A 144179-nucleotide genomic window follows, 5' to 3' on the forward strand; every position below is an offset into this window, starting at 1 on the left:
CACCAACATTCACATTATAGGGGTCCCAGAAGGAGAAGAGAGAGAGAAAGGACCCAAGAAAATATTTGAAGAGATTATAGTTGAAAACTTCCCTAACATGGGAAAGGAAATAGCCACCCAGGTCCAGGAAGCACAGAGAGTCCCAGGCAGGATAAACCCAAGGAGAAACACCCTGAGACACACAGTAATCAAACTGACAAAAATTAAAGACAAAGAAAAATTATTAAAAGCAACAAGGGAAAAACGACAAATAACATACAAGGAAACTCCCATAAGGTTAACAGCTGATTTCTCAGCAGAAACTCTACAAGCAAGAAGGGAGTGGCATGATACATTTAAAGTGATGAAAGGGAAGAACCAACAACCAAGATTACTCTACCCAGCAAGGATCTCATTCAGATTCAACAGAGAAATCAAAAGCTTTACAGACAAGCAAAAGCTAAGAGAATTCAGCACCAACAACCAGCTCTACAACAAATGCTAAAGGAACTTCTCTAAGTGAGAAACACAAGAGAAGGACCTACAAAAACAAAACCAAAACAATTAAGAAAATGGTAATAGGAACATACATATTGATAATTACCTTAAATGTGAATGGATTAAATGCTCCAACCAAAAGGAACAGGCTGGCTGAATGGATACAAAAACAAGACCCATATATATGCTGTCCACAGGAGACCCACTTCAGACCTAGGGACACATACAGACTGAAGGTGAGGGGATGGAAAAAGATATTCCATGCAAATGGAAATCAAAAGAAAGCTGAAATAGCAATACTCATATCAGATAAAACAGACTTTAAAATAATGTCACAAGAGACAAGGAAGGAAACTACATAATGACCAAGGGATCAATCCAAGAAGAAGATATAACAATTATAAATATATATGCACCCAACATAAAAGCACCTCAATACATAAGGCAAATGCTAACAGCTATAAAAGAGGAAACTGACAGTATCACAGTAATAGTGGGGGACTTTAACACCTCATTTACACCAATGGACAGATCATCCAGACAGAAAATTAATAAGGAAACACAAGCTTTAAATGACACAATAGACCAGATAGATTTAATTGATATTTATAAGACATTCCATCCGAAAACAGATTACACTTCCTTCTCAAGTGAACACGGAACATTCTCCAGGATAGATCACATCTTGGGTCACAGATCAAGCCTTGGTAAATTTTAAGAAAACTGAAATCATATCAAGCATCTTTTCTGACCACAACGCTATGACGTTAGAAATCAATTACAGGCGAAAAAACGTAAAAAATACAAACACAAGAAGGCGAAACAATACATTACTAAATAACCAAGAGACCACTGAAGAAATCAAAGAGGAAATCAAAAAATACCTAGAGAGAAATGACAACGAAAACACGACGATCCAAGACGTATGGGATGTAGCAAAACCAGTTCTAACAGGGAAGTTTATAGCAATACAATCATGCCTCAAGAAACAAGAAAAATATCAAATAAACAATCTAATCTTACACCTAAAGGAATCAGAGAAAACAACAAACAAAACCCATAGTCAGTAGAAGGAAAGAAATCATAAAGATCAGAGAAGAAATAAATGAAATAAAAACAAAGAAAACAATAGCAAAGATCAATAAAACTAAAAGCTGGTTCTTTGAGAAGATAAACAAAATTGATAATCCTTTAGCCAGACTCATCAAGAAGAAGAGGGAGAAGACTCAAATCAATAAAATTAGAAATGAAAAAAGAGAAGTTACAGCGGACACTGCAGAAATACAAAGCATCATAAGAGACTACTACAAGCAACTCTATGCCAATAAAATGGACAACCTGGAAGAAATGGACAAATTCTTACAAAAGTATAACCTTCCAAGACTGAACCAGGAAGAAATAGAAAATATGAACAGACCAATCACAAGTAATGAAACTGAAACTGTGATTAAAATTCTTCCAACAAACAAAAGTCCAGGACCAGATGGCTTCACAGGTGAATTCTATCAAACATTTAGAGAAGAGCTAACACCCATCCTTCTCAAACTCTTCCAAAGCACTGCAGAGGGAGGAACACTCCCAACTCATTCTACGAGGCTACCATCACCCTGATACCAAAACCAGACAAAGATACCACAAAAAAAGAAAATTACAGAGCAATATCACTGATGAATACAGATACAAAAATCCTCAACAGGGCTTCCCTGGTGGTGCAGTGGTTGAGAATCTGCCTGCCAATGCAGGGGACACGGGTTCGAGCCCTGGTCTGGGAAGATCCCACATGCCGCGGAGCAACTGGGCCCGTGAGCCACAACTACTGAGCCTGCGCGTCTGGAGCCTGTGCTCCGCAACAAGAGAGGCTGCGATAGTGAGAGGCCCACGCACCGCAATGAAGAGTGGCCCCCACTTGCCGCAACTAGAGAAAGCCCTCGCACAGAAATGAAGACCCAACACAGCCAAAAATAAATATAAAAATAAATAAATAAATAAATAAAATTAAAAAAAAAAAAAATCCTCAACAAAATACTAGCAAACAGATTTCCGACAACACACTAAGAGGATCATACACCGTATCAAGTGGGATTTATCCCAGGGATGCAAGGATTCTTCAATATATACAAATCAACCAATGTGATACACCATATTAACAAACTGAAGAATAAAAACCATATGATCTTAATAGAAGCGGAAAAAGCTTTTGACAAAATTCAACACCCATTTATGATAAAAACTCTCCATAAAGTGGGCATAGAGGGAAGCTGCCTCAACATAATAAAGGCCATATATGACAAACCCACAGCAAACGTCATTCTCAGTGGTGAAAAACTGAAAGCATTTCCTCTAAGATCAGGAACAAGACAAGGATGTCCATTCTTGCCACTATTATTCAACATAGTTTTGGAAGTCCTAGCCACAGCAATCATAGAGGAAAAAGGAATAAAATTTGGAAAAGAAGCAGTAAAACTGTCACTATTCACAGATGACATGATACTATACATAGATAATCCTAAAGATGCCACCAGAGGGCTTCCCTAGTGACGCAGTGGTTAAGAATCTGCCAGCCAATGCAGGGGATATGGGTTTGGGTCCTGGTCCGGGAAGATCCCACATGCCATGAAGCAACTAAGCCCGTGCACTACAACTACTGAGCCTGTGCACCACAATTACTGAAACCCACGTGCCTAGAACCCGTGCTCCACAACAAGAGAAGCCACTGCAACGAGTAGCCCCTGCTTGCTCCAACTAGAGAAAGCCCGCCCACAGCAAAGACCCAACACAGCCAAAATGAATAAAATTAAAAAAAAAAAAAAAAAAGATGCCACCAGAAAACTACTAGACCTAATCAATGAATCTGGTAAAGTTGCAGGATACAAAATTAATGCACAGAAATCTCTTGCATTCCTATACACTAACAACAAAAGATCAGAAAGAGAAATTAAGGAAATAATCCCATTCACCACTGCAACAAAAAGAATAAAATACCTAAGAATAAACCTACCTAAGGAGGTAAAAGACCTGTATGCAGAAAACTATAAGACAGTGATGAAAGAAATCAAAGATAACACAAACAGATAGAGAGATACATCATGTTCTTGGATTGGAAGAATCAACATTGTGAAAATGACTATACTACCTAAAGCAATCTACAGATTCAATGCAATCTCTATCAAACTACCAATGGTAGTTTTTACAGAACTAGAACAAAAAAATCTTAAAATCTGTATGGAGACACAAAAGATCCCGAATAGCCAAAGAATTCTTGAGGGGAAAAAAATGGAGCTGGAGGAATCAGACTCCCTGACTTCAGACTATATTACCAAGCTATAGTAATCAAGACAATATGGTACTGGCACAAAAACAGAAATATACATCAATGGAACAGGATAGAAAGCCCAGAGTTAAACCCACGCACCTATGGTCAACTAATCTATGACAAAGGAAGCAAGGATATACAATGGAGAAAAGACAGTCTCTTCAATAAGTGGTGCTGGGAAAACTGGACAGCTACACGTAAAGGACTGAAATTAGAACACTCCCTAACACATACACAAAAATAAACTCAAAATGGATTAAAGGGCTTCGCTGGTGGCACAGTGGTTAAGAATCCACCTGCCAATGCAGGGGACACGGGTTCAAGCCCTGGTCTGGGGAGATCCCACATGCTGCAGAGCAACTAAGCCTGTGCACCACAACTACTGAGCCTGTGGCTCTAGAGCCCACAAGCCACAACTACTGAGCCGTGTGCCACAACTACTGAAGCCCACGTGCCTAGAGCCCATGCTCTGCAACGAGAAGCCACTGCAATGAGAAGCCCGTGCACCACAACAAACAGTTGCCCCCGCTCGCCACAATTAGAGAAAGCCCGCACGCAGCAACGAAGACTCAACACAGCTGAAAATAAATAAATAAATAAAAATTTTAAAAAAAAGGATTAAAGACCTAAATGTAAGACTGGACACTATAAAACTCTTAGAGGAAAACATAGGAAGAACACTCTTTGGCATAAATCACAGCAAGATCTTTTTTGACCCACCTCCTAGAGTAATGGAAATAAAAGCAAAAATAAACAAAGGGGACCTAATGAAACTTAAAAGCTTTTGTACAGCAAAGGAAACAAGACGAAAAGACCCTCAGAATGGGAGAAAATACTTGTAAACGAATCAACAGACAAAGGATTAATCTCCAAAATATAGAAACAGCTCATGCGGCTCAATATTAAAAAAACAAACAACTAATCAAAAAATAGGCAGAAGACCTAAATAGACATTCCTCCAAAGTAGACAAACAGATAGCCAAGAGGCACATGAAAAGATGCTCAACAACACTAATTACTGGAGAAATGCAAATCAAAACTACAATGAGGTATCACCTCACACTGGTTAGAAAAGGTATCATCAGAAAATGTACAAACAACAAATGCTAGAGAGGGTGTGGAGAAAAGGGAACCGTCTGGCCCTGTTGGTGGGAATGTAAACTGATACAGCCACTATGGAGAACAGTACGGAGGTTCCTTAAAAAACTAAAAATAGAATTACCATATGACCCAGCAATCCCACTACTGGGCATATACCCAGAGAAAACCATAATTCAAAAAGACACATGCACCCCAATGTTCACTGCAGCACTATTTACAATAGCCAGATCATGGAAGCAACCTAAATGCCCATCGACAGAAGAATGGATAAAGAAGATGTGGTACATATATACAATGGAATATTACTCAGCCATAAAAAAAGAACGAAATTGGGTCAGTTGTAGAGACATGGATGGATCTAGAGACTGTCATACAGAGTGAAGTAAGTCAGAAACAGAAAAACAAATATCATACATTAATGCATATATGTGGAAACTAGAAAAATGGTACAGATGAACCAGTTTGCAAGGCAGAAATAGAGACACAGATGCAGAGAACAAACGTATGGACACCAAGGGGGGAAAGCGGGGTGGGGGAGGTGTGATGAATTGGGAGATTGGGATTGACATATATACACTAACATGTATAAAATAGATAACTAATAAGAACCTGTGTATAAAAATAGATAAAATTGAAAAAAAAGAGAAAATGATCCCATTCTGCACAGCCTTCTTCCCCAAGAAAGAACTGTGACTCAACAAAACCACATTTTAACAACATGAAGATTTTGTTATTATAAATTTCAAAACAAAATGGAGGAATTTTCACATAATATTTATAACCTTCAAAGTACAATATTAATACATATCTGTCAGTTAGAAATAACAGCAGTTTGTTAGGCTACAGGGTTTAACATAAAACCAATTTACAAATGTGAAAAGCAGTAGTGGTCCAATATTCACCATTACACATGAATCTGTTTCTTCCAGAAAATTTCTTAAAAAATTAAAATTTCAGTATTATGAAATATTAAAACAACACCCCAAACATGCCACAATCACTATTCACAAATAAAGTTAAAATGAAATATACAAAAATTCACTTAATACTGTTAAATAACAATAAACTACAAGATTTCCTGAACAGAAATGGTAGGACCCCTGAATGTTTTACAGTGAATGTCAGGAAAAGAATTAAGTTATGACTATTTTCATGATACATAAGCCCAAAATTTACATGACCATTTCAAAATATAGCAATTAAGATTTGCAGTTGGTAAGATGCACTAAACAAATAGTCCTTAAAAGTGAACACAAATGCTTAAAACACTGTTACCAACACCAAGGTGTATTTATGATGTTCAAAAAGATGCATAATTAAAACTGTAATATTTACTATCTCTGGTAAACAGATAATATCTATAATGCTTTAAAACAATCTTCCAAGTTCTCATTTCTCTCATTTGTATTTATCATGGCTCATTTCAAAGACATATTACAGCTTTCAACTGATTCCAAGTGAATGTTATTAAAACACACACATACACACAGCTCCCAAATGAAATAAAACTGTTCCCCAATGAAGTATCATCCATTCTAATAAAAGAATTGTATTTAAAACAAATAAACAAAACAAGACCTCTGATGTTTGACTGGACTCGTATGGTTCAGTTTTAACTAAATTAAAGCATGATGTAAAATAGGTAAGTGTATTAGTATACAAATATCCAATAATATGCAGTAAATATTTCTAAAATGAGGAAAAATAAAAATAAATAATTTTGGTGCTTTAATTTACTGGTATTTAATGCGAGATCCCCAAAATGTCAGGTATTCACTTGCTTGAATCAACTTCTGCATCACATGCTTTCCTAAACATAATGTGCTTATCAATTTCTTACTACTCTATTTGCCAATGTTCAATAAAAAAATTATATAGCATGAATGTAAGAGTGTTCAAGTTGGCTCACTTATTTTACTGTTAAGCAAAGCTGGGTTTACATTCCAGGAAACACTGTACTTTAATTTTAAAAACAAACAAAGAAAAAATGCAGCAGTAAAACAATTTGTGAGGAGAAACAGATGCATTCACGTATAATAAAGCCACTGCAACTTCTTCAGGCATTCAACTGTTGTGTTAAATAAACAGACAGTAGTTATTTAGCAGCAATGATTCCGCAATAAATAATGCATTGTGTTTCTCAGTCCTGCACAAAAATTGCAGCTACAGTTACATCAATAGCTGTAACCTACTGGCTCTAATGGCAGAGAAGACCTTAAAACCAACTGTACAAAAAAATTGTCACACTGTGACAACAAATATAAAAACAATTTGTAGGTCTGAAATAAAAAGACTCCACTGTGAAGAGGACAGTGTAGACAAACGAAGATTCCAAGTCCACCAAAAGAAATAATTGCCTTCAGATCTGAGTCCTTGATTGATAAGAAAGGCTGGGGGCTGGGCTTGAAACCATGTTACCAGACTTAAAAGAGCATGCTCTGTCTTCTGTTCTTCCCATGTCCTAAAATATAAAGTCATTTTATGAGGCAGTTCAAGGTTCAGTTTTATCCCACATACAGTATTTGTTGACTCTATGAAGCTAATGTTCCCACCAGCAAAAGCTAATATTCCACGGTAAGAGTGATCGGCACTGTCTTAAATGACCCTTTTGTTGATGGGGTCAGTCTATAGCTTCTATGCTTCGAAGTGATGAACCTGATGACTAGGGAAGCACAAGATGTGTCTTCTGCCTCAGGTGCCAGGGATGGCGTGTGCAGTGATCAAGCCAGGCCACTTGTAAAAGGTCTTTGTGCCATCTGCAGCTTTCAGGATCCCTGATTTGACTGAGTCAGATTTCTCTCTGAAGAATTACTGAGCTGCCCACATCATACAGGAAAGTGAGTATGTGCAATGCTAAACATACACAGCTGTGGAATGCACTGTACATTGTTTTTTACATCAATAATTTTACCGATCAATTTATAAACCCAAAACTTGGTTCCACGCAAAATTTCATGATCGACATGTGAAATGGTTTATGACAAACACACCTGTCTCTGGATAAGAAGAATTTCGAAAACCCGGGTCCTTTTGCAACTGAATCTCTTTCAAACTGAATATTGATACACCTAAAATGCACAGACAAAAATTATCAGATGAAAGTCTATCATTAAAGCAAATATAACCCAACTATAGACAAAATATCTAAAAATGTATACTGATTCAACATGAAACATTTATACTACATTTACAAGGTTACAGCCCTGCTGAAATATTTTCCCTTTTGTCCCAATGTTTTGAGAAGAAAACCAAACCAAATAACCTCTCCCTCAGAACCTTTCTCCCCCAATTCTGCCTTAAATCATGCTTTGAGTATGTGTTTCTCTAAGGAGAATGTACATTGTCTATTTCTAGGGCTTACTGAGGTTGGAAGACCTAATCAAAATGTATTACTCGGTTTTATTCTCTCTGTTCTTTATCCGTCTCCTTATGATGGCGTGAAGGTCAAATCCTCAAACTATCTTCAGAATTTTAGAGAAAAACAAGAAATGGGTTTGTACACCTCACCCACACCTCAAACTATAAAACTTGGTATTAATAATGAGATGTAAATATCTTAAAAAACACTTGTAATTCATCCTTCTTATTTCCATCTCTGCCAGAGAGGTAGTCTTTCATTAAAATATATCCAATAGGGGCTTCCCTGGTGGCGCAGTGGTTAAGAATCCACCTGCCAATGCCAGGGACATAAGTTTGAGCCTTGGTCCGGGAAGATCCCACATGCCGCGGAGCAGCTAAGCCTATGTGTCACAACTACTGGGCCTGTGCTCTAGAGCCCTCGAGCCACAACTACTGAAGCCCTTGCACCTAGAGCCAGTGCTCTGCAACAAAAGAAGCCACCGCAACGAGAAGCCCACACACCACAACGAAGAGTAGCCCCCGCTCACCGCAACTAGAGAAAGCCCGTGTGCAGTAGAGAAGACCCAACGCAGCCAAAAATAAATAAATTAATTAAAATATGTAGATATCCAATAAGTTCTAAGTGAAAAGTCTTGAGGAGTCTTGATTCCAATTAGAAAACCTTTTAGTAAATCAACACTGTCTAGTAAATGAGAACAGGAAATTAATGAAAGCTTCTGGTTGTTCAGTTCCCAAATATTCTCTTAATTCCCCACTCACCTTGCTAATTTTTTTAAATTTATTTTTGGCTGCATTGGGTCTTTGTTGCTGCGCGGAGGCTTTTCTCTAGTTGTGGTGAGCCGAGGCTACTCTTCGTTGCGTGCACGGGCTTCTCACTGTGGTGGCTTCTTTTGTTGTGGAGCATGGGCTCTAGGCACACAGGCTTCAGTAATTGTGGCACGCGGGCTCAGCTGCTCCGTGGCATGTGGGATCTTCCCAGACCAGGGCTCGAACCCGTGTCCCCTGCATTGGCAGGCGGATTCTTAACTACTGTGCCACCAGGGAAGTCCCCACCTTGTTAATTTTAAAGTAAAATATTGGGGTAATTTATAAGAAACTTCTGAGTAAAATCAAGCAGTTACCTCAGGCATGAGGAATCAGCTATTTTAATGACAATATGCTCACCACTGTCATGGGGATAAAGTCAGAGTGAACACAGTAAAGGAAAATCATCTTCACATCTTGAAAAAGAAATTTATTTCCACAAAAAAATCTTGTTTTGGTTGTGCTTCATTACTATTTGCTTGAAATCCATTTTTAACAACTCTGAATCAAAGCAATCCAGATTGGGCCTAGTGACAACGTCTATCATCAGATGGCATTTTCCAACTTAAGTCAAATAAGACTAATGACCCACATCTAAGTGCTACTGATTTCTTACAGAGTCGTGGCAATATGCTCAGTGTTAAAAGAAATAAATTAAAACAGGCAAGTAAGACATACACCTCCCTTCAAGGAATTCTGATCTAATTACAGAAAGACCAGAATTTTAGGCTTAAAAACCAACCATCTTCCTAAATCCCTAATTCACCCCAGTCTCCAAACCTGGATAAAAATAAAGGGGGTGGGGGACGCACTCTAGAATCTCTCTTACTTTCAGGTAAAGCATGTATCCTTGGTCCCAGACTTCGAAAGTACACATGTTTCATGGCCTCTTCTGCTGAAACCCTTTTCTTAGATTCATACTGTGAGAAACCAAAAAACTGCTTCATTAATTTTTTTCTCTAAATACTGGAAAAAGCATGTGCAAGGGGGAGGAGACACACATACACACAAATTAGCATTTAAGCATTTAGAGCTACTCTTATCTTGATTACTTAATACAGTGACTATTACTTTTAAGAACCAATTTGGAGCACTATGCTCTAATTTGAGTTACTACGGAGATTATGTAGCAATGATTATATCTCAGTTACAAATTTCCAAGATAAAGCTGGATCTTAACGAAAAATTTAGATTCCCTATATTTTCTGAAGTGATGAAAAAAAGCAAAATATCTGACCTTTCATGTTACTTTTCTTCATGAATACCAAAGGATTACTGGAAATATACCTAATACCTTTATGAAAGACATTATTAAATTACCTATTCAATACCCATTTCCCTTTTTTCCTTGACAAGATAATGTAGATTTGTTTAAGGTATCCATGCTTCCAACTCTGACATATGACTCATGACTATTCTAAGTTTAGGCTAATTATGGCAATCCTGCTCCCCAATTCTCAGCCTCTCTTACAATTAATATTCTGGCCTTAGGAAGGTTTTGGAGACCTAGGAAGAAGTCCTTACAGAGGTTTTTGGAAAAGCCTTTGCTTTCCAGATACAAAAGGACTAATGCGACTGACACACTTGTATTCTCTCTCTTCTTCCTGCTCTGAGTGAAGATATGGATGGTACTTGGAGGTACAACAGCCTGTAAGGCAGTAAGTATAAGGAAAAGAAAGAGAACGTAAGAGAACAGGAATTGCAGAGAACATGGCCTTGACACAGTTGATCAGGGCCAGCAGCTAACTACCTCAGACTGTTCTAGGTTACAATGAGAGACCCAGACACATTAAAAGAAACCATAATTTTTTTTCACCTAAGCACATGTCTTAAGCATGCTAGATACTACCATAATCTTATTTAATTGTCATGACAAATATTTGAGGGAGGTATTACTGATCCCATTCTACAGATGAAGAAACTAAAGGCTCAGAGAAGTTAACAGACCATTTAACAATTATAAAATAAGATATAACTTACCTGAAGAAATTTTGTTATCAACTCGATTCCTTCAGAGTCTAACCTAAAAACAACGAAAGACAAGTAGCAATTTATTCTTTTTTAATCTTAGCTGATAGCAACTTTTCAAATAAAACTATTTTCCAAATGTTTTTATCTGTGAAATTCAAGTGCCCTAAAACAGCACACCTTGCTGCTTTCAGACTCAAATCTTTTATCCTTAGAAGATTTATCTTGCCACTTGTTTAAGAAGAAACCACAAATAACTGGGCATCAACTCAAATGTTCAATATTCAAGGGTTAGGTTATTGAAACTATAGAATTTTAAAAAATCACCATTTTGTCTCAAAACAAAATAACCTCTATTATTGAAAAAGCTTCAGTAAACTAGATCTGTTTTCACAGTGTTTCAGTGAAGGCAAGAGTACAAAAGCATCATTTTCCTATTATACGGTGAAAACAAACAGATAAGTGACCCCAAAATATATCACTGTGGTTCAAGATAAACAGAGATGAGTCATTCAACAAATTTTTACAGGGCGGTCGGCTGAGCATTGGGTACTACAAGCTATAAAATTCAATTTAAATATGCCTCAATAACTTTATAAAACTCATTAAAAAGGGATAAAAAACCAATTAGATAGTCAATAAAGACAGGTAATTACAAGGATGAAATTAATGAAATAGGGAGTAGAGGGTTTAGGGGTTATCTTAATGAGATAATCTCTTGATCAGAAATCACAAATTCTATCTTGCACTGACTTTCACTGGCAAAAGCACAATTACAGGAAAAAAAAAAAATCCCCCCCCTTCCCCCCTAGTGCTTAGTCGGTACTGTGGATGCTGTGGCGTAGAGATTCTCCAGAGTCTTCTAATCCTTTGCAGTTTGCCATTCTGACAAATAACCAGAACTCCTTGGCCATAGACAAGCTAGGTGCTAAGGTCATAAAGAATCTGCTTTAAAGAGCTGCAACCTTTTACACTGGACATTACAACAAATATACATATGTATACATACATAAATGTTGTAACGTCCAGTGTAAAAAAATATATATATATGACAAAAATAGGATTTACGCTATTTGGGAGAGACACATACAAAAAGTCTAACACATTATTCTTCCTAAGAAAGTCTACTTAGCATGTTCTTAGTTGCTATAGTGACAAGAGCATCAATTCACATAAAAACTTTCAAAATATTTTTGGTACCAGAATGGTTTTACTATTCTTCCCTATCTTGAGAATAAATGGAACTAGAGTGAGTGTGTTATGTTGTGAGCTATGTGAAACAACGAAACAGATATTGGCCTTATTTGGTATCCTGGTGCCCTTTTCATTTTTATTTTTTCTTAAAGAAAGATGTAAAAATACAGTCAAAGGGGTTATTCTATGTTACTTACTGAAAATGTAATACATTCCTTAAGTAAATATGTTGTGAAAAAAATTTTTTAAATAAATATTTATTTATTTTTGGCTGGGTTGGGTCTTCGTTGCTGCGCACAGGCTTTCTCTAGTTGCGGTGCACGGGCGTCTCATTGCAGTGGCTTCTCTTGTTGTGGAGCACGGGCTCTAGGCACGTGGGCTTCAGTAGTTGTGGCATGCAAGTTCAGTAGTTGTGGCTCGCGGGCTCTAGAGCACAGGCTCAGTAGTTGTGGCGCATGGGCTTAGTTGCTCTGTGGCATGTGGGATCTTACTGGACCAGGGCTCGAACCCATGTCCCCTGCATTGGCAGGCGGACTCCCAACCACTGCACCACCAGGGAAGTCCCCTGACTCAAATTGTAATGGGAGTCTTGGATGGATCTGAGGTAGGTCTGAAAAGAAACTTTAATTGGATGGCCAACATATAGGATATGAAGGGTCAGAAAGAGTTTATATTCTTCAAATACAAATTGTCATTAACATTGACTGAAATGCTGATGGGTCATCTTGTGTAGGAGTCAAGATTTTACTTACAACACATTCTTAGGTTTTTCTAAGTAAACACATATAGAATAATTGTGTAGAAAGCAAAGCAAACTTCATCATGGTCTTCACAGTACTGAATAAGGCATTAATCAATGTCTTCTTTCTGGGAAATGGAACAATCTACGTAAGCCCTAGAATTCTATTATATATATTCTATATTCATTTTATTTACAGCTCAATTCTGTGGACTTACATACTTTGGTAATTCTTGCTCACTAAATTATAAAATTAATATGACACAGGAAGAAAGAAATTAAATTAAATCCTAAAATATTTAAGAACTGTGTATTGTGTATCACATATTTTTCCCTGAATCCTTACTGTGGCTAATGCTTCAAGAGACTTAAAAAAAAAAAAAAAAAAAAAAAAAAGGTGGGTTCCCCCTCTTTCACTTAAAGAGGAAAAAAAAAAAAAATACCTGGGTGCATGGTTAATTAGAGGCTGTGGTTTATATTTTGGAAAGTTGTAGTTCTTGAACTCATCATTTGAAGAAACACCTGGCCAAGTTTCCTGACATGGAGTTCCTGAATTTAAAAAAATATATATTTATAAATATATAGAAATTTTTATACAGGCAAATATATATAAATAGGGAGAACTAAGAAAGTGTCTTAAAGAACAATTTATATTTAGTAGATAATTTGATTATTTCAACTGAAACTAAAAAGACAGAAATAGTAAACATACAGACTTTTTTTTTTGGACTAAGCAATGATGCTATAAAAATGTTGTCTAACTGACACCTAAGCTAAAATATTTCTTAATAATGTGCTAAAAGTCAATTTTCAATAATATTTCTCTTCTCTGTTCTTCCATACAATCATTATTGCAAAGGTAGAACTTGGTAAATAAAAAGCAGAAGTTACCTAGAAGGATCTATCTTTATTGTAATTATGCTAATTATAATTCTTATAACAGCTATTTATGTTAGTCTCAGTATCAAATTTATAAATATATTTTTTAAAGATACAGTCTTATCTAGCTACTCAATTATACATAACAAATCACTGGGAAGAGAGTTCCGTTACCTAGCAGTCGGAAAATTAAGTGCAGTTCATCTTCCACAGTTGATCCTGGAAACAGAGGTCTTCCAGAAGCCATTTCAAAGAAAATGCAACCAACACCCCTACAAAATGTAGCATTAAAAAAAAAAAGAAAGAAAAAAAAAAAGATGAGCAAACCATTTATTTATTATTAAGCACAAGAATCTTTTCCTTAAGGTTGCCTCTCTGGAGAATTTTGTACTAGCCTGCTAGAAAATCTGCAGAGATTTTTTTTCAGATCCGACTAAACTAATTTCTTAACATTTACCCTATTTGTCTCAACTTCCATACGGCCTTATCCATTTTCTCCACTTAAAATGTCCAGCCCTCCTCTGCATGATCCTTGAAGAACACCACTAACAATGGCTAATAGTGATATAAAGCTTACTATGTATTAGGTAGTGGTTAGCAGGGCTAGGGAGAAGCAAATATTTCAAGATGTTTTTATGCAGGAAGCAGAGACAGAACACATAGAGGCAGGGTGATGAGTGTGTGAGTGTGAGTGTGAGTGTGAGAGCGAGAGGGAGAGGGAGAGAGTTAAGAGAAGGAAGAGAACTGGATAGAGGCTCACTAAATAGATACTGTCTTCTAGGATCTGTGTGAATACATATGAGTTTAAGACAGTCCTTCTTTTAAAGGGCTCACAATCTAGCAATTATATATATAATTTAATTTTATATTTTAAAATGTTATATAGAAGATTAAATAATGGAGCCACTATGGAAAACAGTATGGTGGTTACTCAAAAAAAATGTAAAATAGAATTACCATATGATCCAGCAATTCTGCTTCTAAGTATATAAAAGAATTGAAAGCAGTGACTCAAAGAGATATTTGTATCTACAACATGGGTGAACCTTGAAGACATTTATGCTAAGTAAAATAAACCAGTCACAAAAAAACAAATACAATACGATTTCACTCATGAGATACTTAGAAAAGTCAAATTCACAGACACAGAAAGGAGAATGGTGGAGGCAGAGGGTAATGAGGAGTTACTATTTAATAAGTACACAGCTTCAGTTTGCAAGATGGAAAAATTCTGTAGACTGATGGTGGTGACGCTTGCACAGCAATGTAAATGTACTTAATGCCAGAGAACTGTACACATAAAATGGTTAAAGTGGTAAATTTGGTTGTATATATTTTTCTACAATTTAAAAAAGTTTAAAAAAGAAAGAAATGTTACATAATACAAAAATTAATTATATAAATGTTCAACCCAAGACAAAACAGAAGTATGTGATTTATCACTATACGAAGAGTGCAAGCAATAAGTATAACCACAGTTCAGAGGAAGGAATTACCACGGGAGGCTAGGTTATATTCAGGAAGGATTTATGAAAAACTATGTTTTGAAGGCCCTAGGCACAGGCCCCAGTTATAGAAAAAGAGCAGGCATTCCAGATGGGTGAACTAGTATGAACACAAGAGCAAAGGTGGGAAAGCCCAGGCTACTTATGAAATATAGTGAGTAGTCACTTGGCTAAAAGGAAACGTTTGTGGAGAATAGTCTGAAATAAACTGAAAAAGGTAGTTTAGAGACATTTTATGGAGATCATTAAGTATCAGATTGAAGAATTGTACCTTATTCTATAGGTAATAAATGGGGAAGCAGCAAACATGTTTAAATAAAGGAGTGTCATGATCAAAGTGCTATGTGAGGAAGATGCCTACAGTATTCTTTCAATATTATTTTTAGATCAACTTAAAGCAAGTGGGTTTTGGTGAATATTAAATGATGATAAAAATAAATTTTGTTTTAAATTACTATGTACCAGACACTCTTCGAAGTGCTTTATATACATTAGCTCATTTGGTCTTAACATTATCCACAGAACAGCCTTTTAAAGTAGTTATTGTTACTATTGCCATTTCCTTAAATGAGGAAACTGAGGCACAGGCCAATAATTTCAATAAGGTTATTGTATAGCTATAAGTGGTTGAATTGGTATTTAAACCTAGGTGATCTTACTTGCCAGAACTCTTAATCGTTGCTTATATTTTGTCTCCTTAAAGCCAAATATCTATTGGTATGCCCTGTGTTAATGGCTACATTCTTTCAAAATTATAAATGGCAGTAACATCTGCATATATTTACCACATATCAATCTGTGTTGAGTACTCTGAGGAACCGAGAAGCACATCAGGCGGCCGGTACCACAGTGTGACAACTTCATTTGAGTAGGTCTTTGTGGGAACTGACTTGGCTCTGGCTAGTCCTTCACAGGGAAAAGAAAACAATTAAGAAATAGCTAGAATGCATTTCCCAGTCCATATTCTCACCATGACTCCAGTCACAAGGATGCCTGAGATGGCTACTCTATGCCTTTTTGAGGCTTAACAAAATTAGGTTTATGAATTTTTTTTTGAGTGTGAGTGGTCTTGGGTCAGCAAATCCTATTATTTATTAAACTAAATAATAATAATTCCACATTCAGAGACCATGCTTACTTTTATGAGTGAATGCACCTGGTACAGTATCTGGGCTAATCTAAACTTAAGATACCCTCCTTCTATCCATGAATTATTATGCCAAAATTATTTCCTACTTGAATTTAAATTAATGCAAAACAGGCCAATGACATTAAGATAAACAATTTTACTTCTTAAAGCTATAGGCTTTTGTCACCTTTTAACCTGCTTCCAACTTACATTTGCTGTATCAATTCTTACCAAAAACCATGAAGTTACTGGTTCATGATTCTGTTAAGTTTTATTGACAATTCCCTTGTAGAAGTTTATATTTAGAGAAAGTTTCCTTGGAATAAACTACAATGTCATTCTGTACTTTCTAAGTTTTAAGTTACATGGTTAATTTTAAAATAAGGTGAACCTCACTGTCTTTGGATATTATTAATTGCTATAGATGACGTAAAACACGAACCATTCCTTTGCCAATTTAATATGAAATTCACTGATTATCTAGAAATAAAGGCAAGAGTTCACAACTTTATCTCTTGAGCCACTGGCGTAAGAGAGTTGCTTTTATTACCTCTACGCCTCCAAATTCTGATCACCTAAAGAAGTAACTTTAAAAGATATATGAAGAAATATAAATTTATTTTAACATACAGTTTATTTCAAACAAGGAATAATTAATTTTTAGGCTGTGATTTCTGTTGTGTGTAACTACTGTATCTGATTAAAATATTAAATAAGAAAAATGTAATAAAAGGATGATTCAATACTTTGTTAAACTGGATAAGGTCACCCAAATGAAGCCAGAAATTTAAAAAATTAGGCAGTACTCATACTATTTTCATTAAGTATAAGGGCTAAAGGATGCAACTGAAACAATGTTGACACTGTTTTATTACAGGTTTTACTCTACCGTCCCAACTTGGTAAAAAAAATTCAACCAATTTTGGTAATTAGCAAATGGAAGCAGCTTTCTGATTTCTCTTGCTGATATAATACTGGGTTATATGGGGGAAAGGACAAGGCTGCAAGTTTGCTAATGCTATACATATAACATCAAAGCAATTGCAGCTATAGTTTCCTCAGTAACTTATACTCCACCTCCTGACAGAATTCTAAACTATGATGCTTGCTCAAACAGGCTTCTGATTCAGTTCACAATTAGATCTGCAATTTTGGCATGAAATGAAATACACAGTAACTTCTTCCAAACCAAATTAATTGTGATATGGTATTATTATATAAACCATTTTCTATTATTAATGAAAATGTCTATTTATATTAATACTTCCCTGATCACAGGAAAAGCAGGTCATAGAGATCAAGAACAATTTATTGTAAAATACTCAGTTATATGACTCTCCCTTACTTGTGTCCGAAGTATACTTACTATGAAACCAATACAAAAATAAATAACTAAAAGCAATAGAGACAAAGTTCATTGTACTATCTCATGGAATAATTAGATTTTCCTGTTGGCCTGTGGACAGATAAAATTTGCTTGGCTTGGTTTGTCAAGGTAAAAAGCAAAATTTAAAGGACTCATAGTATTCCCCCACCAAAAGTACATTTTTGATGGCTTTTGCCATTCTTTTTGCATATCTTATAACCAAGCAGGGTTTCTCCATCACTGTCATTCATTTGGGGATTAAGGAATAAGGAGCAGTAAACGCAGCCTGGCCAAAAAAATTTAAAAGAGGGGCAGGGAAAGAGAGAGAGAGAATAACAATTACTAGGAAAATAACATAAACTATGCCCTAGAGACTCTATGTAAGCATATGGAAACGACTTATAATTTCTCATTTAGACTCATGTGACCTACCCAATTCCTTTTAAATAGCAACCTACCTTTCAAACAAATGGAAAAGTGTTAAATGAATAAAAGTATGGGAATTTTCAGAACAAATTCACCACTTAATAACAGTGAATTTTTAATCTGTTACTAACAGAGTAATACTTGAAACACTAATGTTTATCACATTAATGAAATATTCCAAAAGTAAAACAACTATAATCACTTATGAAAAATGATAAATACTAACTATGAAAAACTGCATGGGCTTTTAAAAACTAACTTCTGTTACAGTACTCAAAATCTCAGAATGTGGAATATTAAAAAAACACAAAAAAACGAAGTTACTATATGGAGTTCCTTCAATATAAAAAAGTTTGCTCCCTAGAAGCAAAAAACATGTAATTTTATTTCATCTTTCTAGTCCCTTATAACTGGATTAGCTAAAGAGACACAGACAGACAGCTACTAATTAAATTATTAAGCATATAAATAAATACAAAGCATGGTGGCAGGGACTTCCCTGGTGGTGCAGTGGTTAAGAATCCGCCTGCCAATGCAGGGGACATGGGTTTGATCCCTGGTCCAGGAGGATCCCACATGCTACGGAGCAACTAAGCCCATGCACCACAACTACTGAGCCTGTGCTCTAGGAGCCCGTGAGCCACAACTACTGAAGCCCATGCTCCTAGGGCCCGCGCTCTGCAACAAGAAAAGCCACCGCGATGAGAAGCCCATGCGCCACAACCAAGAGTAGCCCCTGCTCGCTGCAACTAGAGAAAACCCGCGCAGCAATGAAGACCCAATGCAGTCAAATGAATAAATTAAATAAATAAATAAATAAATAAAACTATTTTTTAAAAAAAGCATGGTGGCAGGCATATTAAAGGAATCCCTTTCAGTAATGACATTTAAACTCTTTAGTCTCAGGACCCCTTTTAGGCTCTTAAAAATTATTGAGTATCCAAAGAGCTTTTATTTATGTAGATTATATTTACTGACATTCGCATATTAGAAAAACAGAAACATCTAAAACTTCTTCCTTAAAAACACCATTTATATGTTAACATGAGTATTTTTATGAAAAATATTTTTTCCAAAATAAAATAAAAATTAGTATGAATGGCCTTGTTTTACATTTTTGTAGTCTATTTTAATAGAAGACAGTTGGATTCTCATATCTACTTTTGCATTCAATCTATTGTGATGTTACTCTGACTGAAGTTATATATAAAGAGAATCAGGTTTCACACGGATGCGAAATTGGAAAGAAGAGCATTTTAATAGCCTTTCTGATAATTGTGCATATACTTTTTTGATACTACATCAAAATTAGAAAATATTTAGCTTCTTAAAGATTATATGGTAACTTGAAACTATATCAATCAACTTCTAATACTTTTGCTACATTAAAATTCACTGGTCTATCCTGCACTTTAAATGGATATTTTACCTATGCATGATTCTGTAATACCATGCATTGGTCATCTGGAAAATACTGGTTCTCTAGGCTATTCAGATATTACAAATGTTTACACATTTCTTTAGCATATCAAAAAAAATCATATTTGTTAACGTCACCACTGATCTCACCAGAAAAGTCTTCAAGTACTGGGAAGCTATCAAATTCAAAATGGCAGATCCAAATTTCCAAAATCTAATTTTTGCTTGAAAACTCAAATTTTACTATGGTCAAGAAATACTTTCACAGTTGTTTTCCTTGAAATGATAGGCTCACTTCATTCATTTTTTAAGAAAGCATCTGCCAAATACCTAAGTCTGAGTAACCACAGTTTGTCTACTGGCCATTTTTTTCAAGTAAAAATGATACTTCTTAAAATAAAAAGGTGGTGGGGTGGGCTAGTTCAGTTTGCACTCATATAATTACACAAGCACTTTTCCTTGAAATAACCATAGTATTTCTGTGTGCAGCAAATGTGTTTTATGTGTATTTCCCATTTCATCACACAAAATACTAAAAAGACACCTACTCAAAAATGGAGATTCAATAAAATTTAATAAATTTTACTGCTTCATCTGATACCTCAAAAAGTGTTTTCCTACAAGTGTATAGTGGTGAAGAATACAATGGCTACTAAGTATAGTCTGATGCGAGTGCCTTGATTTATACTAAGGGTACCAGTAGCTTTATCCCTTCTTACTTTTGGATAATCAATGTAAATATTAACACAGTGAAGAGGGCAAGTAAACTTTTAGTATAATTTTGAGAATATATTATACTTTTGGAGATCCCCCGAAAGGGTCTCAGGACGCTTAGGGGGTCTATGGACCATACCTGAGAACCAATGCCTTTTAGCATTCACTAATATAACTCACCACCAAAATTTTCAAATATTTTATTCCATGAGCTACAGAGAGCACTTCCAAACCCACATAAAAGCAATCATACAGTGTCAACGGTTGTTCTTTTAAACTTAAACACCTGGAACTATTTATAAATATCTCATACATTCCATACCAAAATCTGCTAGCTTTAATTCTCCTTTTTCATTAATGAGGAGGTTCTGTGGTTTTAAGTCTCGGTGTAACACCTTTCTTCTGTGGCAATATGCCAAACCACGTAGAATTTGGTATAAAAACAGCTACGGAAACAAAAAACAGAAATTAGTCTTACAGATAATAAGATATACTTTGGTATAAGTTATGGTAAACAGAAAAGCAACTGGCCTAGAAGAGTAAGAGAAAAAAAAAAAGGAAACACATCCTTTTCCTTACATACCTGTTGTCTGAATTTTACAATTTATTATTCTATTTGAAGCATCTACCTATTTTTTTAGAGTGAGCAAAGCGAAATGAAACTTTGTCTTCGTAGCAATAGTGCACTTGTTACTGAAAATGACTTTAAAGAAATGTACCTCATAAATTTACAGGCCTACTAATTAGGCTTACAGTTTAATTATGAAATTCTGACAAAACAAACAACCTTCTACCATTACCCCACCCTACTCCCCTCCAAAAAACCTGATGTGGGACAACGTCTTTAAAATAAGGCAATGGAATTGGTGGTTTTATGAACATTCTGAGATGTCAAACAGAATGGTGTTGCATAGCTCTGGCAAATTATGTGCTATAAAAATAACCTAAAATAACCTAAACCAGCTTCTATCACCCACCTTCTGGGTACTTTACTTTCAGCACCTCCTATTCAGCCTTCAAAATCTGCTATGATTCAGAAAAGGGAATTGGCACTGTAGAGCTCTGAATGGCTCTTTGAGAAAAGCAATTCCTATAAGGCTAATGGGAGACTTTTTGTTGTGGATTTTGGTGGAAAAAAGAATATGAAACACAGGAGGTCTTTGATTCTTTGTGGTTAACAAAGAAGAGGATTCAGGACTGTACCCTTGGTTTTCTTGAAGGTGAAAAATAGCATTAGAACTTCAAGAATAAACCAAGGCAGCAGGTGAACAATGGGCCTGAAGAAATTCTAATTAGCAGAGTTTCTACACTCTACATATTCATGTGTTTTGAAAACTCTTTAATTACTACTTCCAAATAGTCCCGTTACTTTTTATGTTTGAAAAAATATAAGAGGCTAGTTAAACAGAGAATAAAATACTCTACAACTTAAGCCAGGAATGTAAACCTGGCTTAAGACATATAAACTTCTCAAATCTTTGTCAAATTATGATGAATAAGGACAATTTTCTTTCCAAATTACTGCTAATATGAAAGCAGGAAAATATAAAAGCCACAAACAAAAATAAACACAAATGAGATTCAGAACACCTTGCAAAACAAAATGTGAAATATGATGAAAACAATTCTCATAGAAAATATATGGAAAGAGACTTAAAGTCCTATTCTAAAATTCTTCCCAATGTGTTATCCATATGTTTTGAACTGTCTTTTACTAAAAGAAACTGGCTCTCCTTTATACCAAATTTAACTGTTTTTAAAAGTATATAAGTTTAAAGTTACTATCTACAGAGTTGGAACTGTCTCAAAAATACAGCTGGGACAGCCTATTTCCAGAACAGTTTCTCACAAACTGTTGACTAAGTTTGGATAAATAAATCTTTGCTAAATTTGGAGTATATCAGGTCAAAGAAATCTACTGTAAGAACACAACTGTATCAAAGGTTTTTATTTGATTTTACTTTTACTCTTGGGTTTCATCTGGCACTATTATACCAAACTTTTCTAGCATTACTTGCATCTTTAGATATTTTTCAGATAAGAAAACATATGTTACTTTTCCTCCTGACAGTACAGAATGGTATTTCCAGTCTAGTATTCATAATACCTATGCAGGTTCCTGGCCTTACTCATTAGATTAGTACCTTGAAAAGTCGTTTTATAATTAAATACCATTCTAAATACTTTAGGGGAGTTTGCCATGTAAAGGAGGCCCTTTGCAGAATGCACTAATCATTTTCATTGATCTTAAACATTTGGATTTTGATAAAATAGGCATGTTGTTTTCTTTTTAAGCAGAATATACCTGTAAATGTATTCTATATATATCTAAGAGAATCAATAATGTGAAAGGAAATTGTCAAAAGTTTTTGTTTTTGTTTTTGTTTTTTTGGAGCAGAGAAAGGTTTATTGCAGAGCCAAGCAGGGAGAATGGGTAGCCCACGCTCAAAAACCTCAAACTCCTCAAAAGTACTTTTTAAAACTTTTAAAATGAAGTAGTTCTATAAAAAGGTCTGATTCTAAGAAATACTACAGTGTAGTAAACAGAAGTTCTGAGTAAATATGTTCAGGACAATAACCTATTTAAAATGCCTAACAGAAAATTCTGAAGCATATTTCATACGTAATGTAGTTCATCTATGCTTAAGTGTTTGTCTGTACTTTAAATAAAATTTAAAATGACACACTAAAGCATACCTTAACATTGTGCATACTCATGATGTTTCCACAGTCATCCATGTACTGTTTTAGATCTTTATCCTGAAAAAATACAGCACTTTACTATGTGATACATAGTTTTGAGAAGGCATGACTGATTTACTTAATAGCGTTTAGTTTAAAAAAAATTTTTTTTTTTAATTGAAGTATAGTTGATTTACAATGTTGTGTTAGTGTCTGGTGTAAAGCAAAGTGATTCAGTTATAAATACATATATATACATATTCTTTTTCAGAAAAGTAAGTTGTTTTTTGAGGAAAGATACTGAATGCACCACACATAATTTAATTAAATACTAATAACAATAATGTTCCCGGGGCTGTTAAAAAATCCAATTTGCTAAGTTTTATCATTTAGTAAATGCTTACCAGATACTCAAAGACCAGAGTCAAAGATTTATCTGTGTGAACAATGTCATGTAACGTTACTATATTTGCATGTTTTAGATCCTTTAATAGTGAAACTGCAAAACAGAAAAGAAAGCCAATTACTTAATCTGTGGTAGCCAGTCTTTTTAAAAAAAATCCTAAGTTTAACATATGAATGATTGAGTTTAGGAGTCTCTTAAATTTAAAACAATAATCCACCAAAGGGATTTGTAGTAGATATTTTAATAGAATCAATTTTTTTCTTTTCTTTTATGGTTCTGGGTTTGATATTTTTAATACTTAAATTATCCTCAATATTACATTAATACTCTCCATGACATCTTTTTTTCTCAAATGTTAACTTATTGAGACTTCTAGGATTAATTTAGACATAAAGTCCAAGGTACCCTTTTTCCTCCAAATTGCTTGTCAGTTGCCTCAAACTATTTTCTGGATAATCTTTTTAAAAAAATCATACCATTATATAAATATATTTACATCCTGTATATACTATTTATAGTTAGCTTTCCCCCATGCATCAATATATAACATTTCCCAATGTCAAATATTTGTCTGTGACAACAATCTTTAATGACTTCATAGTACTTCATTATAAGCTATACAATAATATATCTAACTAATTCCTTTTATTAAACATTTCAGCTTTAGTTATTGCTTTCCCCCCCAGGGCCTTGTTTTATTGTATTCTTTCTCCTCAATGAGATGCCATAAGCTGTAGTGGCATATATTTTCCAGTCATGTACTATTTCTATATCTGAGCTCCTTGTACTTACAAAATATGAACTCATTATATAGCTTTGGTTTTAAAATATTCTATATAAATTTCATTAATACATTCTGCTCACAAAAGTACAAATTATACCTTCTCTTATTGCTGTGCAGGGTGCACCTTCTTCATGTTCCAACCGGATCTCTTTCAATGCCACCAAATTCTCTGTCAATTTACTTCTTCCTTTATATACTGTTGCATATGTACCCTACAAAATATATTTTTGAAAGACACATCAAAAATATCATGAGTCTATCTATATCATCTATACAATAAAAAGCCCTAACTAAATTTCTAATTTCTAAGCATGTGTGAAATTCCATCTTGCAAGGAAAACCCCACCATGATTAATCTTAGTTTTCCTATAGCTAAGAAGACTTTCAGTTCCATACGCACAGCTTCCCTACTCTTACAACCCTACAGAGTGCTTCAAAGGTATGAAAACATAGGGAGAATATTTAATTTACTTTTCGTACTTTGTATTAGATTAATAACTGAATCAATAGATTTAGAATCAAAGGTACTTTAACTACAATGGTATGTGGAGATTGAGGAAATTAATTAAGCATAGTAAGTGAAAACTGAAAATTTAACTAACATTTTGTGAAATTTTACCCGTTTTCAGACTTTTCAGAATCTTTGTATGCAAGAGCTCTCCTTTAAGAAACAAATATATTCTATAGATTTCTTCTATCATTGCCAGGATAGTCCTCAAACTCCCTTAAGGCCTCCCTAGTAACTAATTCTATTATTTTCTTCTCACTTTCTCACTCTGGGAGGTAGACCATTTCAAAATTAGTCAGTACTAGTAGCAACTTCAAGAAAACCAAGGTCTTATGGGTCAAGAATTTCCTTAACCTTTAATGAGATGTGTCTTTAACCTTAATGATAGTATTTTGATTTTTCACAAGTTTGAACACATGCAATTTCCTACATGACAGCACAGACAAAGAATACCAGGAAGCTAACTAACAAATTAAATGTCTATTTTGTTACCAAGAAAGCACAATATTTTATGCTCCAATAGCAGGTTATAAGGCTATTTAAAAAATGCATTTCTTCTCACACTGATGGGATGATTTCAAGAATTAAAGGGTTTTTCCTTCTAACATTCTGTTGCCTTTTCAGAACAAGATATAATCTTTTAGATGATGAACAAGAAAAAAATGCACCTTACATGTTTGAAATAAGTATTAACTTACCTCTCCAAGCTTTTCCAATTTGATGTAGGTTTCCATTTTTCCAAACCCAATTTCTGACTGAAAGCAAACAATTATAAATTTAGTATTCTTAAAATTTCAATTCATCACTGCCTCAATTTCTGAAACTCTCCTGCTCTGAAGAGTCTCTTGGAATAGAAAAATCTGATTATAATTAAATTGTTGAACATCTGTCAAATTTTAAAATAAATTTTTAAAACTGGAACATTCAAAGGTTCAAAAATATCAAAGTACACAATTAAAATTGTCAACCCATCTTTTACATAGATCAATTAACATTCTGCTATGGGGACTTACTTAGTGGCGCAGTGGTTAAGAATCCACCTGCCAATGCAGGAGACACGGGTTCGATACCTGGTCAGAGAAGATCCCACATGCTGCAGAGCAACTAAGCCTGTGTGCCACAACTACTGAGCCTGTGCTCTAGAGCCCACAAGCCACAACTACTGAGCCCGCATGCTGCAACTACTGAAGCCCGCGCACCTAGAGCCCATGCTCCGCAACAAGAGAAGCTACCACAGTGAGAAGCCCACGCACTGCAACGAAGAGTAGCCCCCATTCGCCGCAACTAGAGAAAGCCTGCATACAGCAACGAAGACCCAACACAGCCAAAAATAAATAAAAACAAACAAAAAACATTCTGCTACTATGAAAACTACAATGAGGTATCTATCACCTAACACTGGTCAGAATGGGCATCATCAAAAAATGTACAAACAATAAATGCTGGAGAAGGTGTGGAGAAAAGGGAACCCTTTTGCACTGTTGGTGGGAATGTAAATTGATACAGCCACTATGGAAAACAGTATGGAGGTTCCTTAAAAAACTAAAAATAGAATTCATATAATCCAGCAATCCCACCACTGGGCATATACCCAGAGAAAACCATAATTCAAAATGATACACGTACCACAATGTTCACAGCAGCATTATTTACAATAGCCAGGACATGGAAGCAACCAAAATGTCCATCAACAGAGGAATGGGTAAAGAAGATGCGCTACATATACACAATGGAATATTACTCAGCCATAAAAAGGAACGAAACTGGGTCATTTGTAGAGATGTGGATGGACCTAGAGAGTGTCATACAGAGTGAAATAAGTCAGAAAGAGAAAAACAAATATTGTATATTAACGCATATATGTGGAATCTAGAAAAATGGTACACATGAACCAGTTTGCAAGGCAGAAATAGAGACACAGATGTAGAGAACACCGTATGGACACCAAGCGGGGAAAGGGGGCCGGGGGTGGGGGATGAATTGGGAAATTGGGATTGACATATATACACTAATATGTATAAAACAGATAACTAATAAGAACCTGTTGTATAAAAATAAAAAAGAAAGAGAAAAACCAATATCATATATTAATGCATATATGTGGAATATAGAGAAATGGTATAGATTACCTTATTTGCAAAGCAGAAATAGAGACAGAGACGTAGAGAACAAATGTATGGATACCAAGGGGAAAAGGGGTGGGGTGGGAAGAAATGAGAGATTGGGATTGATACATATACACTACTGATACTATGTATAAAATAGACAACTGAGGGGACCATACTGTATAGCACAGGGAACTCTACTTAATGCACTGTGGTGTCCTAAATGGGAGGGAAATCCAAAAGGGAGGGGAATATACGTATATGTATGGCTGATTCACTCTGCTGTGCAGTAGAAACTAACACAACATTGTAAAGCAACTATACTCCAATAAAAATTAATTAGAAAATATTCTGCTATGAAAAAATTTTGTCCTATTTTAAGACCCTGAGATTTTAAGATACCACAGGCATTTTAAGATACTAAAGAATTTTATAAAAGGTAACTACATGGTTTTCTTTTTAACAAAACTGCAAATAAATAATTTTCCTACATGTTTTCCTTCACCAATCTTTGTGTTCCCTAGGAAGGCCTGCAAAAAACAAAATACTATTTATTTCAGGTTTTCCCACCAAAATATAATAAAAAAGACAACTGCAAGTCACACTCTATTCTGAATCAGGAAATGGCTAACACAGAAGAAGCAATATAAATCTAAATCAGTCCCCTCCATCCCCAAAAAAGGGGTTTAAAAGTGAGTTCTTAAAACCATTGCTTTTAAACCTTGAGATTGTTTGCCTACTTTCTATGGAGTCAATAAATGAGATAGATGGAATGCTCAAATATGTAATGGAAACCCAGCATTTAAAAACTAAAAACAAACAGAACAAAAAACTCTAACACAAAAGATTTAGGAAAAAAAGAAAAAACCAAGTGATAAAAATTTAGGGATTGAGAGAGCAGAAATAGGGGGGGGGAAAAGTTAAACAGAGGAGAAGAATAAGAATTTTCTTAAACTGCTTTCTAGTAACCCTTTGTAGATAGTGCAAAAGGCAGTAATAATCTAAAAATTCACTTCTCACTTTAGAGTGATACTAATGCCCTTAAATAAACAGCCAGTGAAAGGAATAATGTTCTTTTATATATAACCTCAGCTCTCAAAGGTGTATAAATAAGGCTGGATCATTAAATACTATGTTTTAGTCAAATTCTGGAGGTTCAAATACACAATTTTTTCTGGAGGTGTTGAATAAAATAAAAATGATACTTGACAATTTGACTTAACATCTCTCACCACTTGGAACAAAAGGATAAACTGCCCCAAACTGAATGGCCAGAAGTAGCAGAGACCTCTCAAAGGAACTGTTTCTATCCTTTTGTTACAAGGATATGTAACAATTTAAAAGCCATGCAGGGACTTCCCTGGTGGTGCAGTGGTTAAGAATCCACCTGCCAATGCAGGGGACACAGGTTCGAGCCCTGGTCCGGGAAGATCCCACATGCTGCAGAGCAACTAAGCCCGTGCGCCACAACTACTGAGGCTGTGCTCTACTGAGCCCTCGTGCCACAACTTCTGAAGCCCGCATGCCTAGAGCCTGTGCTCCACAACGAGAAGCCACCGCAATAAAAAGCACACATACCGCAACAAAGAGTAGCCCCCAGCTCACCGCAACTAGAGAAAGCCCGTGTGCAGCAACGAAGACCCAACACAGCCAAAAATAAATAAATAAAATAAATACATTAAAAATAAAATAAAATAAAAGCCATGAGGAAAACTGCGTATCTAATAGTACTTAATTCAATTTTGGTAAACTAATAAAAACTGTGGTCACAGGTGGTATTATTGAATGAATGAAAAATTGCTTCTTTCTGCACTCTTAAAGACTTTTTTCTATATATGGTATTTTCAAAAAAAATTTAATTAAAAAAGTGAGATTTTGGAACCATCATGCACCATCCACCCATGTACTATCTTATATATGACTCACAGATATTAAGTCCTTGCTTTCTATTATCAATAATTATACAGAATAATAAGGTAAAACTACCCTAGACAACACTTGCTAAATATAAATGGAGTTTTTTATTTTAATATGGAAAATGTGGCAAACAGCCCACCATCTGGTACATGAGAACCTGATTCTGAATAGCCTTTTGACTTTGCATGTTTTTACAGTCTATTTACATATTGTCTTAACACTTAAAAAAAGGCTAATTACCAAGGTCACACAAACTATGATAGAATGTGTTTATTTTCTTATACCTATCTCTAGAATTCAGGTGATTAAATTCACAAACATGAAACTATTCTGCCATGAATTTTAAGTCTCATATCACATTTCTTTATGAAGGAAAAAGACCTATATTTAAAGAATAAATGGAAACTAGTATGAACAAAATAATAAATGTCCCCCCCAAAAATATAATAAAAATGTCATCATATGTAACAATAAGAAGCACATAGAAAAATATAACTACAAGCTAGGAACTTTTTTTTTTTTTTTTTTTTTTGGGGCTACGTTGCGTGGCTTGTGGGATCTTAGTTTAGTTCCCTGACCAGGAATTGAACCTGTGCCCTCAGCAGTGACAGTGCAGAGTTCTAACCACTGGACCACCAGGGAATTCCTGGGAACTTTTTCTTATCAGGAGTTGGGATATTTTCTTATTCATTCTTTTACCTTAAGTGAATAAATACTAGCATGCCCTTAAAAGATCAAGTACACTTTGGTCCAATGGTGACTATGAAAAAAATGCTGAGGTTTGCTTTAAAGAGTGTATAAATGAACTATAAATTCAAGACTATAAAGATAAAAATGTTGTAGAGATTTACTGTATCATATAAAGTATACTGTAAGAGATGCATCAAAAATTAACATTACAAAGAGTCACTCTTCAAAGAATGAAACTTAGTGAGATCATTAAAATATGCTGAAAGTCTGCTTTTTAAAAAGAAGGTAAATACTGGAATTATCTGCCACAACCCAATTCAGAGTAAAGTGTACCCACCTCACAACATTTTAATGATTCCCAACCTTTAGGATTTAATAATTACATCCAACTATTACTTACTGAATCTTTATATGGAATTTATAGAAAATTTTGCTTGCATTTTTATCTGCTGAACATGACAAGATTAACAATAGATATAATGACTAGCTTGTTGACACGCTCTCCTACGGAAATTATTCAGAGGACAGAGGACAAAGCTCACTTATTCAATATTTACCAAGCACAATGCTAGGTACTGGGGATATAGTGAAGAAGACAGATATGATTCCTGCTTTCAAAAGTTCACAATCTAGACTGAGTTCCATCCTAGATTACTTTAGAATATTTTTAAAGTCTCATAAAAACAGAAATAATAGCTAAAGGAATGGAACAGTAAGCTTTGTATTTTAATACAACATAAACATTTCCTTAATTCTGCTTTTCAAACAAAGATAATTTTTTTCTCATACTTCATTGCTCTAAGAGAATACTTGGCTTTTTGGAAAACCAAGCAAACACCTGTTCAATCAGCTCTTGTACCATAAGCACATGAAAATTAAACAAAAATATAATTTATAATAGCCAGATTCCTATAATTCAGGGTAACTTGTAAGTAGCATCGAGTATTATGGGGTATTTCTTGATTACTTTGGCTCTGGCAATATAATCACTCTATCAAAGTTATAAAGATGTATTAACATGCTGGCAATGCAGTTCTAATTGAGCTTCAAAACAACTGAAATACGTGCAAAAGTTCTATAGATGCCATTCTAAAAGTGAATGTGTATATAAGAAACACTGGGGGCAAAGGGAGATTTTTCAAACATCCATTTCCCTCCTTGTGAGATTTACCGAGTTACTGTTATTGACAGAAATGTGTTCTTAGATATGTGGGGGGCAGAAAAGAGACTGAGAATCTCTATTCTACTTGATCATTTGTCTTACAAAAGTGTGCTGTCATCATCATGATACTACCTTAACCCTGTCCATAATATGCCAAAAGGTAAATTAAGTTGTGGGTGGACTTTGAACCTCACTTCCACACCACATAATATATTTATTATTTCTGAGAGACATCAGGACTTGATACCCTATTTTCTCACCTGTTCCTAGAAACAAGGACTACATATGATATATATTGGTAAAGTCATGAATGAGGAATCCAAAACTCATTGTTTAGGAAGAGGCAGATTCTTAAAATGTGTATAACCTAAACTTCAATAAAATGAGACAAACTTTCATATATAGCCTTAGTCTACTAAAGCTGCACTTAACACTCTTACAAAACTTCCACGGGGCATGTCATCATTGTAAGTGCAACAATGCCCTAACAAATCACTATCTGCCTATGGGCTTTCCCACTAGTTTAATGTTTAACTCAGTATGTTAAGAGTTAGAATATTCCATTTCTTATCAACTATAAATGAATATTAAATAACACTTCACCAATCTAATAACCAATATCTTTAACATGAGATAGAATGACTAAATGTAATGTGGTGTTCTGGATGGGATCCTGGGGGAAAAAAAGATATTAGTGGAAAACTAGGGAAATTTGAACAAAGTATGGAGTTTAGTTAATAGTAATGTACCAATATTGGTTTCCTTAGTTGTGAAAAATGTACTAAAGTAATGTAAAATGTTAATAACAGGGGTAACTGAGTATGCGGTACATGCGAACTCTCTATATGATTTTTAAATTTTTCTGTAAATCTATAACTACTCTAAAATAAAAAAACCTATTTAAATAAAAAGTCAACAGAAAGGATTCAGCAAGAGAGGGAGACTGACTATACATGAGTGTATAGGAATAACAAATATTCTAAGCATCCTGAGGAGATGAGATAGGAAGAAGGACAATTCCTCACTATTAAAGAAAGGAAAGAGGAGAATTAGTGTAATTCAGAAAATGAGAGGGTTTCTGGTTAGTGGCTTCTCTCTTCTTTGTCATGCAGTGGGAGAGGTCATCTGCTTAGAGAGGGGAAGAATTAACCAGAGAAATACAATACAATAGGGTAGCCAAGTGATACTGAGAATCCAACTGAGGCTGATGATCATAAATTCATAGAAGAACCAATCAGCCCTACTGTATGTCTTTCTCTACCAGAAATGAACTCTCTGACTTGTTTCTTATTTCCCACTCAAACAAAGGATTTATGTTATTTTTACTACCCTACTTATAATACACTGCTATTGAAAAAAAAAACAACAAAGTTTTATCCTTTTAGAAAGACAAAATTTTATATTTTGTCTTGAAAAATGTTTTTTTTTAGATAAAGAGTATATCATCCATGGAAACATGAGCTCTAACAAATGTGAAGAATATTTTTCTTTTCCCATCTCCTTTCCATGCATTCCCTAATCCCTCCCCTTCACATATAAACCTAGGGTATTGAAGAATAATTTTCTAATATACTTCAAAGAAACCATGGCTTTAGTAAAGGTAGATAAATAATGAAGGATGAATCAATAGAAACCAAAACAGAGCTGGCATGATTAATCTGAAATCTATAAGCCATTTCAGATCAAAAAGCAAGGGAGGTAGATAGGAACACTCAACACAATAAAAACTCCAGTCACTTAACATTCATTAGAGGGCACTGTTTTCCTTAATTTCATGTACACTGAAAAAGACAGGTCTTAGATGATAGCTTTGGTGATTAAACCATACCTTTAGTCCCAATCTGAAATATTTACTAACTCCAAAACTTATCTTAAGTACCGATCTTTAATAAAAATTGATAACCAAAGAATACTTGCAAGCTGGTAATTAAATGACAAAGTTATTTGAATAAAAATGTCTTAAGCAGTGATGCAAAACTATGATGATCATAAACCTATACCAAAGTCAAGTTGGTATTACACTTTAACCTTGTTGTATAATGGTGAATGTCAAATAACTACCCATCCTTCTAGAGCCAGCTTAAGCACTATCACCTCTGTAAGCCTGTGATGTGCAAAGACATTTTACTTGCTGTCTCTTTAATTGTCTCATAGCACTTTATATATACTTCTACCATAGAACTAAAGTCATCCAAAACAGATCCTCACATACACAATCATCTCAATTTATGTCAAAGGTGACACTGCAATGGGGAAAGCTATCCTTTCAATAAGCAGTGCTGGGTCAACTGCTACAGGTTGGGAGAAGATATTTGCAAGACATGTAACTGACAAAGGTCCTTTATACAAAATGTATGAAGAATTCCTAACAAACCAGTAAGAAAAAGGCAGAAAGTCCAAGAGTAAAGAGATAATAGACTTGAACACCTAATTCAAAGAAGAGGATATCTAAATGGCCAATAAATATTGGAAAGGTGTTCAACTTAAGGCATCAGGAAAATGAAAAATAAAACCACGAGATAGCACTATACACTCACCAGAAAAGTTAAAAACAATTTTTTTAAAAAAAGAAGAGACAATATCAGAAAATCGAATGGAGAGGGGCTTCCCTGGCGGCACAGTGGTTAAGAATCCGCCTGCCAATGCAGGGGACACGGGTTCAATCCCTGGTCCGGGAAGATCTCACATGCCTAAGCCTGTGCACCGAGCCTGTGCTCTAGGGCCCTCGAGCCACAACTACTGAGGCCCGCGTGCCTAGAGTCCGTGCTCTGCAACAAGAGAAGCCAACACAATGAGAAGCCCGTGCACTGCAACAAAGAGTAGCCCCCACTCGCCGCAACTAGGGAAAGCCTGTGCACAGCAACAAAGACCCAACGTAGCTAAAAATGAATAAATAAATAAATTTATATTAAAAAAAAACTGCATGGAGAGCAACTAGAACTCTCATATACTGGTGATAGGAGTGTAAAATGGTATAATCACTTCGGAAACTATTTTGACAATACCTAGAAGAGGTGAACATATGCATATAATCTGATCCAACAATTCCACTCCTAGATATGCACCCAACAGAAGTGCTTACATATGTTAACCGAAACACATAAACAGGAATAGTGATAGAAGCAATATTTGATCATAGCCAAAACTAAAAATAACTCAAATGTAAACGTCCATCAACAGAAGAGTGGATAAAATATAGCATACTCACACAATGGAATACCACGCAACAAAAAGAACAAATGAATTACATAACCACATGCAATAACCTAAATGAAAAACAAGCACAACACTGAACAAAAGAAGTCAATCACAAAAGAATACACACTGCGTACATACATAATACATACATAATAGGATATTTATTGTATACTATATATATAAACTTGTATAAATACATTTTTATATATTTGAATAAAATGTATTTTAATTTGTATATTCATAATTATATAAAGTTCAAAAGTTTAAGAATAATCAGTAAAAGAATATCAAATGCATTTTTAAAATAAATAAGAATGTGTATGTAAATGAGAATAAAGAAGTCTTTCCTGATATTAAAACACTATAAACATAATATAATCAAAACAGTGGGAAACATATAGGTAAAACTAATCTTTGGCATTAGAAGGCAGGGATAATGGCTAAAGTTGAAGAAGTGAGGGTAGAAAGTGAACAAAGAAGTGGCAGGACAGGTTTTCTGGGATTTTTGGAATTTCATTTATCTGGGTACTTGTTACACAGGTATGTTAACTTTACAAAAATTCATGGAGCTATCAATTATGGTTTATGTACTTTTCTGTATATCTAGTATACAGTAATAAATACTTACATATCTAGTACATATTCAGTTCATCTAGCACGTATCAGTAAAATTTACCAAAAAATAAAATATACCTTAAATTCTATTCCAATATAATATCTTTAAACTCTTAAGAAAGGAAAATGACAAAATCCAGAAAGCAACATAATATACTTTAGCTATTCAACAATTAAATATAAAAATTAATATAAAATGTTTGTACCCAGAAAATCAAACAACCAGATCTGATGGTGCAGGTATAGTAGACTTAAAAACTTACTAAGGAAGCTCTCCGAGACCTTCGGCTCATTGGTTGATCAAATGGTGGACTGTTTATCTGCAACTTTTCAAGATATCCATCAGGTATTCTGATATCCGCAGGCAGTGATAACCGCTTATTTAAATCCTTTAAAAAAGCAGGAAAAAAAGATATTTGTAGGTAACCACAAACAGAAAAGACAAGGGCATTTTACTTTTGAATTCATGGGCTCTAATGTATTATTTCTTTTTTTTTTTTGGCTGTGTTGGGTCTTCGTTTCTGGGCAAGGACTTTCTCTAGTTGCGGCAAGTGGGGGCCACTCTTCATCAAGGTGCGCGGGCCTCTCACTATCGCGGCCTCTCTTGTTGCGGAGCATAGGCTCCAGACGCGCAGGCTCAGTAGTTGTGGCTCACGGGCCCAGTTGCTCCGCGGCATGTGGGATCTTCCCAGACCAGGGCTCGAACCTGTGTCCCCTGCATTGGCAGGCGGACTCTCAATCACTGCACCACCAGGGAAGCCCTAATATATTATTTCTTAGTGATCAATAACTATAAAGTTTTATTGCAATTGTAAAGTTACCCACATTGATTATATATAATATACTGAATGCCAATGTATTTATTTACTGTAAGCAAAAGTATACAATATAGTTTAACAGAAATGGTATTCTACAACCCAGTTATTTCTGAGTCCCTTCACTGATAAATTCAACAAGGAAATAATTTTGACATTATTATACCATAGTAAGAATAGGCAAAGTCTACCACAAAATGCGATTGGTTTAAATAACCAAGTGGATATTGTATGATTTTGCATGCAACACAGTGAGACAGTCGAAATATTTTATTATTGCTATGCCAATGGAAAGAAGTAAGTAAAAGGCATTTCTATTTCACTGTACTATGTGAACTGGGAGAAACATAAAAAGAGATCTTGCCTATATTATCACACCAAGAAACATAAATCCTTTAAAAATAAATCCCAACTGTTCAAAATAGTAACCAAACCATGAAACAAAATTGAGATGTATAAGAATTGTATACATATTTATTGAGATATATGGCTTAAGTATAGATTTATATCATGTTCTCAAATGATAAGAGAAATAAAATGATGATAATCGTCCAATATTAGTTTTATGTTTTACATAACCCTAAACAAATCACAGTCAGATTATTCTTGGAACGAAACAAAATGCTTACAATTTATCTAGAAGAATAAATAGAAAATATCCAGAAACATTCTCAAATAAGTAAAAGTATATATGTGGGGGTGCGTGGGTATTAAGAAAGAAGTCTTTCCAGATACTAAATTATACAATAAAAAAAACAACCAAGAATGTGTCTCTTTGGGGGAAAAAAAATATATAGCTCAATGGAAGAATGAGAAAGTCCAGATATAGATCCTAATATTAAATAAAAATTTTAAACATATGATAAAGAAAATCACATATAGGTGAAGAAAAATAAGAAATATTATTTTTATTACTATTTTTTTTAATAAATTTATTTATTTTATTTATTTATTTTTGGCTGCGTTGGCTCTGTTGCTGCGCCCAGGCTTTCTCTAGTTGCGGCGAGCGGGGGCTACTCTTCGTTGCGGTGCACGGGCTTCTCATTGCCGTGGCTTCTCTTGTTGTGGAGCACAGGCTCTAGGTGCACAGGCTTCAGTAGTTGTGGTACGCAGGCTCAGTAGTTGTGGCGCACGGGCTTAGTTGCTCCGTGGCATGTGGATCTTCCCGGACCAGGGCTCGAACCCGTGTCCCCTGCACTGGCAGGCAGATTCTGAACCACTGCGCCACCAGCGAAGCCCTTTTATTACTATTGTGATATAATTTATACAGTGATATGAAGAGATATCAAGTTGATTTCAGTAGTTGAAAATGCTATTTTTACCATTTAGAAACTGGTATTGTTTTCTGTAACTGACTCAGAAGCAATCTTTGATCATTGAAAATACAGTCAACCAATAGGATAAATACCCTAATCATCATTAACTCAACAGCACTCAAAAAATAACAATATTCTGATTTTAAAACATGTTCAATTTTTTGGAGAAAATTATTTTAATCTACAATATATATGGAAATAACAATATTCATAATCAAATTCTCTCCTCAAGGTTATACATAACATTGACAAAGAAAAGGAAATGAGCTCTTCATCCTTTTACATGGAGAAATAACTTATATGTGCTACAGAGATCAGTAGGTATAATAAACCATAAAGGAAGTGATAGCCATATTTATAATATAAAGCAAGGGGAAAAAATCTGGCGCTTATTTTATGTATACCTTTTGAAATCTGAACTAAAATATTTATAAAATTTGTAGTATCTCAATGAATCTCAAAAATATAATTAAAATATTTTCTACAAAGACGACTTTCCTAATGTATCATCCTGGATTTCTGAAACTTTTGAAAATCCACATATCCCTTACAGAGACCCTACATAGTATTTTGCAGAATGTTTAAGTATAATTAATGTATACTTGCCTTGGTATAGTAGATAATTAGAAAAAAATAATATTCACAGACTAGTTTTTGCTAATGCAAAGAAACAACTTTCTTACAGGTGTCACTGCCCTCATCAACATTTTCAAATAGGCATTTATTCTGTTTGACATATATATATATATACACACGTATATATATACACACACACATATATATGCATATTTATACATATATATTTATACACACAAACACAGGCATATTTGTATTTTTTTAAATGGTACCTCCATTGAGATCCGTCTATGTATACGATTTCTAAGACAAACACCCGTAGGTGACTGGACTTCATCAGATGATGTCCCAGAAGCTTGGTCACTCTCACCATCTGATCCCATTTTTAGATTTTCATGAACAATATCTGTATCAGAAAATGAAACATTATTTATCTTAGAAGAGATGTATTAAATTCTACTATATTACTTAATTTATTATCACCACAGGTAAGATGTAGACAGCCAACACATAAAAATCATAGCATAAGAAGTCTTTTACATTCTGGGTACCATAGATGTGCAGTTAATAAAAACTGCACACTTAGAACAAATGTCCTAAAACAGTAGTATAAATCCTTTTATGCTCTCAGATTATGAAAAGTTATTTTAAAAAACTAACACTCAAGTTATTACCAAGAGTTGAATATTAAAATTAGAGACCAAAAATAACACTTGAGGATTATCTTAGCCAATTCTCTTTATTTTCCAGATCTGGAAACTGAGACCTTGAAAGGTTAAATGACTTTCAAAGGTCACAGAGCTTAAAGGCAGAGCTAAAATAGAAACCTGGTCTTTTATTTAGTTTAGTATTCTTTCCATGAAATAATGGGCTATTGGGTCTATAGCCAAATGAACTGGTTCTTTGAATATTCTTTTTAAAAACTGTTTTACAGCTACTAATGCAGCTTCCCACCCCCCTGTGTTAAAAAACAACAATTCAAAAAGTATTCACTGAGTATCTACTTTGTATCATAACTACAAAACAAGTACCACAAAATCTACTGGGGGCCAAAACATATTTCACCTACAATACAAGGTGGATTATGATATTTTTTAAATAGGGATAAAAGATAAATGGGAGTAGAGGGGAGGGAGATTAATTCTATTTGGGAATATTAAAAACAAACTTGTATACTTGTGTATCTGCTCATAAATTTGCATTGGTCAATCATCCTCTAATTCATCTAGAGCAGCCCACCAGAAACAAATGCTAGATCTCAAACACATCTCTTGCCACCAGTTCTCTCCACAGAATTATTCACTCTCCCAAAAGCATCATGTTGTTTCACACTGCAGTGCTTTAACAAGCTTTTTTTTTTCTTATCTGTAAGAGCTGCCTTTCTTCATTTTATCAATTCAGTGAACCCATTCTTCAAAACTATGCACATATGTCATCAGCACTCAGTGAAGTCTTTTCTACTCTCAGACACAGATGACTACTGTACCCACACCTAGCACACCTACTGCACTGAAGAGCATTTTTTTGGTTCACGTTATTTTATACCAAGTTATGAGATCCTTGGGAGAAGAATTTGGCTTATTCACTTTTCTATTCCTAGAACCGAACAAAGTTCATGATACTTAGTAGGTGGCTCAACAAATATTCTACTGAATTAAATATTAACTAAAAAGAATCAAAGAATGGACTAAACAACTGGACTTTTTCTTTCAAATGAAATGTTATATGATATATCAACATGTAAAATAAATATAGTATTTCATAATTATAAATTTGAGCTTTTAGTTAACATTTACTTATACAAATGTAAGAACTGTTTAAATTAACAAAAAAATTGAACTCCAGGGTCTCATCAAATCAGTCTTAGAATTCATAAATTTCTGTATTTTGTCTTGGTAACACATTATTGAGAAAATTCTTATTCACACTGATAAGCAGCTGCAAATAGTAATAATGGTTTTTTTTAAAATTATTTATTTATTTATTTATTTATTTATTTATGGCTGTGTTGGGTCTTCGTTTCTGTGCGAGGGCCCTCTCTAGCTGCGGCAAGTGGGGGCCACTCTTCATCGTGGTGCGCAGGCCTCTCACCGTCGCGGCCTCTCTTGTTGAGGAGCACAGGCTCCAGACGCGCAGGCTCAGCAATTGTGGCTCACGGGCCCAGTCGCTCCGCGGCATGTGGGATCCTCCCAGACCAGGGCTCGAACCCGCGTCCCCTGCATTGGCAGGCAGACTCTCAACCACTGCGCCACCAGGGAAGCCCCGTAATAATGGTTTTTAATAAACCAATATGTAATTTAAGAATATACTTCAATGACACAGAGATTACTGGAGAAATTTTATCCCATCTGAACAAAATATTAACATGGCAGTGAAAGTCAATATATTTATTGGGTGACTGATTCCTAATCCAATGGTATTTAATACATCTGAGGCCAACCATTCTTTTCTGCCACACTTTTAAAATGTTAAAGATAATTTAACCATGCCTTCCACTTCCAGCAAAATTTAAAAATCTTCCTTCCTCAAGGAAATGTTGAATAAAAATATACTTTAAAATGTATAGCTAAGTTTGCATGAATATATGTTTAATACCTAGGAAGCAAAGACAAAGAGAGAACTGAAAGTCCAAAGTTGTTAGGCAAAAATTGACTCTGTCACTTTCTTGGGATGGGCTTCTTATCTTGGTAAGAATGTGCTTGGATTTAGCAGCCACACTGAGATAAAAGATGAAGCCTCGGGTGTCCCACTTACAAATGACAGCTCCTTTAGAAAGGCACGAGACTCTCAAAGAGCTACATCTTCAGTAAAAGGCAGACTTAAAAAAGAAATCTGCTCTTCTGCATGAGGACTACAAAGGAGCATATTAATCTCAGACCATGAATAAATACTTGAGTAGCATCTGACTCAACCAAGAAACAGCTCATGTCATTACCGAGCAAGTATAGTTCCGACATGAATACCAATTGGTATTTTCATTTCCGTCAACAAGACAAAAGTGAAATGATGGAGGCTTATATCAAGACTTTACTCATTTGTCACTGGTATGAGCAACTTCTTTTCTTAATCAGGTAATACTTTTTGAGTAACTGAAGAATATTTACTTCTCAAATGGCTCAATTTTTGTGTAATTCACAATGTAACAACTACAGACAGACAACACACTTTTAAATTTAACCTGCATTACTAACATTTTCAACATCACTTTCTTAAGTTTAGACCAAGGATCAGCATATGTGACCTGTTTTTGTATGGCCCTGAGCTAAAAATGGTTTTGGCATCTTTAAAGAATTATTTTAAAAAGAAGATTATGCAACAGACCATATATGGCCCACAAAACCTCAAAAATTTTTACTGCCTGGCCCTTTACAGAAAAAATTTGCCAACCCCTAGTCTAGACAATCAAGAGAACAATAAATTAAGCCCTGATTTGAAGTGTTTTCCAATTTCTGTGGGGTAAATACTCCGTTCATGGCCAACCTCAAGCTACCCACATGGCATCACTGAACATGCAGTTGGGAAATGGGCACACCATGACACAGTATTTTGACTATCCAGATATAATAGAAATAAATAACCCCCAAAGCATAGACAACAGTAAAGTGTAGTAAAATAATTAGGAAATAATGGCTTTTGAGTATTCATTACCTTTGTTTTTAATTTAGTTCACTTAATTGTAAGTGTATATAATTTAAATTTTAATAATGGCTATGTTTAACAATCAGCTTGCAAAATTTCTGAAAATTTTAACCATCATCTCTCATGAACCAGTGTAAGCCACAGACAAAACCCCCCTGTAGATAATAAGCTCATCCTCCGAGAATTAACAAAACACATGAGAAAATAATCTACTATGGCTAGAGTAAGCAGATAAAGCAAGCAGCAGAATAAAACCCTCAGGAACTTCAGTAAATATAATTATGCCATAAGACTATAAAATAATTATACTTAAAATTATTTTTAAAAAACATGATAAATAAATAAGAAACCATCAAAAAAGACCAGAGAAATAAACAGAAACTTGCAGATACATATTTTTCCTAGATATTTAAAATGACACAGTGATGTAAGAATAACAACTCAGGTAATCATCATATATACTAATTATTACACTAAGCTATCAGATGGTGATAATCTGGAGTTACTAAGTATGACCCTAAATTAAGCACCATCTCAAACTGCTATTCATCTTGAAATCCTGCATCCAACTCTTCAGGGCTTTGTTTTCTTCCTGGTGGACAGATTTTCAAATACTACTCCTCTGTAGCGTCAGCACTACTGCCTCTCTAGACACTTCCATCTTTCTGCTCTCTCTCTTATTCTCAACTTGATTTTTACCTTACAAAAAAAACTAGATAATAAAGGCTGGCTGACTTGCATACAACTAAAACCTAGCTATGGACATAAGCTACAGTCAGAAAATTTTTTAAAAAACAAATTACCTAATCTGCTTCCATTTCTGGGCATTGCCATGAAGGAGCCAAGGCTTCCTCCAATAACGCTATGTGGTCTCCGCAATGGAGGCTTCTTGAAGGACCCTGTGTACTGGTGGAGGAAGGAATGCATACTGTGAGAGGTTGGAGGTCTGCCATTCTTCACGATAGGCTCTGTGGTTCACAGTATCCAAAAATCATTCCATCCAGGATCACATGAGAAGGATTGAGAAAGCAAGAGAGAAAACAAAACAAAAGATTATGATTGAGATCGTTACATTTAACCTCATTTCTTTGGCTATGTATATAAAGTACTAGAATTAAAATAATTTCTATGATAAAATACAGAAAATTCTTCACTATTTGGAATTGATCTAGTAACTTAATTACCGATTTTTAATATAGTCGAAATTGGTTAGCAATCACAAAATTACTAATATAGCCCAAAGATTTTTGATCTGTTTATTTTAATACATCTCAAGACTGTTTCCATAATTCTACGTTTACTGACTGCCTCATATAGGTTTTATGATTAGGCATGCTATAGAATATAAAAGACATGGTCCTGGCCTGAAGTAACTTATATCCCTACTTGCTAGACATTCAAAAAAGTAGGTCAAGTTAGTAAATAAAACAGAAGTACTTAAGTACAGATCAATATAGAAGTTCTGAAATTTATTACCCCAAATTTGGAATTTTTTACTATAAAGAGTTTTTTTAAAAAATCATAGGCCTATAACCATGCGGAAACATTACAAAAATACTTAAAAATTATTTAATTCTAAATGGGGGAAATCCTGTTTTATGCTTATAGGGAATCTCATGACGCCTTTCCACCTCCAAAGAAGAGCTTTGATAACTGTTAAGGACATGAAGTCTTCTGTGACACACAATCAGTCTTTGTATTAGAATTACGTTTTTACTGGTAGTAGTCAGGAATTTTAAAAGGAAGTGGGCTTCTCTGAGTATCTTCCCCTCTAACATGCAGCTGGCTCTTCTTTTGTAGCTAATAATCAGGAGTAAGGATTATTTCCTGATGAGGAGATTCCTCTACATGTAAAGGTTTATCAGACACAGAGAACAACTGGCAGGACCGGGTGGTTCAGATCCACAGAACAAGAAAGACCACGGCACGGGCTTATGAAAAATGAGCCAAGAAGGCCACTGGGCTTGCGCCTCGACTAATAATGGCTGCCTAAAAGGAGGAGAGAGATGGAGGATGGGGCAAAAGGGCCCTCAAGGATCACACAAGGCCTAGGTCATCTACTCTGGGTAGAACACCAGACTGGAGGTAGGGGAAATGCATAACTAGTAATGCAGAACATCAGTCCATGTCCCATGCCTGTACATTCCCTGGCAGTAGCTAGCTGATCAAAGATTTGGGGATCTTAACCTAAGCCTAGCAAAACAATGATTTAATAATGAATGGGGAGAGGGTATCTGGCATAAACATATAAACTAGTTACAAACACTCAGGGATACAGGCTAGAACTATAAGAAACATCTTCTCTTTCTAGGTTATAATATTTCATATCTGGAATCATAATATACAAATATTCTGCCTAGAGACATTTGTTTTACTTGCTCTCTGAAGTTATCCTGGGAAACACAGCTTTAAAGTACTGGGGAATATTGCAAAAAAAACAAAACAAAACAAAAAACAGAGATCATAAATAAATTCAATTATTCAGGGGATATTTATTGTGTGTTTACCATTTGACAAGCACTCTTCAAGGCCCTGGGCATGAAGAGGTAAACAAAACAAACAAGGTACTACTCTTTGAAACTATAAAATCTATTGAAGGGGAAAAAAGATAACTAATAAATAAGAAAAATATCAGATAATGACAGGTAATATGCAAAAGATTAAAATAGAGAGATGTAGTAGAAAATAAACGAGTGGTTATTTTACACTGGAATATTGAAAAAAGTTCTCTCTGTAGAGGTATTTGCAAAAGAAGTATAAATGCAAGAAAGAGCCAGTCATAGGAAGATGGGTGAGTGGTGGGTTAGAAGATATTCCAGACAAAGGGAAAAGCTACTGCAGAAGTCAGCATGTGGCAAAGAGTTTGACTTATTAGAGCAATGGTCCTCAAACTTCAGCATGTTTCAGCATCACCTTCAAAGACTTGTTAAAACACAAGATTTCTGGGTCCCACCCCCAGACCTCCTGATTCAGTAAGTCAGGCATGGAATCCAAAAATTTGCATCTCTAACAAATTCCCAGATGATGCTGATGTTACTCGTCCAGGGGTCACACTTTGAGAACCACTGCATCAGAGAAACAGAAAGAAAGCAAGTGTAGCTATAGTAATAATTGTGGGGGGAACAGTGTTATTAAGTAAGATCAGAGAGAGAAGCAGATTTATATGTCACCACAGAAGTCTAAATTTCACTCTGAGATTGGAAGCAGTTATGGTAGCTCTGAAGCAGGAGGTAATATGATCTGATTCATGTTTTAAAAATATCACTCTGAGGGGTCAGGGATAGTGGGAGGTAAGGAGGCAGGGACGACTTATAAAGGGGTAGCATGCGAGGGGTTCTCTTTGTGGCAACTGAGTAGCTCTTTATCCTGACTGGTGGTTACATGAATCCACACATGTGATAAAATGACATAGAACTATATTCACGTTTTATTCCAATGATAATTTCCTGCGTTTGACAATGTTCTATAGTCACAGAAGGTGTAACCAAAAGGTGGGGGGGGGTACTGAGGGAAGTTACAAGTAACCTCTCTGTACCACCTTTGCAACTTCCTCTGAATCTATTAATTATTAAAAAATTAAAAAAAATTTTAAACATCACTCTGGTTGCTGCTGGAGAACAGATGATAGGAAAACAACAGAAGGGAAACAGGAGGAGGAGACTATGGTATAGTACTCGAAGCAACAAATAATGGTGGCCTGGACTAAGATGAAGAGAAGCAGGCAGATTTAGGATATACTACACAAAGGCAGAACCAGAAGGCCAGCAGACATGGCTGCAAAATTACTTTCATACATACTCTCTGCACCCCACCACAGCTTTTAGTGATAACCTACATTAAAAATATTTATCCAAAGAAAAATTTTAAATCTCCAATAGAGCGACTGTTAAAAATATATGAAATACAATATGTGAAAGGACAATTGGAATCATGTATCAAGTATGCAAATGATTATCATTAACAGTGAGTTTTTGAAAGTTATTTATGTAGTAAATATATAGGAAACTACAACGGTAGAGGAGGGAAGAAAGAGTAAAAGAGAAAATAATCAAGGATAATTCCTGGATTTCTAGCTTTAAGTGGTTTAGGTTAAGTGAGGGAAGTTGGAGTAGAAGCTGATTTGAGGGGGAAGGAAATCAAGATCTGTGATTTGGTCATATGTATTAAATTTAAGGTTCTTATTAGACATCTATGTGGAGAAGCCAAGTAAGCATTTCGATATGAATCTAAAGATCCAGAAAAAAATCCTGACTAGAGAGACAAATTTCGGTGTAGTCAGCATTACATAGTAGCTGAAGTCATAGGACTAGATGAGGTCAAATATTCACACATTTCAAGATTATGACAGCAATTAACTGGATGGTTCAGTAAGATAATAATACTCTGTATTTTTAAAAAGAAGTGGAAACCTTTACGGCATTATACTAAATGAAATAAGTCAGACACAAGAGGACAAATAGACAAAGGAGAATAGTGGTTACCAAGTCCTGAGGGGAGAGGAGAATGGGGAATTACTGTTTTGTTTTTTTTTAATTTTTATTTTATATTGGAGTATAGTTGATTTACAATGTTGTGTTAGTTTTAGGTGTACAGCACAGTGATTCAATTAAACATATACATGTATCCATTGTTTTTCAGATTCTTTTCCCATACAGGTTATTACAGACTATTGATCTTTCTGTTTTCTTTTTTTTTTTAATTAATTAATTAATTAATTTTTGGCTGCATTGGGTCTTTGTTGCTGCGCGCAGGCTTTCTCTAGTTGTGGCGAGCGGGGGCTACTCTTGGTTGTGGTGCAAGGGCTTCTCATGGCGGTGGCTTCTCTTGTTGCAGAGCACGGGCTCTAGGCACACAGGCTTCAGTAGTTGTGGCTCACGGGCTCTAGAACGCAGGCTCAGTAGTTGTGGCACGCAGGCTCAGTAGTTGTGGCACACGGGCTTAGTTGCTCTGCAGCATGTGGGATCTTCCCGGACGAGAGCTCGAGCCTGTGTCCCCTGCATTGGCAGGTGGATTCTCAACCACTGCGCCACCAGGGAAGTCTGGAATTACTGTTTAATGCGTACAGTGTTTCAGTCTGGGCTGATGAAAAATTTCTAGATATGGTTAGTGGTGGTGGCTGCACAACAATGTGAATGTATGTAATAACACTAAAACTGTATGCTTCAAAATGGTTAAAATAGTAAATTACAGGTTATATATATTTTACCACAATATATTTTAAAAAGTAATGGAAATCTATATGAAAACCTGCAACTAGATCTTTCCTATTCTATAAAGTAATTAGTTCCAAGTAAGGATTTCCAATGATTTTTTAATATCATAACATGGCAATCATTAGATTCCACTAAGAAATTTATTTAACATCTTATTTATTTGGATATTCTGATTATGTGAACCACTATGATCAGGAGAACGAATTTCTTAGCCAACACCTCGTAGCCTTAACTCACTCCCTGGTTCCTAATCCTGCTCTTGTAAGCTCTCTTATTAACCCGATCCTATTCCAGACCCTACATACATCCAATGAAGTCTGTACTTTCAGCCTCATCCTCTCACAGACCTTGTGCTATTTGGAGGAGTTAGCACTACTTAGAACGCCCTATGTCATCCACTATTGTCAAAAACTGTCACTGCTACCATGTAGTGTAGTGGTCCCCAACCTTCTTGGCACCAGAGACCGGTTCCGTGGAAGACAATTTTTCCACAGACGGGGGTCGGGTGGGGTGGGGGTGGGGGATGGTTCAGGCGGTAATGCGAGCCATGGGGAGCGATGGGGAGCAGCAGATGAAGCTTTGCTCACTTGCCCGCCGCTCACCTCCTGCTCTGCGGCCCGGGGGTTGAGGACCCCGATGTATCAGATTACCAGGAGAAAGGGAGAAACCTGGAAATAAGACAAGGTCTCACAATATCCATAAAACTAATCTTGTTAATTCTGAACAACACGATAAACTGTCTCAGTGCACAGACTGAAGAGTAAGGACAAGACACTGAATATCTGGAAAACTGGACCATTTCAATCTTTGCCTTTTGGGGTTTTTTTTTTTGTTCTTGTTATTGCTGCATTTGGAAGCCTCAAATAGTTTATGTATAATAAAACACTACTTTTGCCTTTCTATAAATATAATTGTGATCTATTCTCTTCATCATAATTAAATTGTCACCTGTCCTCCTCATCAAATCAATAATTTCAATACACTTCTCATTACAGAGTAAGGCTAACTACTTAAAGACAAAATCATGAAATATAACTTTCTGTATGTCTAAAATCATAATAAGACTTTTAGCAAGCAAATCAAGAATTTATGAGAAAAAGGTATTTTTCAGATGAACTGTTTTTACTGAGATGAAATTCACTAACATAAAATTAATCATTTTATTTGGTAGATGTACAATGTTGTACAACCAACACTTCTATTTAGTTCCAAAATATTTTCATCACTACCAAAGGAGACCCTGTATCTACTACGCATCACTCCGCATTCCCCCGTCTCCTGAGTCCCTGGCAAGCACTTAGCTGCTTTTTGTCTCTGGATTTACCTATTCTGGATATTTCATATAAACGGAATCATAGAATATGTGACCTTTGGGGTCTAGCTTCTTTCAGTTTTCAAGATTCATCCATATTGTAGTATGTATCAGCACTTCATTCCATTTAATGGTTGAATAATATTCCATTCCCAGAATATGTCACATTTTGTTTATACATTCATCTGTTGATGGACATTTGAGTTGTTTCCACCTTTTGGCTACTGTAAATAGTGCTGCTATAAATATAAACATTCATGTACAAGATTCTGTTTGAATACTTGTTTCAATTATTTGGATATATTCCTAGGAATGGAACTACTGGGTTATATGTTAATTCTATTTTTAACTTCTGAGGAATTGAGATGAATTAATGTTTGACAGTTTTTTTTTAAATGAAATATTCAGTGCCTTCTCAATTACTAAAAAAAAAAAATCTGATGTGCTCAGAATTCTCTTTCCTTGAAAGTACTTTAGAAAAAAATGTTTCTTATACTTCAGTTTGTAAATTTTAGTGCAAAAATTTCATTTTATAATTAGAAAAAGCTGTATTGAGTTAAGGCCAGTATGCTTAAATCAACAAAGTTTGCAAACTTTCAACCTAATTTTAACACACTAAATATAAATTCAAGATTCCTCTTTCCCTGGGTTCAATCCACCGATCAATCTGTAAACACACTAGCTTATCTAGTAAGGTACTCTAATGCGAACTATAATTATATTATACATTTATAACTGAGTTAAAGCCTTCACAGTATGACTCATAATTATCAAAATAGAGATAATAGCTCAAATTCTCTTTGGATGGAGGTAGAACATGTATGAGTGACAGTGTATGTACATTTTGATACACCAACTGTATCATATGCCTTATAATTTTTCCAAGATTTTTATAGTATTATCCCCATTTATGTGTACTTTCTCATTTGATTTGTCCTAGAATATGCATGAGAGACACCTGCCTATATATAATGCAAGAGTAAGAGGATTCTGCTCATACAAGTGACTGAACAAAAGACAGGAGATCAAAAATTGGTTTAGTTTACTTAAGAAAGTTATAACTATATTCTTCCTCCTCAAGCCAGCACTGCCACTATATAGTTGTTAGACAAATATCACTTGCTTTACAAACTGGTTATAGCGTATGTGAGAAGATCTTTTAAAAAGTATAGTCTACCTCTTCTCATTCATTAAACCATATTCAGACACAGACTGTGTGTGTTACCAATCTTAGGAGCTTTTTACCTTTAAGATAAACTCCATAAAGAAAGAAAATGTTGGAACCAGCTATCAGGTACTGAAAGATAACCAAAAAGGTAAAGAATCTTTGTGAAAGCTGTCCCATGTGCTGTTGTTATACATAGGAAATAAGTAATAGCAGATATAACTCAGAGATAGCCTATGCTACCAGCACTCTCTGCAACCCAAGAGGAATCAATGTCTATTATGACATCTTCAAGTATTATTTCAAGTAATTCGAAAAACTTAAAGAGGAAACTCAGTAGTTTCTATTTTCTCTTCCTTACTAATTGTTAATGTTACTATTAGAATAAAAGTAAATTTTAAAGTATGTTCTACTTGAAAAAAATATTTTCAATGTTTCACCATTCATTACAAATTAAGCATGTTTTAAGACAATTAATACTAAAATATTCCAGGAAATATGCTATGAATCTAAAATATTAATTAGCTCTCCAAAAAGTATGTACATTTTCTTTGACTCACGCTCTTTCTTTTTTTTTTTTTAAAAGAGGTTTGTCTTGCAGTCAAATTCCCATCCAGAACGTGTTCCCAGAAAGCATCCATCAAGATGTATTCTGTGCTTACTTTGCTCCTGAATATCACTGGCAAATAGTTAGCAAGACTTGTGGATCATAAGAATGAATATACAGGGTTTAATTAAGAACAAGAAATCAAAGGGGATCTGAGAGAGAATTAAGGATTTTTCTCCTGGCAAGAGGAATAAAAGTAAGATGTTATAATATCAGCTTTGAGATTTGATCCAAATGTAAAATATTTCCCTCCTAAAGTAAATTCTATCTATCTATCTATTCTATTATTTTAAATTTTCTACCAAACTCATCTATGTTTCCCCTCCTATATTATGAGCCAGATAACCTTGAGTAAAATAGTGACCCTTCTGAGGAAGAGATAAACTGAAGCTTGGGTAGGATAAATTACTTACCCAGAGTCATGTAACTAATAAGTGTGTAAGTGTGTCCCAAATTCCAATCCATGACTTTTTTTAAAAATACATTTACTTATTTATTTTATTTTTGGCTGCGTTGGGTCTTCATTGCTGCACACGGGCTTTCTCTAGTTGCGGTGAGCGGAGTCTGCTCTTCATTGCGGTACGCGGGCTCAGTAGTTGTGGCTCACGGGCTCTACAGCACAGGCTCAGTAGTTGTGGCACATGGGCATAGTTGCTCCACGGCATGTGGGATCTTCCCAGACCAGGGCTCGAATCCATGTCCCCTGCATTGGCAGGCGGATTCTTAACCACTGCACCACCAGGGAAGTCCCAATCCATGACTTTTAATTTAAAGTCCAGAGCACTTTCCATTATACCTTTCCCTCTCTCACAAGGACAGTTACATTTCATCCAGAGGGGGTGAGGGTATTCATGTTTTCACCAACTGCCATAAACCTCTAACAGAAGAACTTCAGGCAGAGGCAAGGAAGAGAATCTGCACATTATGACACACTGGCAGCCATTCCTGTAAGCTCCTTCCTGGTTATTACTATGACATCTCTAGGGCTATTTCAGTTTTGAATATGTAGCCTTGTTCTATAGATTTCATCAGGATTTTGCATTTTAATCCATTCAATTTAACAAACTTTTTATTTTATATCAATATCTGTGTACTAACTACTTTACACTGTAAAAAGAACTGTCAAACTTGTGAAACATTATATGCCTATCTACTGTAAGTGCTCTCAATACTATGGATAGATTCTTTGGTCAATATAAAATAAGAAAATAGTATGATTCACTCATATGATAAACCTTGTCGTCTATGTGGATAGTCAATATATGCATATATAATGTTATAAAACTATGATGAAATTTCAAACAGGAATTTCACAAACTTTTTTTTTTTGGCCACGCCACATGGCTTGTGGGACCTTAATTCCCTGACCAGTGATCGAACCCAGGCCCTCGGCAGTGAAAGCACAGAGTCTTAACCACTGGACCACCAGGGAATTCCCAGGAATTTCACAAACTTACTATGCACTTTTAAGCTGTACTAACTTTGGTTATAAGAATAACAAAAATATTTAAATGTTAATTTAAAAATAGCTACTTAACAACTAGGATAATATTATACAAAGTATTCTTATTTAAGAACTAAAGAAAAATGGAAAGATAAACAGGATAGAGAATTCATCAGGGTTAGAGACCAGCTATAGTAACACTGTTCGAGTAAGAATGGAACATTCCAGTAAGCAAGCAAAAGTTATTGAACTAGGGAAGGAGGCAGAGAAATAAACAGAAGGAACCTACTAGGGACTAATCAGGAAAGTAAATTCACATTTGATTTATCATGTAATTCAATTCTCTCCTCCCCTTCCCTACCCCCTAAATATTTACCATTATCTTTGCTGCTGTTTTCTTCAATAGTCATTTGTTCAGCCAATTCAGACAACGATTCATCAATAGTCTGGCTTCCTCGAAGCGTGAGGGATAGCCTTCTCTTAAATTTTTTCATCCTATCAACTGAATGTGACTTGAAAAATCCTGAAAGAAGAGAACAGAATGAACATAAGATTAAAGCTATGAATATCTTACAGCTCCAGAAAAATGTTGTTCTCGATTTACTGGGAATCTTCAAAATAAGAATAAAATGAGGAATTCTCACGTCCATCAAACATCACAAAATCCAACCCTTCCTTAAAAAGATCCACTCACTTGAATTAATGCCATATTCATATAGCATCATCAGAAGAGCAAGAATTCTACAAAACTAAAGACTGAGATTTTAAGCATCACAACTAAACTTAGAAGGATTACAAATCTTCCTAAAATGAGCTTTGTAAAAACCAATTTAGTGAAAATATACCATTATTTTGATGTGTAGGTTCCATTATTATAAATATCAATCATCATATTGGAACCAGTCAGTGATATCTTTAGATATAACTGAGGGGATAAGACAGGTGAAAGAGGTGGGGTAGGGAGAGACTAAAGAATGGTGCTTGACAATTTATTAAACAGCTCCAACAGAAATTTTCTTTTTTAACTTCTTATTTAGCCAATATATTGGGGGTTTGTTCTTCCCCCACCCTGGTCAGCTGTCAGGAGTCTCCTCCTATTATTATAACAATGCCAAATTTTAGAAGGAAAAAATGAAAGTCAAATTAACAGGTTTCAAATGCCTACTCCATACTAGACACTTTCATGTCTCTGAATTCATTTAGTCTTCCTAATTCTAAAGAGCATACTATACTATCCCATTTTCACAAATAAGCAAACAGGCTCAAAGAAGTTCCCTGACAGAAGGCAAACAAACAATTATTGATAGAACTGAGATTTAAAACTAAGATTACCATTTACCTTTTCCCCCACATTTTAACATCTCTGAAATCAGGATGTATCACAATTACAGTTAAGTCCCCTACATACGAATGAGTTCCATTCCAAGAGCGTGTTCGTAAGTCCAATATGTTCCTAAGTCCAACAAAGTTATTAGCCTAGGTACTCAACTAACACACGCAGCTATATAGTACTGTACTGTAATAGGTTTATAATACTTTTCACACAAATAGTACATAAAAACAAACAAAAAATAAAGAAAACATTTTTAATCTTACAGTACAGTACCTTGAAAAGTACAGTAGTACAGTACAACAGTTGGCACAAAGGGGCTGGCATCGAGTGAACAGGCAAGAAGAGTTACTGACTGGAGGAGGGAGAGGTGGTGGGAACTGGCAGAGCTGAAGGATCGTCTGCAATAGGAGATGGAGGGCAAGCTGCAGTTTCACTCACGCCTGATGTTGATGGAACACATATTCGCATCTTTGAAAGTTCGCAACTGAAGGTTTGTATGTAGGGGACTTACTGTAATGGGATGTCAATTATAATTGACAGCTTTCTTTTTTCCTAGTAGTACATACACTAATGGTATAATTCATAGTGGAGTCTTGGATATGATCAAACAAGGTATTTGCTGCCAAAACCAATTCCTCAATTATTTACCTGTAACTTCTTTTCTAATTTACAGTCTTAATTGTGGTGAGCTAGTTTACCAGATTACCAAGCGTACTGTAACCATTACCTCAACTAAGAGCTTCTTCTAACTCCGCTATGCTAAAATACCTGTTTTACCATCCAGCTCTGGATATCTATTTTGAATCTGTAAGTATTTTGCTTCTTTTCTCATCCTAGGGCTCTATTCCAAGTAGCTGAGTGTGCTGAACAAGTGAACTCTACATAAGATATTTATAATGAATAATTTTTGTTTGCTCAAAGGCTCGGGGTAGGGTACTGAATACAAATTTATAAGTGATAATATTATGTTTTACCAACTCTGTTTTACATACTTAAAGACAAATCAATGTTGCTGAATATTTTCTACTAACTAACCTTCCAGCTGACCTCTTTTCAACTGTGTCTAAACTGCAGTTAAACCAATCTACTGGGTTCTAAATTTTAGTTACTGTATTTTCAATCCTAGAATTCCTATTTGATCCCTTTCTATAGATTCAAGTTCTCTACTGAAATTCTTCACCTTGCCATCTGTTTTCATGACTAGGTTATAGTATTTTAAAGTTCTTGTCTATAACTCCAGAATTACACAACCTATGAATAACCTGCATAACCTGTTTCTACTCCTGGTTTTTCTCTGTTGGTCCTGTTGAATGCATAGTAATTTTTTTACTGAATACTACACATTGTCCGTGAATGACTGTATGAAAATATGTAAGAAAAAAAGGAGAAGCTCTGGATGATGTTATTATCTTTTTCCAGAAAGGATTTAATTTTTTTCTAACAAGCAGTCAGAGTAAGAGATCACCTCAGTCCAATAAGGAAGAGAGCTGGCTTCAGACTGAGTTTCAGATATTGTGAAGTCTGGCCTACTTCTGTTTGTTCCCACTCCTATGGTGTGGCCTTTCAAAAGATTCAAACTGCAAACCTAGGACTAAAACAACAACAAAACTATTGAAAGCTCCACTCAACTCCCTCAGTTGCTTTTTGCTCACCTCTCATACACTGCTCAACTTTTATCCTATTATCCAAAAGAGCTTAAGAGTTAGAAAATATCTCAAGAGGAAACCCAGCACAGAATACGTCTATTTCTCTTCTCTTCTGAATCTTTACTCCTGAAGTCTTGACTGACTCAGAAGCTCTACGATGCCTTCAAACTGTATTTTTCCCTAGTCTGATAGGGAGCCTTAGTCTGATACAAGTTCCTCCCATCACAGGCAGAAACGGACGTTCAGATGTGGATTAAAGGAGATAATATATACTTTAGCAAACAAGGTGAATTTATAGGAGGCAGTCAGTAAACTTTAAGAGTTGATTCCAACTAAGAAACCTGTAACTATATGGATGTCCTAAATGCAAGATTCTTTACTTCTCAAAGTCAGCCTTTATATAGCTCTATCCTGACAGTCAATAATCCATGCCATTTGCTTAAAACATATTAGATATTTAAGGTGAATTGAGCTATCGCCAATCTTCATCTACCCTTTTGTTTCTCTAAGAATTTATACTAGAGACATCCTCCTTTGTAAAGCTCCAGAATCATCCTGTGCAGTAAAGGGGTAACTCTGCAAGCTTGGGGGGTTAAACTCTGCACATTCCAAAGAAAGGAATCACCTAAGACAAGCTCCTAGGAGATAACCTCTGACCCCTTGCAATATCCTGCCTGATAAATTTCTTTGTATACCTAAAATGTTGGGCCACACCAGATAATTTATATTAACAATGTGAATTATGGTAAATCCCTATCTTTGTATGCCTGGGGCTTTGGGCCACACCATATCAGCTCGACCTCAGGGGGGAGGAGGAATAAGGGAAACTGGAGACTAAGTAACTAAAGACAGTCATGTAGGTACTTCCATGCCTATGTAATTGACCCCTAAAAAAAACTCTGGACACCAAGATTCAGGTAAGCTTCCCTGGTTGGCACCACTTTGCCATGTTGTAATACAGGACAACTGGAGGAATGGAGCACTGTCATGCAACTCCATTAGGAGAGGATAACTGAAAACTCGCACCTGGTTTCTCTTGGACTCCACCCTATATACCCTTTCCCCTTTGCTGATTTTAATCTGTATCTTTTCACTGTAATAAAACGTAATCATGAGTTTAACAGCTTTTCTCTGTTTTCTGCGCCCTTTTAGCAAATTATCAAGCATGAGAGTATCTTAGGAACCCTCAACACACACTCCTTCAAGAAATCTGTGTGCCCAAACAAAAATCCCTAAGCGCTAGTAGCTCACAGTTACCAACTTTTTGACTCCCATTTTCTCAAACATAGTCAAGTGGTCACGAATGTCTACGTAACTATACAAACATCACCACTTCAGAATCTTGCACACCATTTTTGAAAGTTTGCTGACCATGTATCTGCCTCTTATTTTAGATGACAAATAAGGATAAAATAACAAACTATAACAGATGTTATTACAGAATTAATTCACATAACATGGTAACATCCCATTCTGACCATGTATGTGAAGAGTGGTCACTCCAAACTGCCTTGTACTGTAAATCAAAAATATGCACTGGATTTTAAAGACTTAGTATTTTAAAAGAACGTAAAAAATCTATTGTTACATGCATAACATGATTTTTAAAAATTCTAGACATATTTGGTTAAGTAAAATTTATCAATATTTCTAAAACTAACTCTACTAATTAAATATACCTGCAAAATACTTTAAAATTCAGTATGGTGCTCACATTATATTTCTATTGGGCAATGCCACTACAGAGCGCCAAGTAAATCTTGATGGTTTTAAGTGGGTACAGAAAAGGGGGGGAAAGGGAAATCACATAAGCCTTAACTTTTTCTTCATACAATGCTTTTGAACAATATATTAGGAGAAATTCTATGTGTTTATAACTCAGAACACTATGCATTTCCATCAAGAGTGAAGAAAATTCTAGTCTATAAAGTAACTAACTATATGTATTTTCTACTCTGTCAGGAATAAGAAAGACATTTCTAATTCATTAATAAGAGGTGCAGTGGTTAAGAATCCGCCTGCCAATGCAGGGGACACGGGTTCAAGCCCTGGTCCGGGAAGATCCCACATGCCGCAGAGCAACTAAGCCCGTGCGCCACAGCTAACAAGCCTGCGCTCTAGAGCCCATGAGCCACAACTACTGAGCCCGCGTGCCACAACTACTGAAGCCCGGGTGCCTAGAGCCCATGCCCCGCAACAAGAGAAGCCACCGCAATGAGAAGCCCACGCACCGCAATGAAGAGTAGCCCCCACTCACCGCAACTAGAGAAAGCCCACGCGCAGCAACGAAGACCCAATGCAGCCAAAAATAAATTTATAAAAAAGAAAAACTTCATAATAAAACACATCGCATCCTCAAAAAGGTCCTATTTTTTATCTTCCATGCTATAACTGTAACCTTTTGATTAAGTCACAATGATCAGTAAACACAGATGTTAAGGAATTTCATCAACAATGCCTAGATCATTATTAAAGAAAAAATACTCCCAAATTAAAGATTCCTTGACATTTCTAATTATCTTTAAGAAGAATTATGCATATCAACTTCTTTGCCCATTAGGTTGAGGACAAAAACACATGCAATGCTACAAAAAAACACCTTCTGTGAAGTAAATATTACTATTTACATTAGCTTAAAGGTTAACTAATATATACTGTATATTAATAAAGCAGTGCTAAATTACTGATTTCCTAAAACCAAAACCCTCGAGAGTTGGGTTAAAGGACTTCCCTGGTAGTCCAGTGGCTAAGACTCCACACTCCCAACACAAGGAGACCTGGGTTCAATCCCTGGTCAGTGAACTAGATCCCACATGACACAACTAAGAGATCGCAAGCTGCAACTAAAGATCCCGCATGCCGCAACTAAGACCCAGCACAACCAAATAAATAAATAATGTTTTAAAAAAACAGTTGGGGTAAAATATTTTTTCTATTTTAGCAAAAACTTTTATTTGGGATTGTTAGGATCTTTACACTGTCGTTTTCATGAAGATTAAGATATAGTAACAGTAATTTATAGTGAATGCTTAAATATTGTTTTATATTTAATTCATGCCACTGAAAAAGCTATTTTTACCTTAGAAGTAAATGTACTGTAATTTAAAATAAACCCTAAATAAAAACTCCACAATTGTTTGGTTTTAATATTTTAAAGACTTAGCTATCTAGAGAACAATTATAAATGCTCAAATTTCAACATAAGCTTTACCCTGCAAAGTGCTCTTTCCTGACCCTGACCCTCTCTATTCCTTTATCCTTAGTTGTTATTTTTTTTACTCACAGCACTTACCACGTATATATAATACATATATATTCCATATATATACCCATTCGAATATATCTGTGTGCATGTATAATACAAAACAACTTTTAGGGCTTCCCTGGTGGCGCAGTGGTTGAGAATCTGCCTGCCAGTGCAGGGGACACGGGTTCGAGCCCTGGTCTGGGAAGATCCCATATGCCGCGGAGCAACTAAGCCCGTGTGCCACAACTACTGAGCCTGCGCGTCTGGAGCCTGTGCTCCACAACAAGAGAGGCCGCGATAGTGAGAGGCCCGCACACCGCGATGAAGAGTGGCCCCCGCTTGCCGCAACTAGAGAAAGCCCTCGCACAGAAACGAAGACCCAACACAGCCAAAAATAAATAAATAAATAAATTTATTTAAAAAACAACTTTTATGCCTTTCTAGTTGTCAAAAAGATCTCCAGATTTTTGCCATAGCTAGATCAAATTTTAAAAGGTAAAGGGGCAATAAATGATACTCAGAATGACAATATAAATCCTGCCTCTTTCTCTTCCTCCCTCCCCCATATATATTTATATATATATATATATATATATATATATATACACACACACACACACACACACACACACACACACACACCCACAGAGCTGAAAATGTTCAAAAATCAGTTTCCAACTACAAGTGCTTAAAAGAAACATGTAATGTGTTAGCTTAATTTATCACCTAAAATTTGATCTGGGATTGCCTGCTGTACAATTAAGAAATTTTTTCATGTTTTTTTTTTTTATCCTGAAAATGTAACTACAAGCATACATAAGCATGCAGTAAAACAAAGTGCATCTTTATTGTACTTTGTTTTACTGCACAACAGATAATGTGTTTTTTACACTAATGGAAGGTTTGCAGCAACCCTGCAAGTCTACAGGTGCCATTTTTCCAACAGCATTCGCTGACTTCGTGTCTGTAACATTTTGGTAATTCTCAAAATATTTCAAACTTTTTCATTATTATTATATTTGTTGTGCGGATCTGTGATCAGTGATCTTTGATGTTACTATTGTTAACTGTTTTGGAGCACCACAAACCTCGCCCATCTAAGACAGTAAACTTCATAAATGTTATATGTGTTCTGACTGCTCCACCCACCAGCGGTTCCCCCATCTCTCTCCCTCTCCTCAGGCCTCCCTATTCCCTGAGACACAATACTGAAATTAGGCCAATCAATAACCATACAATGGCCTCCAAGTGTGCAAGTGAGAAGGGTCGCATATCCCTCACTTTAAATCAAAAGCTAGAAATGACTAAGTTTAGTGAGGAAAGCATGTTGAAAGCCAAGACAAGCCAAAAGCTAGGCCTCTTCTGCCACACAGTTAGCCAAATTGTGAATGCAGAGGAAATATTCTTGAAGGAAATTAAAAGTGCTACTCCAGTGAACACCCGAATAAGAAAGCAAAATAGCCTTACTTCTGATATGGAGAAAGTTTTAGTGCACTGGATGGAAGATCAAGCCAGCCACAACATTCCCTTAAGCCAAAGCCTAAACCACAGCAAGGCCCTAACTCTCTTCAATTCTATGAAGCCGAGAGACATGAGGAAGCTGAAGAAAAGTCTGAAGCTAGCAGAGGTCATTGGTTCACTAGGTTTAAGAAAAGATGCTATCTCCATAACATAAAAGTGCAAGGTGAAGCAGCAAGTGTTGATGTAGAAGCTGCAGCAAGTTATCTAGAAGATCTAAGATAATTAATGAAGGTGGCTACACTACACAGCAGATTTTCAATGTAGACAAAAGAGCATTCTACTGGAAGAAGATACCATCTAGGACTTTCATAGGAGGAAATATCAATGCTTGGCTTCAAAGCTTCCAAGGAAAGGGTGACTCTCTTGTTAGGGGCTAACGCAGCTGGTGACTTCAAGCTGAAGTCAATGTTTATTTACCATTCCAAACATCCTAGGGCCCTTAAGAATTATGCTAAATCTACTCTGCATGTGCTCTGTAAAAGGAACAACAAAGCCTGGATGACAGCACATCTGTTTACAACATGGTTTACCGAATATTTTAAGCCTACTTCTGAGAACTGCTGCTCAGAAAAAAAGAATCCTTTCAAAATATTACTGCTCACTGACAATGCACCTGGTCACCCAAGAGCTCTAATGGAGATGTACAATGACATTAGTGTTGTTTTCATGACTGCTAACACAACATCCACTCTGTAGCCCACGGATCAAGGAGTAATTTTGATTTTCACGTCTTGTTATTTTAGAAATGCATTTCATAAGGCTATAGTTGCTATACATAGTGATTCCTCTGATGGATCTAGACAAAATAAATTGAAAACCTTCAGGAAAGGATTCACCATTTTAGATGTCATTAAAAAACGTTCATGATTCATGGGAAGACATTAACAGGATGTTTGGCAGAAGTTGATTCCAATCCTCATGGATGACTTTGAGGGGTCTAAGACTTCAGTGGAGGAAGAAACTGCAGATTTGGTAGAAACAGCAAAAGAACTAGGATTAAAGTGGGACCTGAAGATATGACTGAATTGCTACAATCTCATGATAAAACTTTAACAGATGAGGAGTTGCTTCTTACAGATGAGCAAAGAAAGTGGTTTCTTGAGCTAACATTTACTCCTGGTGAAGATGCTCTGAGGACTGTTGAAATGACAACGAATGATTCAGAATATTATACAAACCTAGTTGATAAAACAGCAGAAGGGTCTGAGAGGACTGAGTCCAATTTTGAAAGAAGTTCTACTGTGGGTAAAATGCTATCAAACAGCATTGTATTCTATAGAGAAATCGGTCATGAAAGGAAGAATCAATTGATGCAGCAGCTGTTATCTTAAAAAACTGCCACAGTCACCCCAACCTTCAGCAACCACCACAATGATCAGTCAACAGCCATCCTCCACCAAAAGATCATGAGTCACTGAAGGCTCAGATGATGGTTAGCATTTTTTAGCAATAAAGTATTTTTTAATTTAGGTGTACACACTGGTTTTTTAGACATAATGCTATTGCACACTTAGACTACAGTATAGTGTAAACATAAGTTTTATACGCACTGGGAAAAAAAAATTCGTGTGGCTCACTTTACTGCAGGGGTCTGGAAACAAATCTGCAATATCTCTGAGGAATGCCCATATTCTATTTACTTAGAGAATACAGATAACCATCCTGGAATGCCAACTGAGTTTTGCCCTAGGAATTGGAAACACTTTTTTTAATTATTGTTGTTGTTGTTAAGACAACAGCTATGAAAACTCACAAACTAGATCCTCTACTATGAGTATTTACCGGAAAAAATGCTGTCATTTTGTGGCCCTTTGGTACTTCCAATAAAAAATTTTTGTACACAAATTTACCTTATAATCCAAATTTCTCTTGATTAAAGGACTTGAGTGGCAATTCTCTGCTTATGTCTCTGAAACATTCTTAGAACAATTTCTTATTAATAATTGCAGGGAAAGTTGAAGAAAAAGCTGAAGATTGCTTTAAAAATGCCTATGACTTTTCTTTAGGTAAAGAAGCAGAATTTACATGCAGAACAAATTAAGCATTTTAAAGTTTGAATTTAAATCTAAGACTGAAATGACAGACTAGTACTTTTCCACTAAGCCCTGCTGTTGTCAATCTTTCCAAAATATCAAGTAGAATAATATGACTTCTCAACAAAGAGAACTTTATTTCTTTATAACATTTTCTGCAGTGACTATAGTTTTAAATTAAACCTTCTGTAACTGAGGTAAACTCACTGAGTGGCCTGTAAGCAAATTTTCTAATAGCTTTTCCTCAATAATTAAATCACGATAAATATTTAGCACTTTCTAAGACACTTAAGCTAGCTATACTTGATGAGGAATAACAAAAATTAAGTTTTTTCACTAAAGACACAAATTTCTAATTTGTATAAAACATGAAGTTATTGTACAAAAGATTAACAGAGCACTGAAATAAAATTTCAATCATGCTTATAGGTTTTTTTCCACCAAACACTTTAAACATCTTAATCCTTTATGAGTTCAAATCTGAGACTGATTCTTTTCCTTTGAAAGTCTGAGCAAACACACCAAACAGAAAAAAGACACCTACCAAAGACTTTCCTCTATTCATAAACACACATTAGAAAGACAATATAATACTGTGACACTTGAGATGCAAAATGTCATAGTAGGGAAGCTCTTGGGGTTGGTCCCCCCACCATAAACAACCAGCGAAGTGGAAAAAAGGACCAGAATCAACTATCTCAGAACTCTGGAACCTGACTGAACACTTATAACAACCAGGGGAGTGCTTGCTGAAGCGAGAGGCTGTTGATCCTGATAGGAGAACCACATGTGCAAACCAGTTAATGCTGCCCTTTCCTCAGCCTGGTCCCAACAATGGAGATAGCAAGCTGCATTCCTAGGGCGGCTGGCTGGTGCCAGGGCAGACAGTGGGGAACCTTGACACAAAAAAAGTGGGGGCTGCAGATTCTGGGCAGTCTGACAAACGCTTTGAGAGACTGGCACTGATGCAGGCACTTGCCTTCCTTAAGGCCCTTTTGGGCTGCAGGGGGTGCCTGTACTGGCATCTACAGGGAGACTTAAAAGAGATAGTGATGTTTTCTTTTGTTGTTGCTTGAGCCAAATATTAAAGAAGATCTTCAGTAGGTCATTAGCTGACTGCAAAGATAATGGAATAGAAACTTCAGTGACCACACACAGGAATACACATTTGCAAAAGTCATTTGGGAAAGTCACAAATGGACGGAAGCAGACCTCAACAACCAAGAAACACCCACAGCCATGGAGTGGGAGAATCTGGTTTTCAGAGTTACCTCATTATAGTACAATGTCCATGTCTCAACAAAAAATTTCATAGCATATAAACAAATAAGAAAGCATGACCCATTTACAAGAAAAAAAGCATTTGATAGAAACCATTCCTGAAGACCAGAATTTTGGAATTTGTAGCCAAGGATGTTAAATAAACTGCCCTAACTATGCTCAAAGAGTTAAAGGAAACCAAGAACAAAGAACTAAAAGAAATCAGGAAAACAATGTATGAAAAAAGAGACTATCAATAAAGAGACAGATATTATAAAGGAACCAAACAAATTCTAGAGCTAAAAAATACAGTAACTGAAATGAAAAATTCACAAGAGATTTAAGTAGGCAGAAGAAACGATCAGTGAACTTGAAGATAAAGTCAAAATTATCCAGTCTGAGGAACAGAAAGAAAAAAGAATGAAGAGAAATGAACCGAGTCTGAGGGACCTGTAGGACATCATCAAGTATACCCACAAAGACATCAGAGTCCCAAAAGAGAAGAGAAAGAAAAGAGGGTAAACATTTTTTTGAAGAAATAATGGTTGAAAACTTCCCAAATCTGATGAAAAACATGAATATGCACATCTGAAAATCTCAACAAACTCCAAGAAGGATAAACTCAAAAAGATCCATGCTATTCAAAGTGTCAAAACCCAAAGACAAAAATAAAAATAAAAAAAGAATCTTGAAAGCAGCTGGAGAGAAGCAACTTGACACACACACACACACACACACACACACACACACACACACACACACAAGGAACCCTCAAAAAGATTAATGGCTGATGTCTCATCAGAAACCATGAAGATCAGGTGGCACTGGGAATAATGTATTTAAAGTCTGAAAAGGGAAGAAAAAAAAAAAAATCTGTCAACCAAGAATTCTATATCCAGCAAACTATTCTCCAAGAAGGAAAGAGAGATAAAGACATTTCAGATAAACAAAAGCTGAAGAGGTTCATTATTAGTAGACCTGCCCTACAAGAAATGCTAATCAGAGAGCTTCAGGCTGAAATGAAAGGATAGACAGTAACTCAAAGCCATTAAGAAGAACTAAAGAACACCAGTAGAGGTAAGTATACATAGTTATAAAAAACAGTATCACTGTACTTTTGTTTTGCAACTTCTCTTTTCCCCCTTTTTCCTATATGGTTTAAAGGACAATGTACACACACATAAAAATGATAAATCTATGTTAATGGGTACACAATGTATAAAGAGGTAATCTGTGACAATAACAATATAGAGGGGGAAGGATGGAGATATATAGGATCAGAGTGCTTATATACTATTGAGGTAAGTTGGTATTATTCAAGCTAGGTTGTTATAAGTTAATTCTATTTCCCAAGATATAAAGACACAAAGGGATTGAAAGTAAAAGGATAGAGAAAGGTATTCCATGCAAATAGTAACCAAAAGAGAGCTGAAATGACTAAATTTTTGTCAGAAAAATAGAATAGGGCTTCCCTGGTGGCGCAGTGGTTGAGAATCTGCCTGCCAATGCAGGGGACACTGGTTCGGGCCCTGGTCTGGGAAGATCCCACATGCCTCGGAGCAACTAGGCCCGTGAGCCACAATTACTGAGCCTGCGCATCTGGAGCCTGTGCTCCGCAACAACAGAGACCGCGATAGTGAGAGGCCCGCGCACCGCAATGAAGAGTGGCCCCCACTTGCTGCAACTAGAAAAAGTCCTCGCACAGAAACGAAGACCCAACACAGCCATAAATATATTAATTAATTAATTAATTATAGAATAGTGGAAAAAAGGTTACAAGAGACTAAGAGAGACACTATATAATGATAACAGATTAAGACATGACAATCATAAACATACATACCTAACAACAGAGCCTGAAAATATACTAAGTAAAAACTGAAAAAATTCAAAAGAGAAAAGGAGAGTTCTACAGTAGTAATTGGAGACTTCAATATCCCATTTTCAACACTGGATAGAAGAATCAGACAGAAGCTCAATAAATAGAAATAGAGGACCTGAACAACACTATATACCTAGTGTATTAGACTTAACAGACATATAGAATGCTCCACCTAACAACAGGAGAATACACATTCTTCTCAAGTGCAAACAGAACATTCTCCATGACAGACATTAGTAAGACCACAAAACAAGTCTTAATAAATTTAAAAAGACTGAAATCATACAGAGTATATCTTCTGATCACAATGAAATGAAATTGGAAATCAATAACAAAGAAAACTGGAAAACTCACTATATGTGTAAATTAAACAGCACACTCTTAACCAATGGATTAAAGAAGAAGTAACAAGAGATATTAGAAAATACCTATAGACTAAAGAAAACAATTCCACTCCTAGGGATATACCCCAAAAAACTGAAAACAGGGACTCAGACAGATACTTTTCCACAAATGTTAATAGCAGCATTAATCATAATAGACAAAAGGTAAAAACAACCTAAGTGTCCAACAAGTGAACAAGCCTAAGCGTCCAACAAGTGAATGGTAAACAATATGTATATATACACATAAATACATACACAAAAATACACACACACAATGGAATGAATACTATTGTCATAAAAAAGTAATAAAAAAGTAAAATTCTAATACATGCTAAAGTGTAGATGAACCTTAAAAACATCATGCTAAGTGAAATAAGTCAGACACAAAGGACAAATATTATATGATTCTACTTGTATGAAATATTTAGAACAGGCAAATTCATAGACACAGAAAGTAGAATAGAGGTTACCAGGGAATAGAAGGGAGGGGGCAATAAGGAGTTACTATTTAACGGGTACAGACTTTTTGTTTGGGATGATGAAAAAGTTCTGGAAATAGACAGTAGTGATAGTTACACAACGTTTTGAATGTATTAATGTCACTAAATTGTACACTTAAAATGTTTAAAAGGGTAAATTTTACGTTATGTATATTTTACCACAATAAAAAAATATCAACTATTGTGTCAGCATGCATTTACATCAGTTTTTTATCGAACTTACATATGGTCAATACCTTATTTTAGTACGATTTTATTAAAAGAACAGGCTAAATAATTTCAGTGTGAACAAACTATACAAATTATTTTGAACACAAAAGAGTAACCAGGACTACTGTTTATGGTTAGGATACAGAAACTCACAAAAGACTTTTTTTGCTCCACCTCAACAATAAGAACAACCCAGACAGGCTATAAAATCATAGTTTTTTAAACTCAGAGAGCTGAGACGCAAAAACAAAACAAAACAAAAAAAGCCACACAACATAAATGAACTAAATTCCTAGAGGGAACTAGCCCTTTCCAGGAATGAAAACAGGAATGTCTGGTGTCACAGTGAAAGGAGAAGTAAACGTGCTATAAAAGCGGAAAACTAGCCCAACTTTTAAGAAACTTTTTAGGGGTTCATGGGGTCTGGCAAGACATTAAAACCCTGAGCAGCTTCAGTCACAGAGCAAATCTGTACTTTCTCAAAAGGATCCTTTCCAAGTATTGGAGGTCTATTAGGAGAGTGGGGAGGTAGGACTGCAAATTGCTGGGGAGAGTGCAGCAGAGCTAAGAGAAAAAACTCTGTCCCCAAGGGGCAAGTCCAGGCCTACTACAGAAAGGTGTCAGGGTATTAGGTGAATGCTTTTTCCACAGGCAAGGAAAGCCAGGGGTGGGGCTAAAGAGAAAAGAAAATGGCTCAGCTGCCCAAAACCCCAGCATCTGAGTTGTGAAACAGACATCTCTCACAGTTTTGCTAACTGCTGGCTGGGCTTTAAAGCGGGAAGGGATTTCCTGAGTCTCACAGGTGGCTCAGACCCCAAGCCCTAACGAAGGGAAAATTCTGATTCTGCACTCAGAACATTTGATACCACTGGTGAACTAAATATAACTAAAGTTGTAACAGAGTTAGGACACAAATTAGACTGTTTTCCTATCAAATATTGTATTTCAGCTCTTCCTCCACAACTATGTCATGGAGACCCGTTGACATACATAAATGTAGCTATTCAGAATTAAAGTCTAGCATCTGGGAAAGGTATCAAGGAGAAAATAACACACATATCTCCACTGCCTCCAAACCCTGCTCCTCTTGTAATCTTCACTATCCCAGTAAATGGTAACTCTGTAGTTATCATCTGCTCTGACTGTCTTCCCTTTTTTCATACCCCACAATCAATACATCACCAAAACCTGTAGGCTCCTCCTTCTTACCACATGAACTGCTAAAATCCTGAGCCAGGCCCCATCATCTCTTTGTCTAGAATATAATATTTAGAGCATCCTAACTGGTCTTCCCACTCCCACCCACCACCTTCCCCCTCCCTGCCCCACTGCCCATAGTATATTTTCTATATAGCAGCCAGAGCAAACATACTAAATCAATAAATAACCTCATCTCTCTTCTCCAAAATCCTCCAACGACTGGCACTTTACTCAATAGTTAAAACCCAGAGTCCTTAAATGGCTTGCTAGACCCTATATGACCTGTCTGCCACTCTCCTTTTTAACCACATCTACTACAGTTCTACTCCCACCCACTCTACTCTAGCAGCACAGTCTCTTTGCTGATTCCTGCCTTTGCCCTTGCTCTTTGTCTGCCTGGAATGCACTTCTCCCAGATATGCTTGAGGCTAACTTCCTTCTGTGTTCTACTCAAACATCACTTCCCTGGTCACCCTGTATTAAACAGTGACAACTCTACACCCAGGTTACACATTCCATTCCCCTTGCCTGTTTTAATTTCCTCCATAGCCTTACTGCTTGACATTCTAAATACTGGTTTATTGCTGATTCCTTCCACTAGAATTTAATCTCCTTGAGAACAGGGACTTAATGTTTTGTTAATTGTTGTATTTAGTACAACCCAGCATTTAGCACAAAACCTGGCACTCAACAGGCACTCATAAATACCTGTTTGAATGAAAGCAAATAACAGACCTAAGTCATCTTTTATAACAGAAGATCTTTCTCCTACCTAAAGTCCATCTATCAACTGGCAAAGTTTTAGATCACTGTCTCATTCTGATAGCTCTGCTTAGGTTTTCCCCTTTATGTTAAAAAGTTCTATTTATTCATTCAACAAACATTCACATAGAGGCCCTACCATGTCCCAGGCAGTATGAGGCAGAAAGATAAATAAGATATGAACTCTGCCCATAAGAAACTTAGTTTGGGGAGGTGTTATATCATTTTCAGAACGATGAAGTTGTAGTACTGCAAGTGAATGTAACTCTAGGTTAATACATTAAATGTTTTTATAATTGTTACAAAAGCCAAACAATTTATTCAACCAAGAGAATACTCAAATTGCACTTTTTGTGAAAATTGTTTCACCAGTGTGACAACTCATGTGAAATTTATTTTGATTGGTTAACTTTAAGGTTGTAAAGATCAAGACATTTAGTTCATTATACTGGAACCCCTACAGGTACATGAAATGACTCATTATCCCCTGTATTCAATTAACAGCTTGATGAAACCTAAACCAGTCGCCATGAAGCCTCTAAAGGGCTTATTAATGTTGTATCTCAGTATATTCATTGGTATAAATAATCCCCCAAATACTTCTGGCTTTTAGAAGATAACAGTTTTCCACTAAAAGTTATTTTAATTATTTCCTTTAAACATGTATTTTTACACACATTTTCTGATGAGAAATAAGTTAAAATTCAAAATGTGATTCACTGCTATATTTTAAAAGAATAACCAACAAGAACTTACTGTATGGTACAGGGAACTCTGCTCAATGTTATGTGGCAGCCTGGATGGGAGGGGAGTCTGGGGGAGAATGGATACATGCATATGTACGGCTGAGTCACTGCTATGTACCTGAAACTATCACAACATTGTTAATCGGCTATACTCCAATATAAACTAAAAAGTTAGGGGCTTCCCTCGTGGCGCAGTGGTTAGAAGTCCGCCTGCCAATGCAGGGGACACGGGTTCGAGCCCGGGTTCGAGCCCTGGTCCGGGAAGATCCCACATGCCACGGAGCAACTAAGCCTGCGCGCCACAACTACTGAGCCTGCGCACCTAGAGGCCATGCCCCGCAACAAGAGAAGCCACCGCAATGAGAAGCCTACGCATGGCAACGAAGAGTAGCCCCCGCTCGCCGCAACTAGAAAAAAGCCCATGTGCAGCAACAAAGACCCAATGCAGCCAAAAACAAAAATAAATAAATAAAATAAAAATTAAAAATAAATAAAATACTAAAATAAAATGTTAAAAAATAAAATAAAATAGATAAGCAACAAGGATATATTGTACAGCAGAGAAACAGTCATTACTTTGTAATAACTTTAAATGGAGTATAATCTATAAAAATACTGACTCACCATGTTGTATACCTAGAACTAATACAAGATAGTAAGTCAATTATACTTCAATAAAAAATTTAACAAAATAACTTCCATGAAAAACTAAAAAAGAGAAAAAAATTTTAAATGTGATTGAAACCTGATTTAAAAACCACTCAAAATGTAGACACTTTCATTATGAATAATCATCAACTGATTTTCAGATGATAAATTCTCACAGAAAGGGCTTCTGTTTGAAACAGCTGTTCAGTTTCAGTGAATTCAGAAAGTCATCTATTAAGAAATGTCATCTGATGCTTTTGACAATAATGGTCTTACTCAGAGCAGAACCAAGAGAGCAATTGTAATCACTTGAGGTAGTGCCTCATTTTGTTACACAAATGGGTATATACAAAAAGGAAAAGGCCCATTGAAAAAGCAGCCAAGATTTGGAAACAAAATGGTATATGAAAAATGTTCGACCTCATTAATTTTTATCTATTTCTTTGTAAATGAATCAAATTCTTTTTTTTAAAATTAATTAATTAATTTATTTATTTATTTTTGGCTGTGGTGGGTCTTTGTTTCTGTGCGAGGGCTTTCTCTAGTTGTGGCAAGCGGGGGCCACTCTTCATCGCAGTGCGCGGGGCTCTCACTATCGCGGCCTCTCTTGTTGCGGAGCACGGGCTCCAGACGCACAGGCTCAGTAGTTGTGGCGCACGGGCCTAGTTGCTCCGCGGCATGTGGGATCTTCCCAGACCAGGGCTCGAACCCGTGTCCCCTGCATTAGCAGGCAGATTCTCAACCACTGCGCCACCAGGGAAGCCCCAAATTCTCTTTTAATTATTTATTCCAGCTAGATTTGTTATACCAAATTCTCTGTGATTTAAAAAAAAAAAAAGCTTGAGGGACTTCCCTGGTGGCGCAGTGGTTAAGAATCCACCTGCCAATGCAGGGGACACAGGTTCAAGCCCTGGCCTGGGAAGATCCCACATGTCGCAGAGCAACTAAGAGACTGTCATACAGAGTGAAGTTAAGTCAGAAAGAGAAAAACAAATAACGTATATTAATGCATATACGTGGAATCTAGAAAAATGGTACAGATGAACTGGTTTGCAAGGCAGAAATAGAGACACAGATGTAGAGAACAAATGTATGGACACCAAGGGGGGAAAGCAGGGTGGGGGGCGTGGGGATGAATTGGGAGATTGAGATTGACATAATATGTATAAAATTGATAACTAGTAAGAAAAAAAGAAAATAATGGCAGAGAACTAATGAAAGAAAAAAATGACCTGGGCACTTTTGAACTACAAGGTCAGAAAAAGTAACTACATTTACATCCCTGATTCACATACTAGCTGGAAACTCAGAAGTTATTCTTTACCCTTCCCACTCCCTCAACTGCCATATCCAATTCGATCATCAAGTCAGATCGTGTTGCTTTCATATCCCTCACATTTCTCAACCCCATCCCCTTTTCTCTATTTCTACTGCAAGGCCTTAGTTTAAATCACCATAATTTATTATCTAAATCACTGCAAAAGAGTAATTAGATAGACAAGCCTCTGGCAATCATGTCAAGAAAAAAAATAACATAAATGAATAGCATTATTATAACAACAGTGGAAATTAACTTTACAAGACGGTACCTAATTAAACATTGCATACTCTATGATCCTGCAGTTCTTCCCCTTGGTACATATCCAGGAGAAAAGTTTAACAGAAGTATAAACAGAAATACTCATAGCAAAATGTCTGTAACAGCATAATACTGGAAATAACACAAATGTCTATAGCCAGGAAAATGGACAAATTATGGTAAATTTGCAGAATGAAAGATTATACAGTGGTAAAATAAATGAACTACAACCACATGCACTGAGTATTAGTGATATTTAACCAAAAAAGCAAGTGCAGAAGGCTACATTTAGTATATTCTTTTTATAAAAACAGAAACAGGAAAAAATAAAACAACATATTGTTTAGGTAAACATACAGATAATAAAACTTCTATAAAATGCAGAAGACTAAAATACAAAGTTCAGGATGATAGCTACCATTTAGGGAGAGGCAAGGAGAACACATAGGAAGATGTAAGTTACTAGCAAGGTTTGAGAAATTGGATTCACAGATATTATTTTACTGATGTATATAAATACATACACACTAGATAAGCAGATCATGCACAGACCAGAGAGGATAATCATGAGCCAAGAATTATGATTAGCATAATTCTGTGCAAATTCATCGAAAATGTTAATACATTTGGGGGGTGGGGATAAGGAATGAAAAGAGAGGAATGGATTAAAAATCTTGAGAATGAGTGAAATCTTTTAATTAAAAAACAGACAGAAGGCCAGAGTCAAAAGGGCTGATTTCTTTTTCCCAGTTCTGCCACTAAGTAGCTATGTAATCTTAGGCTAGTCACTTAACAGGTGAGTTTGCAAAACTGACTATGGTCAGAGGCATAGTCCATAGTTCAGTTTTTCCTGAAACAAATGGACTATATTTAATGTTATCAGGTATGAAATCTGGTCTTTTTTGGAAGATGTGTCATTCCATTCTTGGCTTCCCTTCCATTCCTGGCCTGCCAACATTATCTAATACTTGTCACTGTACTATTTTGCACACAAATAAGGCACCCAACTAATCATCCCAGCAGATTCTCTTCATAACTTATACTGATTATTACAAGCACTTAGGCTGAACTTCAAAAGACACATATACCCTGGTAGAACAACTGTGAAATGAATGTTGTTACTACAAAATAAGTATAAGTCAGGTTTAACTAGGTTATGCTACAGTTACAAACAAATCTTGGTGGCTTAAAATAACGAAGATTTTATTCTTTCATGCTGTATGTCCATCGAGAGTTGACTGGCGCTCTGCTCCAAGTCTTCAAGGACCTAATCTGAAGTAGCAGCCACCACAGGAAGGGAATAAAGAGTGTGGCAAAGAATATACTAACTCTTAAAGCTTCTATCTAGGGTATCACTTTTACTCACACTTCACTAGCTAAATCAAGTAAAATGGTCATGCCTAATTTTAAGCAGGCAGGAATTGCTACCATATTCCCAAGAGGAAAATCAAAATACAGGTGAACAATTTTCACAATTTCACGTTGTTTCAGCATTTGGAGACAAACATCAAATGTAATGTTAACATACTATTATGTATTAAAAACTCAAGAATAGAAAGAAATAACCAACATAATTGGTTTTTTAAAGATTTAACAACATAAAAATTCAAACAGCAAATAAAGAAAAGGTCAAATGCAAACCAAATCTCCATCAAAATTCCAAAGATTGAAAAAAACATCTATAACCCTCAACAAGCATAAAGACATTTCAAGGAACTATTTACTTTTCCCCCTAAAATCTCAGTACTGCTGACTAAGACATTCAAATTGTCCATAGGAAATTAGGAAATAAAATACGAATAGAAATATGTCCCCCAAACTCTCATTCTGGAAAACAGTTAACTACAGATTTAAACTGTTTGATTTAAACTGAGGGGAAGGTAGCCTGCACTAAAGGTATTACAACAGGAGTGACATGGGTCCCATACAATGTACCATGATGGAGGAAAGAACTGGGATTGATGAAGGCCAGGATGATCCCACCAAATACTGGAGAGGAATGTAGGTTGCAATCAACTGAACTAGAAGACTTGGAAACCCTCTGGGTTACCCTGTATCTAGCATACACAAGTAATGATGATGAAAGTACACTGAAGAAATGGGTTCACTCTATAATCACAATGAAGTTCTGTAGAAGGGAAAGGGAAGCTTGAAGGCTTAATCAAAAGTGAGACATGATAGGACTGATAACCTGAGAGGTATCATGATTTAGATTCTTCCCTGGAACAGAGTTGTATAAGAGTTGGTGAAGATGTGCTATTAAGAACTAGGCATATTCAATCGCATGAACAACTAAACTGTAACAACTGAACCAGAAAGGTCCAACCAAGCCTCAAGTATGTGACTTCTGGAGGGTTATCATATAATCTTTGATGTCATATTAACATTTGGTTTAAACATCTCAATATCCGAGGAGCTTCAGATGCCAAAAGTAATCAAAATAAGATCATTCCCTTCATCAGATAATTTTTATCATGACTTCTGCCCTTTACAAGCATTATCTACAAGCATGTTCATTATTTAAAATACTCACTGAGCATCCAGTATACACAAATCTTGTGTTAGGAACTAAGGACAGAGAGACAAAAGACACTGGCCTTGAAGTGAGAAATAAAGAAAATCAGACAGGGACTTCCCTGGTGGTCCAGCAGTTAAGACTCCATGCTCCCAATGCAGGGGGCCGGGGTTCAATTCCTGGTCAGGGAACTAGATCCTGCATGCCACAACTAAAAGATACTGCACGCCACAACGTAAAGATCCCGCATGCCATGACGAAGATCCCGCAGGCCGCAACGAAGACCCAGCACAGCCAAATAAATAAATATTAAAAAAAAAAAAAAAGCAAAGAAAGGAAAAGCAGACAACAATAATGAAGTGTGATGATGATGATTCTCAAGCAGCTCTGGGACCACAAATGAGGACGTCTGACAGTGGACACAAAGAACAAAGAAAGGCCTCGCACATTGCAGAGGCTCAGTAACTACTAAATGAAGAGTAGCCAATTACGATCTCTATGACTTTAATTTGCAAAGTCCTATTATTTTGACCACTGTATTAGTCAGGAATCAGTCAAAAGACAGAAACGACACCAGGAATTTTAACAGAGAGAATTCAATATTAGTTGTTAATCAGGAATTGGAGAACTGAAAAGGCAAAAAAGAGGGCATAGATTGATAGCAATTGAGGGAAGCAGCTATGACCCCAGAGCTAGGGAAACAAAGGGAAGTGGCTGGAAGGATTAAAACTCAAAGGCCTGGAGAAACCTTATGAAACTGGGACCCAAATCTCTGAAAAGAAAGCATTCTTTGAAGCACACCAAGAACTTGAAGGAGGGTCCCTGCAAACGGCAAATGGAAGCCATTTACCACTCCTATTCCTGCCAGGGTGTGGTCCTGTTGCTGTGGAGATACTGACAGGAAGAAGAGGTAAACAAGGAGGAGCAAATCCCCTGTCCCTCATCTGGCTTTACTGTCTCCCACTGGTATCTCCTATTTGCAGAATGTGACAGGGAACCAGCTGGCAAAAGAGAAACATACACCACAAAATAAAGTTTAGAAGGATGAACCTGAAGCTGACAGAAAATAGCTCAATAGCCAGCACCACCTATATAATTTTACTTCTCCATTCTAAATATTTAAGGTAACATTCTGCAAATATTTAGAATTACAAAGCTCTAGTTGAATGAAGGCTATTTGTGTCTTCTCATGACTTGTGAGGAAATTAAATAATCAAAACCAAAATGAGGACATCTAATTCAAAACCCAAACTTTAAAAGAACAAGCATTTCTGTACTCTATAAATTAGGCAATGTACAGATCTTTAAAAACAAAATCAGAATCTCAAGAGTTCAGCAAAACCTTGGAGCCTCAAATTTAATGTCTACATACAAATTTTAAACTCTCACCTATTCAAATATCAAAGGAAAAGATTAAGGTAGATTAATGAAAGGTCTGAATTGCTAAAATTTTAGATAAATGATATTTCATTACTTTCAAACGCAAGTCGCTTTTTCTTTTAGACCAAATCTTAATCTTAGTGATTAATTTTAATATTTTTATTGCTTGGAATGTTCTGGATCTCTGGAATAGCTGACTTATGGATACATCATTTCAAATACACACATTTCACCAAATCTAACATTCCATCTATTATAGAGCATAGCATAATTGCATAAACCACTAAGGAAAAAAATGCTATAAATTAAACTATGACTTCATGAATTCTTCCATGGACTTTTAAAACTTACTGAAAGAACTCTACTCAGAATACACTTTGATTAATAACTTTTTAATTGTCAATTGCTGTTATACTGGTTTTTAGAGTACACATAAGTATTTTGGTTTCTTAAACTTCTACTTTTATTTTTCTTCTAGCTTTGTTTACCTTACTATTTACTCAACAAATCCCTTTTTCCAGAAAGAGCACAAAGATTAACCTTACTTCATTTCAAACTAGTGAGCTAAATAATATCATTTAACATTTGCAGGGCAAAGGCAGGGGATGGGAAAGAAAGGGGAGGAATGGGTACAAGGTTTTTATTTGGGGGGGGAGGGTGATGAAAATGTTCTAAAATTAGATTACAGTGATGCTTGCAGAACTGTAAATATATTAAAAACCAGTGAATTCTGCGGTGGGGTGGGGATGGTGGTGTGCTGAATTGGGCGATTGGGATTGACATGTATACACTGATGTGTATAAAATTGATGACTAGTAAGAACCTGCAGTATAAAAAACAAACAAACCAACAAACCAACCAACTAATACTAAATTTTCTTTGGGTTATTTGTATGGAAATATGTTAATATAAATGTTTCAGACATTACATGAAATTTCTAAAAATCTTATATGTTCTGGTATAATGTTATAAGTCATATTTCTAGTTATTACTTTAAAATGTGTATCTCAGAAATAACTTAAAAAAAAAACAAAAAACCAGTGAATTGTAAAGGGGTGAGTTTTATAGTACATAAATTATATTTCAACAAAGCTGTTAAAATAACTATATGACAAATTCTGTTTTCTCACATCAAAACAATTAACTGAACATAAAATATTTATAGCATACTTTTGAAATAACTGAAAATAACTATACATTAGAGCAGGGGTTCCCAACCCCCAGGCCGCAGACTGCTACCGGTCCGCCGCCTGTCAGGAACGGGGCCGCACACCAGGCGGTGACCAGCGGGCCAGTGCGAGAAGCTTCATCTGCCGCTCCCCATCACTCGCGTTTCCGCCTGAACCACCCCTCACCCGTCTGTGGAAAAACTGTCTTCCACTAAACCGGTCACTGGTGCCAAAAAAGTTGGGGACCGCTGCATTATAGGATCCTCTAGTTCAGGTGTCAGCAAACTTTATCTGTGTATTACTCAATAGAAACTATTTTAGGTTTTGTGGACCACATACAGTACTTGCCAAATTTTTTAAAAAGCACCATTAAAAATGTAAAGCCATTCTTAGCTCTAGAACTGTAGCTTGTTGACTCTACTCCAATCACATACTGCTTTTTTATTTCAGAAAACAAGCAGTCCAAAGTAGCCCAAAGTGATGACAACATTAAGGAGGAAACTAAACAGAAAAGCAGTATTAGTCTTTCGAGAAATTCATTTTTCCTCTCATGCATTGCTGCGGGGGGGTGGGGGTGGGGCTTGGATACAAAAATTATTTCCACGTCATAAATCAGATATTCTAGATGTACCTTTTCAGTATCCACGGTGCATTAATGGAAGAAGCCAGCCCTCAGACACTTATAATCATCACATCCAAAAACTATTTGAGGGGAGAATTCTAGAAGTTACTCACAGATACATGCCCTATACATCTAATCAAAATTCACATTATTTCCAGTTTTGAAAGGAAATAAACCACAGTACAGTTTTTCAAATGGGATTCCACAGAATCCTAGGGTTCTTTGAGGTGCTACTTGTTTTAGAGATCGTGACTTAAAGAAAAAAAAGTTTTTCTTTGAACTTTGCACACTGAAAGAGAGCTCACAGTGCTGGAAGGTGATCAAAGATCTCCATTAGCAGCTTCCTGTCTGTGAGCCCCTTGAGGTAGTACATTCTTTAGAATTCCATGTATGCTGAATCACATAAGAGTACATACTCTTACATGTATGACTTCTTTACTCAGCATAGTGACTGTGAGATTAATCCATGTTGTATGTACCAGCAGTTTGTTTTTGTTGCTGAAGAGTATTCCATTGTATGGATATACCACTTTCTCTTCATTAGCCTGTTAAAGAACACATGGGTTGTTTTCCAGTGTTTGAATGTTCCTAGGAACGTTTTCGTACAAATCTTTTTTGCTGGGTTGTATGGTAGATGTACATTTAACTTTCTAAGGAATGTCCAGTTTTCCAAAGCGATTGCACCAGTTTTATATTCCCACCAGCAATGTATGTTCCAGTTGTTCCACATCCTCATAAACATTGGTTTTATCTATTTTAATTTTAGCCACTCTGATGAGTTACATCTCACTGTCATTTTAATTTGCATTTTCCTAGTGACTAATGATTTTGACCATCTTTTCATGTGATTATCCATATAATATAATCCATCTTCAAATCTTTTGTCCATTTTTACTCAACTTATGTGTCTTACTAAAATTCCTTTAAGTATTATATAAGTCCCTTGTCAAACATATGTATTACAAATTTTTTTTTCTTGTTCTGTGGCTTTTTTTGTTCTCTTAATATTGTCTTTTAAGGAACAAACATTTTAAATTTTGATGAAATCCAGTATTTTTCTTTTTTTATTTTACAGTTGGTTCTCTTTGTGTCCTAAGAAATTTTTAGTACCATAAGATCACAAATATTCTTCTATATTTTCTTCTACAAGTTTCATAGTTTTAGCCTTTCAATTTAAGTCTATTATCCACCTTGAACTATTTTTTGTATTTGTTGTGAGGTAAGGGTTAGATGTATAAGGTTATACCTGTGAGGCATTTCTATAATTGTCTTTGTCCCCTCAAATTTTTTTTTTTTTTAAAGGGAAAACTATTTAGTTATTTATTTATTTTGGCTGTGTTGGGTCTTCGTTTCTGTGCGAGGGCTTTCTCTAGTTGCGGTGAGCAGGGGCCACTCTTCATCGCGGTGCGCGGGCCTCTCACTATCGCCTCTCTTGTTGCGGAGCACAGGCTCCAGATGCGCAGGCTCAGTAGTTGTGGCTCACGGGCCTAGTTGCTCCGCGGCATGTGGGATCTTCCCAGACCAGGGCTCGAACCCGTGTCCCCTGCATTGGCAGGCAGATTCTCAACCACTGTGCCACCAGGGAAGCCCACCCCTCAAATATTTTTTGAATAGCATGTGAGTTATTCATTTCTTAACTGATTTTTTTGCCTGCGTGTCCTATGAGAGAGGTCTATGAGATAGGTCTAATAAATCCACAAGTATAACTGTGGACTTATCTGTTTATCCTTGTAGTTCAATTTTTGCTTCATATATTTTGAATCTATGCAATTAGGTGCATACAAATTAGAACTGTTGTACCCTCCTAATGAGCTGACCCTTATAAAATTATCCCTTTTTACCTCCAATAATGTTTCTTGGCTTAAAGCCATTAACATTATTGTAGTCACACCAGTCTTCTCTTGGCTAGTATTTGCACAGTATATTGTTTTCCACCTTTTTACTCTGAACCTCTCTGCTTATAATTTGTAGCACCTTACAGATAGGCTGTACTTTTTTATTCAGTCTGATGACGTCTTTTAATGGGAACATTAAATTTCATTTAATTATTGATATAGTTGAGTTTAAGTCTACCATCTTTCTATTTGTTTTCCATTTGTCCCACTGTTCTCTATCTTTTATTCTTCTTTTCCTTCCTTCTTTTCTATTAATCAAGTATTTTTTATTCTTCTATTTTATGTGTTCTACAGGCTTGTTATCTTTTAGCATCACTCTTTCAGTGGTTACTGTAAAAGATACAAAAAAGCATCTTTATTTTCTATCTTACATTAGTACTTTTACCATGTCCCCAACAATGAGAGATTGTTACAACTGCATTTACTTTTTTTTTTGCTACTGCTATCATATGATACATATCATATCATACATACAGTAGTCCCCTTATATGCAGTTTCACTTTCTGTGGTTTCAGTTACCTGCAGTCAACTGCAGTACAAAAATACTAAATGAAAAATCCTAGAAATAAACAAGTCATAAGTTTTAAATTGCACACCATTCTGAGTAGTGTGATGAAATCTCACACTGTCCAGCTGCGTCCTGTCCAGGATGTGAATCGTCCCTTTGTCTAGCATATCCATGCTGGGTATGCTACAAGCCCCATGAGTCACTTAGTAGCCATCTCAGTTATCAGCTTGACTGTCATAGCATCGCAGTGCTTGCATTCAAGTAACCATTATTTTACTTAGTAATAGCCCCAAAGTGGAAGCATAGTGATGCTGGCAATTTGGATATTCTACTAAACCTTATCATAGGTATGTATGTATAGGAAAAAACATAGTATATATAGGATTCAGTACTATCCACAGTTTCAGGTATCTACTGAGGGTCTTGAAACATATTCCCCATGGATTGGGGCGGGGGTGGGGGGAGAGACTGTTGTACGTTACATTGTTTCCCGATATAACACTGTTAGACATTGTTAATACTGTTGGTTTAAGCAGTCAATAATCCTGCCTACCATATTTCGCCTATCTGGTACTCTTCATTCCATCATGCTTCCATCTGAGATTTTTTTCTTTATCCTGGTGAACTTCCCTAAGCGGAGATATGCTGCTGATGACATCTCTCAGCTTTTGTTCACCTAAGAATATCTTTATTTCACTTTGCTTTTTGAAGGATATATTCACTGAGTATAGAATTATTGGTTGGCAGCATCTTCTTTCACACTTTAAAAATGTCTTTCCACTGTCTTCTGACTTCTATAGTCTGCTGAAAAGCTGACTTGCCAAATTCTTAGTTCCTTCTAAGTAACATGTCTTTCCCCCTCTGACTGCTTTTAAGGTTTTTCTTTTATATGTGGATTTTAGCACTGCGATCCCAAGCTGTGTGCTGAGGAAAACACAGCAACATCTGTCAGATACTGTACTAACTGCTACTGCTAATTTATCTGGACCTAACTACTAATAAATAGAACTATTCGTTATTTCTTTTGCAGTAGGGGTGCTATGAAAAAGTTTCTAAGAACTAAGGCTAAGTGTAGTTTTCTTTGTTATCTATCCTGTTTTGGGTTAACTGGCTTCCTGTCAATCACTGGTTTGTAGTCTTAAATTTCAAAAAATAGTCATTATTGCTTCTGCCCCTTTCCCCTATCTATTTCATCAATGTCTTAGCCTGTTCAGGCTGCTATAAAAAAGTACCACAGACTAGCTTATAAACAACAGAAGTCCTAGCCACGGCAATCAGAGACGAAAAAGGAAAAAAAACAGAAATTTATTTCTGACAGTTCTGGAGGCTAAAAGTGTGAGATCAAGGTGCCAACATGGCCATGTAAGTTGCAGACTTCTCATTGCATCCTCACATGGTGGAAGGGGCTGGTGAGCTCTCTGGGGTTCTCTTTAATATGAGGATTATTCCTACGTGTAAGGGCTTCACCCTCATGACCTAAACACCTCCCAAAAGGCCCTATCTGCTAATACCAATACACTGGGCATTAGGATTTCAACATATAAAATTTGAGGAAACAAACATTTGGAACACAGCATTCAGGGACTCCAATTATACATAGGTTTTTTTATGCTGTTCTGCTTCTTTCCATCTTGTTTTCTCTCTGTGCTTTAAACATATCCTTAAAACAACCCTCCCAGGGGGTACTATCAAGAAAGATAGCAAGTATTACAGGAAATCACTTTAGTATGCTTGGTCTTCTTCTCTACTCTCTAAAATGGGGAAATGAAAATATTTTCCCCTGTTACACAAATGAACTTCAAAAACTGCCTTGAAAAAAATTTAAGATTAGAAAATTACTCCTCCCTTTTAGGCAGAGAGCTGGGAATCTAGCCCTACCATTAGTCTCATCCATGGAAAAAACTATTTAATATGTTCAAGGACTTAAGAGGTCACCACAAATATGAGACAGAACAGTATATAAGGAAGGTGCTGAACTTGCAAAAGTATTACTTGGTTACAATGAAATCTTTTTCAGATACCAAACCTTTGTCTATTTATCACAAATATTTTTTTTGCCAAACTAAATATCCTCTGAATATGTTATTGTATTAATATCTATTATATTTATCCATAAATTTTTAAGCTTTAGAATTGTCCTTAAATATCATTCAATGTTAAAATTAAGATAAAACTGCTTTTCTCTTCAAAGATGAAATATGCATTGATAGCCACAACACAGATAATTCGTTTACCAAGTTACTGTTAAAATAACATGAATAACACCAGTATGTACCTAGCCTTATGGAGTTTACAGTTTTCACATCTTATCTGATTCTCAGAATAATTCTGTGACATAAAAAAAGGTATTATTATTTACCTTTCCCATTACACAAATGAGAAAATAAAAGCTCAAAACTTAAGTAACTCACCAAAGAGTCATTACACTCAGTAAATCATGATAAAGCCAAAATTCAAATCCTATGTGTTCTTTCCATTAACCTACACACAAATAAGTTGGTTCAAGTGCAGATTACAAGGGAACCACAAACGGCCTTTCCTTTTAATTTTTGTGAAACTGAGTAACATTCTTGAGTAAAATAAGTCAAAGCACTTGTAATAATCTTTTTCAAAAGAAAGGGCTTCCCTGGTGGCGCAGTGGTTGAGAGTCTGCCCGCCAATGTGGGGAACACGGGTTCGAGTCCTGGTCTGGGAGGATCCCACATCCCACAGAGCGACGGGGCCCGTTAGCCACAACTGCTGAGCCTGCGCGTCTGGAGCCTGTGCTCTGCAACAAGAGAGGTCGCGATAGTGAGAGGCCCGCGCACTGCGATGAAGAGTGGCCCCCACTTGCCGCAACTGGAGAGAGCCCTTGCACAGAAACGAAGACCAAACGCAGCCAAAAATAAATAAATTTAAAAAAAGGAAAGAAAAAAAAAAAAGAAAAACCACAACTTAAAGCAAATTTAGCAATATAAAATTATCTGAAAGTCAACAGATTTTACTTACTATCCTACCAAAATGTGCTTAACAAATTATTTCCTAATGAGGGTATCTTATCTGCTATTTCTTTTAAATATAAACTATGTTTATACAAAGTAGATGATATTATAAATAGTACATTTGAAAAAAAAAATAGTACATTTGCAGGAGACCTGTAAGTATTCCTCCTTCCTCCTTCAGTAGGCCTACAAACATTACTCCTTGAGCAGAATCATAAAGATAAATTCCAGATTCAATTCCACAAATGGTTAAGAAAATTTTTCAACTATTCCTGGTTATATTTCAACACTTCTGAGAAGAGATATCTGACAAAGGGAAGGACAAAAAGCCTCTAGCAAACCTTCAGCAGCTATCCAGCCTTCCTAGTCAATGTATTTTTAAATGAAGTTATTTAAAATTATTAATAAACTCTTTTTGAGGACAGTATTGTCAAGTGTGACACATTCCATCAGAGAAATAAATAGGCCACACCCATTACTGTATGAACACAGACATTACCCTTACTATCAATACATACATAGCAAGCCATTTTTGTCACTATTTTAATGGGCAGTATAATCCAGTCCTTCATATAAGAAAAAGTAAAATAAGTATCTACATGAAAAGCTCCATTAATTCTAAGTATAATAAACCATAGCCACTACCTGACATATTATAATTATATAATATCTGATGTTATATCTAGTGTATTGCAATATATAGGTTAAACAGACATGAAAAAAGTAGACATCATCTCTGAATGATTCGTGTTATTTATATTCCACTATCCCCCCACCAAAAAGTCAGTTATTAGTAACTCATGCTTGTTTAAAGTATTTGGTTAAGGCTAAGACCCATAATTTGATCCTTATATAAATCAATTAGCTTTGCACTACTAGGAATATAATGTATCCATAACTCTGGACGTTAAGAAATGGAACTCTGTATCATTGGTCTTATGGGAATTTAGCCAAGATTATAGGTGGCTCAATGTCATCACTGACACAAATGATACACAAAGGATGTGACCTTGGTTAGATAGCTGGGTCCTTTTCTCTTTTCTGATTAGAAAGATATTAACTACATAAGTCAACACAATTTTAATACTCATAAAACATCTGACTATATTTACCTCCTTATTTCCTTTTATCCTCTCACTGCATGACATTTTTAATGATTTCTACTCTTGCTTCTTATTTTGTTCTAAGTCAGTATGTCCTCCAAGAGCACTTGAGCACTTGAATTACTAACAGTTGAAATAACAACTATGTGAATTATACTTAATGAATTAGAGCAGATTCAGGGTTATTTCAATAATGTCACTCCTGGGCTTCCCTGCTGGCACAGTGGTTAAAGAATCCGCCTGCCAATGCAGGGGACACGGGTTCGAGCCCTGACCCGGGAAGATCCCACATGCCGCAGAGCAACTAAGCCCGTGTGCCACAACTACTGGGCCTGCACTCTAGAGCCCGCGAGCCACAAGTACTGAGCCTGCATGCCACAAGTACTGAAGCCCACGTGCCTAGAGTCCGTGCTCTGCAACAAAAGAAGCCAACTCAATGAGAAGCCCGTGCACCGCAACAAAGAGTAGCCCCTGCTCGCCGCAACTAGAGAAAGCTCACGTGCAGCAACGAAGACCCAACGCAGCCATAAATAAATAAATAAATTTAAAAAAAGACTGTGAGATCTCTCTGCAAAAAATAATAATAATAATAATGTCACTCCCAATAATGAATGGGAAAGAAGAATGGTTTTATAGCTTATGAATTGGAAATTGCTCACAATTCTCAGTCTCTCTTATCTATAGTTTTCCATATGTGAAATTATCTTTGCTGTCATGTGAGTCACAGCATAAACAAAATTGAAACCTCTAGAAAATAAAGCTCAATAAAACCTCTATAGTGACTGGTATGAGTATTCAGAGAATAATGGGAGGCCCAGATTTATCAAAAGAAAGCAATGGTCCAAAAATGTATACATCAAGAAACACTGGTCTGCTATCTAACACAGACAAGAGAGTTGTCACACTCTGGTGGCTTTTTTAGGAAAAAGGCAGGTTTACAAACACAGTCTCAGGTCTATTTTATCTATACTGCTTCTATAGGAATGGTCTAGGAGATTTCAATAGGAAAAAAATGAGTAGAGGAGGGGAAGGATTATTTCTCTATTCAACTAACAATACTACATTAAGACTTGTTCCTTTTACTGTTCTGAATCCACCTGTATAAAGTATAAAAAAAAGTCAAGAGATCACAATCTTTAGATGTGGCTATATGTTCCCATGCTATTTTGTGGCTAGAACTTAGGGAAGTGACTGGAATTGTTCCCTCTCTCAAAGGTAGGAAATGAGAGGTTATCCTGAGGTCAGGATCCTCTAATGTGGCTCTTGATTTAAATTGTGTTAACTTGCTCTGCTCCAGGATGAAAGCAATTATGACCAGATCAATGTGCTCTGCAGCTGGTTAGTCAGCTGCTCCAGAGTAGGCAGCCAGCAAAACAGCTTTGGGGCCCTCTCCGGGCACTGTGCCTCCTAAGATTCGAGTGCAGCCCAATGCTGTTGACATTAATTCTTAAAAGGTATTTTTAGCTCCCCGAGATAAGAAGTAAAATAAACATAAATAGGAAATATCCTCCTTTTTTAATTTTCCAAGTAAGCTATAATTGTTGAACTGTTCCACATTTTAATCTAACATCCACCAGAAAATGAAATATTTTGACACCTCTGTATGAAACCATTATACTGGCTCAAGAGTCTGCCGTAGAAGCATCCGCTGATTCCTTGGAAGAGGAAATTCAAAAGGAAGCCACTCTGTGTTTTTTAAAAAGGGGCAACCAAGGCTAGAAAGGAGCATAAGAGGGTTTCCAAACCTAGGTAACTAATACAAAGTCTTGTTAAAGGACATGGCTTGAATACAAAATTTTATGACCACTGTTATAACCACAAGTGGTATTAACTATGGAATCACAGCATATTCCAATTTTACTACAAAAGCCATGTTAAAGTTTGAAAATGTGCTTCAATCCTACTACTAACTCTCAAGTTAGAGTTCAAGAAAAATGTCTGAGATAGAATGGTATAGTCACTAAACACAAGAATTGATGAACCACCTACAGACCAGACAGTCCGCTAATCAAGTCAGTAATTCAATGAATCACAAAAAAAGGGAAAAAATTACCTTACGCATTTTAACTTAAAACATTCAAATGTGCTTACCAATCTTCTGCTGTAAAACAAAGGCCATGATAGGAATTTCTTACATAAACCCATGTGACAATAAAGACTCTACCATTTCTAGTCAATTGCTTTTAAATTGCAGGGAAAAGTTGAAAACACCTGTAAAGCCAAACTTCTAGATTTGTATGACCGTTCCAGGCTTTTAGTTGTCTTCCTTACATCTAGTTCCACAGATTTTTTTTTTTTTTTTTTTTGGCAACCTGCCTTTATCAAGTCTTTCCAAAGTTTTCACAGAAATAACTCTCCTTATACACTGATATTTTACTGGTTCAGGTAATATTTGATTAAATTATGTAATTGCAAGTAAAGCTGGCATACAACAACTGGTAGGAAAAGAATGTAAGGTCAAACTAAAGAAAAGCCTACTAGTCAACAGTTAGTATTGAACATGCCATGACCATCAGTCAGTAGTCTTACACAGGGACTGAAGGCCACAAATCAGTCAGAGCTTCTACCACACCCTCACTTGCCTTCTTAAACGCTGCACACAGACGTCTCTGCAAGCATGCAATCATCTCATCCAAAATACTTTAAACGTAGCAAATTAATTGCAGTATACGTGGATGATTTGAACTTTCTAAATGGAGTGCTGACATACTGTAATAAAATTTCTACACAATTTTAAAAAACATTCTTAAACTGGAAAAGAATTTAACCAGAGAAAAGGAAAGAACCAAACTCAGTATTATAAACAAAAATTTTATTGCACAATCTTAGCCCATCTCTGTGAATGTGATTTCTTTTTTAAAAAATAAGGTTAAAGGGGCTTCCCTGGTGGCGCAGTGGTTGAGAATCTGCCTGCCAATGCAGGGGACACGGGTTCGAGCCCTGGTCTGGGAAGATCCCACATGCCATGGAACAGCTGGGCCCGTGAGCCACAATTACTGAGCCTGCGCGTCTGGAGCCTGTTCTCTGCAACAAGAGAGGCCGCGATAATGAGAGGCCCGCGCACCGCGATGAAGAGTGGCCCCCACTTGCCGCAACTAGAGAAAGCCCTCACACAGAAACGAAGACCCAACACAGCCATAAATAAATAAATAAATAAATAAATAAATAAATAAATAAGGTTAAATTCCATTATGAGAAACTTTTCCTTATTTCATTCTTACAACAGATACTGTTTGAAATATGTGGATATCAGCTAAGATTTGATTATTTTATATAGAAATTAAAAATAAATATTTATTACAGAATTTGACCTGATGCTTGAAAAATCAATTCTTGTTTTTATCATGCTTTGAGCTCCTAGGCACTTGAGTACATGTTCATTTATATGATTGCTTCCATAACAGCAGGCTGAATATGTGATTAAAATCCAAGTCACCAGGTGTGCAAACAATCAATAGGAAAGAAAACCTAACAGCACTCACCAAGGCTCTCCAGAACTCATGAGTAGTAAGAGACAGTAAAATGGGTATGAATTCATTATTACTGAACTCCAGAATGTATTTTACTCTAACTTTATTCAAACATTGGGGGGGGGGGTTATCATTTAATTACAGTGAGTGAGCATGTTCAATTTAGTAGATTTTTTTAAGTGCCTGGAGTCCAAAATAGACTCCTTTGCGGTTCCAATTGCTTCCAAAAATATGGCTTCTTTCACCAAGGAGAAAATAAGACTTTTTTTCTGACACTCAAACTTGACTTTTTATCTGGAAATCAAAAAGTGGCAGCATGGGTCTCTTGTTTTAAGCATGTAACACCAATTAAGCTTTTCCTGGAGCCCTAATGTATATTTGCCTCCCATGTACACATTTCACTAGCATTACTATCTCCTTGACATCCTCAGAAACACGAAAGGACAGAGAAAGGTTTCTACTCTTTTTCTATTATTTCTGTAAGCAGAAGGGATTAAATTTAATAATGATTTTCACTGATTGCTCAAATGACTCTTACCTCTTAATAATCACTGCCCTAGAATGCAATAATTGTTGTAGCTTACTGCTCAACCCGACACTGGTTTTCATCCAAAATTTAATTTACCACATTAAAAGATCTGTTCAAATAAATCAGTCTCAACATTAGAATTATGAGCAATTCTCTGTAAAGTTAACCAGGTAACTCACAAGTTTATGTCCCTATACACTGGCAAATGATTAGAAATGTACAGAAAATGACTAGTACCCCATGGTACTAATGAACAGTTTTTCTCTCAGAAAGTGAGATTTAAGTTTAAGTACTTCCTTACCCATTAGTTTCCCTAGCAACATCATGTAAGAAGGCGACTATAATAAATTCAATGGAAAAAAGTACCTAAGATTATTAATGTGAATTTAGGTAAAATATATTTTAACTGTTAAGAGATCTGGCCTTTTTATCAATTTTCTCCTCTTGTGCAAGTCTAAGTAATAAAATGTGCTTTAAATAACAATAACAAGAAAATGAAAAAAGACAAAATTAACCTTTCACATTATACAATTTTTCAGCAATCCTTTTAAAATAAAAGATCTCTGTGAGACTACTAGACGTTAATATTATCAAGGAAATGATGTCTTTTCCCAATTTTATGTAATAGGAAAAGTAGTTAATAATACGATGTGCCAATCTGTTCTAGTGCTTTATTTACATTAACTCCTTTTAACTACCACAGTAACCCTATAATATTATTTAAATTATCCCCATTTTACATATCTAAAGAAACTCAGTCACTGAAGAGTTAAAAACTCACTCAAGGTTACAGCTAGTAAAAGGAAGAGCCAGTTGGAACTCAAACAGTGTAAGACCCTACCTAGTCCATGCTCTTAACTAATATCGCCCAGAATAGGGTTTAACACACTGCTTCACTCAATAAACATGAATTGGCTGGGTGCTTAACAGTTTTTCTTTCTTCTAGGAGTTACAAAAACCAGTTTTTGAGAAATAAGGCACGTACTAATCCTTTTTCCTTTCCTTATTCTTTTACCTAGACAGAACAGAGTATTCCCTACACTATGCTCTCATAATCATATATTGTACGTCGTTTATATAGCATGTTCCTGTTTGTTTCTAACTAGTTTAAGTACAAAATTAAGAAAACTTTCAGAGAAAGAAGGATGTTTCGCTGTTTGTGTTCTTAAATCCCGTTTCCTTGCGTAGGACCTAGTTCTAAGAAGGAAGGTCCAGATAAGTGCTGGACAGGACAGAAAGGAGAGCAGTTAAAAAAAAAAGTCACTCTCTAGAGTAACTTATAAAAAAGAGAGGATCCAAAATTAGAGCATACCTCAGGTAGCGGTTTTTTTGCTAAGCTCTGTAAGTAAGATTTTATTAGCGACTGTATATAACTTTAATCATCTATTATAATTTGATTTCCATGAAAGACTTATGAGTTGGTACGTATTGCTCTGCCCAGTTTTGCAAATGAGAAAAACAGACTCAAAAATGTTAATGAATCTGCCCAAGATCATATAGCTAGTAAGCCTTGTCATTTCCAAAAGAGGGAAGGGAATATAAGAATCAAAGCCTACAGCTCCAAGGCTATTCATAGAAGAAGACAGCCAGGAATAGATTTGAGAAAGAATTCAGTGAGTTACTACAGCTTAATAGACAGAGCCCCTAGAATATCCAACTGAGAGAGGATGATCAAGGGCAGGATTAGGATCCAATTCCATTTTGCTCTAAAGCAGAGGTTCTCCAAGTGTAGTCTGTGGAATCTTTAAAGGTGGGGGTGGGGGGTTCCTCAGGTCAAAACTATTTTTATAATAATACTAAAAACTTAATTGCCTTTTTTACTTTTCTTTCACGAGTATAAAGTGGAGTTTTCCAGACTACATTTCACAGAATACTGCAACAGACTGAAATACAGAAGTTGTGAGAAGCCAGCTGTCTTCTATTGAGATAGACATAAAAGAGATTTGCAAATATATAAAACAATGCTACACTTCTCACCATTTTTTTAATAGTTCTTTTTCATTTTAAAATATTTATGTTAATTTGTAATGCTTGTTATTTTTAAGTACATAAATGTTAAAATTAATGTAAAAATTAAAGAATTTTTTTGACCTGAGACCAAAAAGGTTGAAAAGCCACTGATCTAAAAAGCTACGCTCAACCAATCCTCAGATCTAAAATCTGGTCTTCTAAACTGATTTACTCACCAGGATAAGTGGGCTATGTAAATGGAAAGTTCCTGAGTTTCACCATATTACAAATTCCTTAACAACAGAAACATTTTAAAAAATCTTTTTGTTCCTCCCTACCCTCATCACAACACTCATATCAAAAAAAAAATTTGTTTTATCAATCCAGATTACTTCATTGTACATTTCTAAATTAACACTATACTTTATACCTAAATTACATAAAAGATTCTGTAATACCACATCACCTCAAAATAAACTGAAGGAATGTCAAACCATAAAACTGAAAAGGTCAGACTTCACCACATGGTGACACATAATGACCTCACTAATGTAAAGACATCCTATAAGGCTCAGCTAATCATTCACTCTTTCAACCACCTCCTAACTCCAACAGCAGGAAATTTTAAAAGCATTTTAGGAGAAGAATTATGTAAAATATATGTTTAGATATTTAAAAGGTCACATTCGTATGGCTACTATAAGAATAAAACTTCAATTTCCTTCAAAAATAATAATATATCAGACAACATATTCTTCAATTACCAAATAAAAAATTATGTATTGTCTTTATATGTTGTCAAAGTACAAATTTCACAAAATCTACTTTCTAAATATCCATGTAGGTTTCACTCAGAATGTTCTTAGCATACTTGGCATAAGATAAATATGAACTTGTTTCTGATGTTTAAAAAAAACAAAGTGTGTAGGCAACTTTCTAGCCTTTCTCTCCAATAAACATCTGAACTACATAACTGAATGTGCTATTCTGTCATTCTGTAACTTGTGACACAATAATATTTATCACATTTTTTAAAAACTAACACTTTATTAAAGCTTTCATAAGACAGATTCTACTGGATAGTGGCCAACTTTCCTCAGCAACAGTGGCATTAAAAATGCCAGCATTCTTCGACCTTCTGGTAAAGTTTTTCTTTGGGGAAGGAAGGGCTGTTTAGGGGGAAACAAAAAACCTCTTAAAAGTGGTCAGTTAGTTTTGAAGATATAGGAGATACCCTCAAAAGGGATCTTCCTAAAGGCTGAATCATGTATCAGTTGATCTCAAATTTTTAAAACTATCATCACCTTCAGAAAAGCCTTCTTGCGATTTTGGAGGAGAAAAACAAAACAAACAAAAAAACCAAAAACTTAACCCTCTACACCACATTACTTGCTAAATGGAAAATTAGAAACTGCTCACATACCAATCCTAAGAGGGAGGGAGCATAACAAGCCAATTCACAAGTACACTTAATTTACTTTATAAGATCTATAGTAGAGGCCAGGGTGTAAGATTTCAATCAAAAGATTAAGAAGACAATCTGTACCTGACTAAACTCCACAGCTACAACTTTGGTATTTTCCAAAAGTTTTCGTATTTATCTCTAGCATTTTTCATTCTACTAATTCTACTTATTGAGGAAATCTTTGCATACTAGAAATAAGAAAAGCAAAGCACTAAATTAGATTAACACAATTGAAGAAAAAAGAAAGTAAAATGTACCTTTTAAGAAAAACGGAAAAAAAAAAAGAAAGGTTCGAAGAAAGGTTACCTATGAGGATACAGAAAAATATTTTTAAACAGTAATACCTGAAATTAACTGGAATTCTGACAATACCTGAGTATCTCCCTTAAGTGGAATTAAATGGATTCTAGTTAATCAAAGCTTGAGTATAATAAAGGCCTCGATCCTCTCTTCTTTGCTTTGTTATTGCTTACTACCTATTCATTCAGTCTTGATCTCAAAAGCTGAGCAGTATAATATTCCTACATTTAATTAATACCTGTGGTAAAATGTTAATTACATACATGTTTGGCACTGGTTGATGAAGGGTGTATAGTATACAGGAAGTCCACTTGGTTGGTGTAGCAGAAAGTGAGAGTAAGCCTAACACAGGTTCAAATCCTTTTTCCTTCATACAGACACTTGGGAGAGTGAGAAGTAGAACACTGAGAAAGCCAACCTTAGTTTCCTCTTTGAAGAAGGGAATTAACAACTACCTCAAAAGAATGTGAGATATAGATTAGATTGTATATATATTGTGTCTAGCACATAGTAGGCATTCAACAAATGTAACTTCCTCCCAAGTTATGAACAGCAAACATACGTACTGTATACAAAATTGCAGGCTACACACCAATGACCTCCTTTCCTCAATCACAGTCAAAATGAGAGATTAAATAACTTCTATGGGGTCATGTGGGAGCAAGATGGTAAAATTACTTCTAAGAAAATATTCTTAATTTCAAATAACTACCCTGCAAACAGAATTGTCCACTAGGCAATTCTTATGTGAAGAATATCATGACAGAACAAATAGTTCTGTGAACAGTCTATATTTCGTACATTCACAGAACTGTTGAGTGAAAATTCATCACTGGGGCCAATAGATCTTCCTCCATTTAGGCACAAAAAGCTTTTGTGTACTGCCACACCTCCAGAGATCACAAAACAATATCCTGGTTTTTTTCAAATGTATTCCCTCCTTCCCTTCTCTCTCTCTCTCTCTCTCTCTCTCTCTCTCTCTCTCTCTCTCTCACACACACACACACACACACACACACACACACACACACACAGTATAGCCATTAAGCACTATTAAGGCCCAAGTAGTTTTCTTCTTAATATGTTTCCTCCTAAGGCAAACTCATCTAGGCACACAAGTTCAATCTAAACAGTAACTCCCAAATTTCCATCTCTGATCCTTTTCTCTCTTTTCTGAGCTGCAGAAGCATATATCCAACTACCTACTTTGGTGTCTCAGACACATTAATTGTCAAAGTTAGGCTTCATTCCTCAGGGGAAAAAATTTCAATGTCAAACCCCTCACCAACAGAATGTATTGTCTTTGTAGATGGGCCTAAGAATTAGACTTTTTATAAATACATTTTCAAACTTATTGTGGTTCTGAATGGGCACTGAGAACTAAAACCATCTGCACCCAGACTTTACAGTCTACATTAGCATCACTATTCAGCTGTCTTCAACAAGACTTCACTATTCCAGGAAACTCTTGCCCAGGCAGATAAGAATTGCAAATAACTTCATTGTTCATTCCAGGAACTTCCCCAAAACCCCATATAAACCAACATCAGACTATTCAACTTTTCAATAAATAGCAGCAAATGACTGTTCACTTTCCAAGACTCTGAAAAAATCTCACCTTAAAACCCTTGCTTTGCTACGTCTATCAATCCTAAACTATTACATGATCCCTACTAATTCTAATCAAGCTCCTGCATTGAAATACCTGCATTAAAGATTCCAAATCCTCAACATCCCAACTTCACTCTCCCTCCTAACTTTGCTCTTCTTTTCACCCATACACATACCCCTCTTCCCCCAGCAGATCCTACCAACTCAGGAAAGCTGGTGTTCTCCTTTACTACCATAAGCAATAAACTCACCACGTTATTTTGGGTAGTATTTTCTAGGAGCCAACATTCCACAGCACTATCAGATAGTTTCTCAAATGTCTTAAGATTCAGTTCAGCAATAATAGTTTCATCACAAGTAGTGCAAGGAAAATACGAAACCTTTATAAAACGTTATAAGAAATCAGCACCCTACGTTAGGCAACATCTGCTGACACTATTGCTTCCAGTTTCTTAATGAGTTAAAACAGCTAACTGGCCTACTAAATTTCTAAATAATACCAAATAAAGAGATTACTAATATCAAAGGGGCCATAAAACCAGTGAGGAGTTCTAAGGAAGATGGAAGACAAATCACAGAGGGGTTTAATAATCTAAACCGTAATCTTAGGAGAAACAGGATGGGGAAAAAACTAAATTAATATATGAATAATCCACAATGCTAATAATCTAGAAGAAAAAACACTGCTAAATATACTACAGTATAACAGTGAAAACAAACTTTAAAGGAGTCTTCATTACTTTAAAATTATTTTTAAACCATGATTTGGAATTAAGATACAATGAAATGCTTAATACATTTTCTAGAAAGTTGAAACTTCATATCCACCAAAAGTAAATGTATAAACATTTCTTCTACTATAAATCATTTAAGGTACCTATAAGACCACAGGCATGCTTACACAGGAGTAATTTGAAAGAAAAGGTTAAGCATTTAAAATGCCTCAATTATTGGGAGGAATTGAAGAATTCAAATTTTAAGATCTAAGTGTAAAAAAGGAAACCACAAGTACTGCAAGAAAATTTGGATGAATTCCTTTATAATCTTGGAGTGATGAAGACTTTTCCAACTATATTTCAAAATCCAGAAACATACAAAAAAAATTACCATATAAAAAAGGAAAAAACTTGCGTGAAAAAATATCAAAGAATCTGAACATATATATTTGCAACCCATGTCACAAATAAAGGGCTCATCTACCTATAGAGAAATCCTGAAATCAAGAAAAAAAGGCCAGCAACCAAATAGAAAAATAAAGAACATCAGAGTTCACAGAAAGGGAAAATAAGTAAAATGCCAATTAAACATGTAAAAAAATACTCTATGTCATTCATAATGAGAGAAACACAATAGTCTGAGTTACACCAGTTCTCATCTATCAAACCGACAAAATTCCATTAGTTTGACAACACATTCAGCTGGTGAGGCTATAAGAAAACAAGCCTCTCATACATTCAGGTAGAAGTAAAAAATGGTAATTTGGCTATAGCTAACAATTACAGAAGCACCTATCTTTTTTTTTAAATAAATGTTTTATTTTATAATAGTTTTAGATTTACAGAAAAATTTCAAAGATAGTAGTTTCCCTACACCACACACCTAGTTTCTGCTATTAAGATCTTATATTAGTATGGTACATTTGTCACAATTATTGACCGAAAACTGATATATTTAACTAAAGTCATTCCTTTATTTAGATTTCATTAGTTTTTATCTAATGTCCTTTTTCTGTTCCAGGATCCCATGGAGTATACCACATTACAGTATCATCATCTTCTGAGGCTACTTTTGGCTGTGAGTTTCTCAGACTTTCCCTGTTTTAGATGACCTTGACAGTTTTGAAGTGTACTGTTCAGCTGTTTTGTAGAATATCCCTCAACTGAGATTTGTCTGTTTTTCTCATGATTAGACTGGGGTTATAATTTTGGGGGAGGAAGACCATAGAGGTGAAGTGCTATTCTCATCACATCACACTATCGACGTAATTTATGATTGCTGAAGTTAACTCTCTCAGTCTGTTGGGCCTGCTATAACAAAATACCTTAGACTAGGTGGCTTATAAACAGCAGACATTTATTTCTCACAGCTCTATAGGCTGGGAAGTCCAAGATCAAGGCCACTGCAGATTCAGTATTTGGTGAGAGCCCACTTTCTAGTTCACAGACTGCCTTCTCACTGTGTCCTCACACAGGAGAAGGGGAAAGGGATCTCCCTTAGGTCTATTCATGAGGGCTCCACCCTCATGGCATAAGCACCTCCCAAAGGTCCCACCTCCAAATACCATTACACTGTGGATTAGGTTTCAACATATGAATTTCAGGGAAATCCTTGTTCTTGAATCTAAATCATGCATTTGCTTATGCAAATGTTATATATATATATATATGTTGTTCATTTGGCAAAGTAACAGCAAAAGAATAGGAAACAACCCAAGGATCCACACAGGACTGAGTGATCATATATCCAACAGAAGTACTACAACTATTAAAAATAAAGGAAGATCTTTAGATATGGAAAAACCTCCAAAATAAAATACATTTACATACATTTGCAAAAAGACACACTGGAAATTTAGATTATAGTCTATTTTCTACATTATTTTATGTTCTTATATTTGAAAGATAATTTTTAAAACATAATAAGTGAGACCATAAAGACAGAAAACAGTAAGACACTGATAAGAAGCTAAAGTAATTAAGCAAGAAGGGCATTAGACTGAGGTGGCAGTAAACAAACCAAAACCTAAGCTACACTCAATACACTTGAATCTGAGGAAATGAAACTTAAGAACCACCAATCACAACCAACCAACTAGGCTTTCCTAAATAAGGTAACCTCTTAAGCTATAGCCAATCAAATAGTTTCCTCGCTTGCTTCCACGTCTTCTCTATGAAAACCTCCACCCTAGCTCCTGTTGGTGGAGCACTCCTAACCACCTTTGGCTTGGCTCCACCTGATTCAAATCAATGTATGCTCAAATAAAGTTGAAAATTTTAATGTGCCTCAGTTTACCTTTTAACAAAACAAACTAAAAAAGCAAGACAAAAACATTCACTAAAGGGAAAAGTAAATAAGTGGAACAGAAGACTTTTATACATCAACTTAAGAAAACTTCCCCCCAAACACGATTAAACTAGCAAATCCAAAATAGAATAAAAAGGGAGAAAAAATAAGATGGAATTATGCAAGTTTTAATCATTTTGCCTTTAAATTTAAATCCTAGAACAATGACTCTAAAACTCAAGAATTACTTGGAATGTTTTAAAAAAAAAAAAACCCAAACCCAGAGTATCCAATTCAGTTGCTCTGGGACAGAGCTTGAGATTTTACACACACACAAACACACACACACACGCTTCTAGCTTTTTTTTTTTTTTTTTTAAATCAACAAGAGTGCTTCTGAAGCTCAGGTTAAGGCCACTGACCTATAAGAACATAAGATAATAAACAAAAACATAATAATAAACAGTAAACATCTACGCAGATTTTATGACAAAGGAAAGAAACAAACCAGTTTCTTCTCTTGATGGATAAGTTGTTATTACCTGTTATTCTATTTTGAGTTCAGAAAACCTGAGTCACACACAAAAATCATTAAGAAGGAAAGCAAATATTGCCTAGACTGTTAAGATGTCAAAGAAATGGTATAGCACAAGCCTGAAGAAGGGCAACAGGGCAAATGGTTACACGAAAAATTTGGCTGGCCCTAAGGAAAAGTTTATCAATGTGTTCATCAGGAAGATTACGACAGTTTTATCCCTAATGATCATTAGATAAGAAACAACAATGAATATCCTAAATTATTTAGTCCACTAGTCTATACTATTCCCTTCCTGCCAATATACCTAAAGGGTACAACATACACCCGTTAGTAACACTAACTCACTAACACACTGATTCTCAAATTCAGTGGGAGAGGCATATTAGAAAATCCAGGAGGTATGTTCGGTTTAAAAAGCCAGAGATGATTTTGATTCAATTGTCCTTGTGAACCACTTATTTAGACATTCATCAACCTGAAGGAATGGATCTGCAAAACAATTCTAGTACCATAACCAAGTCTTTCCCGCTATAATACAGAGTAATAAAAATAATTGCTAACGGTGAGTGCTCACTAGGTGCAAGGTACTGTGCAAAGTGCTTTATACATATCATTTAATTTCTACAACCCTATGAAGTAGGTTCTGTCATTCCCAATTTTATAGAAGAAACTGACCCTTAAGAGTTTAAGTAACTAGCTCAAGATCACATAGTTATCAGTTATTACTTGGGGAAGCATTATTATCTGATTTCTCAAATAAATCTGATTTCTCAAGTGAATCTAGTTTTTATCACACACTATATCAGAGATATAATTTAAAACTCAATTTTAATAAAAACCTAAATAAAATGTCTTTAATTTTAAAAGTAGATCATAAAGCAGTTTTTATTTAATTACAGTAATTCCAATGAAAACATATCTCCTGGTCAACTGTATACGTAACTATCAGGGTAACAGGAATGACATTAAATGCACTGTTCTGAGTGCAATTCTGTATTTTATTTTAATGAATTTAAGTCTAGTACTATACAGTTAAACAGCTGGATTTCATTAAGGATGAAATTTTATCCAAATCTTACTCTTGATACTGATCAATGCTTTTAGACCTTTAGAAATAGATATTTTGTTTACATATAGATATTGTAATTTTAGATTCTAATTTGTCTAAAAGATAACAATCTTTGAAGATTACATCCCTTTTCTCTCCATTTTCACTAACTAGTACAGCTCACATGTAATTAAAAAGGCCCAGTAATACCAAATTATTGCCCCTCCAAATTGGCCTACCAACTGCATCCAAATTACTCTCATACAAACACAGCCTACATGGCCTACATGTAGCACCAACACTCAAAACTTTTAATGGCTTTTTATTTTCTACTATATCAAAATTAATTCTTGACCCTTTCTAGGCCATAACTAATCTGACCCTAACTTACTAATTCAGTGTTGTTTCTCCTAATTCCATCACTTCATTTACTCAATTAAACAATACATAATATGGGGGAAATACCAAAATTTAAAAAGCATGCTCCCTCTGCAGCACAAAGCCAGACAAAAGGGTAGAGGATTTGTAAATAATTAATTACAATACAATACAATGTATTAAGTACTATAGTAGACATAAATGCTATAGCAGAATCACCATAACTCTGTCAGAATGGATCAAAGAAGACTTCAGAGGAAGTGACATTTGTCCAAAAAAATGAGAATTTCTCTCCAACTGTCACAGCACTGTAATATCAACACATCAGTTTCCTCATCTTTGTATTCTAGCACTGACCACAGTGATGGTACAGAGCAGGCATGCACTTCAGACATGGATGCACAGATGGATGGATGGATGGATGGACAGAAGAACAGAGGGATAAAAAGACAGACACAAACCATCAACAGATGAATGAATAAAGAAGATGTGGTATATACATATACAATGGAATATTACTCAACCATAAAAAAGAATGAAATATTGCCATTTGCAGCAACATGGATGGACCTAGAGATTATCACACTGAGTGAAGTCAGTCAAAGAAAAGACCAATATTCTTTTGTAGCACTTATGTGTGGAATCTAAAAAATAATACAAATCAATTTATTTATAAAACAGAAGCAGATTCAGACATAAAAAAACAAACTTATGGTTACCAAAGAGGAAAGGGGGGGTAGATAAGTTAGGAGTATGGGATTAACAGATACACACTACTATATATAAAAGAGATAAACAACAAGGATTTACTGTATAGCACAGGGAACTATATTCAATATCTTGTAATAACCTATAATGAAAAAGAATCTTAAAAAGTATACATATAGGGGCTTCCCTGGTGGCACAGTGGTTAAGAATTTGCCTGCCAATGCAGGGGACACGGGTTCGAGCCCTGGTCTGGGAAGATCCCACATGCCGCGGAGCAACTAAGCCCGTGAGCCACAACTACTGAGCCTGCGCATCTGGAGCCTGTGCTCCACAACGGGAGAGGCCGCGACAGAGAGAGGCCCGCGCACCGCGATGAAGAGTGGCCCCCACTCGCCGCAACTGGAGAAAGCCCTTGCACAGAAACGAAGACCCAACACAGCCAAAAATAAATAAATAAAAAAATTTTTTTAAAAAAGTATGTATATAATTGAATCACTTCACTGTACACCTGAAACTAACACAATATTGTAAATCAACTATACTTCAAAAAAAAGACATATATATAAAGTAAGAATGAATAATTGTTAGATTAAAATAGGGTAAAATTGGAAGTAGTAATTCAGATGAGGCATTCCAAAATCCTGACATGTGAAAGTGGCAACAGAAAAAGATAAATCTAAAAGATGTTTAGGAAATAAAATTAACAAGATTGGGTGTGACTGACTGGACTAGAGGGAGAAGAGCATAACAGAAAAACATCAGAAGCTGCCAAAGGTTTTGGCTTAAGTGACTAGGCTGATGGTGGTGCATTCACTGTGGCTGGGAATGGAGGTAGGGGGTAATAAAAGAGTTCAGCTCTGGTAAGGGAGCGCTAAGAGGCAATAATATCTGGGAGACAGCCAGAAAAGAACTCAGAAAAAGAGATCTGGATTAGAAATAAAGATATGGAGATCATCAGCATATAGGTGATAAGAACAAAGCACTAAATACGGATGAGAATGCCCAGGGATCATGGAAAACATAAGAGGGGCCAAGGACAGAACACTGCAGACAACCAATGTTGCCATTATTTCACCCATTAAAGTATATTTTTATAACGTACAATGACTAACACAATGCTGAGGACATGACAAAAGCTTTAAAAGTACTTACTGATTACATCTCTGAATTAACTGAAAAATCATATTTATTAAGTATAATAAAGCCATAGATAAAAGATCATTTCTTAAAAATAATTCAGTAAGATGGGCTCAAGGGACTAAAGTCTGCTTAAGGAATCCAAAACTTACTTCAAAAATCAACAAAAAGCTTCCTTCTCACCAGAAATAGCAATACAAATCAGTAATTAAAATATTAAAACCTGGAAGTATATTATACTTCAAAAGTTTATTTTATAAAATACTTAAAAATATGTATTAATTAATTTAAAGGATAATGCCTCTAAATTTGGAGTAAGAGCTTCAGTGTTGTTACCTGATAATTTTTCACAAGTATTAATACCAATTTTAACCAACTTTTGTTTATATCATTTAACATTAACACACACTAATAACAAATATTAACCATCAATTGTAAAAATAGCAGGATTAAATATATGGTAAGACCAAAGTGAGTTAGTAATGAATATAGTGAAAGAAAAATTATTCTTGGGTCCTTTTCCGATTGTTTACAAATATACATACAAAATTTAGAGTATTCTTGAAAGTATTTACACTAACAAGAATGTGCTATTAGGGCTTCCCTGGTGGCACAGTAGTTGGGAATCCGCCTGCCAATGCAAGGGACACGAGTTCCAGCCCTGGTCTGGGAGGATACCACATGCCGCGGAGCGATTAGGCCTGTGCGCCACAACTGCTGGGCCTGTGCTCTAGAGCCCGCGAGCCACTACTACTGAGCCCGCGCGCCCAGAGCCCGTGCTCCACAAGAGAGGCCACCGCAATGAGAGGCCAGTGCACTGTGGCGAGGGGTGGCCCCTGCTCGCTGAACTAGAGAAAGCCCGTGCTCAGCAACGACCCAACGCAGTCAAAAATAAAGTAAAATAAATAAATTTATTTTTTAAAATGTGTTATTAAAAGGTTAACAAAATCTTTTTTTTTTTTTTAAACTCTTACCGCAAACAAAAGAAAGCAAACTTTCTTTCATTGTTTTTCACTTTAATGGACTACCCTTAGGTCAAGTCAATAACATGTTCTGTTTTTTAAATCTGAATAAGAGATAATAACAATACTAATGTGCAATTTATATAAGGATCAGTTTTTAATATAAAAAATGACAAAAATGTACAATTTGGTCTGGTATTTCCATTTTTCAGTGGTACATAGCCACATATAAAGTGTGCAACTTCAAAGATTAAAATTACACTTTAGTTAATTAAAATATGCAATACCAAACCAGAAATCAATAAGTACTTATACCTGTATAAATATAGACATAGATTTTATCTACCTTAAGGCAAATTTTTCCCCAATACTGAAGCAATCTACACAGTATGTATCTGGCGCTATCTTCCCTTTTATGACACATGCTCAAATAATGTGAACTAATTTTAACACATTAAAAAAATCAAAATAAAGACAATTTTCGCTTATCCCAATGTCATGGATTTATAAATCTACCTCCTTAAATACAGTATTCAATATCATATGTTACTGCAGAATGTCATGGATTTATACATCTACTCCTTAAATACCGTACTCAATATTATATGTTACTGCAGAACATAACATTATTTATAGTAGGCACCCCACCTGTTAGATTTACGGATAGACGTCTACTGATTTTCCAAGCTGGCCAAAAGAGAGAGGAAAACAGGCTAGGAAAGGTAAGCAACACTCAAATACATTCAATACATTTTTCTGGTCCTTGGCAACTCCTCTTTTCAGGTCAAATATTTTGCAGATATCAAAGTAACTGACAACGGGAAGGAATAGTTAGGGAGTTTGGGATTGACATGTACACACTGCTATATTTAAAAAGGATAACCAAGAAGGACCTACTGTATAGCACAGGCAACTCTGCTCAATGTTATGTGGCAGCCAGGATGGGAGCGGAGTCTGGGGGAGAATGGATACATGTATATATATGGCTGAGTCCCTTTGCTGTGTGCCTGAAACTATCACAACATTGTTAATTGGCTATACTCCAATACAAAATAAAAAGTTAAAAAAAAAAAAAAAAAAGCCTGGGAGCAAAATAATGACAAAGAATTCACTAGTGACAGTAAGAATTTTTGGCTTAATATTGTAAATATCTCATAGACATTTTTTTAAAAAGTCAGTCTAATAGGTCCTCTCATCACCAGTAAAAGAAATTGCCAACACTGTAGGTTGAACGCAAGTTATACCAAGTTTTCTATTGTAGGCAGTTTTTTACCTCACAAATACTATATAAAGCACATATAAAAATGCCATAAACCTACTGTTTATCTTCATCATTTCAAATGCAAAATGCCACAGTTTACAAAATGCATTTAAAATAATTTTTCTATTTAAAAGTTTAAGCAAAAATTACACATTCAAAATTCAAAGAACTCAAAACTATTTTTCCTTCACATGTATGAAAGGGGGCAACTTTTAAAATAGATAAAATACTCTGAAGAATATTTTATAAGCTGCATTTAACATATAATGTCTCTTTTCTACAATACAACAATACATTCATTGTAATTACACATCATGGAAGTATAAAAACTATATAAATGAATGCCATGACATGATGCTATAATTTTTATTAAGACTAGAGAACAGTAATAAAGATTCAAAATGTAATGCCCTACAAATATTCAGTATTATTAGACAATAACAACGAAAATACCACCGCAAAAATTTTGTGTTCATAGAAAATTTTTTTATATTAAGCAACATCATCATTTTCACTTTTGAATATCCATCTCAGAAGCCATTATAGTTCCACTGTTCACAATAAAATATTTGCAGTTTTTTAGTTAGTACTATTTCACCAATAAAGGAAAAGGAGAAAAATATTGCTGAAAATAAGGGAAAAAACAAAAGCCTTGATAGAGTAAATTATTTTATATGCCATCTCTTTCCACCATAATCGTAGGACTAAACAAGTAACTGAAAACTAAATATATCAACATTTATATACTTTAAAATCTTAGTCAACACAGCTATTTTGTACTACAGAAAAAATAAAATTTAATTTTTCTATTTTAGTAAAACCAATGACTTATTAGAACAAGACTCCTGGTGTACAAAGCTACCACAATGGATAGCTACCATACACTGAATTAATTAATTAATTAGAATTAATTATTCTAATTTCATCTTTCCTTACTATGTATCTCTTTTTTACTTCAGGTAACCAGCGTACATTTGACAAGCTGCACTATTTCAAATACCTCACACTGAAAGTGACTTTAATGGGCCTGAATCCAAGGATGAGAATAAATTACACATTTTATAAAAGCTTCTTTTAGTAACAAGCAAATTAGGATATTAACAAGACTTTAATTCTTTTTTTTCTTTTAAACAAGACTTTAATTCTTCACATACTCTTTCTACTGATTGTAAAAGTAATGTGAAAATTTGAAAAATAAAGAAATGTATTTTTATTCATCCGTAAGTCTCACCACCCAGAAATCTGTTAACTTTTTGGTAGATTTCCTTCTAGTGAGAATAAAACTTCAGGTATCTAATTAGACACTAATTAATATGTAGTGGAAAAAAAAATCAGTGTATCCTCAATATGGTCTTTCGATAAATAAATAAAACATCGATTATTAATGGTATGACCTGTTAATTTCACAAAGAATTGAGGGAGTCCCTCAATTCAGAGACTGGTCCCTAAACTGAAATCCCTTTCACAATTTTTATAGCGTCAACATTTTAATGGCAACAAGCAGCAAGACATGACTGTTCTCCCAATGACATCAACAGTAATGTCCCAAACATCAAACAGGCTTTACTTTTCTTTCCATTCATATTCCAATATGTTTTTATTTTCCCTGTTAAAAAATCAATAATAAATTATATTTGCACAGTAATTTTAAAACAGCTTAAATTCAAAGACTAAGTTATTTTCTTTGAAGCCCAGCATTCAAACTATTAGTGTTCCTGACCTATGAGATAATTTACCAAAAAGGTTATCACTTTTAATTCCAACAATTTCTCTCATAAAAAAAAAAGAATATTCCTTAAATATAGCCACATTTTTTCTTTTGTTCCAACCCGTTGTTTATGGAAGTATGCAGATGCTAGGATTACAAAGACTGAAATGACTTCATTAACAAAGCAACATCTCAACATTAAATAAATCAACTACTTAATCTCATAAAAGAACTGAACAAAACCAATAATATTAATGCTAGCAAATTTTTTTCTTAAAATGTGGCTGAACCTTATTTCTAGCTTCAAGAAAGGCTTTCCTTTACTCAAGGCATCAAAGATCTTAAATCCCATTCATTTTCTTCTGTCCAATCGTCAAAAAAATAAGTCTAAAGTACAGTAACTCAGATTTGTTACTCAAGCCTTCTTACGCAAGCGCCTTTTAAAAGAAATCCTTCAACAAAGCCTCAAGAAAGGATCAGCAAAGTTGGAGGAAAGAATTGTCTAAGTCAAGCATTTCCTGATAAGTGACAGAAGGTCTAGCGGCTGCCAGGGATACACTTTGCTGACCCTAGGAATAGTGAAAACTCAAAACAAAATTTGCCACTTTTTTATCTAAAAAGTTAATTTGGCTAATAAGTAAAGAGCTGATAATCCATGACCAACGACGTGTCTCTGGTGGGCACATTAATATAAAGAAGGAGCGCCAGGGATTTCAGCTAAATGCTTTTGCCATTTTTGCAGAAGAAAAGCTAATTGTTAATGGCCATGTGACATTATAAGATCCCAGAAAGGAAAGGGTGGGAGGAAGAGAGAGGAGTTCAAGGCAGTTCAGGGTCAGAACAAGCTCAGACATCCTGTCATTAGCAAACGTTCCCCAAGCTGAAGGCAAAATACTGCTTACCCGAAAAGGAGTGGGTGAGAGGTACGGGGAGAACGAGGGGAAAACCACAGGAGAGTCAATGTGGCAGGGAGAGGGTGATGGGAGGGAGCGAATCTGGAGCTATCCAGCTGAACTGGGGACCAAAACCATCGGGCACAAAAACCCTGAGAAAAGCAACTGCGACGGAGACGAGAATACTTGGCAGCCCCCCCGCCCCATCTGCCCCTCCCTATCGGTTCTTTGGGTTTCCCACATTTCCTTCCACCTCTGCTCTGACCCACACTCAAGGGTGTCACTCGCCAGCGGGAGGCTGCCCTGATCTTTGTCTCGGCCGGCTCCTCACGCGAGGGCTCCTCCTCCTCCCGCTCCCCACCCACGCACACCCCCGGCGTCTCCAAGGAGCTGGAAACGCGGTGGCCACCGCCGCTTCCTCTCCCACCTCTCGCGGACCTGCGCCCCTTCCTTCCCCTCGGGGTTGTGCCGCCCGCCCTCGCAGCTCCACCCCCGCCGAGGGGACCTTTGTGTCTCGGGGGACTTTCTGCCTCCTCCTCTCCTCGGCCTCGCGGGGAGATCGGCCTCCCCCGGAGACCAAAGCGGCAGCAAGCGCGGAGGCGGCTGCGGCGGCGGCGGCTGGAGGCGCCTCTCGCGAAGGAGCCCGTGCGTCAGACACTCACACCCCACCCCACGCCCGGAAATGCCCGGGCGACCGGGGTCCGAGATGGACCCGAGGGGCGACAAACACAAGCGAGACCCCTGCGCCGCGCCGCCCTCCTCAACTTCCCGGCCGGGCCTGAGCCGCCCGCCCCGGCCCCCAGTCCCAAGCACCCTCCGGCCGCTCTCAGCCCAGGGTCGGCGGGGCAGCAGGGAAAGCCCCGAGCGGCCGCCAGCCGCCAACTCACCAGCAAGTGCGGGGGCCGCGTCCCGAGAGCTGGCGAGGCGAGGCGTACAAGGAAAGCGGCTCCTCCGACGCCCGCGGCGACCGGATGCAGGTCCGGGTCCCAGCGGCTGGCAGACCCGAGGCGCCTCCGAGGCGCAGGCCTCCGCCGCCGCAGCAGCCTTCCAGCTCACGCCGAGGGTCCGAGCCTCCGGGAGGGGCCGCGGGTCCCTCACGCGTTGTCAAGCCCCCCGGACAACATGGCTCCCGGGCTGCCGAGCCGCGCAGGCGGCCCACTAATCCCCTTGGAGGAGCCGCGGCGGGAGTGAGGTGGGCAGGGAGGCGCCGACGCCCGGTTGCGGCGGCCCGGCCGGACACGGGCTCCTTCTTCTCTGGGGCCGGGCCGTGCGAAGCTGAGGAGACGCTCGCTGCGTATGCGTCGCTTTTTCACTCGGCGTCTGCGGACTGACGCCTCCGCCTGTTCCCCCGGGGAGAGCGAGCGAGAGAGAAAAAACACTTTTATTGAAATGATCCAACCAGCAGCAGCGGAGAAAGGCGACCGGCCGCGGCAGCTTCCCCCACCCCCTCTTGAGCAGCTCACCGCAGGCAGCGCGACCCCTGCCGGCGGTGGCGGCGGTGGGGGCGGGGCCTAGAGGGCGGGGCGGGGTATCCCCGGGAAACCCCCCACCCCGAGATGTAGGGCCTCAGTCTCCCGTGCCCGGCTTCTGGAGTGGCTGGAGGACGGTGGGAGAGGGGAAGAGATCCCCACAAGGGTGAGAAGGTTAGGCAGTGCCTGTTTACGGCGACTGGGGAAGAAATTATCTGAATAGTTCAGCCCCTTCATCTTCCACCACCCCCGACAAAACAAAAACTGTTGCTTAAATTATCCAAATAATTATGTAATTTAGATACCATTGCCGCAGCTCTCTATTGGTTCTCTAGAAAGTTGATGTCAAAGGGCCCACACTTGAGCTTGATTGTTGCAACTTTTCTCCTTTATTGTGGGTGACTGGGTGGGTACCAGGGCAGCATTCACTCACACAGGCAGCATTTACTCATTTAAACTACAAACTTCTTTATATTATGTTCTTGACAATATACTAAGTCCTCAGAGGACGGAGAATCTCCCTGGGATGAAAAATACTCCATAAGCAATTGTAATAAAAATCTGAGCTTTATGTGAAGGGAAATAGAAGGTGCTATGAGAACAGAAAGGAACTTCTGTTGCAGAGTTGGTTAGGTTTTGTTTTCTTGGAGGAGGGGGGCCGCCCGAGAGGTTGGCCCAGTTTCTGTCAATGTTTTTACTTTCTTCTTTCCCAGAGGCTAAAGGCTAATTCAGGAATGAACAGCGGAGTGAAAGTGAAGACAAACTGAAGTAATACTGACCCACTTTTTTCCACTAAAAAGGATAAAAGCATAAAGTAAACACAAACATAAACCCCTAGAGGGAGATAATGCGAGGACCAAAAAAAAGAGAATGGAGACCGGATGTAGACAACCTAAACAAGAAAAAAAAAAAAAAAAAATTAAAACCACGTAAAAGGCCTGGTGAAGTGAGGTATGAATATTTTTCCATTGTAATACCTGGAAATAAACAATAAATTTTGAATGTAATTTCAAATCACATTATGTCCTAAGGACTTCTGACAATTATCTTCTTGGATTCTTGGGTGAATCCTTTCCCCCTACAACTAATACCTGATGACTTCTCTTATTGCACAAAATTGAATGTATCTACTGTAATATTCAACAATCATACAATCAGTCAGACTTCTCCCGTACCTCTAAAATTACCAGAATCCATAAGTTAGGAATATTTATGCTCTACACATATTTAACACTTGCTTATTGTACAAGAACACAAATATATAACAAGCTCTCCTTCAAAAAAAAAAAACAGAAAACAAAAAACACTGTAATTGATGCTTTTTAGATTTGTCCAAGTCAAAGTACTTTGTAATATGGCAAGAAGTAGCATCATTCAGAGATCTTTTAAAGTTGGAAAGACTGAAAAGTTGATATGTTTATAAGACCTACTTATATGCCAAGTATTTTTCACATACTTTTCTTATTTTAAAAGATAATTGTATGTCTTTTTTTGGACCCTTAGTAAATGTTAAAAATCATAATAAAAGTGAGTTTACAAAATAGCATCCTGAGTTTCACATTAATAATTCCCCCTTCTATCATTATGTTGGAAATACTCCATTGGAAATAAAAAGATTGTTCTAATTGCCTCATCTAAAGCTGCTAAAGAGCACCTTTTCCTCTTCCTACATCTTTTATTACAATAATAAAGACTTCATAATTAGAACTTAGATTATGATTGTATCGATCTATTTATTCTTTCCATCAAAAAATATTTACTGAGTGTTCCTGATGTGCCAAGCATCATTCTAGGCACTGAAGATACAGAATTGGACAAGACTGACAAGGTATAGCCCTCATGGAACTGTTTGCTAGTGGTAGAAACAAGCAATAAACATGTAACTCACTTAAGGAATTCATAAGATAACTCATAATCATGAGAAATCTAATGAAGAAAATGAAACAGTAATGGAAAAGAAATTGAGGGGAGAGACAGGATAGGTGGGGAGGGACAGGATAGGTGGTGAGGTCAGGAATGGCTTGATTATCAGCAGAGGCTGAAAGGGTTCTTTCTTTGTATCAACTTGGTAAATGATTCAATCAAGAAAAGATCACATGAAAAAAGAAATTGTGGTATTTACATACAATGGAATATTATTCAGCCATTAAAAAAGAAGGAAATGATGCTACCACATGGATGAATCAGGAGAACGTTACACTAAGTGAAATTAGCCAATCACAGAAGGACAAATACTTCATGAATCCATTTATATGAAGTATGACAAATAGTCTAATTCAGAAGCAGAAAGTAGAAGGAGGATTGCCCGGGGCTAGAGGGTGGGGAAAATGGGGAGTTGCTCTTCAATGGGTATAAGGTTTCAGTTATACAAGATGAAAAAGTTCTAGAGATCTGCTGTACAACATTGTGCCTATAGTTAACGATACTGTACTGAAACCTGAAGAATTTAAGAGGGTAGATCTCTTTTTATCTGTTCTTATTGCAAAAAAGAAAAGTCACATTCAGTCAAAATAATGGGTGAGTGCATTTATTTAATTACTTTTAAAAATTGATTTAAAATTCACAGATCATATTTTTGGCATGTTGGACTTTTTCCTAGGTTGTAATATAGACTTTTTTTAACCTGGTAAAATAAAGTTAAATTATAAAATTACTTAGAGCATTTCCCAAACTGTGGTTAATAGATATTCCCGAGAACTTGGTGGGGGGAAAGGGTTGAGAAGGATCTCAAGATCTATCCAACTACTTGATCTCTTTTGGAAATTCACAATGCATATTTACATATTAAAAGCTCTGAGAAGTTCGGAGATTAAAAGTAACTTTCTTTCGGGCCCCTGAAGGGGAGAATCTGAAGGTCATTGAACTTTGGACAGAGAGAGTAGAAGGAGACGGAGCTGGAAAATCTTTGCTGTGATTCACACTCTGAGAGTGACATAGCCTGGGAAACAAATGTGAAACATGACCAGATAAGATATGGAAAAAAAGACACTTAAGCTGGTTTTCAGTTGCTCAACATCAGTGGTTCTCAAACGATGGTCCCTAAACCAGCAGCAGCAGTATCACCTGGGGATTTCTTAGAAATAAAAATTCTCAGGCCCCACCTGATACCAGCTGAATCAGAAACTCTGGGATGGAGCCCAGCAAGCAGTTTTAACGAGTCCTCTAGGATTCCACTGCACAAGAAAGTTTGAAAACCACTACTCTGCACAACATCAATACATAGCTTTACCTATCTACAAAACAATTTTATACATGTATGAATTTTTGGACCATTTCCAATTATTAATAATTATTAAAAATTCTCGGGGCTTCCCTGGTGGCGCAGTGTTGAGAATCTGCTTGCCAATGCAGGGGACACGGGCTCGAGCCCTGGTCTGGGAAGATCCCACATGCCGCGGAGCAACTGGGCCCGTGAGCCACAACTACTGAGCCTGCGCGTCTGGAGCCTCTGCTCCGCAACAAGAGAGGCGATAGTGAGAGGCCCGCGCACCGCGATGAAGAGTGGCCCCCACTTGCCGCAACTAGAGAAAGCCCTCGCACAGAAACGAAGACCCAACACTGCCAAAAATAAAAATAATAAATAAATAATAAATAAAAAATTAAAAAAAAAAATTCTCAAAGAAATTAGTTAACTTACCAAATTGGGAAAAAGCTTTTTGTCTACACACTTTTCTATTTTGCTAGGCCGAACCATGCAGTAAATCTAATTCTTTTGCAACAGGAGTGAAGCAAATCAGCTAACGGTGGCAATCAACTATCTTCCCCTAATATTTAAGCAAAATAATTTTACATTTGGTAAAAGTGAAGCTATAGGTGAGAAAAGTGTATTTTCAAAGGATCTTTTGAACCTGCTTTGAAAGCAAAACAGCTAGCCTCACCCCAACATTTATTTTTTGTAAATATTTTGTCCCATTCCAACATTTGCAGAACAGCTTGATACCAATGCACAGTGATACAGTTGTAGCCCATCACTTTAAAAGTTAACTATAAAGGGTTAGTTTACAGAGTCAGATCTATTTAAAATCATTATCAGAATATCTCCATAGACATACAAGTTACAAATTTGGGGAGGGAAACGCCTTCCCTGTCTACATCTACATTTTCAAATTTTCAGTGTTTGAAATACTGCATTTAACTGTAGAGGGTTGGTAGATAACATCCAAAATATTTGGTACAGTCCAGGCAACATTATAAAAAGTTTTCAGAAAAGTGAGGTCAGGTGTCCTTACAAGGGAACTAAATCCAGAAACCAAACTCAGTCGTGGCAGCTAAGGAAGACATAGTTTTCAAACATTTCGTTTTAAAATGAAGTTGTTGACAAAATTGCTTAGTTTTTTTGGTCTCCAGAGTGTTAGTCTCCAGGATTCCAGTAAGGCTCCACACAAGCCTCTATTAAGAGACTAAGAAGGGATTAAATAGGCTTGCTTGCTTTCTTCCTTCCTTCCTTCCTTCCTTCCTTCCTTCCTTCTCTGTCTCTCCCTCCCCCCCTCCTTTCCTCCCTTTCTTTCTCTCTCTTTCTCCCTCTCTCTTTCTTTCTTTCTTTCTTAAACCTTGTGATATTACCTGCTCTTAACTAAATTGATGGTCTGACTACTGAAAAAAAAAGCAGGGATGTGCTGTTAATCAATGTTTGAGCTTCCTGAGAAATGAAGCACAACATGAAGCCACCTTTAAGACTTAACAAGTTCCTCCCCTTTAAAAAAAAACCTTGTTGAAAAGTGGGAGCTAGGGCAGTAAAGGTTTTTCCCTCTTAAACATATTAAGAAGGAAGATGTGGCAATTAGCCATTTTCCCAAGGGCTTATCAGAATGATTATTGACCTTTTTTCATCCTTGAAAGGATGAGAGAAGAAAGGGAGTAGCAGCAATGGCCTTTTGGTTTTGTCATCTTTGAAATTTGGCCCAGTGATTAGCTTTTAGAGAAGTTTATAAGACTGATTTGTAGATGTGATCTTTCTAGTCTTTAGCTATTACTTCAGAAGGGCAAGTTTTTCAGTAGACTAACTTTGCCTGGCCCAAACCAATAGGACCCTGAGACCATTTTAGTGTTGATAGGACCTGTGAAGAGGACACTAGAGCACATGTTTGGCATTTAACATTGGGAAAATGGAAAAATTTTAAACGAGGAAGAGAAAAAAGATGACAAGAATTAGGTAAAAAGCAGTGGCAAAGGAGAAGGAGAAGAATTAAGCCTTATAAATGTAACTTTATTTCAGCAACGAGGAAGCCGCAAATGTTAATTAATATTAAACTTCATGTAATAGAAAGGCTAAAAAAGCACAAGGCTAAGCAGGTTAGGGTTCTAGCCCTGAAGCAGTATTGCAAAGGACCTGAGTTTTGCAATCAAGTGATTGCATTGGAGTCCTAGCTTTGCCACTGTGAGATTTTGGTTACTTAACTAAGAGTTTCCTTATATGTAAAATTAGGATCATAACGTACCTGCCAGGTTGTAGGAGTTAAATGAAATAATGAATGAAAAACACCTGTATCACAACTTTTTCTTTTGTGATATAAACAGCTTCAAATAATCTACACAAAAGGGGAATTTTGTTGTTTACATAACTGCAAAGACCAGAGGTAGTACAGGCTTCAGGGATATCTTATCCAAGTCCACATGATGGCATCAAAACCTGGTTTCTCTCCTTCCTTTGGTTCGGCCTTTGGCGGCCTCGGCTTATCCCCCCATTAGGTCAAAAGATGCCTGCAAAAACAAACAAAAAAAGATGTATGCAATATTTGTAGCTCTAAACTTTCCAGTTCAAGTCCTGCAGAAAAAAGGGAGCAACATCCCCAGTAGCACAAACATTACTCTAAATAGCCCACCTGGAATCAATGAATGTCACTGTGGCCAAGGCAATTGAGTGATTGGCCACATATACTCCACCCTTAAAGCCAGGGTGGAGTTTGCTTCACCTGGATACCATGCACTGAGAGCATGGGAAGAGCGATTCCCCCCAAAACAAAATGAGGGTTTACTCTTACCGTAAGTAGGGTAGTGGATGCAGGCATCCACTTAATTAAAATGCAAAAGGACAGGGATGAGTGAGCTTTATCATCAGCTGGATCCAGGAAGTCTGCCTCAGAGCACAGTCACTCCATCTCTCATCTGGGCTTCAGTCTGTTTCTACCTCATTCTCTCAGGCTTCTCTTCAAGTTCACTGGCACCTCTGGGATCACACCCTCACAGTTCCTAATCTAAAGGGAACGAGTTTCTTTCAGAAAATTCCAAGGAAGAACTGGGATTGGTCCAGCCTGGGTCATATGTGTCCACCCTGTAATCAGAAGAGTCTCACCTGACTATGTGGAGTGGGGAAGATGAAGTTGCCCAAGGAACAGGAGGGTGCTATTAACAGATGTAAGAGGGAAGGGATACAGGACAGTCAAAAATCACAGGTGTCCACTATACCTGGGTAAATGCCAAGGGTATAATCAGAAATTGCAAATCAGAGAAAGTAATTTTGGTGTGGAGTGCAGGGTGACCAAGAGGATGAGTAAATGAATGAATAAACTGATAAACAAACTGTGGTATATTCATACTCAGCATAGGATACTACTCAGCAATAAAAAGGAAGGAATTACTTATGTATGCAACAGCATGGATGAACCCCATAATAATAATGTTGAGTGAAAGAAGTCAGATCAAAAAAGAGTACGCACACGGTATGTTTCCATTTTGATAAAATTATGGGAAATGCAAACTAATCTATAGTGACAGAAAGAAGATTAGTGGCTGCCTGGGTCTGGGGGAGGAAAGGATTAAAAGAGGCATTAGGACACTTGTGAGGATGATAAATATGTTCTTTTTGTTTTTTTCCTGTATCGTGGTGAGTTTCATGGGTGTATACACATGTGAAAACATCAAATTGGACACTAAATACGTGCAGTTTATTGTATGTTAATCATAACTGAATAATACTGTTTAAAAAGAGAGAAAGAAAATGTATTCCAAAACACTATCCTGTTTAATGGTATTTGAAACTATTACCTCACCTGTCTGTACAAGTCTGAATTTTTCACAGTGTTGTAAATGCAGGCTTTCTGTAAGTATGTCTATATAGAAGTCACACCACTTAACCCATAGGTAGTATCTAGCCTCAGGGTCAAAGACGAGGTTAATAAAAACACAAATAAGATTATATTTTTCTTGACAGATTTCTCTCCATAGTGAAAAAGAGTGTAACAGTGGGCAATAGTAAGTGAGCCATGCCTGTATAAACCTACTTGACCGTGTATAAAATATTGACCTGGTAAATCTAGAACATCCTTTTAAAGCAGATTATAGTATTCAATAAATTCAGCTCCCTTCTCCCTCCACTTCTTCAATGTGAAAATAATCCAAAAAGTTTGAAATATTGTTTATTTCATATGTTTTCTGAATATATATATATATATATATATTTTTTTTTTTTTTTCTGTTTTTATGGTCCTGAAATGTAGATTATTTGTGCCATTGAAGGTGCTTGTCCTCTAGGCAGAAGGAAGCTTGCCATTGGGCAGGACATCCTGTTTCTCTGGGCACCCTGAAACTTAAACCATTAGGTAGATCACAGTCAGAACTGCTTTCCAAAGCTCAAGAAAGTTACCTATCTGCAAATTCTAGATTGATTGGAATGTGTCAGAAGTGCTAAATATTTCAGTATTACCTCTCATACATCTAGAAACACAAAGACGTTTTACAAAGGCTGCTTACACTATCTGTTGTGAGACAATGAGAAAGATAGTCAATCTTCCTGAGCTTCAATTTCTTCACGTGTAAGTGGGCATAACTCATGGGGTCTTTCATGAGGATTCAAGACACCAAATATAAAAGGGCCCAACACAATATTTGGCACTTAACAGGCAATGAATAAATGTTAGTGTTCTTCCTTCCACTCCTGCACACCATGACTATAAAAGTCATGGAAAAATACTTTGATGAAAATGCATCTAGGAAGGCAGAGATCTAAGTTTACAATGCTCAAGAGAAATAATCTGTCTTCTAAGAAGAGGAGCCAAAATATTTAGAAAAAAGGAATAGAGACAAACATTGTTGCTGGAAGATTAGCAGCTCTATTTAGAAAAAAATTAGATGTTTATATCCTAGTGTATTTCATCAGAAGCACTAACATCCAGAATGTGAAGGGTCAGTAATAGTTATTATGAATAAAACACATGTACTTTGTGATCTATAAAGATTTTCCTGTAAGGGAAACAAAACATATGAACATAGATTCTTATTTTTCTACTTTTTTACACCTTGTATTTACAAGTACAACTATAAACCTCAATTTATTTTATCAGAGATACTCAAGCAATTTTAGGGTTGGGAACTGGAAGTCTTCCAGTTCTCATATTTACTTTTCAATGATCGCTTCATTCAAGTATTCCTCCAACCAATATGTGTCTGGTATCCACAATGTACCAGGCACTGGAAGGAATAGAAAGAGAGCAAGCAATGTCTCTGTCCCCAAAGGGCTTAGTGTCCATCAGGGGAGAAAAAAACCTAGTCACAATTCAAAAAGAACTAAGGGCATAAAAGTTTGAATGTGCTGCTCAGGGGAGGAGGAGGACTTCTAGCTGAGAGAAATGGAGGGTTAGGAAATCAAGGCAGGTTACACTCTTACAGAAGACAAGTCAACAAGCACTTATTGGTGACTAATTAGGAGTCTAGCATTGAGTGCTATAGAGAATGCAGAAGTACCTTACGAGGTAATCCCTGGCCGTGTGGAATGCACAGCATGTGTTTGACAGAATATCCTAGTGCCAGGCAGGCTATCTCTACTCCTTCTATAACTTTTGGTATAGTTATTTCAAATGCCAATGGCTTATTAGTAGTAACTCAGTTATTAATAGTAATCCAGTCTCAAAAAAACAGTGAATCTCTGACATGTAGAGACAAAAGGCAGGTGGTTTGAGAAACCAATAATGAGGGACTTCCTTGGTGGTCCAGTGGGTAAGACTCCACACTCCTAATGCAGGGGGCCAGGGTTCAATCCCTGGTTGGGGAACTAGTGCCACAACTAAGAGTTCACAGGCTGCAACTAAAAGAGCCTACATGCCACAAAGAAGATCCCACATGCCACAACTAAGACCCAGAGCAGCCTAAATAAATAAATAAATATTTTTTTTAAAAAACAGATAATGAAACAAAGAAAAAAAGAAATCAGTACATTATGAAATAGCCTCTATTCCTTTGCCAAATTGTGGATGGGCCTTGCCATTCTTTAGGAATATTGTCTGCATGGCAATATTTTGAAAATTAAAATTTTAAGTTAGTTATTTGGTTACTGCCTAGGCACTTGTTTTTAGAGAATAGTATAATTATGACTATTGAGAGCCATATAACATTTTCATCCAGTGTTTATGCATATGAAGATTAAAATGACTACTAAACTTTTGTTAGGTTAAGCATTTTATTTCACAATAGATGTAAATCCTTAAATTTATTTTAAAATAATCTTCAGAAATAAATTTAGTTTTCATTTGTATTGTAAGCCCATTAAATGTGAAGCAATCTATTTCTTTCCCTAGAATCAAGTTTCCAACTTCCCCATCCAAAACAACCTCACCCCCCAAGTTTGGCATCTCAGTTTATTCGATTTTTCCCCTGAGAAACAGTGTTTGTCCTTTGGTATCTGATTCATGCCTCCTGCTGTCTTACAAATTGGATGTCTCAGCTTTTTTTGGCAAGTCATGTACTTCCATCTCAGATTTAAGCATGTCTCTATGGCTCACACAAGTGACACTCAAGCCAGCAATATACAACAGGCTCAAACTATATCATAATTGAGCCTGAGGGGGAGTAATTTATTTTATTTGAAAGAAGGAATGAATTGGAATGAGAAGAAGCTTGAAGACAGACTGAAAAGATGAAAGAGGAAGGACGGAAGAAAAAATTATTAGAATTTTTAACAACTTTCTCTTTTTCTTATAGAAGATTAGAAGATAAAAATGTTAATTAAATGTTCTCTTCACCCATTTCCTTTTTGGTGAAAACTCTAAAAATTATAATAATATTACAAAAGGTTCACAAAAGAAATGAAAGAAAATCACACATAACTCTTCAACTCCAACACAATAACTTTCACCATTGTGAAGTATCTCTCTGTAGCCTTCATTTGATATTCATATATTTTCAGTAGTGTACAGGTAATTTTGTATCACATTCTTCACTTACGGTTATCCTATTTCTTGGCTGCCTAACACTCTGTAACACGGATTTCATGGGCCCTCCCCACCTCTCTGCAAAGTCTTCCCCAGAGTGTGCTTGGGTGTTACTGCAAGGAATGGGTTCCCCACCTGTGTTCCTGCCCGGTCAGCTGTCACATGTACTATTTAATTACTCTTCTCCATTGCTGGAGACTACCATGTTTTCAGGCAAGCTGAGTCTGTGAAAACTGATGCTGCCTCTACCATCGTTTCCCCTGGATACCGTTGACTCCCGTTTTAGTTTATCCTCTCAAATCACCCCCGTTTCACCCAGTGCTGCTTCAACCTAAGGGGTTCCTACTTGCAGAGAGGGGAAATTGGAGTGGGGGCTGACAAATGCCCTTGGGGTTCCCTAGAAGTAGGCACACATTTTTCCTGATCTACCTCTAAACTATGCTCATTTTTAGTGATAAAAGATGTTGTGTCTAAATGTTGGGCTTTATATGAATTTTTAAAAAATATTTATTCCTGGTAACATACAATAATAAGCAAGTCACTTCACCTGTTTTTTTTTTTTTAGTTGTTTTGTTTGTTTGTTTTTTTATACTGCAGGTTCTTATTAGGCATCAATTTTATACACATCAGTGTATACATGTCAATCCCAATCGCCCAATTCAGCACACCACCATTCCCACCCCACCGCAGTTTTCCCCCCTTGGTGTCCATATGTCCATTCTCTACATCTGTGTCTCAACTTCTGCCCTGCAAACCGGCTCATCTGTACCATTTTTCTAGGTTCCACATACATGCATTAATATACGATATTTGTTTTTCTCTTTCTGACTTACTTCACTCTGTATGACAGTCTCTAGATCCATCCACTTCTCAACAAATGACTCAATTTCGTTCCTTTTTATGGCTGAGTAATATTCCATTGTATATATGTACCACATCTTCTTTATCCATTCGTCTGTTGATGGGCATTTAGATTGCTTCCATGACCTGGCTATTGTAAATAGTGCTGCAATGAACATTCGGGTGCATGTGTCTTTTTTTTTTTTTTTTTTTTAATTGTATTTTTTTAATATATATACTTATTTATTTATTTATTTATTTATTATTTATTTTTGGTTGCGTTGGGTCTTCATTTCTGTGCGAGGGCTTTCTCTAGTTGTGGCAAGCGGGGGCCACTCTTCATCACTGTGCACGGGCCTCTCACTATCGCGGCCTCTCTTGTTGCGGAGCACAGGCTCCAGACGCGCAGGCTCAGTAGTTGTGGCTCACGGGCCTACTTGCTCCGCGGCATGTGGGATCTTCCCAGACCAGGGCTCGAACCCGTGTCCCCTGCATTGGCAGGCAGATTCTCAACCACTGCGCCACCAGGGAAGCCCACATGTGTCTTTTTGAATTACGGTTTTCTCTGGGTATATGCCCAGTAGTGGGATTGCTGGGTCATATGGTAATTCTATTTTTAGTTTTTTAAGGAACCTCCATATTATTCTCCATAGTGGCTGTATCAATTTACACTCCCACCAACAGTGCAAGAGGGTTCCCTTTTCTCCACACCCTCTCCAGCATTTGTTGTTTGTAGATTTTCTGATGATGCCCATTCTAACAGGAGTGAGGTGATACCTCATTGTAGTTTTGATTTGCATTTCTCTAATAATTAGTGATGTTTAGCATCTTTTCATGTGCTTCGTGCCCGTCTGTATGTCTTCTTTGGAGAAATGTCTATTTAGGTCTTCTGCCCATTTTTGGATTGGGGTGTTTGTTTCTTTAATATTGAGCTGAATGAGCTGTTTATATATTTTGGAGATTAATCCTTTGTCCGTTGATTCGTTTGCAAATATTTTCTCCCATTCTGAGGGTTGTCTTTTCGTCTTGTTTATGGTTTCCTTTGCTGTGCAAAAGCTTTGAAGTTTCATTAGGTCCCATTTGTTTATTTTTGTTTTTATTTCCATTACTCTAGGAGGTGGATCAAAAACTTCACCTGTTTGACCTTAATTTTCTCATCTATAGATTGGGATAATACTTTCCACTTTGCAGAGCAATTATAAGGATTAGAGGCATACTTATACAGCTCCCAGGACCACATTAATATTGATAGCTATATCGTTATTATTTATTGTTCATGTACTAGAAGCAGACTTAATTGAAATGGCCTACCCCATCTTCAAAGCAGCAGAAAAAGAACTGTAGGCTAAGAGGCAAACTTTCAACTCTGTTTTGTTGTTTTGATTAGTAATTTAAGAAAAATTCTTGAACTCAAAATAATTCATATTATAAAAAAGACATTATTAAATTAGATGTGAAAAGTATGCGACTTTCATATACTTGAAAATGAAATGGCTTTAAATTAGCTTTTCCATTTTTTTCTTTTTAAACCAAAGAATCCATTTCAGCATATGGCCACAAGATATTCACTACAGAATTCACTAACTAGTATAAGCTATTTGCTATAGACTGAATGTTTATGTCCCCCTAAAAATCACTTGTTAAATCCTAGCCCCCAATATAATGGTATTAGGAAGTGGGTGCTTTGGTAAGTGACCAGGTTATGAGAATGGAGTCCTCATGAGTGGGATCAATGCCCTTATAAAAGACCCCAGAGAGCTCCCTTGTCCTTTCTGCCTTGTGAGGGCACAGTAAGGAGATGGGTGTCTATGAACCAGGAAATGAGCTCTCACCAGACACCACATCTGCCAGCATCCCTATCCTGGACTTCCCAGCCACCAGAACTGTGAAAGAAAGAAATTTCTGTTGTGTATAAGCCACCCAGTCTATGGTACTCTGTTTGAGCAGCCCAAACTGACTAAGACAGTGTTACATATAGAATTCAGACAAAGGCAAAATGACACAGCTGGAAAATCTAGGGTTTGGGTTTAGAGAATAGAGACACACCCAGGTGAAATCTGGTGTTGGTTATTTAAGATGCTAAAGTCTGCTAGTGTATTTGAAACCGGGACATCTGTCATTAAAGAAGAAAAACAGGCAGAAACAAGATGGGGTAGGTGGCAGATGGATTTCCCAAGCAGCTGCAGGTCTAGACAGGTTGGAGGTGATGGTTGGGAAAATCCGAGAGTAACACATTTGGAACAAAAGCTTTCATTTTCACAGTTTTTTTTGGTTGGTTGGATGGTTGTTTTGTTTTGGTTCCAAAGAACTTTCTTATGTGACTGTTGGATGTTCCCCTGAGGAACATCCAACACTGGCCTTAGACACAAGAGGGCTAGACTCAAATTCCAATTCTAACACTTATTAGCTGTGTGACTTTGGGTAATTATTTCCATGTTCTGGAGTTTCCACGTATTCACTGTAAAATGAGGTGCCCATATTACATCCATAGTTCTTAACTATTTTGGAGAGGGGGTGTCATTTACCTCTTTTGAGCTGATTAAAGAAAAGACTCATTGTCTCACAAAAATGCACATAAACATCCCTTCAAATTTGGGCATACGCTTAATTTCATGACATTAGAAATTGATTTACTTCTCATAGAAAAATGCTTACAAAAATTTTTCCTTTTCTCATTCTTATTTATTCATGTAAATGAAGCAATTTGAAATTAATCCAAGTGTGCAAATACAAAGTAACAAAATTAAAATTCCTCCCCAAAGCAAATTTAAATGAGAAGGCTACCATCATTTGACTTGAAGAGAAGAAATTATGGAATAGTCTTTATATCACAATGTTTGTCACTTGTGCTATTCTATCAATTTTGACTTTTAATTTTGATAGCAACAAATGAAAGAAAGCCCCGATTAACAAAGCAAGTTGTAGCAAATGGATAGGCTTATGCTAAGACACCTTGGATTTCTCTAGGACTCTTCAAGCTGATACAGTTGCATCATTTCCTCTTTCCTAGGGTCAATGAATTTGGTCATCTTTGCAAAGTCTGAATCATCTCTGCTGTTTATGTCAGCAAGAAAATGATTAAAATCCACATTTCAATTTTAAAGTCAAATGAGTATAACTAATCTTTGGAGAAGTTCTGCAGTGTTTCCAGGTGTCTGTAGATTTCTGCCTTGTGAGAAATTGACAAGTTTCATCACTCTCAAGCAGGGCCAGAAGACTCTCCTCCAGTAAGGGAAAAAGTTCATATTTGTCTGTTTCCAATCTCTTCTCCCACAGTGGCAACTTGGCCAAAAGGGCCTGTGGGTTTTTTTGGTGTGTGTATGTTTTGGTTACCTTCCAAAATGGTGTCCTCAGGACCGTATGCTGGAAAAAAAAAAAAAAAGCCTTACCTCATTTGCTTGATCAAATAAATCAAAGCCACAAATGACATTTCCCCTGTGGATTTATTTTAGGAGAGAATTTCAAAGAATAACTTCATATTCTGCTTCCATTTCTTGACAAAAGTTCCTTTAAATCCCAATGAGTCAAATCCCTGGGTCTGGAGAAATTGATGACTTCTGTAGCAATAGGCACAACTTCTTCAGGACTACTGGCAAGGGCTTTGGTGCCTATGCAAGGTGATATAGAAAGCTGTGACTCATGGTGATGTGTTGAGCTTCTTTCTTTATCAAAGCAGAAGAACCACATGTGTTGCCAAACACTGCATGGGCACCATAGTTCCAAAATTCTGTTTGCAATAGGAGTTTTTACTTGAAGAAGTAACTCTTTACCATTTCAAGTAATTCTGAGCCTTTGAGGTTTCCATATGGGGTCATAAAATAAAGTTCTTTAAAATTTTTTGAACACATATTTGACAGATGGACATTAGAAAACTACTGGTACTTTTTTGCTGAAGAGAATGGCAAAATTGCAAATTTCTCCAAAATAGCAGATGAAATGTCAGTAAATCCAGGGCAGAGTATGTCATTTGGCAAAAGCACTGGTTCCATATTATTCTCTTATTCCAAGCCATAATTTAACTTGACCATTTAAAAGCACAAGGTTTGTGATTGGCTTCTTTTGCCTAGCAATGCAATTAAAATCCTTCAGACAGGAAGTGTTGGGGTAAATGCAGGCTTTTGGAAAATTCCAGCCTTTCCAAGTTCAGTCTTCTCAAAATAAAACAAAAACAAATAACAACAAAACCACCCCATTGTCTCATGTATTTTCAGGGTAGAGAGATATAGAGGTGTTTCTTCAGCTCTTTACCTGCTAGCTGCCATGAGCGAGAATCATAGTGCACAACAAGTAACCTGGCTTTCACATCCTATAACAATAGAGCAATGCATATCAAACCAAAGGATGCCATGTCTGTTTCCAATCTCTTCTCCCACAGTGGCAACTTTGGAGAAGCACTTTTTTCTTTCAATTTCAGCTAATCATAAATATAATATCAGGGGGACTTCCCTGGTAGCACAGTGGTTAAGAATCTGCCTGCCAATGCAGGGGACACGGGTTCAAGCCCTGGTCCGGGAAGATCCCACATGCTGCAGAGAAACTAAGCCCATGCACCACAACTACTGAGCCTGTGCTCTAGAGCCCGCGAGCCACAACTACTGAACCCGTGTGCCACAACTACTGAAACCTGTGCTCCTAGAGCCCATGCTCTGCAACAAGAGAAGCCACCGCAGTGAGAAGCCCTCGCACCGCAATGAAGAGTAGCCCCTGCTCGCCACTATAGAAATCCTGCATGCAGCAATGAAGACCCAACACAGCCAAAAATAAAATAAATAAATAAATAAATTTATTTTTTTAAATATATATTTATATACTATCAGGAATAATTTTAATCTTTAATGATTGGGTTAGGAGGGCAAAATTAAGAGTTATTGCTTCTTTCCTTCTACTTTCCAAAATTTACATAATGCTATTATATTATTTTTAAAATATGAATTACATATTAAAATGAAACAGAAGATCAGAAAAAATGAGACTTGCAGAAGTCAAAAAGATCATATGCCACTTGGATATGAGAGCAGAAACTTTCAGAATATAATAGTTATACTAGCTGCAACTAATTGTGCTAGCTGTTTAACATATATTATCTCATTTGATTCTCATAATAATTCTGTGAGACAGGTACTATTATAGTTCTCATTTTACAGATGAGGAATTTGGAACTCAGAAAGGATAACCAACCTGCCCAATGTCACACAGCTAGTGGCTGAGCCAAGATTCGAAATTGGGTCTCCTTAACTCCAAAGCCTGTGCTCTTAATTACTACACAAAGATGAAGGAATCAGAGATGCAGGTGAGAAAATAGTATAAGCAGAATTCTTAGCTGAAGGGTAAATATGGGCTATTCATGGGAGGAGAGATTAATTTAAAGAGAAATGAATAAAAGTATCTTTGGAGAAGGTACCATATTACAAACAAATCCAGCTCCCTTTGCTCTTAAATCTTTACTCCCAAAGAGTCTTCTGATTTGTGACTTAGCCTCCACAATCGTATGTATCAGGAATGGAGTCCCAATTCACAATCCAGGTCCTTAAAAATTTCCATTATAATCTAATGAATTTCTTTCACGTCAAACAAGATCCTGGGGGGTTGAGCAGTACGAGACAATTTTTCTAAGATCTGATCACACCGTCTCCTTCTCTGAATTCCTCCTTTTATTAATCCCTGTATCCTCCCAGCCCTGCACAGTGTCTGGCAGTCAGGGGGCACCCCAGTAAATGTCAGTTGACTGATAAAATACTGCAAAAGGTTTTGAAAGACTCACCAAGTCAAGTTGGCAGATTCTAATACCCAGCAACTTGTTGAAATTGTGCTGCAGGAGAAATATTTAGATAAATTTGATCGGTTAACTCCTCCCACCCCCATCCCATTAACAGCGCAGAGTTTGACAATGGGCAGAACCATCTTGCAATTCTTGCATGACAAACCTTTGTTTCAACAAGCACGTGCCTGAATTGAGCAGCCCTTACTGGTGCTGACTCCAGCACATCCCCCAGTCTCTGCTGCCTCTTGATTCTTTTTGCAACCATTTTATGCCATCATTTTCTTATCCTTACAAAGCATATTTTTTACCTCTGCCCTTGGCCATACTAAAATTTGTTCATCTGAATTCTGACTGCTTTGATAACACGCTACAGCTAATTTCTGCTTTTTCTATTAATTCCTTCCGAAATGAAAGAGAGAAGAGCTACATTTTCTTCTCAGTTACAAACAATTCTTTGCCCCTCCCCAAGCCCCCAGTCATATTATCAGGTAATCTTAGTGACAGATAAGCAAAACACACTATGCTGTAGAAGTGCAAATAGTCTACCTTCCTCCTGAATTTTCTTCAGTAATCCAGTTTTTGCCATTTTCCAGTCATTAGCTCTGCAAGGTGACTCTGCAGGTTTTTTTTCTGGGGAAACACCTGTTCTTCCTGCAAAAGAAAAGCTATTGCTCTCACTAAATGAGTCCGAATGCCCTAGGAGGATTTCCTTCTGTGGCTTTGTTTGTTCCTGAAACAGGTTCTCCTGCTGAGCTTTCTCGCCTCTGTAGCTTGGTGAAGGGAAATAAATTTTGCTGGCAATTTCTTCAGTTCTTAATATATTAATAGCGCTGTTTTCTTACCAGTGCCGGTGTAAACTCTTGTTATGAGTGAAAAAAAGATAGTCTTGAATACCACCCTAAAAGACAGCCTTTGCCTTGGGAATAAACTCCAATAATTCGCTTCCCTCTATAAATTATTTCTATAAAAATGCAGAAGCAATCCTGGCTGACAGAGAATGAAGTTATCTAAAAACAATATAAAATTCTCCTGATGAGTTCAACCTGAGTGTCTGAAAGAGCAAGGAACACATGATCCCATTCCCTATTAGGAACCAATCTTATATTAAAACATGGCAAACATTATCTAAGGAATTTTACTGCAGTGCAGCTGAACTTTCTCTCTTTGAAATTTACTGTAGTTCGGTGGGCCACATTTTGAACTTGATAGTTTGAGGGATTCTTTACCCATACTCATATTCTGAAGAAATTTAAAAATAAAATTTCTTACATCTTAAATTGTCTACTAAAACTGCAGAAAACAATACTCTGTCATTTAGGTCCTACTCATCTATATCAAATAATGAAAGGGTTCGTGGACTCTTGGTATATATTTCATTATGACCACCAAAGACAGGTCATCAGCATCTGCTGTAATTTATTTTTTAACTCAATTCATATAACTTTATGTAAACATACATATGTACATGTAAGAATATGTATATATTTTTCCCCTTCTCTTTCCTGAAATTATTTTAAGAGATTTATAACACCTCGTATGATAAGATACTAAAATATCTCATAGTGGGGAAGTCAGCCTGCCTGGGTTCCGTCCAAGCTCCAATACTTCCTAACGTTTGACATTATTCTAAGTCTTAGCTTTTTTAATCCATAAAACTCAGCATTGTTGTAAAGATTAAATGAGATAATGCATGTAAAGCACTTGGCACAGAGGCTGGCAAACTGTGATATTAATCATCATCAGGAGAAAAGTCAGAATCTGGGAAAAAGTAAAACACAAATATTACAATCATATGGATAAACATGTTGCTTTAATTGTTCAAATTAATAGTCAGATTGATTTTTAGCTTTCTAGCTCCCACAATAGTAAGGTAAAACATAATCCATTATATAAATTTGGGGTTCAGAAAGGAAGATGCAAATTAGTTCAGAAGTAAAATTTTTGCTAACACTGAATTCCAAAAGGAACTCCTAGAGGGTACATTGAATAATGTTTTTAATACCATTTAACAGCAACTGCTGTAATGAATTTAATATGGCTGTTATAACGAACTCTGGTAAAAACCCAAAGTATTCGATTAAAATGTAGCTCAGTAAAAGACTAAGTAATATGAAACTTAGTCTATGGGATAAGTAAATATAGCCCCAACTTGTAGTCTTATGGGACTCAAAACATAGTTACTGAGTATCTAGTTTGTGCAAGATACTGTCCTAGGCACTGTAAGGAAAAACATATATTAATTAGACTCAATTCTTGCCCTCAAGAATTTACGAATTGTAAGGCATAAAAAGGAGAATCATAAAATGATAACAAGGACTATGATTAAAGGAAACTAGCATAAACCCCAAAGGAAGATATAAAATGCTACAGAGGTTCAAAGGAAAGGAAGGTCTGTTCCTCAAATACATCAAACTCAGCCCCACCTCACGGCTTTTGCACATGCTATTTATTCCCTGTGTCTGGAAGGATCTTCTCCCCCCTTGGCATATATAATTCCTCCTCTCCCTTCAGGTCTCAGCTTATGTTTTCACCTCTTTGTAGACGCCTTCCCTGACCACCCATCATAGAGGAGACTCCCCCCTATAATTCTCTGTCTCAGCTCCTTGTCTGTCATCGTTGTTGTTTTTCTTCATAGCATTCTTTACAGTTTACAGTCATTTCATTCATTTGTTAATTTACTTCATTTTTATCTGTCTCCTCATGTAGCATATGTGTTCCATGAAGGCAGGACTATGTCTGCCTGTCTTGTCTGCCATTTAATCCTTGATGCCTAGAACAGTGTCTGGCACTTAGCAGGCAGTCAGTATATATTAGTTGAACGAACCTACGAACAAACAAAAGATCACATCTGGTTGGTAGGATCAGGACAGGGTTCATGAGAGGAAGGAAGGGATCCTTAGAAACTGGATAGGTTGTAGGGAAGGGTAGAGAGAAGAGAGATGTTCCAAACAGAAGGAAATGCATAGGCAAATGTTGGGAGCTGAAGAAACACAAAGCATTTTCTGAGAGTAACAAACACTGTATATCTTTGAACTTAAGATGCACACTTCATCCTCCTGCTTCCCCCTTCCTTTTTAACATTTCCAAATTGGTATGTGTCTTATAATCACTATCTGAATGTATTATGGTTATATCCTTTTCTCTCTAAAATGTTATTTAATTGATAGTATGTCTTATAATCATCAGTTACATTTTAGAAAAGGGAAAATGAAGTAATTCAGTTTTACTGGAACATAGAGTATGTATAGGGGAGCTGAGAAAGTTCTGTTGTAGGAGTTATGCTGTAGGCATATAACAAGGCCAGCATGGTGATTGTATAGTATACTTAATTTATCATCAATGAGGAGTTCTTACTGAAATTGTAATACTCTATTATCTCTCAAAAGAGTCTAAATTTTTCTATAAAGATGTATTTTTTTCCCTTGGCTGTTTACATTTAAACATTTAACCTCAAGACGAAAGCTCTGTATGAGGCACAGGAGGAGATCATTTCTCCCCCACTGGACCATGAGCTGTTTGAGGGCAGAGACTGTATCTCCAGCAACTACATACTACCTGATACGAAGTAGAGGCTCTAGCAATGCTTATGGAATATTAAATTAATAAAGAATTGTTAAAGAAATGACAAATGGCATTTTACCATTCTTTATTCAAAAAAATTATTAAGTGGATAATGGAGATGAAGGCAATGGTAAGAATTTTTGAAGTCAAATGGAGTTAATCCAGGGGTTGGCTTTGTAGGAAGGAAGTGCTTGCTTAGCACTGTTTGGAAGCAAGGGAGAGATGGAGGTTGGCAGAGAGGAGGTATAAAAAGTCTACTTGGGAAACACGACACTTAAGTCCTGTTAAGCTTTATGCCCCAAAATGGTGAAGTATGTTTGGGAGCCCGAGAGCATGCCAGGGAGAAGAAAATGTACCCAGTGGGAGTTCCCTGGCGGCCCAATGGTTAGGACTCTGCACTTTCATTACTGTCGCCTGGGTTCAATCCCTGGTGGGGGAACTAAGATCCTGCAAGCCACGCAGCGCGGCCAGAAAATAAGAGAGAGAGAGAGAGAGAGAGAGAGAGATGCACCCAGTGAGGACAGGAAAAGGAGGAAGAGGTGAGCCGCGGAACCAGAGAGGGCTGAGTCTGTTAAGACTCGCTTTTACAGAAAGTCAGTCATGAGCCAGAAAATACTCCTGAAGGTTTACATGTGGCTATTAGAGTCATCCAGACTGTTGGCAGGATCTCTCTTACACTCTTACAGTCAGTTTCCGCAACACTAAACACAGGGGATACTTCAGTTCTCCCTCCACCTGACCTTTCAGCAACATCTAACTCTGCTGACCACCTTTCCCTTTTTAAAAAATTGAGGAAAAATATATATAACATAAAATTTACCATCTTGTCACATTTCAGTATACAGCTCAGCAGCATTAAGGACATTTATAGTGTTGTGCTACCACCATCACTGTCCATCTGCAGCACTCTTTTTATCTTGTAAAAGGAGAACTCTACACCTATTAGACCGTAACTCCCCATTCCTCCTCCTCGTGGCCCCTGGCAACCATCGTTCTACTTTCTGTCTCTGAGTTTGACTGCTCTAGATCCTTCATAAGAGTGGAATCCTACAGTATTTGTCCTTTTGTGACTGGCTTCTTTCATTTAACATATTGTCCTCAGGTTTCATCCATACTGTAGTATGTGTTCAAATTACCTTCCTTTTTAAGGCTGAATAATATTTCATTGTACATGTATACCCTACATTTTGCTTATGACCTCTCTTTACTTTATGAGGCCCTGTCGTCCCTTAACTTCCACAAACATTTTTCCTGGTTTTACTCCTATCTCCCTGACATCTATTTCTCTGCTTCTTTTCAGGCTCATTCTTTGCCATTCAGCCATTTAATGTTTAAGTTCCCTAAAACTTGGTCCCAGGGCCCCCTCTCCCCTTTCTCTCTACTCTTTTCTAAAACAAACTCACCCAAGACCATGCCTTCTCTTCCTGTTTAGCTGCCAGGGTTTCCACATGTGCAGCCTCGGGGGGAGTGGGGCACAGGGAACAGTGAGGAAGGGGGCGTCTGCCTCCCCAATCAGATCAGTAGCTTCATCGCTGATGAACAAAGGGGCAACAGATGTCTCAGCCAAATTGCTCTCACATCTGGAGCAGGAGTTTAAGTATGACTATAAAGGCATGAGGCCAAATAATGCTTGAGGAAGTTGACTCCTACTATGATTTCACAGAAAAGAATGGAGCAAGAATAAACTATTGGGAGCTCTGCCACAGGGTGACTGGTATCCAGGCTGTCTTTGATGATAGAAATACATTTGAAGGAAAAATCTGTTTGTAAGGAAAAATGGACACAAACTGGTGGTTGAAACTGTGGGACAAACAGTGAAGTTAATGCATTATCTAAGGTTTTTGCCTAGAGATGCAACATGCAATCTCCTTTTTGATCATGCTTAGGTCAAAAGAACACTCCCTCTGAAGGTTAAACAAAAAGACCCAATTAGACCACTGGAAAAGGTTTCCCTACCAATTCCTCCTATCCCTTTTTACTTCATCCTCTAGGGCGGAAATCTATGCAAAATTCAGAAAAGGATGAAGAAGACAGGCTGACAATAGTGTCCTCAATTTTCTATGCTTCCTCCACTGTTTTTCTTTAATATTGATATTTTTTGGTTAACAACCTCAAGTTTACTCTGCTTCCTCCACCCTTCAAAAACAGCCTTGCAATATTCCTTTATAGTTATCATTGACAGGCTGCCTGAGCTTAAAAAACCTCAAAAAAAGAAACATGTTTTCTTTTGGATCAAGCCTTAAAAATACAAGTGATCGGGGACTTCCCTGGCGGTCCAGTGGTTAAGACTTTGCCTTCCAATGCAGGCGGTGCAGTTCTACCCCTGGTCGGGTTCAATCCCTGGTCGGGGAGCTAAGATCCCACAACATAAAACAGAAGCAATATTGTAGGAAATTCAAAAAAGACTTAAAAAAAAATACAAATGATCAATGTTACCAGTCAAGTTAAATAAGAACAGCCAACAAATCTTGATCATTGGTTGAATTAGGATTTTAGACAATGCAGTGGATAAGATATAATCCTTGTCCTATAAACATAATATAACAAATATAAAGTAACAATTCAGTTCGGTTGTTTTTAAATTTACTCCTTCCTTTGGTGACAGCACTCTAAGTTTGCTTTGGGATACTACTGGAGACAGTCTGGTAACACTATTAAGCAAGGGACTTTTTCAGCCAAACCAAGTGGTGGGCATGACCCAAGCTAGGCCAATCAAATGCTTGTTCTCAGGAATTTGAATCTTGAGTGGAGGAATGAAAAGACTGAAAAAGATAACTTCCTGCTTGCCATCTGGATCCCCAAGGTTGTCTTTGTCTGACAAAGACAATCTTGGGGTTGTCTTTTCTGGGTCTGGTCTTTTTCTTTTCTATGAACTAATGCACAGATTGGAACGTTCTTTTTTGGCCTACCTTACCTAGTTTCCTTTACTTCCAATCAGCATTTTATCTTGAATGCTTACACGTGCCAGGCACTATTCTAAAGGCGTTGTGTGGATGATGTCATTTGATCTTCACAACAACCCTACAATTATTATTCCCTTTTGATAGATGAAGGCGAGCCTCAGAAAAACTAAAGCAACTTGTCAAAGTTGACACAGTTAACAAGAAATGGAACTGGGATTCAGACTCAGGTAATAAGACTCCTGGTCCTCAGCATCTAATCTCTGAGGAAGAATTATTTAGGGAAACCCATTTAGTGGGTTTTTTGGTAATGAAGTGGTGGGGAAAGGACCCTGGAGGCTAAGTGGGAGAAGTTGAGACAAGAGGGAAACTAACTGTTCTCCATAGTAAAGCAATAATAGAATTTGGGGAGTTGTTCTCTGACATTTAGAGAGAGTAGATTTGGGGAGCCTGGGACTCAAAGAAGGCTACAGATGTTAGGAGAGTGAAACCTTACAGTAGCAGCAGGCTGGAGTCTTAGGAAAGAGAAGCCAAAGTGTCCATTAGGATATTTTCATCATAAACAACAGAAAACTGAATTCAAAATGGGTATAATAAATAACATTATTATTCCAAGAAGTCCAGAGGTAGGAATGTTTAAGATTAAATATTTTGGTGGACCAAAAATAAAGACCAGATTTTTACCACCTTTCCTTTTTTGCATCTTTTGTTGTGTGGTCTTTGTCCTCAGGGTAAATCCCTCATGGTTATAAGATGGACACAGCCATTCTGTGTATCATCTTTAAAAAGGACAGTGTTCAGAGGAAGAGAATCCTCTTTCTGTGTATCTCTCTTGGGAGGAGGGAACTTCTCCTATAAGCATTCCAGAAGATTTCCTTTTATGTCTTATTGGCCAGAATGCATCACATACCCATGCCGGAGCCAATCACTGCCGACCTAAATTTCTAAGAAGAATCAGGATGCAACTCTCAGGGTGGGGCTTGAAGAGGGTGGATTCCTGAAAAAACTCAAAGTTCTATGAGAAGCAGGAAAGAAAAATAGAGTGAACATTGGATAGGTGATCAAAAAAATTTACTGCATACGGTAAGAAATTCTTTGAGGGTCATGAACTTTGGGAACAGTAATGATTACGGCAGACATCGGAGCCAAAAAGACTTGGATGTGAATAATGTCTCCCTAATTTACCAGCTATATGATAGTGGGTGTAAGGATGCTGTGACTGTTAAATGAAATAATGTATGGAAAATGCTTGGCATAGTATCTGGCACATATTAAATGCTAGATAATTGGTAATTATTTTGAATACTATATAGCACTCTTAATCACTTTCTGTTCTAAGCTCAGTTATTCTCTATTATTTCCAAATGTTTAGTAAAAGTCCATTACATGGAACAAACTTGGGTTAGTGATGCTTTAAGGAATGGAGGAGGAGAGCTTGTGTCTCTTCCTGGGGAGACGGAGTATTAAGAGAGGACTGAAAATGCAGGAGGCAAATGGTGAGAGAGGATCAAGAATTGATCTGGGATAGAGGTTTGGAGCAAGAAGTGAAACTCAGTAAATTCAAGTGTTCTCAAGAGAGCAAAGCTATGTGCAGTTGATTTATTCTATTTGATGCTAAGGGGAAGGCTGAGGTCTTAGAAACGTTTGGGTTACACGCACGTTTAAAAAGAAGACTAACTGCAAGTCAAGCACGCATAATGAGTGATGCAGATACTGAGTGCTATAGGAACTCGAAAGAAAGAGAAACCACCGTGGATTATGGTGGTCAGGAAAGGCCTCACATGACATGTGAAACTTGGATTTAGCTTTGAAGAATGTTTAAGATGGAGTGAAGGGAAGACCAGAGAACATTCTAGAAAGAACGATAAGAGCAAAGTTGTGGAATCAAGAACATGCAAAAGATACGAAAATGCCAGCTGGGGTTATTGCAATGACCAAAGTGTGAAATGATAATGCTATGAACAAGGAAGCTTGAGCAACTAAATACGTTACTGAGGAAATAAAGTTCTGATTCTGCAATTCAAAAATATCTGGTTGTGAAATTATAAAGGTGGCGCTAGTTAAAAATGATTATCTAAAAATTAATAATAACAAATAGAAACTCAAACTTAAAATATCATAGTTACCCAAATCTGTTAATTTACTAAAATCTCTAGCACAAAGGAACATTTCTGATGACCATTTTTAAGGGTGTTTATTATCGTCATAAAGTCATAAGACTATATAAACAATAGTTGACTAGCGTGAAAAAAATGTTAATCTGGACAGAACTTAAAATACTAACAGCTATTTATTGCATGCTTACCATGACTTATTTCTATAATCAGTAGATATTGTCATATCTACTGATAAGACACAAGTTAATACTGTTTCTTCTAAAATGTATGATATAAGGTAAAAAATAAGGTAAAAAAATAATGTCTATGAATAAAGAGTTATTAAAAATTACTGCATGAAAGATGTTCTAAGAACTATGTGAGACAAAAAGTTACAACTTGGAACTTTCCTTAGGGAACTACAATCTAGTTAGAGATGTCTGTGTGTGGCAAGATGGTGAAGAGCTTTATACATAAGGCTAAGGAAGGTGGACTTTTAAAATGAGGCACCATTGAAGCTTTCAGAATGTGGAAGTGACAGGGTTGGTGATTAACTGGGCTACCATGTCCATGGTGAATTGGAGGATTGGGAGACCAAAGAGAGGAGACAGATCAGGAAACATGTAAGAATCCAAGAAGGAGACAACAAGGGTCTGGGCTAACGTGTGCTATCTGGAAAAATAAAGGAAGGGGTGGGCTTTAGAGAGTCTAGCCCTGCACTGACTCTTTAAGCTGTCAATCATACCCTTGTTTCATACAGCCAGAACCACATAGAGGGAGTCTTCCAGGAATTCCCCAGGCACACTCCCGGTCCTGACTTTTTCCCAACTATTTTCCACACTGCATTCTGACATGCTCCTGGCCCCCTTCCCCACTTACTGCTCATCTTTACCCTTTGGACTTCTCCCCAGCAATACCTCCCTGGTTACTGATTTGGTTTCTACCACTTATAGGATGTTTTCTCAGCTACAAGAAACAGACAACTTGGGCTTCCCTGGTGGCGCAGTGGTTAAGAATCCGCCTACCAATGCAGGGGACACGGGTTCGAGCCCTGGTCCGGGAAGATCCCACATGCCGCGGAGCAACTAAGCCCGTGCACCACAACTACTGAGTCTGCGTGCCACAACTACTGAAGCCCACGCGCCTAGAGCCCGTGCTCTGCAACGAGAGAAGCCACCGCAATGAGAGGCCTGTGCACCGTAACCAAGAGTAGCCCCTGCTCGCCACAACTAGAGAAAGCCCGCGCATAGCAAAGAAGACCCAACGCAGACAAAAATAAATAAATAAAATAGATTAAAACAAAAAAAACCAGACAAATTAACAAATCGTGGTCTAAGACTATAAGGATATTTGTTGCTTACTTAACAAGAAGCCTGTCTCAAAGTGGGTTTGATAACTCAACAATGTTATCAAGAAGGCATATTCCATCTTGTCTCCTTAGTGAGTTGCACTGTCTCCCCTTGTGATTGTCAGATGTTTGCAGCCACTCTAGAAAGTGAGGGAAGGGAGACAGAAAGGGTTTGCTCCTCTCCTTTATTTTATCAGGGAATAAAACCTTTCCTACAAGCCCTCAACCAACTTCTCCTTACACTGCACTGGTCAAGCTGGTGTCACATGTCCCCTTCTAGAACTATCACTGGCAAAGGAGAATGGGTTCACCATGATTGGATGAAACAAGTCATCACTTATCCTGTGTGCTGGGCATTTTTCCCTGAACAAAACTGAGGCTTGTTAGCAGGCAAGAAGGGGAAAGGCATTTTGTCAGGTGCCTCAAGGTGTCTGTCATGGACTAAGGAGTACAGAACCTCAGCCTGCCTATCCTACCCTGTCCCATTATTCACTTCTCAACTAGCTCTGGGAACCCCAACTTCAGGGCATCCATCCTCTACCTCCCCTACTACTCCAATGGGAAGTTCTTGGCCCGAATTGTCCTGTGTCTTTAAGCAAGCAAGATGTAGACAGTAGTCATTACAAAGGAAGAACTGGCTGGACTGGCCATTGCCTAGATCCCCTGGGCAAGGCTGAATGATGCTCTAGGATACTGGGGCGGGTCATCTGAACCTCTGTTACTGTTTTTACCTTATGTGCAAAGATTTGAAAATATAGTTCTTTTGTTTTTAATCCCTGGAGTCTGCAAGTTGTTGGATTTTAAAGAGGTGGATAACGTAAACATCAAGGATTATAGAACAGTTTGAGGAGGAGCTGAAAGAAGAATAGAGGGTGCCAATGTGTCTGCAGATGACAGGGCTTTTGTAAGCCTCTCTCTTATTATTATCTCTTTTCTGTGGTTCATTTCACATTAAAATTTCGCTCAGCGTTTTGGCATGGATAAACCTTGGCAATGTCTCTTTGAAAAAACTATTATCATGTATTTCTTTCTTTTTAAAGCCAAGCAGATTTTTTAAAATGGTTACAGCTCTGGAGTATTCCTTAGTAAAATCTATTGGGCGTTTAGGAAGTGGGTATCATTAGAGTTCTGTAATACAGCTACTTTCACTCCACGGACCCCTCTTTGCACCTACATTTTATTGTGTTTTATTCTAACAATTCTAGTAACCATAAATATAAAAGAGGTATACATTTCCTCATTTTTAAAGAAGTATTTGTTTTCTTCCATCCCCGATACTGTGCTGCCCTGTCCTTACAAATATCCCCGTTAGCCTTCATGCCCGGGGATTTATTTTTGAACTGAGAGGAAGAAGGGACCTTGTGACTAGTAGGGGCCAACTCTCTTTGACCTACTGAGCTTCTCCTTCTATTTTCCCTAAAATAGGTTGTCTGTACCTCATCCCAAAACATAATTATGCTAGGGCTTTTCACTTATGCCAAATAAAATATATTGATATCAGAAAATCTGAGCTCAGTTGAGAAGAACTCTAAGGAAGAAAAGCTTTTAGTTAAAGGTTGATCTCATTTCTCATTCTGTTCATCTTTCATACCCCTCACAGGCATATACAACATACACACACACACACACACACACACACACACACGTGCCCTCCCTATTATCTGGCCACCCTTGATCAGTCATCATTCACAGAAAAAAGATCTTGGACCTCCAGACCTTTGTTCATTATATTCCCTTTGCATGGAAGGGCCATGACTCTCTGCCTGCTGTTCCACTTTATTGTGTTCAAAAGTGTGAGAACTTTCTAGACCTCACCTCCATCCTATTCTCTATCTAGCCCCATAAGAGTTTGTAAGTAGCTTTACTCTAATGCTTGTAATGTCCCTGCCCGTCCCAGCCCTACCCACTGCTGACTGGAGTCTGGCTTCACTCTTGGACAGTTCTAACCAGGACGCCCCATCCCCCTCTTAGCCCTGGTACTGCTTAGAGATGCCAGCTGCATCACACCCAGCAATCAGACTGAGTTTTGGGGTACCAACATCACCCCTCATCAGCCAAGTGTGTCCCGCTCTTTGGGCATTATCATTGGGACAGCTGGATATTCTTCAGCCTGATTTACTCCCATCTCCCCACTGTCTTCTATATTGCTAGACTGTGAACTCACTGAGTGTGGAGACGAGACTCTGCAACTTAGAGATGATATAAACTGCAATATCTCAAGCAGTGATAGTGAGAGTCATGTTAAAGTCCTCGATTTAATTTGCTTTGAGTCATGGTGCACAGGGGTTTAAAAATAGAGGTTCCAAAGATTTTTCCCTTGGTGAAGACTTCTTCAAAAACAAGCAGTTCACAGAAAAGGGAAAACAAATGGTTCTTGAACATTTGAGATTATTTACCTCACTCATAATAAAAGAAGTACAATTTAAATATATGCTGAGACACCATTTTTCACTAACCAAATAGATAAAAAGCAAAAATATTAACACGCTGTGTTGTTGAGGATATGTAATAACAGATGCTTTTATGCAGATGCACGTGCTCTCTGACCTACAAATATCATTTCCAGAAATTTAGCCTATAGATATGCAGGTATGTGCGCAAAACAACTACATATAATGTTACTTCTCTATTATTTGTGATAGGATCAGAGTGAAACAACCTAATGTTTCATCAATAATAGACTGAGTAAATTATGGTACATCCACATGTTGGAATACTGTGTAACCAAAAATGTTGTGGAAGTTTTTAATGTACTGATTGAAACAATTTCCAAGATATCTGATTGGGAGGGTAGCAGGGTATGAAGGCATGATGTACCAGGAGCGCGTGTGTGAGGGAGGGAGGATTTCACTGTTTACCCTCTTGTGCCTTTACTTTTTTGAACCCTATGAATGCATTACCTTTTAAGGAAAACAAAACAAAACAAAAAAGAGCATTTGTAACTATAGAAGACTATGTCTTTTCCCTAACTCTAAGCCCAGGGTTTGGTTTCTGACAGATGTTCAGATTCCCTAGAAAATAGAGCCTGAAGTAAGAGCTTACCTATCGATCATTTTAGAAAGGGGTGTAATCCCAGAGAAGTAAGAGTTAAGAGAAAAAGGGAATGAATCAAAGAAAGGAGAATGAATACAAGGTGGTGTGTCATTGAGCTGGCCTCAGTTTCTCAACCAGAGCTGATTGTTTGGTGTCCAAAGATGCCATAGGAAACCAGAACAACTCATGGATGGGATGCTTTTTTTTATTATTAATTTTTATTGGAGTATAGTTGATTTACAATGTTGTGTTAGTTCCTGCTGTACAGCAAAGTGAATTAGTTATACATATACCCATGGATGGGGTGAAGGACAATTTATTTGCTGGGTTCTCCCGTTCTCCTGCCTCTCACTTGGTAAAGTCTACCCTATGGGGACATTGACTCCTTTTGCTTTTCTGTGATTTCCAGCCAGTCCAGGCAGATTCTGGTGAAGGCAGAGACTCCAGGGTCCAATGCAGCCAATGTACACATACAGTGGTCCCTCTGTGTCAGGTGACACTGTACACCGTTCTATCGCAGTAATGGTGGAAGCACGTCAAGTGATTGAGGTGTGGGAATGGGCATCAGATACAGTTGAGTGATCTGGTATAGTACATAAGTGGCTCAATACCGTAGGTGTCAGAAAATTTTCTTTTAATAACACTATTTTTTAGTGCAGTTTTTTTTTTTTTAAAGATTTATTTATTTAATTGATTGATTGGTTGCTATGTTGGGTCTTCGTTTCTGTGCGAGGGCTTTCTCTAGTTGCGGCAAGCGGGGGCCACTCTTCATCGCGGTGCGCGGGCCTCTCAGTATCGCGGCCCCTCTCGCTGCGGAGCACAGGCTCCAGACGCGCAGGCTCAGTAGTTGTGGCTCACGGGCCCAGTCGCTCCGCGGCACGTGGGATCCTCCCAGACCAGGGCCCGAACCCGCGTCCCCTGCATTGGCAGGCAGACTCTCAACCACTGCGCCACCAGGGAAGCCCCTTTAGTGCAGTTTTAGGTTCACAGAAAAATTGAGCAGAAAGTACAGAGAGTTCCCATATACTCTCTGCCCCCCACACACTCACAGCCTCCCCACCATTAACATCCCGCACAAAAGTGGTACATTTGTTATAATCAATGAACGCACATCACCATCACCCAAACTCAGATTCTGAGTTTTTTATTTGCTTTTGTTTGCTTAATAGGTTGGTTGATTGGTTGGTTAAAATAGTCAAGGTATTTCGTATTAACTATAAATCTCAGAGTCTGTAAAAACCTAACCTATTTAAATCCCCCAAATACATGATTGTCTTGTTGCAGTGCTAGATTATTCCACTCCACTTAAGTTTATACGTGTTTGTGTCTGTTCCTGTTTAATACCATGCACTTTCAATAAATTAATCTAAAATATGTATTGCTGAATTGAAGGTACTAGTCTGGGTGGGGTGCAGGCACGTAAAGAAGTACAATATATCACCTTTCTCCCAAAGTTGTTACAAAAGCATAGACTTAAACAGGAATGCAAGAATTAAGAAAAAGAATTGCAAAACAAAAGAGTACAAGATGGCCAAGTGAGAAGTAGATACCATAAATACTATAAGGTTTATGCAATTCCTTTGTACCTGGAATAGTTAGGGAAGGCTTGATGGTGAAACAGTAAGTTGAACTGGTTTCGAATTATGGATAAGACTTAGGAGAATAGAAATAGTGAGGTCATTTGTATGATGGCCTAGCCTAAGCCCAAGCTCTGAAGCTTGCAACACCATGTGTAGACTGGTTTTTTTTTTTCTTTTCTTTTTGTAAATAATAATAGTTGGATGGTTTGAGATCAGTTCTGGAAAGGTGGGTAGGTACTATGTTGTTCCAGGTTTTCAAATTATTTGCAAGTAAACTAGAATTTTATTCTGTAATCAAGAGAAAGTCATTGGAATTTTTGAGCAGAGCAGTCATGTATCGATTGGAAAACACTTTCTAATGAAATGTCTCTAACACACCCTACCCCAGACTAAATCAGAAGACATTCCCCCCACCCTGCCATGGAAATGTCTGCAGTGAGCTGACCAAAGTTTGAAGGCATTGATTTCCCTAAAAACAGACCTTGTGTATTTCTGGAGCTTAGTAGATCATGGAGTGGGGTGGGGGGACTGTTTGTAAAGGAAATATTTTAACTGTTGTCTCTCTATATGTTATACAACATAAGCATTTTGAAGGTCTGGGTAGTTAAGGGGTGGTCTTTAAAGTCTGAATCTAGATTAGATCAGTAGAAAACTGTGAATCACTGGTCACTGAATGGAAGGTGGCAGCATTTATCAGCAGCATCTAGAAATCTAAGGCCAGCACGTATAACATCACATCCTCTCCTTTCTGCTATCAGTTGGATGCAACAGGAAACTGACGAAGGTGCTAGGCAGTTTCCTTTCTGATCTGACCTGACGAGTTTCCTCTGCAGCTTGCTCACAGCTTATTGTAAAGGAAAATCATGAAATACCAGTGAATTTCCTCCAGTTGGATCAAGCCTAGGACAAGGAAGGAAAAGCAAATTTCTAAGATTAGTCAATTTCCCTTTGCAGCTGTAAAGTTGGTTCAGGGCCTCCGGCTGACCCTTTTCTCTTTAGACGTATCTCTCCTACTGGTCAGTTTACATCATAGGCAAGATAAGGACTTGTGGCAAAGTGAGCAACGCATATTATGTAATTCTTATAGGAAATCTTGGGTTCGTTCATGGGAAAATTGCTTACATAGGACAGCTTATTTGATAAGCTTTTCATTCTTCCCTGACTTCTATCAAACGCATTAGTTCAAGGGGGTTATACAAAATACAGATAATTCTTTTGCTCTTGTCTCAGCATGACTAAAAAGGAGCTGTTTCCATGGAGAATGTTTATGCAAAATTAACAAAAGAATTGAGTTAGTTTAGTGAAAGAGACAGGGTTGGACTACTCGAAGAGCAAGAAGTTATGTCTGGGGTCCTAGGAGGTAACGTGAATTTTGCTGGGTGTGAGAGGGAGACGCTATGGCGTGTTGAAAAATGTAATGAAGAGTCTGGCATCTGAAGAATGTGACTGGCTTACTTTGTGGAAGTAGTTCAACTTGAAAATGGAAATTACCATTTAAAATATCTTCTCAGCAAACTTAACAATGTGGAGGAACAATGCTGTATTGGAGCATTGAATGAGAGTATATTAATTTAGCAGGTAGATGATTCTTCCTCATCACATTCAATTTCCTGTTATTTTAACTTACCTGCTTTTAATTTCCCTTTGAAAAGTTCCCTCATTTCTGTATTCATCGTTATTATTAAAATAACGCTCCCATAAATTTCCCTTTTATACTTTGCATGATTTTTAATATGTATACTGTAGAAATTCCTCTAGCCCAGGCATAAATTGTGATTGCTGAAATTGACAATGTAAAAAAAACAAGAATACAAATGTATGGAGCTGTGAAATATGAACAGTTGATAAACAGACTGTAAAATAAATAAGGTAAGAATTCAAGGTTTAAATTTAATAGCATTTGGAGCAGCTGTTGTAATAGGCATCTGACAAGTAACAGATTTGTGGAGGCTGAGGCATTCTACTCCTTTTTTTTTCCTAGGGACTAATTATCTATTATTTTACAGACTTGCTAAAATACTGTGGAGCTCTTAAAAATAACTTGGTTGATCAACTGGCAGTAGCATTATTAAACTAACAAACAAAAGAACTTGCACACAAATAATGAGCCTAACAATCTTTTTAGGGGACCTGTAGACCTTTTCTTAACCCTTATGAGAACAACATACCTTTTATTTTTAAAGATAAACCAGGGCTTCCCTGGTGGTGCAGTGGTTAAGAATCCGCCTGCCAATGCAGGGGACACGGGTTTGAGCCCTGGTCCAGGAAGATCCCACATGCCGCGGAGCAACTAAGCCCATGTGCCACAACTATGGAGCCTGTGCTCTAGAGCCCACGAGCCACAACTACTGAGCCCGTGTGCCACAACTACTGAAGCCCGTGCGCCTAGAGCCCGTGCTCCACAACAAGAGAAGCCACCGCAATGAGAAGCCCGCACACCACAACGAAGAGTAGCCCCCGCTCACCAGCATGCGGCAACGAAGACCCAACGCAGCCAAAAAATAAAATGTAAATAAAATAAATAAATTTATATTAAAAAAAAGATAAATCAGATCTCTGAGGAGGTGGCTATACCCAGAAATTTTTACTTAATTAGCCTGAATCAATAAAATGGTTTCCATTATCATCATTCATAAACATTTTAATAGTGGGTTCTGGGTAAAATTGCCTAGCTAAAATTTTGGACAAAAATAGCACATGTGATTAATGTCAGGTAGTCAAAATTTCAGTGGCTCTTATATCCAGTCAACTGAACATAGTTTGCATTTTCAGAGTAACCAATGAATATTTTATGATATGAACTTCAATAGGCCTACAAAAATTGCGAAAATGTCTTAGGTCTGCTTTGCCCTCCTCCTCCTGCCTTGTTCACCTCCCTCAGGTGTTGATGTTAAGGGAGCTCATTAGTAAACACCCTGCATGCTATAAATGCTGTCTCAGAGCCTGCCTCTCAAAGAACTCAGTCTTGGACAGTGACCCTGTTTAAAAGCAGCACTGACTGACTGGAATGTGAGTCAAAGGAAAGGATGAAGGGATGGAGAATCATGTCATATGAGGAGGGGCTGACTGGAGAGCAAGAAACAGGGAAGAAAAATTTGTGTAACACAGCGATTGAGTGAACAGATTCAAAAATCCTAGCTTGAATACATACTGAGAGAGCAGGGCAAGTCTCTTAACCCTCTATGCCTCAGTTTTCTATGGGGCCAATGATAATAGTATTTAGGGTTATAGTGAAAGTGAAATGAATTACTCTAGAGTACTTTGAATAGTGCTTGGCACACAGTCAGCACTACATGTTAAGTGTCTGCTATCATATTATTTGACTCACCAGATACGTGAAAGATTATTATTATATGCAGAGGAGGGATTTGACCTGTTTGAGTGGCTCCAGAGGGCATTTTCTGGACCAGTGGGTGAGAATGGCAGAAAACCTGACTTTGGCTCAAAGATGAGATCCATCCAGGGGAGTGTAGGGCTGGTTTTCACTGGAGCGTGGGCCTTCTCTTGATAGGGATGTTGTGGGGTGGGAGTACACTGGGCTGGAAACTGGATAAGATGAATCCTCTTGCTCTATCACAGCGGCCTCTCCTCCCATTATCGAAGCTGCCCCTCCTTCCTCCTCAGATCAACTATGGGCTTGAAGGAAGGAGGAAGCAGAAATCAGAGCTCTAGCTCTTTCTGATGATTTGATCAGCCTCCTTCCCAAACAGGAGGCAGAATGCCCCACCCACCCAGCCATCTTTTTACTTTCCCTGTCTTTTCCCTTCCTCTCACCTAAAACCAGATGAAGGCAGCTGGTGGGTGTGTGGGTTTGTGCTGGTTAAAATTGTGAATTGGGCCAAATATTCCTTTCTTTATCTCCTCATTAGTCTCTTTTTGGCATTTTTCTCCCAAACTTTTGACAGAGAAATGATCTTGGAGTTAAAAGGCTCATGACTTAGCACAGTTAAAATATGTCTATATGACTATGAACAAATGGAGGAATCTTCTGGGACTAAGCTTCCTCTTTCGTATGGGGTATTTTTGGTGGGTGTGATGATGAAGGGGATTGTGATAGGTAATATTAAAGATTTCCTCAAATTCAAACATTCCATTTCAGGTGGAGGTACTGAAACCGAGCAAGACCCTGTGGGACTCCTGGGCACAGAAGCCTTTCCATGTCCCCCGTTTCTTGTTTGTAGGGAATAGACTCCAGCCTCCATGACCAAAGGGCAGATTCGAACAGTTGCTAATCAGGGAAGGGAGGAGATGCAGAGACAAGGGAGGAGCAGTCAAGAAACAATAGTGCAGCCTTGGGGCAGGGTCCTGGTTTTGCCTCAAGGGATACACATAACAATATCATTGAGCTCTCTTTTCAGAACTAAAACCCCTAACAAATGGAGGATGTAAGCATTCTTCATTCCAGAGAAGACCACCTGAGGCCAGATTAAAGGAAACAGAGAAGCTCATTAGTAGATGACCTGAGGCCAGATTAAAGCAGTGCAGGCCCTGCACACACCCTAATCTTATCAGCAACCCTGCCCTTGAACCATTGCTGTAAAACTCCTCACCAAATCTTCCCAGGTTGGGACACACAGTTTTGAGAGTCACAAGCCCGCTGTGTCCCCCTTTGCCTGGCAAAGCAATAAAGTTATTCTTTTCTACTTCACCCAAAACTCTGTGTCCAAGATTTGATTCAGCACCAGTGCACAGAGGCCGAGTTTTCAGCATCAATACCAGACCCACAGAGCATACAGAACCTCTGTGGTATATTTCACCATCCAGGTCCCTCCGTTACAGCTTTCCTCCTAAGAATACTTGATTCTTAAAAGACTTTTACATTATCCATTTAAGTATATGCAACACGTATCTCATTCCTTTGGGAATCTAGTTTGAATAAATTGTTATTAAGTTGTAGTTTAATTTGTTAAAGTAATCTATGGATTAGTTAATGATAATGTCTCCCTCACAAGAGACAAACTTTACTGATATTTTAGGGGGCATTACTTAACCCAAAAGTAACATAAATAGTAGCAACGTTGCAGAATGTAGAGAAGATGTTTGGGGACAGGTAAACCCTTCAACGGACTCTAAATGCACAGTGCAATCATTATTTTAATGACACAATGTAATCAACTATTTAGTTCACTTGTACACATGACTAGCCCCTGAAAGTAAATACTGTCACTGATGGTAAATGGTCTAGTACAATATTCAAGAATATTGTAGAATAGACTTCAGATTCAGATAGCTCTTTAAATAGAATCTAGGTTCAACTCCTTTCTACCTATGTGACCATTAGCTATCTCTAACCCTTAGTTTTAAAATTAATAATGTAGCATTGTTGTGAAAATTATTTTAAATAAGCGAATATGTATAGCATGTCTGATATATTGACTAGTCCTCAACAAATGGTGGTTACTATTCTCACCATTATTAGAAAATTGAAAATGGCTAACTGGTTGATTTCTCCCTTCATCTCAAGCTCAGATTTCCCCCACCTATAAAAAATAATGCAGTCAGCTCTTTTTTTACTTACATTAATTTACAGGGTCAACATTCCTATCCCTAACTCAGTATATATACTCAGGAAAGAGTTGGTGAATATGAATAATTGTGGCCAAGGCTACTTCTCCTGCTAGAATTCAACTGAAGCTTGGCAGGATATTCTCCACAGAGTAACATCTCAGGAAGAGCTTGTCTCAGCTCTCAGCATTCAGGAGTGACTCAGAGAAGAGCAGGGCTTTATTTCAATAGTAGTGATTTATAAAGGAAGGGTAGACAAATCAGCCTTGAAAGCTCTTGACAGGACAAACTGAGTTGCTTTTAAATGGTTTGGCTTTGGCCATCCTGGCTGATAATGTGATCAGTAATGTAGCTGGTTAATCAATGGAGAATCAGAAAAGATCCTGCTCCAAGGATACATACTATTATCACAAAGTTGTTGGGAATCATTTTCATATGTTTTATATTTTTTATGCAAATATGTATAAACCCATAAAAATATACATTATTTGTTTAAAGAAATAGTATACTTTTATACATTTTATTCTGCAATACTATGTTTCTGAGATTTATCCACATTGATAGATTTTTCTTGTTTGTTTCTCTATTTATTACTGTACTGGAGTCCACTTAATGAATACACTGTTTTGATCATTAGGATAAAGTTAGGCTAAAGATGACCATCAAAAAACAAAGCAACAGCGTCTTAAACAAAATAAGAACATTTTCTCTCTCTTTTGTGTAAGTCCAAAGGTAGTTTTCCAGAGATGGTATGGAGTGCCACAGATTCAGGGACCCAGGTTCCCTCTCTCTTGTAACTCTGCTCTGCATAGACCTTTACATACAGGTCACCTCAAAGTTTAGGACTGCAGCTCCAGCTCTAGTGGACACATCTGCATTTCTCTCATAGAAAGAAGAAAGAGAAGACATTTTGTTCTCTAATTTCACTTACATTCTATTGGCTAAAACTTAATCTCATGATCACAGGTGTCAAAGATAATGGGAAAAAGAATCTTTAAGTGACAATATGCCTAAAATTTGGTTGTTCAATTACTGATGAAGTACGGGAAGGTAAATTTGGGGGACCAAGTACAAGTCTCTACCTCAGTGGACGTTTAGGTGATTGTCAAATTTTTGCTATTACAAGCAATGCCATGACAAATATTCACATGTATATCTTCTTGTGCTCATGTGAAAGAGTTTCTCTAGGGGAATATGTTGTTGGTAATTTAAATGTTCAACTTTACTAATTGCTTTCCAAAACGGTTGCACCATTTTTACTCCAGCTGTAAGAAAGTTCCTGTTTTCCCACATACTCTTAATATTTGGTATTAGACTTTAAAAAAAATGTTTTTACCATCTGACAGGATTGTGGGGTGGTGACCTTGGCAAAGGCAGTTTTGGTAGAGTGGCGGGAACAGAAGCCAGAATGCCTGGGTTGAGACAGAGTAGGAGATGGTGAAATCAAGCTAGTGGGTGTAAACTATGCTTTCAGCAGGCTCAGCTGCAGAAGGGATTAAGAAGTAAAGTATAAGAATTGGTGGAGCATTTGTGTTACAACTGGGGAGTCCTGAGCTGTTAGGAATAAAGCGGTAGAAAATGTACCAAGTAATTGGAGATAGCAGTTGGAGAGAATTTCCGTAGCGTTTAAGATTTCAGATGTGGGACATTTCCAAGTGATGACTGAAGTGGGCGTTGAAGTTGATAGCTGCTCTTTGGTATTCCAAAGGACCAGATGCTTTGAAACTTGAAGGGAGCCAAATAAATCATTCAGCAAATATTTTCAAGCACCTCCTAGGTGTCAGGCATTGTTCTAGAAACGAGTTGCATGTGGAGTAAACGAGATAGGCAAAATCTTCTCTAAAAAGGGCTGAAAGACAATTATGTAAACAAATGAGATAATTTGTGAGAGCAAAAACAGCTATTAAGAGAAGAAAACAGGAAAAGATGCTGTTTTAGCTATAATTAACAGGAGTGTAGGTGGGATATTACTCTGGTGCTTCCAACTGGAGACCAGTGTCAAGAGGCAAATGGCCGGCCCGGTGATTAGGGGTGGTGTGGAATGGGGGGGTTTTGCTGATTGTAAAGAAGTGTGTCTTCTGAGAGAATTGTGGGTAACCTGGATGTGCAGAGGACAGTGTTAGCAGATTTTGTTTAGCTCTAGCTGGAGACAATCAGGGAAAGAAGATACAGGTATTTTTCTTATTTTATTTTATTTTTATTTTGGTTGTGCCTGCTCCTTAGTTGTGGCTGGTGAGCTCCTTAGTTGCGTCTCACGGGGTCCTTAGTTGTGGCATATGAACTCTTAGTTGCGGCATGCATGTGGGCTCTAGTTCCCTGACCAGGGATCGGACCTGCGTCCCCTGCATTGGAAGGCGGATTCTTAACCACTGCGCCACCAGGGAAGTCCTGATACAGGTATTAATTGACAAGAATTATTGCTTTTTATCTTGAATTTATAGTTTGTGAGTAAGACTTTTCAGAACTTAGTTTCTAATATGCTTCTAAATAGAGATTATTGAGTATCCGTAGCTATTTCTTCCTTATAACAAATGATAAAAACTTATAAGCTTATTTTTACCTTTTCCTCCCCACTTTTCCTTCTATAACATCTCCTTTTGGTCCTGTACAAGAAGGTCTTTTTTTTTTTTGCCACACTGTGAGGCATGTGGGATCTTAGTTCCCCAACCAGGGATGGAACCCGTGCCCCCTGCAGTGGGAGCACGGAGTCTTAACCACTGGACCACCAGGGAAGTCAAGAAGGTCATTTTTATTTCTTTTAGAATGTGAAATGTTAATCTCTTGATAAATTATGAAATATCTCTTAATTCTCCCCCTTTTCCTTTACCTCAAGCCCCCTTCTTTAACCTTCCACATGTTGCAATTTCTAGGACATACCTGTAACTCAGCCAATTGCTAACAGGAAAAACAAGAATTAAGAAAAAAGCTTTCACTTTTCAAATTTCATTAGCAGAGGGGTGATATGGATTACCCTAGGAACTGGCACAAAAACCTGATGCTCTTGGCAGGTGAGTCAGTTGAGATGAAAACGTTAATATATTTGAACAGATATGAGTCAATGCTATTCTGGGGATGAAAAGAAGCATGGTTTACTGTATGAGCGTGTATATCACAGAAAAACCTGGAAAATATTGCAGGGAACTATGACAGATATTACAATCACTTTTTTTGTTTTTAATAAATTTATTTATTTTATTTATTTTTATTTTTGGCTGTGTTGGGTCTTCGTTGCTGCACGTGGGCTTTCTATAGTTGCGGCAAGGGACGCTACTCTTCATTGTGGTGCAGGGGCTTCTCATTGTCATGGCT

The 144179-nt window shown here is 36.9% G+C and overlaps 1 protein-coding gene and 1 long non-coding RNA gene across 3 annotated transcripts; one reads left to right on the forward strand and one right to left on the reverse strand.

The window, feature by feature from the left end:
• Positions 1-5649: 5649 nt before the first annotated feature.
• Positions 5650-108559, reverse strand: CDK17 (cyclin dependent kinase 17). Of its 2 annotated transcripts, XM_082409048.1 has the most exons (18): positions 103523-108559; positions 52155-52279; positions 50925-51071; positions 41611-41775; positions 37441-37574; positions 34725-34850; positions 25473-25529; positions 24364-24478; positions 23481-23575; positions 23092-23154; positions 20717-20840; positions 16126-16246; positions 14010-14107; positions 13400-13505; positions 11036-11078; positions 9885-9975; positions 7882-7959; positions 5650-7352 (listed from the first exon to the last, which is right to left on the reverse strand). In XM_082409048.1, exons 3-18 carry the CDS (start codon positions 51040-51042, stop codon positions 7315-7317), a joined length of 1572 nt encoding a protein of 523 aa, XP_082265174.1. In that variant the 5' UTR covers positions 51043-51071; positions 52155-52279; positions 103523-108559; the 3' UTR covers positions 5650-7314. The 2 variants fall into 2 exon arrangements, with proteins under 2 accessions (XP_082265174.1, XP_082265173.1); XM_082409047.1 differs by lacking the exon at positions 52155-52279 and having other exon boundaries at positions 103523-108557.
• LOC309621672 lies at positions 57381-92218 on the forward strand. Its single transcript, XR_014240143.1, has 2 exons — positions 57381-84542; positions 84853-92218. It is a non-coding gene; the product is annotated as an uncharacterized lncRNA (long non-coding RNA).
• Positions 108560-144179: the final 35620 nt, after the last annotated feature.

This window comes from Balaenoptera borealis, assembly GCF_965194805.1.
Source record: "Balaenoptera borealis genome assembly, contig: HAP1_SCAFFOLD_811, whole genome shotgun sequence".
Classification (NCBI taxonomy): domain Eukaryota; kingdom Metazoa; phylum Chordata; class Mammalia; order Artiodactyla; family Balaenopteridae; genus Balaenoptera; species Balaenoptera borealis.

What these genes read in the sequence shown, in the direction of transcription:
- CDK17 (XM_082409048.1), bottom strand. Translation starts at nt 51,042, where the DNA reads ATGAAAAAATTTAAGAGAAGGCTATCCCTCACGCTTCGAGGAAGCCAG. An exon ending in ATAGACGGATCTCAATGGAG is followed by an intron (nt 34,851 to 37,440) that starts GTACCATTTAAA and finishes GCTTTTTTAAAG; the next exon opens with GATTTAAATAAGCGGTTATC. An exon ending in CTCTGGTCTTTGAGTATCTG is followed by an intron (nt 23,155 to 23,480) that starts GTAAGCATTTAC and finishes GTATTTTTTCAG; the next exon opens with GATAAAGATCTAAAACAGTA.